General features: G+C 34.7%; 2 protein-coding genes and 1 long non-coding RNA gene across 3 annotated transcripts; 2 read left to right on the top strand and 1 right to left on the bottom strand.

The window, feature by feature from the left end:
* The first annotated feature begins 2,842 nt into the window (after positions 1-2,842).
* LOC124363742 lies at positions 2,843-75,377 on the top strand. The gene is made up of 5 exons (XM_046819004.1): positions 2,843-2,878; positions 4,390-4,539; positions 22,471-22,770; positions 57,658-57,843; positions 74,517-75,377. The coding sequence occupies exons 1-5, from the start codon at positions 2,843-2,845 to the stop codon at positions 74,829-74,831; spliced, it is 987 nt and encodes a 328-aa protein (XP_046674960.1). The 3' UTR covers positions 74,832-75,377.
* Positions 32,777-38,935, top strand: LOC124363202. The gene is made up of 2 exons (XR_006922528.1): positions 32,777-32,956; positions 37,899-38,935. It is a non-coding gene; the product is annotated as an uncharacterized LOC124363202 (long non-coding RNA).
* A 196-nt stretch (positions 75,378-75,573) lies between the features above and the next one.
* LOC124363201 (arylsulfatase B-like) lies at positions 75,574-100,080 on the bottom strand. The gene is made up of 8 exons (XM_046818362.1): positions 99,896-100,080; positions 97,638-97,797; positions 87,746-87,972; positions 84,053-84,314; positions 82,589-82,767; positions 80,874-81,009; positions 78,600-78,785; positions 75,574-76,434 (listed from the first exon to the last, which is right to left on the bottom strand). Exons 2-8 carry the CDS (start codon positions 97,663-97,665, stop codon positions 76,019-76,021), a joined length of 1,434 nt encoding a protein of 477 aa, XP_046674318.1. The 5' UTR covers positions 97,666-97,797; positions 99,896-100,080; the 3' UTR covers positions 75,574-76,018.
* Between the last annotated feature and the right edge of the window lie 44,099 nt (positions 100,081-144,179).

A 144,179-nucleotide genomic window follows, 5' to 3' on the forward strand; every position in this document is an offset into this window, starting at 1 on the left:
TTGTCATAGTAAACATTTAGTACAAATTAATCTTTAAATCTATCAATGCATCTTCTAGTTCAGATAATTTTAAGATGTAACATTTCTACGTGTGTAACTTTGTTCAGATTTCTTGGAATGGTTCTATTGTGACAATTCGAACTGAAACCCACACCTCTAAGTGATTGCTCATGATTTTTTTTAAGTTACCAGTGATAACCGTATGTTCACACCAGCAACTTCTTTTGCTAAGGTTATTTCTGTACATTGTAAATAAGATTTTGTAAGTCTAAACTCACCAGATCGTCCGCTACGATGACGACAATGTTGGGCCGGAAGGAAGCACTGTAGGCTAGCACTATACAGTCCACGAGGACCTGGACACACAGCAATCCGCGCATCGACATTGCACTGACACCGACTACCTTTTACCGACAATTTGACGACTGGACGTGATGACGGACGCGCGGCTACTACCCGCTAACTCGCCTGCCGCCGCTTTTCACCCGGGGAGCTGCGGGTAACCTTGGTCGCTCTGGTCGGATTTTACTGCGTGAACTCTACACCTGACTGTCTAGGGCGTTTTCCACGGCTGGGTGCACACCTCTCAAAATTACCTGGGAGCCGCTCTTCGTTGTTGTGGAATTTATGAGCCGACTACGAGACTCCCAAGCTTTGCACGCAATTTACTAATAACAAAAAACAAAAACAGAAAAACCAAAAATAAAACCATAAACAGAAAACAAAAAAGCAAAAAAACAAAAGAAAAAACAGAAACACAAAAAACCAAAAACAGAAAACAAAAACAAACAAAAACAAAGACAAAAACGAAAACAAAAAAAACAGTTTACATTCTTGTAGAAAGTCCTGCTTATAAAAGCCTTTTCTTACAAAATACTTTCTTAAAAGTCTTTTATAAGTGTAAGCACCTGTGTCATTTTTTATGTTTGGTGGCAGCTTGTAATGTATTGCAGCACATATGTACTGTGGCCCTTTTTTGAAAAAATGCAGTCGAATGTTCATGTACTGTCAGCCGCTGCGCGCCCCTCGTTGAGTACGAGTGGCAAGTCGCGCTGGCAGTAAACAGAGTGGGATTATTTCTGACAAACATGCAGCACTCATACCCCACCAGACCAGCAAAAGTCATTATGTTTAATTCTATAAACACCAACTGCCAAGATTCCCTTCTGGTCATTTTTAACATCACTCTTACACACACTTCTTGAATTTTAAAAACTCTTAGAAAAATTCTTGTTACTTTATATACCCCAAAAGATAACTCTATACCTTAAAATTAGTATACCTTACCACAAAGGAAAAGAATACAAACGAGAAGGACTCGGATGCTGCATACCTGAGCAAGGCGGCGGAGAGCATAGCGACTTTTGCAGATGACATCTACATGAGATTCCCAGCTGAGATGGGCATCCAAATGCAGCCCAAGAAATTTAGTGGCAGAACATTTTGCAATGAGTTGTTGTTGTAGGTGAGTACTCAAACTCAAAAGTGCATCTGAATTCACTAGAGTACCTGGTCACATAAAACAAGACTAACATGAACATACAATGTAGCACATACCTAGTACACTGCAGAAGAAATGTTATCAAAAATTTGCACAGTGGTGCAGATTTGTGTAATGTGTAAATACACATTTTTAAGGTTTATTTTTAATTTAAAACGCTTTATCCTCCTTTCTAGAGACTTCCAAAATGCTGTCCATTGAAATGGTATGCAGAATGCTGACATGCTGGATGATTTCACAAAGCTCTTTTTTAACTCAAGTACTCAAGTGATAGGCTCTTATACCGGAAGAAGGTCTCTGAGCGGCCAGTATGCTACACGATCTGGACGTCAAGCAGCTTCTACACTGCACTGGAAAGTGTTTGTGAGTTCACAGAATTGTTCACAATAAGTTTACTCGCATGCTGAGGTTGCCGATGTCTTTATCTACAGAGCTCGTTAACAACACACAGTACTCCATAGGTCAATATTTATGGTAGCCTGGTCTTTGTTGGATAATTCTGACATATCCATTCTCCTGTTCCTTTACATCCAGAAAGTATGTAACTTTTTGTCCTTTTTTTACGTAAACTTTTTCTGATAACGTAAGAATATACTTTGAATAGGGTATATTAAACAACAAAAAGTACATTAAAACCCCCAAAGATAATCTCTTTAAATGCCTTAAGTATGTTTCAAGTACCCGGAGCCTGAGTATAGGTCGGGCCTTGTTATTTAATTATATTGTTCAGCTCAGTCCGCATATGTTTTGGTTTCAAACATTTTTATTATGTTCATTGGTTTGTCTAAGTTCATATTTGTTGGTTTTGAGATTCAATGATCACGTTTTAGTAATGCTATACGTATATATTTTTTTCGTCGTACTACGAGTGAGTCTGGGACAGCTAATCGTCGTTAATGTCAGTTTGCTTTGTAGTGTTTCACGTTGTGTGTTGTTGTGAGTCCTAGTAATGTCTTACTACGTTTTCTACAAATCTTCCCGACAAATACTGAAGCCAAGGTTATTATAATATATTCTAAATGTGAATTTAACAGTTTGTAAATAATTAGCACTTCAATTTCATACTGAATGAAGTAAAGGCAAATGCAAACAATGTGAGGTTATCTGTTTGTCTTGTTTTGTGTTTACATTTGCTTTGTTCTTTCTTCTTCTCGATTTTCCGTTGAACTTCTTTTATAATATTTACTTATTATTTTTAGAGATCAAATTTAATAATATGGGTGATGAAATAAAAAATTATGAAATTCGCGATCTTTTGTTTGAGACTCCGTTTCGGAAACTGACATGGCTTTGATACACACCTGGGACTAAATATTTATTTTATGAACGATCTAAATGAAAATGTGCGAGATCCTGTATTTGATTCGGAGTCTGATGGTGAGTTGGATGATGTTGGAAACGATCGTGACGATTTATAAGATCCTTCAAATATTGAATCTGGAGAAGAAGACAATCCTGTTATTGACATAGGCCCTCACCGGTAGGCCTCACTCAGATGGCTTTATTAGGCCAAATCCTAAACGAAGGAGATCAGAGAAACCTATAGATAATGAGTCAGGTTGATCAGAACCAGATAATCAACCTCCATATCCTCTTTTTGATGAAATTAGTGGCAGAAAAGCTAATATTAGTGAATCTTCAACTCCAATCGAAGTTTTTTCCTTTATTCTTTATTGAATCTATCATAAAAACCTTCAAAAGTGAAACAAGAATGCCAAGTCAGTACTGACAAATAAGAAATCTGACAAACTAAGGAGATCTGACAAACTAAGGAGATCTGACAACTAAGGAGATCTGACAAACTAAGGACATCTGACAAACTAAGAAAAAATAGTATTAGGGGACACTGGAAAACGGTCAAACTTCACGAAATATATTTGTTTTTCTCGATAAAAAAATCTCAGATTAGCAGAATATTGGTCAATCGATAAATTCATTGGAAGTTCTTATGCACCTTCAGTAATGGCTCGTGAACGCTTTTTGGCAATCTTAGCTAATTTCCATATTAGCGATACCAGCATCGCTGTACCTTACAAGCAACCTCGCCACGACCCTCTTCATAAGTTGAGACCTTATGTTTAGTGCATAGGAGGTTCTGCTTAGTGCATCAACCACCTGCTTAGTGCATACGATCCTCATGAAAATCTCACTGTGGGGGAAGGAACATGTGGTTTTCGAGGAAGAGTGCGCTTCAGAGTACACAACAAGAACAAACCACAACAAATATGGGATCAAATTATACACACAAAAGGTTCTCACTGTGTTTATGGGCCGGTTTTACAGCTCTCCTGCCGTATTTGAGTTTTTATGGGCCAATAACACTAAGGCTGTAGGAACATGCGTGCGGAACAGGAAATAACTGCCACAAACCGTTGTTACCACGAAACTGAAGACAAATGAAACAGCTTTTATGAGAAGAGATCATCTGTTGTGCCTAAAATGGTAGGTACAAAAGATATGTGTTGGCTCTTTCTTCAGTGCATACAATAACTTATTCTGATGTTGTAGTCCGCTCGAAGGTAAGCTTGATTACTAAGTCAAAACCTGATGTTATAATTCATTATGACAAAAATAAAACTTGTGTAGGTTGGTTAGATCAAGTTATTGCCTATTACCCGTTCAAAAGGAAGCAAATGAAGTGGTGGAAAAAATTATTCTTCCACCTGTTCATGGCAGCAATTGCCAATTCTTTTGTGCTTTACCCTGAAACGAGGGCCACCAACATCTGAGGAAGAAATGCCACCTTTATAGTTTTATCAAAGCTGTTGGTAAAATCTCTGGGTGAAAAAGGAAGATGCCTGCTGGAGCTAGAGATGGCGCTTCTTCAAGTTTGCTTTCTAATCGACTAACAGGTAAGCCTAATCATTTTTGTATGTATGACTTTACAGCTAGACACTTTCCCGGACAAGATACCACCAGAGCAAAGAGACCAGCCTACACGATTACGCAAAGTATGCTCGGAAGAAAGGCCAAGCAAGAAACTGGCAAATCTGAAGGAAGGAAACACCCTGGTGGTGCCCAGTCTGTACAGTTCCACTGTTTGTATGTACCAGTTTGCTTTTAAAATTACCGCACTAAGGACAACTACTTGAACTAAAAAGCTACGTAGCAAAAAACGTGTTTATGTATTCTTTACATAACATTTAAGTTTTATGTAATCATTTGATGAAAATAGAATTATATTTCTATACATTAAAAAACATGTAACTCTACCTTTAAAATGATATATAGTATGAGTTCATGGACATACTTGCTGTAATAACAATGATTTGTTTTAAAGCATAAAAACCCCTAGGGAGCCACGTTTTGAAACATGTATTAAGGGCCCAGGGGACAAAGTGTTAAATATATTTTCCCCCATGATCCTGGATAAATTTTGACATTTGCTGTCATCGAGCAATTAAATAAAACAAAAAACAAACAATTTTTAAATATAAACATGATGACTTGGTCCTTTTGTTGACATAAAGAAGCAAGATCATTCGATCATCGGCCAGTGATGGGTGTTGGACGACGTCAACTGGAAAAAGGCTTATTCCTTGGAATGTACCTTAATCGAAGGCTTGACATAAGATCCTCTCTTCTCAGAGGGAACTTCACAAATTTAGTTTTTTGCACAAACTTGTGAACTTTTCCCATGGATGTGTTGAAAACTGTTACTTTTGTCTGATAAATAACATTTGTCTGACGGCTTAGGATTGTCTGGTAACCTTTTCTAAATACAAACTCGAAAAAGTTTTGGAAGCACAAAGAAGGCTGTCAGAATCTTTCAATACTGAAAACCAAAAAGTCTACAAATGCTCCTTCTTCCAGGAGCATGGATGTTGACTTCATACTGTATGTACCCCACTAGTAAGTGCCGAGTCATATTCGAGTTTACAAGGACCAAAATTTTTCAACAGTACAAGAACAGTACAACACATACAGTAAAGCTTAGCGTTTGTACGTTTCACTCCAGTTTTGCACCAATAAAAAAATAGGTTAGCTAAAGTACTAAGCATCAAGTTGGTCCTACACAATCTGGTGTTGGGAGTGTACATAGGAATATGGGGAATGTATGTATACGCCTACTCGTGCTGGAAGTGGAACGCGTTTAACAATGATGCAAGGGTAATCTTAATTACTGAAGCAGGTAAATCCTCAAGCCGAATCACTAATATGACCGTGTGGTTCTTATTCGGGGATGTGCACAGTGCCATTGGTTAGAATTAAGGGCATGGAAATCTAAGTTGTCTTTGAATATTCCACCGATTGATTTTAATCAAGTAAAATATAAGTATTAACTTGAAAAGTTAAAATGAAAAGTATGTGCTTATCGAATACACAAACTCCTCACTTACATTGTGTTTTTCTCCTCGTGCAAATGTTTCAATGACTAATTTTCTAGCTTGGATTAGGAATGGAAAATTTATATAATAAATTCCAGATCACTTTTTCTTTTTTAAGTTAACGTGTTGTGGATTTTGTTGTTGAGTAATTGTTGTTAAGTTTGTACTTTTTGTTGCTATTGTCTATATATTTATTTATTTATTATAAGCTTCACATAGGTTTATAATTTTTCAGCATAGCTAAAGATAAACATTTGGAATTGTCAAGGTTAAAAATAAACTAAACTAATAAACTAACCTAAACTAATCAAGAAACAGTTACATATATGCAAAGCTTAGTAAACTTGGTCAAATAAAGTAGTGCACTTTTAATTCATATAAGAATTAACTGAATAGTATGCCCGGTTAATGAGGTAGCATTTTAGGGAACTTTTAAATGCATTTATGGAATTCTCCTTCTTTAGATTTGGAGGTAATTTATTATATAGCCTAAAGTCTATATATAATATGTCTATGTAGTTCTTATACACTAATTAGAATCCAGTTCTTATAGTATATCTAGTTCTTATATAGTAATTATTAGTAATAAATACCTGAATTTGATAATTATACATGTGTTTGCTAAACATTGAGTTTTCACCATACTAATTTATATTGTTATAGTTGCATCTGTATTTAAATCACATATTGTTAGTTGCTGTTGACCATATATTTTTTCATTGTGCAAAATGGTGTCTACAATAGAAAATATAGATAAATAAATAAATTTGTAAAAAATATATTAAGATTATTAAATACCATTATGCTTATAAGGAAATGTCATAAATCCTGCACTGTTAAAAAAACAGAAATATGAGTAATATAATAGGTAACGAATGGTGTGTGATATGCAATTTGCAGTCTATTTAATTTTGGTTTAAAATCCAGTTTGAATAAAAAGATAATGTCTAAGAGTTTAGCTTAGAGAAAAGCTAACAAATGAGAAAATATTTTCACCATGTGAGGTTCCCCAGGGATCTATTATTGGACCAGTTTTTTAATGGATGGGGCTATATGCACCTCTATAGTGCTATTTCATGGTAACCGCAGGTGACCATGAAATGGTAAATAATTGAATATTATATTTTTAAAATTCATACTACAATCCTCATCCATCTCGGTTAATATATTACAAAATTACTTTACCTGCCTATACTGTATATTAATTTTTATTAAAGGCTTAAGCTTTCAAAATACCTTCAAAACTTAATTACAAAATAATCCATTTGATTTCCACGATGGGAAGGGTTTATTTAATATGAATGTTGAATGTATACGTACAGAATGCAGTGCCTGGAATCTGATGCTGTTACATTCTTGACTCCTGTAATTTGGAGCCAAATTCGTCTGCAGAGATCTAAAAATAGTCGACGACAAAGAAGCCAAGAAAGCGAAGATGGGATTCTTGCACAATTGTTATAAAATACATTTGAAATCTCAACAACGCCGTGTTGTTATTTTAAGCTATTGTCTTTTATGTATCGAAGATTTCATTGGTGCAAAATTAATTCGTTCATTATTTTGTTAAAGACAATAATTTATCTACAAGAGAGAATCACACGAAATGTATAACATTTACTATCGCAGATATTACGATCAATTAGTGAATAAACACCCCTAAAAGGTTACAAGTAACCGGAGATTTCCTTTACTAAAGACATTCATAAAATCGTTTCTTTGTCTGTTTATCTGTTTGTTTACCTGACCATTGCGATAGGCCATGATGGAATGGTTACGACGACTTGAAACTTTATAGATAGCAGTGGTATTCGTTGTAGCATAATGCTCTTCGTCTTCTAAGGAGGAACTGTGTTCAATAAAACCAAAATTAAAGGTCACATTTTAACCTTTTTACATTAACCTAATGGGTAACCATGATTGTAACGAAAATCGTAGAATAAACATACAGTATTTGTAAACAAACTGAGTAGCCTCATTTGAGATATTATCGTTGATATAAAATACTTTTGTTGGATTGTGTGTTAAGACTGTCGTTACTTTTTGCCGGATCTTCCGATACACCGTTGTTTTTGTGTGTTGTACAGATGGTGATACTATACTAGAGAAAGTGGAATGGACAGATGGTAGGTCTCGACTAGGTATTATATCCCTTATCCGTTATTTTATTTATTATGTGTTTATTGATTTAGGAATAAATTTATTATATAAAATAAAGATATACCCATTTTAATTTCACATTTTTATACCTTTATTTTTTTAATATTATCACTTATTTGTTTGTTATTACTTAATTACTGTTTTATTTACTAATCAATATATTTATTATTGTTATTTAATAAAACTCCATTCTTTTCCGAGGCTGTTTCTTAATTCTTGACAAGTAAGTTTTAATCTCCACTACCGTGGCTTGAGCTAGGACCTGACGTAGCTTCGCCAGAGCCCCCGTTAGCCGTCTCTTTCAGCCGTTGCCCGATCCCTCACTGACGAGGACGAGGGGGTTTGGAACTTTGAGGGACTTAGCCTAGAATAGCACTGGAGAAGGAGGAAAAGAGGAATGAAGAACCCAAGAGGAAAGAACCGAGAGGAAGATGGGCAGGACCAAGTGTGGAAAGACATAGAGAGGAAGGGGAACTAACAGAAAGTGCAGGGGGGTAGGAGGAAGAGGGAGACCTGGGAATGACAGACAAAAGTGGAGGAGGCTGTTCTGTTGTACGGACGACCCGTGATAACGGAAACGCGTCAGATTGATGGATGATGATTAATAAACTCATTCTATACGTTTATGCCTTTTTTGCAAAGATTTATTTATTGTACTGTTGATTTCACTCTGTTTTACTATTTCTAATTTAACGACAAAAATAATTATGTTTGATATTAATAGATCTTTTATTTTTACTATTGTTTGTACATTGGGGTTATAAACTGTTGAAAGTGGAAAGTGAAATTTTCTATTCTTAATTTTAAATCAAGTGCGTTGAATCAGACTTTTTTCAATGCATGTATTGCATTATAACCGACTTCATTAATATATTACTATTTAACTATCCAAAATCGTAATTTACCAATAATCAGCATAATCGTATGTGTCACAGGTACCTCGTTTTATACATTATAGTGAAACATATAAGAATAAGTGGATATAACAAAATATCTATGTACTGGGAGGGGTTGTCATAGCCAACTAACTAGCTAATGGTTGCCTACCATGTAAAATGTCCATTTTTTTTTTTTTTTTTTTTTTTTTTTTTTTTTTTTAGGGCAATAAATAGCCCAATCCCTTTATCGGCTCACCCTAATTCCCGGTTTTTATTTCCTGACACAGGAAATGGGCCCATTTCCAAATTAGCATGCGTACTCGTCAAACCTTTTCGTTTGTAGCCCTTGAAGTGATAATATAATAGGTAATAGTTACGAACGTGGAACCATAGTGTACTGGTCACGAGGCCCTGGTCGGATACTTCGAGACTATTTTGTCCACCTGTCCAGTGATTTTCCGAGGAAAAAAAGGTACAAACAAACTGATAAGCATGTCGATAACAGATAATCTAGTCTCAATCTAATTCACGGAGAAGAGTTACGTTATCAAATGGCAGCCTATAACCTTTAAAAATATTTTGTAAGAAAATACATTTTATTATTATAAACCTGGAGATAATAAACGTTGGCATAAAACGTTTATAGGCCTACAATAAAAACAATAAAAAATATAACCTACACTGAAAAGAAATTCACCCCCCCCCCCCCCCACCCCCCCCCCCCCCCACCCCCCCCCCCCCCCACCCCCCCCCCCCCCCACCCCCCCCCCCCCCCACCCCCCCCCCCCCCCACCACAGTTATGGTTCAAGGTGTTTCTGCAAGGAACTGAAGACTTTTTGGCGTAACAAATTTAATTCCAAAAATGTGGATGATGTGTAAAAATCTTTTCCAAACAGCTGAATTTGAATCAAGCTGTCACTAGACAGGATTTGACAATCTTGCGCATGACTTCTAACAATGAGCTAAAAAACATCCCAACGTCTTAGACCGCTGAGCCGTCGGGCCATGTTCATTAATTGATCAATTAATGAATAGTCCAAGAAAGCGATATTGATGATTGTACGTTGGGAAGAGTTCCTCGCACAGATGAATACGGTCGCATGCGCGTGGGCTGCAGACTAAAGAAAGAAAGGCTGTCCCCTGTAGGTGGCACGTTCTCCAGGCTGCCGAGGATGATTAGTATTCAGAAAGGAAGTGAAAGCCATCTCTGGCTAGAAGTGGCGTAGCGGAAGGGGGGGGTCCTGGGGGTCCGGGACCCCCCCCGAAATTTTAAGACATATTAAAAAAAATAAAGAATGGAGCAGGAGACAAAAGGACAGTTATCATTAACTCTTGTCTACAAACATTAAAATTGATTGATTTCACTGATTGAAGTGACACGTTGTTAAAAATATAATTGTTCCTTTTCGTTTAAATCATTAAAGTATCATCAAACGATACTTTTGGGACTCGGTCTTTCGGATAGTGTAGTGTAATCACGGTATTTTCTATAGGGCGCGGTCACGTGAACGTCGCAAACGTAACCTTGAAACCGCTAATTTAACACCGGGCGGACAGTTTAAATTAGCGACCCACTTCGTTCAAAAATTCGTCGTGCTGGGGACGTAAAAGTGACTACATAGAATTAAGTTTCAAGACGTTGATATTTAGGTGTCATTAAAACTGGTAAACGTGTTATAAATTATCGAAATAAAAAATCACTATTCTGTCGGGAAAAATACACTTGAAAAAACTCTACTGATTAAGAACTTCAACCTACTTTGGACTTCAATGATTGAAGCAGTAAACGTGGGGTTTTCGATTGAGTTAGGCGACGAATTTTTGTTATCATTAAAAACTGTTTTACACCATACCTATATAATTATCGAGAAAAAAAAATCACTTCCGGTCGGTAAATTCCGAAGAAAAGCTCTCTAACAGATTCAAGTTTTGCCGATTTTGGGATTTCATTGGTTGGGAGTGGTTGAGGTTAAAGTGGTTACTTAGGGTATTATGTTAGGACGGTGATTTTAGGTATGAAATTCCAACGCCGACTAATACATATATAATTTATCGAGAAAAAAAAAACAATTTATTAGATTACATTTTTAAATTAGCGGTACATTTCTTCCTATGGAGTTCCCACCAGGGATCTATACTTGGACCAGTACTTTGTTCCTTGTGTTACATCAGCAGGCGGAATACTCATCGCTTTCTGAGAGGGAAAAATGGTCCAGTATGTTGACGATTACAACGCTCTGCATTTAAAGCTCACAACCAAAAACATGCAATTTAGGAAATCATTTCCTTTCTTAGGAAAACTTCGAATTTTTCCATAGTATATCAATTTTTTTCTATATAATTAAATCTGAAGTATTACCACCAACAACTCCAAATCACTAAATTTCTCTGTTTGCGGCCCAAAGAGAGCGTGATTGAGGATCCGCGCTTGACTGTGATGGCGGACGATGTTCCTCATAGAGGAACACTTGATTTCCACCAAGTTCCTCGGGAAATGTACCTTAATTCGGAAGGTCTGACATTGGTAGATACAATCACATTGAAAAGGAAATATTTTTTTTTTTTTTTTTACAGAGGGCCAGGTTTCATAGGCATGGTAGTTGGCCTCTCAGCACATCCGGCTTATTGTGCACACAACTCTCCCAGGTTTTCTTTAAGCTGTTATTCAAATCCCGAGGCCTCTTACAAAAAACCATGAGATCTTCTGAAACCTCAATGCTTTCCTGTTCCAACCCCTCTTCCCGGTATGCATTAAGATACACCCTAGGGATCTTTGGAGCGGTTTCGCTCCATGTAATGCCGGACATTCAAATATGAACGTGCTTGGCTGTTTTCGTCAAGCCTCGCCACATTTTCCTGCTACAGCTGCTTTCCCTGAAATCTGGAATTACCATATTCTGTTCAAGGTGACTTTCGGGAATATCCAATGACCTGTTAATAAAAACCAGTCACCTTTCTGATCTCCGTTCTACATCATTCTTATAGGGCATCTGCTGCAATTGTTACCTCTGATAGGGTCCCATTGGCAGCATCCGCTTCTTTGCCTGTAACATTCCCCTCAGGTGTTCTCTCTCAATGTTGTAGGTGTTTGTTAGCCATCACACTTGGTTAACTGATTCTTACGTTGCCTAAGTTATATGAGGACCCCACAACTCGTTGGTTCAGGGACCGGTAAGAAGGCGAGTTGGCTCCCCAAATCGTTAGCGCAACCGTCTGCCCCCTTTCATTTCCTGTGATTCCCTCTATGTCCAGGCCACCCAAGTTAGAATAACTTTATTGGTTTTCGCCAGCAATTTCAAGACCTTATGGCATTCCCAGACTGCCTTCGAATTACAGTCATGGTTGGCCAAGGCCTGCAGAGCAGCCCTGCTGTCCGAGTTAATGTAGATGTTTTTGCCTTTGTAGCCCCTTTCCACATTAACTCTTGCACATTCTGCAAGGGCTATAACTTCAGCCTGAAAGACAGTTGCCAGTTTACCTAGGCTAAAGCTTAAGTTAACCCTCGGTCTGGCTTCCCACCCCTGCCCAGTACCCTTCAGAGTCTTTGACCCGTCCGTTGTACCAGGTTAGAGCCTTCTTCATGTAGTCAGGCTCACCTTTTGACCATTCCTTCCTCTCAACAATGTTGACTTGAAATGGTTTTGAAAGTACCTGCTCAACGGTTTCTTTCAGGCATTTATGCTCTACGGAACTTTTCAAAATTTTGCTCCCGGGATGTACTAAAAATGGCCTACTTCGGCCCTGTACACCCCCATCTAATGTACGAGTTGAGGCTATGGGGCAGCTGTTCTAAATACAAATTTGAGGAGTATTTAGAAGTCAAAAGAAAGCTGTCCGCATTATTTCAAAATTGAAATCCCGAAATTCATGCAGAGATGCCTTTAGGGAGCTTGGATTGCTAACTTTGCCCTGTCTCTACATCCTCCGATGTCGCCCTGTTCTGCCGATTTAAGTGCGAGTTCGTCCGGGGCAGGGACGTATAGCAATACGGGACAAGAGGCAGGGACAACCTTCGGTTACATCCGCACAGAACAGCCGCATTTAAACGTTTGCCATCCGAGGTTGGTGTTAAGCTGATCAACAAGCTCCCTGATGAAATCAAAATTTTGAATGAACCAACAAAATTTAAAAGCTCGATTAAGACACTTTTTGGTGTCGAGGGTGGTTTTTCAGTGGAAGATTTTAAGATGAGCCGCTGGGATGAAATTTAAAGTAAGTTCGATCATCCTCTATTTCTGATGGTAAAATTTAGAAGATTTTCAAACGTATGGCTGTAAGTATGTATCAGTCTTAGGAATGAGTGTGGACCTGTGTATGAACGGGTATGAATGGGGGCAATTTAAAATAGATATACATATTACTAAATAATTTAATTTGACGATTGTATGCAATTTTTATTATTGTTGAGACAATAAAAAGTATTATTATTACCTCCGGTCGGAATATACCGAGGAAAAGCTCTACTGATTCAGATTTTGATGATTTTGGGTTTCACTGGTTGAGTCGTTGAGATAAAAGTGGGTACTTAGAATTATGTTAGAACATTGATTTTTAGGTATCAATTGAACGCCGACTAATAGCTATATAATTATCAAATAAAAATTGAAAAAATCGCTTTCTGTCAGATAATACACCGGAAAAACTCTACTGATAAGAAGTTGCGACTACTTTGGATTTCACTGACTGAGGTATTATTTCATTTTCCGATCGGAAGTGATTATTTTTGTTTTTTTTTTTTCTCGATAATTATATATTTATTAGTCGGCGTTGAATTAATCTCTAAATTCAATGTCCTAACATAATTATAAGTACTACTTTTACCTCAACCACTCAACCAGTGAAATCCAAAATCGTCAAAACGAATCAGTAGAGAGCTTTTCTTTGGTATTTACCGACCAGAAGTGATTTTTTTTCGATAATTATATAGGTAGTCGAGTACAGTTTAATGATAACAAAAAATCGTCGTCCTAACTCAATAAAAGAATACCACGTTTACCTCAACAACCGAAGTCCGAAGTAGTTGAAGTTCTTCAGGTGTATTTTATTTTCCGACCGAAAGTGATTTTTCCGATAATTATATACTCGTCTACAGTGTAATGATACAAAAAATCGTCATTATAACTCATTCATAAATACCCCAATCAGTGAAATCCAAAGTGGCCGAACTTCTAATCAGTAGAGTTTTTCCGGTGCATTTTCCGACCGTTAGTTTGATCTGTACCCGAGCAACGCTCGAAAATCGCCCCTTCTTTTCTAAAGGGTTTTCGGCCGTCACCAGTGGCCCAATGTCCCCGAAGGAGTATTTCATTTTCTCCACAGAATATAGTTGAGTCAATTATACGCTTGAGTGAAGCTCTGTTTTGATCTTTTTATTTCTTATCCAGTGAATCCAACATCACTTTGGTGCCTTCTACATGGCCAGAATCGAACTTCGTAAAGTTTCTTCTGTAGCTATACAAGAAAATTCGTGGTAAGTTACTAGAGTTGCTGTGAGAGTTTAATTTGCCTATTACTTCTTTCCACTTTCTATAAGGCGTAGTTACTAAAGCTCCATATTTTTGGTATATTTACCTTTTACCAGTGAATTCATAGGCAAATAACACACAAAACGTCCCCCGGATCCCCCGGTTTCGGACCCCCCCCCCCGAACGAAATTTCTGGCTACGCTACTGATCTCTGGGTAACTAGCCGCCTCAACCGTTCACCCGTATCCACTGCCCATTCTTGTACATTGTGTCGAAGTCTCTGGACCGCGCTCGTTACATCAGCCTCGTTAGCAGCGTCGTGTTCACTGCCGGATTAGCGAGGGTCTACCCCAAACACTGGTTGGGTCTAATTGGGGAGAGCCAGAAATTCTGAAACGAAACCACAACGGTCTTATTAGTTCTGCCAAAATTATTTCGTCTTGGATGGTTACGAAAATATCCACGAGGTATTGTCTAACACCAAAAGCCAACACGGCAATCCCACAGTAAGATTCGAATCGATTTACTTATAAAATTATCCACAATCACTAATTCTTTATTAAACATCCATCATGGTCAAATTCTTTTGGTTGGGTTTTCCAATGGTCAAAATAACCTATATTGCATGTACTTACCAATTACATATGCAATAAACAGAATTGACGAGACTAAATTTTATCTTATTTTATACCGTGCACAATACACGAGGAAATTCTTAAATATGCCTATCGAGGCCTTTGACACAAAGGGAACCCACCAACTCTAACAATCATCCCCTAGTCAAGACTAGTCCTATCAATATATCCTAGCACCCCAATATCTTGACATTTGCGGTTAGTGATGTGCTGTTCCTGGACATCCATACGGTGCCCAGATTTAAGTGACACATTGGTTATTGCTGTGTCCAGTATTGGTTCAAGTGGAAGGTACAATCCAGTCAGAAGTGAACCCTCCTGGGTATACAAATAAACTTACTTTTAATTTATCTAAAATTACTAATTCTTTTTAATATCAATCTGGTAAAACCCACTTTGTAGGATGTTGCAGTACTTAAAAATAGCTTACATTGCTTGTAATTACGAATTGCGTGCAAGGTTGACAAAATTAAGATGCGTCTCATATTAAAACGTGCACAATTCACGAAGATTCTCTGTAAGGATAACCCTTAAATATTCCTAACGGAGGAGATCCAATTATAAATAATTCTGAGTAAAGTTTCGAAATCTAACCTCTTTAACACCAAATGCTTTCATGGAATCTAATTTTAGTTTAGGTAGATCACATAAATACTGCCTATTACATTTATCTAATAAAAGGTAGCAACAGTCTTTAACGCCAAGGGGGCCCATCCACTCTATCCTCCACAGTGGAGGAGGATAAACCCTTCCAATAACATTAGTTGTAAGTGATGTGCCACTCCTGGACATCCATAGTTTTGTTTTGATTCCAGTCCCACTGTGGCACAAACACAGTGGTTAGAAGCGTGGCCCAGTGCTAATGACTTGGATCAAAACAATGTGGGCAAAATATTGTGGTAGAAATATAGACTAAAAACGTGACACAAACAAGAAATTAAGCAAAGACGCAATCCGACGTGGCAAGATGGTTGCGGCACGAAGATGGGACACGATTGATCGTGCTAGCAAAGAACTAAAAGGTGCTCGCACTGGGATTTAATTAATAGTTAGTATTCTTAACGGATTAAATCCATCATTTATCCTCCACAAAAGATTTAACTATTTAAAAAATACGTTGGGTTTACGTTTCGTAAAATATAACGTTCCATAACTTTGGAAATTTAAGTGATACTTGACGCGAGGAACTTAAAACGCTTTTGACACATTAAGTGAATAAGAGTGTCACATCTAGTATTGCATTAAGGAGATGCAATCGGTTTTTCTCCAGGAATAGTTTTTTTTATTATTATTAATTTAAAACAAATTACTGGTCACGGCTCTTTTCTAAGCCATCTTATCTAAAGACAGGGAAAAGAAACAAGTTTTTGACGAGGAGTTGTTGTAGGCATTAGAAGCAGAATTCAGAGGCATCTACTCCCTAGTACACATTTTTTAATACAAAAAAATGAACCGTTTTACAGAGTTATATAAAATAAACTACACGTTTTTTTTTATTTATAAATATGTAATTTCCTTAGAAACATTTTTAATAACGTATGCTATTTTCTTCGTAAGTTATATTTCATTAAAATGTGTCATTTCCTTAACTTATAAATCGATAAAAAAAACATTTAAATACCTCATATACGTAGTGTAAAATTCACATCTTAACTTCAGACGTTCTTTTTAAGGCTTGTTTGCAAGGATTGCCTATATTTCCTACTTCGTCTATAACTTCTTATGGATGGATGAAAAATATATTTTCCCTTTTTGGGAAATCGTCTTAAAGGGCTATGACTTCAAAATGTTTAAATACTATATAAATAAAAAGCAGATCCTACTACCTTAAATCGGAAGTAGACTTCAATTGAGCTCATCGGGAAAAAATAATCTATTCCCATTCCCGAAGGTCTTCACACTATGGAAATTTGTGTCGTTCAGCATAGAAGTTTTACTTGGCCGTAGATTTACTATAAAATTAATTTACAATACTAAGAATCGAATTAGATAAACCTGGTAAACCCCGTAGCGGGTACGGCGGTTATCGCAAGATACCAAATTTAGCAATGTCAAGCGTGGCTGCTGCTTGGATGGGTGACCGCTGAGCAATCCTGTCCTTGCAAGCAGCCCGCCTGCCCGGCCATTGGTGTTGGTTCGAAAATCACCTTTAAGCAGTTGGTCCCCAGGTTAAGTGTTAAAGTGGGCTTCTTAGCCCTAACTTCACGTTGTAAAATATGACATTACTTACTTTATTTTAGATGGCATTCATTCTTTGAACCTTTTACTAATTATGTTGGCTATTTCTTACTTTCATTCCAGAGTTGCAAAGGATCAAAGTACAGAGCAATACTTTTATACTCTAATTTGTTTATGATTCTTAATTTATTTTTCCCTCAAATCGTGCACTCATTAAAATAGATCAGCCGCAGTTGTTACAAACTAATCGGAGATAATGTCTGGAAGTGAAAGTTCTATGATAACGTTATACCTGTAATTTCCAGCGTCTTCGCTATTTCCAGCCGTAACAGATTGGATTGTGATGTCTCAACCATCAGACAGAAGATTTACAAGCGGTCTGAATGAGGCTAAGTTAATTCGGTGTTTGTAGGACAAGTTCATTTACAAGGATTCCAAATCGAGACACGTGGACAATTTTAAATACACCCGACTGTACTATTTACAATTCCCGCATAGCCACGCATTCTTACAGTATATTGCAACTAAAACGATAGCACAGGCCAACGAAAAATTTTTTTGTGAAAACTTTTTTTTACTTTAATAGCTGATTTTTATAGATTTTTATGTGCTGAATCCAAATCTGGCCTTAGTTTTTTTGTATCACCCATAGTTTTTCTGCAATTTGGGTTTTTATGTAGTATTACATTTTTATGTAGTTTTCTTATGTAGTATAATACGGTATATGGTGAAATTAATGAAACACTATGTTACATCATAATTATGAATATATTAATACAATAGGTTACTTGAAAGAGTTATACATGTGGTATAATACAGGTTCCATTAGTCATCTGGGATTGGTTTGTATTTTCTTTCCCTCTTTTCTTTGAAACTTCTTGTGTAGCTTTTTTCTACGATGAGTCGCCTGCTGAACTTCTCTGTGAAGTGACCAAACAGTAGTCCCCCATCATGTTAGTGTTCCAGCGGCCCTGATAGCGTTTTTTCCATCAGTTTAATGTCCTGGTGAAAACGCTCTCCTTGCTCCTCACTTACATCGCCCAAGTTTTCCGGGAAGTAATCAAGATGACTGTTCAGGAAGTGAACTTTCAGGCTCATCAAACATCCTAACTTTTTAAAGTTCTTTAACATGTTAGCAACAATAGCAAACATATTCTGGATCTTTTTTATTCCCCAAGAACTTGGTAATCACTTGCTTGAATGACACCCATGCTTCTTTCTCATTTGAGGTCATTGTCGATTCAAAGTTAAGGTCTAACATCATTTTTCTAATGTCTGGTCCGACAAAGACGCCTTCTTTCAGTTTAGCTTCTGAAAGGTGTGGAAAACTTTAGGCCAGAGATACATAAAAACATGGCCCATCTTTAGGCAAAGCCTTGACAAACTGTTTCATGAGGCCTAACTTTATGTGAAGAGGTGGTAGGAGCACTTTTTTTGGATCTACGAGGTTTTTTGCGAAGAATGTTCTTTTCACCTGGTTTTAAAGATTCCCTAGCAGGCCAGTTCTTTTTGCACCAATGTTGATCTCTAGCCCTACTGTCCCATTCACACAAGAAACATGGGACAAAACTTGGTTTAAAACCACCTTGTTGACCAAGTAGCATACATGTTACTTTTAAATCACCACATATCATCCAACCATGATCACAATAGCCTATTTTATTCAGCACTATTTCTAGGTTTTTCATAGCTTTATTTCATGTGTACAGAATGACCAACAGGTATAGATGCGTACTGGTTTCCATTGTGTAATAAAACAGCCTTTAAACTTCTTTTGGATGAGTCAATGAACAGCCTCCAGTCTTCCTTTTTGTACTCAACACCAAATTCATTCATCAGACCTGGAATGTCTGTACAGTACACCAAATCACCATCTTGTTCAAAAAACTTTGAAAATTGTTGCTCTCTCTTTTCTATACACATAAATGCTGGTTCCAGCTCCCAACAAGTTCTTCTCTTTGGTCTAGAGCCAAGCAATTCAGCTTTTTTTCTTTAGTTAAGCCTAGATCCCTAACCAAGTCATTAAGTTCAATCTGAGTAAACAATTTAGGCTCTACATTTTCTGTAATGCATCGAAATTCTTCATCATCTTGTTCATCTAAACTCAGATTCTACATCATAAGATGGTTCAGTTTGAATGGAATCCAAATCATTCTGGAGGTTCAGGGACCGGCAAATCTTGACCGTGTTTCACTGGTCGGATGGCAGACATAAGGTTAGGGTAGCTTATTACCTTCTTATTTTTTGTGTTGTGACCAGTTACATCAACACTGCAAAAGTAACAATCATCAGAATGATTTCTTGGCTCTCTCCATATCATAGGAACAGCAATTTTGAAGGATTTTTTCTCCTTTTTTGACCATTTTCTTAGATCTTCAACACATACATAACATACCTTATGCGGCGCCCAATATTTATCCTGATCTCCAAGTAAAGTTCCAAAGTATGATCGATAAAACCTTTTTCACAAAGTCCGTAATGTTTCTTTGGTGTTTTTTTTAATCACAAACTCACCACAAATATAACAAAATACTGTCAACAGAGTGTTTACAACCGCGGTTAGACATTGTGTTGAGCACGTGTACAAAAACCGTGTGAAAGTGAGGTTAGATTGACAGTAAACAAACATCAGCTGTTAACGTTCAAATGGAATCTACCTTTTTTGATCTTTTAGTGTGTTTTCAGCAGTGCTACCAACACAATTTAAGTCCATTACCTCTACTTTTTTGATTATATTTAAACTCTGTAGAAATCGCTTAGTTAAAAAAATGTTACTTCAAAATGTGAAGAAATTGTGGGTGATACAGCTTTTTTAAGCATCATATTTGGATTCAGCGACCTACAAAACATTAGAATAAGGTATTTTTAGTAAAAAAAATTTTTCATCGTTGGCCTATGTAGTAAATGGACTGAGCATGACTGAGTTCCGGCGAGAAAGTAGTATCAGGAATCACTTCCCCTCTCTACAAGAGATGAAAGCTCTGCCTCAGGAACTCTCAACTGCCTCTCCAGACAGTTATGTAAACTGAGAGGCATGAGTCATCAGTCATGCATTACCACGAAGTGTGATCATCAAGGAGCATTTTTATAATAGAAGATCAACAGCCTACACTCAATATCTGTCACATGATTATCAATATATTTCAAAGTATTTGGATGTAAGGTTTAACATCCGTATTAAATTACGTGTCCGCAAAGTCTATCTTCCTCCACTTTTACCTTTTCAACTAATGACAATTATTTTCGATTGTCTTTTTAGGGACTGCTTTATAATAATCTCATGTAAGCTTGTTATATATAATGTAAAATCATCTCACTTATTTTTTTTAGAAAGAAAGAAAGACGCCATCTAATCGTTCTTCGTAGGTTCAGGTAATAATTATAAAGTAATGACTTGCAATTATATATCTCCAAAATAAAGGAAAACCCCAAATTAATGTAAAGGTCTTGGTAACTCAGTGAAGACTAGGTTTTTAGTCCAATTCTTGATACTAAAACTGACAGCCAACACATCATCTAACAAATTAAAACAAATTAAGAAACCGTAATTTTGATTTAAACTTCACACTATCCGACGGATATGATTTGAATCACGCTGAGAAATTTCTTTTGGTAAATTTACCTGTTTGTACGGCGAAAAGAACTTATTTTGAAAAATAATTGACTGATTAATACTAAAATTAGAATAATAAATGTCTTGTGTAATTTTGGTCATATCAAGTAGTAAACTACGTAAATACATAAATGTGATTAGTAATATTATTCCTCAAAAGGTATTGAATGCAATAGATTCAATTCACAAAACAAATCTTACTTAATTTACACAAAAACTGTGTTTTCCTTCATATTCATTTTTTATCAAATATTTTCGAAATTTGTATTAATTTACCGAAATAAAAAGTGGAATTCACAATTTTATTGATTTCAATAGCAAAAGGTGAATATCGTATTTACTTTAACAAAAATGAACTTTTACAATATGAGCTTGTTAACGTTATTATTACTAATCGTAGTTTTCACATTATAAGTAGTAAAATTGCCCTTGTACCCATCTTAGCAAACAATCTCCATATAGCCTATATTTACACAATTTTAACTATTGTTATATACGATGGTGTACAGTAATTGAGAACTAATAAGATATATAACGGAGAAACCTTCATCTTATACAGCTCACATAAACTCGCTTTAACTTGAGTAGAATATACGTCTTTGCCACACATTATCTGCCAGCCCTTTACCATTATTTACTCGGATACTCTGGTTTCAATCCCGGGAAATCTCAAGCACATATCCGCCAACATCAGCAGACACGACATCCCAGCAGCAACACGGTCAAGCTCAGCATTTACAACATCATCAGCAATCAGTTGCGATGCTGCACAGGAAACGCTAGAAAAGATACTCCGTTGTTTTGTGTCCATGACCTGTTGAATACTGTCTCTGTGAACAAATATTGTGGTAATCCGGTGTTGTTGTCGATGTTGCAACATCTCCATCCTACGTATACACCTGAAGTGACTATGGCATTTCAGTAGTCTTTGGAGTTTTGTCTATATTTGTACATATTTTACCAAATTAGGATTCTCCTCTTGGTTCATATTAAAGTGAATTCTAAGATTTTGCGCCCAAGACTCTTATTTACATTCCGGTTACAAAAGATAGATTTAAAATTGAAATAGAAATGCTATTATCATAATAGCAACAATAGTAACAGTGATCTTAAACGTGGCCCTTCAACAATTATATTGACAGACACTAGTACACTTATATCTCGAATAAAGAACCGGATTTAGAAAAACGACCTTGCTTACCCCATAAGATCAATTTTAAACTTCAAACGCCTTTGCGTTTTTATTTTTAGTCACTATAACTGTGGGAGAAGTCTCATTTTGATCTGATTAACAGTCGCCGCATTCAAACTCTTTTTAGTTTTCCTTAACAAAATTTACACTTTGTTAATATTTTAGTGACAAATTACAAATATTTCCAAAATTTTCAGGAAGGCCATTGAAAAAATTGAAAAATACTATTAAGTTAAATTTACATTTAAAATATTGTTTTGAATTTTCCTCTTGAACTATGATTTGGCAGAGTAGGACTAACCAATCAGAATAGACTATTCAAGACCGTTTGTATACTTTAAGCTGACCTTGAGTTTGACCTCAAGATTGTTGATTGACACTAATTTCGTCAAGAACTGAAGTAATGTGTCAGTAATGGAATTTCCAAATATGATACTGTAATCACTTGAATATCCGTAGAATGTGACTGAAGATTCACCTGTATCCGATATCATGTACTGATTATTTGTATTTTGTTTCCAGGAGTCGCTGAGTGAGGACGCGTTCGGGCCGACCCTGGAGAAGCGAGGAGGGCGGGAGAAACGCCTGCTGAAGACGCTGGGTATAGGCGCGTTGGGGGTGAAGGCGGCTAAGGCCGTGGGGACGAAGGTGGTGGCCGCGGGGGCTAAGGCAGTGGGGGCTAAGGTGCTCAAGACCGGGGCGGCCGTTAAGGCAGCGACCCTCGGAGCCGTTGGGCTCAAGGCTAAAGCCATCGGTGCTAAAGCCGTCACCGCCGTCGTTGCTCTCGGCATCAAGGCGCTGATCTTCAAGCTGCTCTTTGGGGTGAGTGAAGAACATAGTAATTTAGTGGATAGAATTAAAGAATAATGCTTCGATATCGTCAGGACTTTTCAAACAACATCGTGGATTTTCGAAAATTTAAAAGACTATAACTCTATTTGCTGTGAGAGGCTTGGTTCTGCACCAGAGGCATTACAATGAATACCTAACATCTATAAGAAAATTGCCTAAACCTATTAGCAAATTTTTAATGACCTCCCTGGATATTGAACCATGACCTCTTGGTTAGAGAGCCGCAGGCTTAACCCTACGTTGCGGTGAAGCTCCAAGAGTTCTTAACAAATTACAGATCGTTTCTTTTATATAAATAAAGATTCACACAAAAACTCTCATGACTCCACTAAGAACTGACTTCTGAAGTGGCTGCTGCTTGGATAGATGACCGCTGAGCGATCCTGTCCTTGCAAGCAGCCCGCAGGCCCGGCCGTTGGTGGTGGTTCGGATGTCACCTTTAAGCAGTTGGTTTCTAGGTTAAGTGTTAGAGAGGACTTCTTAGCCCTAACTTCAACTGGTTAAATAAGACATTACTTTACTTTATTTTTAAATGTACAGGACCTGTTCAATATTTCATTACTATAGAATATGAAGCTGCCAGAACCCACAGGATCCTATAAGCTGGAAGCTATCAGGATATTCCATTGGCTGAATGCTAAGGAAACGTAAAACCACTTGACGCTATTCATCTTGTTTGAAATTCTAACATTCACACACATGTTACCTTTAACGTGTTAACTGATAAAGAATGGATGCCTAGATCTGGAACATTACGTGTTATATGGTTCATATAGCACAATGTCAGGAAAAAACATTAATGAGACGTAAATGACTGACATAATTGTAGTTCACCCGATGGAAGAAGAGGAAGGATTGCACCCTTCACGGCTATGAGTGGTCATCACCTTTATCTTACATCCTGCCTTGGAGAATCCTAATAGCAATTTCGCTAAACAACCATGATTTAAGGTCCAAAACTCCAAAAAACTAGACGCTTTGATACGACCAGACAGGTGCCAAATCGTCGTCTACGATTGATTCTGTTGACGATTTCAACATTTATTTTTGTGGAAAAGCCAACTTTAATGACTAGTAATCTCAGCATTTGCCCAACTACACAGCATCCAGAACCACCTAATAAAAAGCACCACAGCGTTGACTAACGCACACAACTTTTATATTTAAAAAACATTAGTGGGTTTACTGCATCCTTTCTTCAGAATTGTTGATCTTTTGTCAAAATCCAGCCAAGTACAAAACTGCAGAACAGTGTCTCATACAGCATTGTGATTGTTGACAACACCCGTAGGTGCGAAGCATCATGTGAGTAAGATGGTCTTTTAAGAAGTTCCAACACGTGAGCAACCAATACATATACAAATGTGACCTTCATTTGTGTATTATTGTTGGGATACGTTTTGTTGAAAAATAAACAGATGGACATCACTTCAACTTGGAATTCTAAGAGAAGGAAAGTCCACAAGTACTATTGGTATCCAGGCATTGGCACATTGAAATCTCCAACATTTAATTGTCCTACACCAAACAGTTTGCTTCTTAACTCGATCAGAACAGATTATAAAAGATTCTCGATTTAGAAACCATCAAGCTATGGTGAATAGGTAGCATAAGCTAAATAAACGATATTTTTTACTTTTTTTAATACTAGAATTCATTATCTGGAAAACAGTTAAAGAAAATATAGTATAATCCTGTACTCTCCAGGGAGAAAATGCATTAGACCTACATAAATAATTTAGCAAATTAAATAATAGTAATAATAAAATCCAAGACGTCTTACATACAGTACTTTTACGTCCAATTATTACAACAATACAATACAATAAAATATTACACACAATTTGAAACTACCAAATTATTATTATGTATAAATTTGTACGATTTAAGTTATAAAGTGCATCGGGATTTGAGAAAGACGAAATCAACTTTTTTTTTTTTTTTTTTTTTTTTTTTTTTTTTTTTTTTTTTCATAATTCCATATATTTCATAACATATCATTTTTTCACAGTACCTACGTTATGAAAGTTGGCTGGTAGAAATATTGTATTTTTATTTATAAAAAATGCTCCAAAATGACCTAAATTTCCTTCTCTACATGCCTATAATTCCTCATAAAGTGAATGAAAGTGTTGGTTCTAAAATAAAAACCAAACAAACAACGATGCACATGTAACACGCGTTCCAATATATTGTAAATTATTGTAATAGTAAATTACTAAAGGATATAACCATGTACATGTTAGTTACAATGTATCTTTTAACGTCCCTTGTGTAAAATACAAGTAGCATAAACAATACTTTTATGTTAGAAGATAGTCGAATTCCTGATTGTTTTGAAAGTAAGTATTAAATTATTTAATTTCATTGTTAATTGCACTTTAATTGTATATGATGCCTTCCTGATCTTATGTCTTGAACGATACCGACAACAGTGTTCCAGCAATTCACCCTTCTGTACAGTGGTGGCGGGCAGAATTCCCATGAGCTAGTTCTGTTTCAGAAAATCAATCAGCTGATTACCCACAAAGAAAGACTGCTTCATCAGCTGGACGAGTACAACAGGGTGCAGAACGAGAAGTTTTCTAAACAGCTGTTCGGTGTGCCCCCCTGCAACCACCAGACCCCGGGCCCGGCCCCTTCTTACCCCACAGTGGGCCCAGCCCCTGCTCCCGCAGCCAACCCTGACACTGTATACACTCTGCCTAACTTCGAGTCAGGAGGAGAGGCTACTTTCTCGCCTGATCCTATTCCTCAGGTACGTTACCAATGCTGCAATATTTTAATTTATTTTGTTCTTTAATTTACCACCGAAAGAACACCATCGGCCTAAGTGCAACGTAGAGTTAAAACGCGTAGAAGATGACAGAGCAAAAATTGGATTTTATTATCTTTGAAAATTATCTAAGTTTTATTATAATAAGAGACATATCAATGCAAGCCTGGGTTGTGGCGCGATGTTTTCATCTGTAACGGAAGAATGACTACTGATTGGATAATCGATTGAATTCAACAATCGAGTGATTTTTACTGCTAATCTTTACTTTTCATCTATCTTAATGAAGCCTTTAATATCACGAGCTTAAATAAAAATTAACTCGTTTTAACTCTATAACAAAGAACGTGAACAAACAAAAGAATAAAAGCATTCAGGTCAATCGAATGTTGAAAAGAAAAATCGATGTGAACAACCGGAACGAAGCGAGACGTCGCGCCGAGTCGCGTCATCTCAAACTGAGAATCAGCTGATATGGCAATGTGACAACGCTGCTCCGCTTGGCGAGGGAGAAGTGGGGTGGTAACTTTCCATACGGCCAAGGTTGCATTATATTTTGTCTCATACTATAATAATGAGTAATTAAGTAAATAGTGATTTACTATCTTTTCATCAAAATTATTTGAAAGGCCAATCACTTCTGGTATTCAACTTATTTGTCTCGAAGTTAACCTAATCTCTTAATCTCTTACGATTCAATAATATGTTTACATAAATTTCACATCCTTAAGATATCGGTTAGCTTATGATTTACTTCTATTTCATATAATATTACTAATTTGTATCTTATTTTACAATGGTATCTTAAATTGTTTAAAAGAAGAAATTTTGAAATAAACTCTCAAATTGATTAGTTATTTTTAGGTTAATTGGTTCAACAATAACAGATGTTTGCTTTATTGAGATATTCGTGTACTTGAATTGACAAATTGTTTGATTGATAGATTTTTATTATTCGTTTTTTTTTTCATGATTGTAAACCACACGAAAATAGTCCGACAGCATTTTTGCAGTGTTGCCACTCCGTTGTGACATGAACAGTCTCACACTGACTGCTTTATTTATATGAGTACGTTGTCTGCAAAACGTATGAAAAATAAAATATTATTTTATTTTGTTTACAGTACCAGAATATAATGTTTGTTTACTAAATAGATTTTGAGACGGATTAGTAATTTTCCATACATGTGAAACTGGCAACAGTATTTGGTGCGGGATGTAGAGGGGAGATTATGCCAGCTGTTGTAGAGAATCTGTGAATTGGCCTTGAAATTACAGCTAGTAATACTTTTATAAATTTCTATTGATTGTTTGCAAACTCGAATACAGTAGTGGATAACGAATTGATTCCCTTAAATTATCTAAGACACATTTTTAAAATTTTGGTCCAATTGTAAATTTCTTTCATTTTTATTTTTTGTACTAACTAGGCAATTGATTATATAATTTATTTTAACTCATAAAGGACGTGTCATTTGAATTCCTTTGCCTTTCATAGGAGGATCTATCCTAGCTTTCTAACGGGTAGTTCACATTCCATCTTAAATTCTCTACATTATTTTCTCAAATTTAGTAGATTTATTTATACCACCTCTAAATGAATCACTTGCAATCCATTATGACCAGTGGTGGATTAACAAATTGGCACAAGAGACCGCTAATGGGGGGGGGGGGTTTGCATTGCTATTTATCATAAGAATGAAATCATAATTTTCACACCGTTATGTTATTCTAGAAATATTGTATTACGTTTCAAAGTTCTTCAAATACAATAACATCATACGAATTACGATTTTTTTTATTTTTGTGGTTGAATTTTTTACAAAATTCGCAGAAAAGTTTGTAGGGGGTCACAAAATTTCGTGCCCATGGGCCCAAGGAACTGTAATCCACCACTGACCATGTTACACTTCATATAGTGCGTAATACATCGCTGAACTAACAAATCGACTTCTCTGTTCCAGGATCAAGGCTACGTGTACAGACGGCGACGGTAGTCATCGACTTCTCTCGTCTTCTCTCTCTCTACTTTTCTCTCTTCTGTATATAGTTACTATTAATTTAGCTTAGGCCTAAGTCAGTCACCGCTATTCCCAAACATGTCTTTAATGTTATGTCGTGTCATGTCTTCATTTGTACATTTTTTTGTAAATTATGAATAAAAATCAAAATCACTTGCCATTACAATATGTGTCAATTTATAAACCTAACCCCATAAGTTGTAACAAAGAGTCCGCAAGAGCTTCAATGGAGTGAGAAACGTGTATTTGTCGCCCAAGTGTTCCCTTTTAATTTGTGTTGTAATATTTGTACACAATAAAAAAGATGTTTGTGTGATTTTTTTAATGTACATATTAGTTTGTGTGTAATAATATCGTGGTTTTGGATGAAACTGTCACATCCAATTGTGTTTATGTATTCCAATTATTTCCTTGAATTGTATTTGTATATATTGTCAGGTTTTTTACATGAAAAAGGCGAGAATAGAGAATTATAAGAATATAAGAAAGGGTGCATAGGTGTGACATTGATACCTGTCCAATTGGTTATGATATAAGTAACAGAATCAAATAATATTAATAATAATAGAAGGAGTATGATTACCCACTAGTCGTATTGTATTGTGTTCTGCGTCACTTGGAAATAATTTAATATATTGATGATAAAGATAATCTGAGTACTGGCTGTTGATTAACCATGAATTTCACTAAACACCTAGACAATTTCATTGTACTCATCTATTCGGAATAATAATGTTAACTCCTCTTAATTTACTTTACTGATCAAATCAACCTTATTGTCAACGAACAAATCCATGAGTCATTGTGTAAATTGTTTTATTTTCTGCTCGTTCTTCTTCGAGATACTTTCTGACAGTAAAAGAACTTCACCCATAGCTAATTTTTTAAGTTGAAATGGAAGCACAACTAGTTGAAGAAAAGAACATTCTAAAAAATTATGGTTGCCTGTAAAGTCGGTTTTACGGGCGAAGATTTTACGTGACAACGTCTTTTTCTCGGTAGAATATTTATTGATATGAATATTATTAAATTGCACAATATGAACAAGGAATTGAATGAAAATAAGAATTGCACAAATTTTTAACTATAGAAATATATTTTGTTTACTAAAACATTGTACATAATTTGAAATTAATTAAAATTTGTTATTGTAAATGGTAAAGTTGAATAAAACATTTACTAAAATTGGAATTTGAAATTCTTGCTAAACACAGTTAAATTCTAACTCCGCGCGTGGTGATTGGTCGGTTTAGTACGTTTGTTTGGTCGCACTGTTATGACAGGTTAGAGGTTATAATTTGTTATTTTAAATGTTTGACTAGCAATACGCGCTGTTTCTTCTCAATCGACTGAATTACGATTGATTGCAGAGTGATTTAAACTAATAATTTACTTAACACTATCAACATTTGTCAATAGTATGACATAACCTATAAACTCAGTTTCTCAACTTTTGTGTCAATCTAACAATTAATCAATCAATCATAGTTTACGATAATGAAATATCAGTGTACAATTATTTACCTTTATTGTTGTAGTTGTTGTAAATGACGAATCTAAGCACTCCACATTTTCACGAATAAACATAGTTATCTGCTTTATCCCGTGCGGCGACCCACAGTTATCTGCTTTATCCCGTGCGGATGTCGTAACGTTACACTTTTTCATGATGACTCCGAGCCAGCAACCTAATTTAAGACGTTGACATTCTAAAAACCTTTAGCCTGAGACAATAATGATAAACTGTCAAGGGCAGTAAGGTACACAAACCAAATTATAAATCAACCTATTAAAATTGATATTCACACAATATAAACCATTTTTTTATTTCACGACAAAAAAACAGGTTGTATACTAAGTACTATCTAAAGATATACTGCACCCCCCCCCCTTATGAGCTCCTTAAGGACCTCTATAAAACGTTCTTCCAGCATAGTACTCCTTTACCTAACATTGAAACGCACTGAAGTATTAATCTCTTTATTGTGCTTTTGAAATATGTTAAAAATTTAGGATCATAATTAAAAATCAAATTTTTGTATGGCGAGAGTCTAAATATTTGGGATAAAATATATGTTTTGTTTTGTATGGATCAAAGTCACTGATAACAACTAATAAACTAAGTTAATTTCGTAGTAACATTCTTAGCCTCACGTGAGTTTTCATAGTAAGGGTATTTACACCTACTGTAGAGTAAACATTGGCGCCTGATGCTGAAAATTTAAATTCTAAATAGTTAATGTTTATTAGTAATTTATAAAAATATTTGAATTTTTAGTTTTAAAGTGTCTTTAAAACGGTTAATAATTCCTAGTATGTAGAAATGGTGCAAAAAAAATAAAATTAGGAGAAAATCTAAAGATTTGGGTGTGCTTCCTTATATGTTACCATAGCAAGTGGAATAAAATAAAATCATCAGACCCATAGTACACTTCTTTGTGGCAGAAAATCGTCGATAGATTGAACCAGGTAATAATTTTTACGGCTGGAATTGACTGTATTACCATTGTAGGCTCTTTATATATATACAAGGTGTTTGAAAAGTCTGGGTACGGCTTAATATTTTACAAACCATAGCAGATAACATCTATAAACTTTGCACAGTGTCATATGACTATGTAAACTATTTTTCCTTGCTATTACCATGACATGCCAATCATGGGGGGACGGCCCACAGAGGAAAACATGGAAATCTTAAACTAAAGCATGGGTCGAGTGATACCTCACTTGAAAGAGCTCACTTAGTGGAGTTCAATGCCGCAAACCGCATTTTAAAAGGTTTATCCAATCAGAAATGGCGGGTTGTTTTAGTACACATTGTGAAGTACATTATGCGCTGTCATTACTTTACTTCTTACTAAGTTTTTAAGACCCTAATAAATAAAATATATCAATGGCAGATCTCGTCAATTACTTTTAAAATTTTATTTTTTTGAGCACTTTCAAAATCGTCTGCCGCAATGAAATCTACGCGATAATGGTCTGCCATTGTCATTTTCCGATAATAATAATAATATATTTTCAAATTACAAAACGGCAGACGTCATCAAATACTTATGAAATTGGCCAAAAATTGATACCTACCTTACCTGAGCGCCCGCCAAGTCGGCCACCTGGAGCTTAGTGACTCCCCATCTCATGTACAGTGGGTATAGGGGCCTCACTGTACAAAAACCCAGGTCTCATCAAATACATACAGGTAGCCGACCACTACCTCTTAGACTATTAAAAACATATGATCTGAGGAGCTTTTCGAATCTCTTTTGGAGATCAAGATAGATAGTATGAATCTGATCACGTTGCCCGACTACAGGACCAGCTCAGCTGAAAACGACATCTGGTTTAGCCATAATGGTATGGAGAGACAATATGGCAAACGATCTTACAAGGAAAACACCACGTAACCGTTGGAAAAAACGTAGAGTTAGTTTTACGTTTGTATTACGTTAGTACACTTTGGTACTAAAATAGATAAGCATATAACTGCTCGCGTACGTCTGTAGACTTCTCTGACATTTCTTAAGACCTACATTTGTGATCATGATAGGACACTCCTCAAAACTAGCACACTAATGGATGACCAGGATTATAAATCTTCTGGAATTCACCCTTAGCTGCAGATACGTATAAATAATTGGTTTTATTTTTAATTGGTGCTGTAACTATACAGGTAGTCTAGTTACAGCACCGTATCATACTCCGAATGCTTTACAATACCACTTAATAAATCTCCTCAGTGGCATTGGGCTTAATTACAGTCATGAATATAACCTTTTCTCTTTTCTTACTAACATTGAGTTCTACTCACTATCACCATGCAAGCTCTTCGCCTCTTCAGTTACTATTCAAGCTGATCTTTTACGAGGAGGGTCCGACTGCCCTTTCTAATTACAGAGGGTAATTAAGAAGGTTTGCAAACTAATTCCTGGTTCAAAAGTTTAACCAGTGAATCTATAACCATTTGGAGTTCAGTTGGACTAGCAACACTGCCAATAACATTACGTTTGCTTTCTTGAAATTTTACTATTTAGGCTTTGACTGAACTTCAGGACTTTAATAACGAGAAAAACAGTTTTAAGACTATTACAGACTGCTATAGCTCATTAACCAAGGCTTCTGTCCAGATTTTTATGTAAATCATGCTGCAACTGTTCTCATTTTTTTTTAATTCATATCAAAGAAATCAAGAATCTTAAAATATTCTTTAACTGCCAATTGCTTAAATAACCGAAAATCTGCAATATTCTCATCTGTGAAATTATTTTAGCAGTAGCTTTAGAACCTACAAACACAAAACAAGGGTTTTCAGCCAGATTATAAATTTATTTCATACTAAATGCTGAAGCTTAAAGTTCGTTTTTCTAAAGAAAATCCCTGAGAAAGCCGGGTCCCAGCGACCTCTATCACATTCCAAACATCTCATTTCTAACGTCCACTATATAAACATTTACACCTATATTACCTTAAAAATAACTTTTTACTGTCTTAGTAGTATTCATCCATGTAATCGAGTAAAAGAAAAAATATTGTGTGTGTTTTGTGAATTGTGATATCTACGAATATGAAGGAATCGCGGTTTTATGTTTAAACTTTAAGCTATCTCAACTTTAACACATCATTATACAAAATATAAAGACGGTTAAAGAATTGTCTTACACAAGATCTTTTGGGTGCATCGTGTAGAACGACGTACTAAAATAAATATTTATAAGTTAATAATTCAATATGTAATTAATTTTGTGTAAATTTTTACGAATTCGGCAATCAGCTATTTCATTAAAGTTTTTCGTCTATAAATAGATAAATACATTCAATTATCCTGTTACGGGAATACAAGTGTACTCCCAGTTACAAAAGTCTTAAGTAAGTTTTGAAATATGATTAGAGTATTGATGGTTAACGGCAAGAGAACTGCGCACTTTATGTTATATCAAATAACTCTCCATTGCACAATAGCTTGTATATGTAATATATACTCATTTTACGGGATTATTATTCGTCATAAAAAGTGGAATTAATGAAATCAATAACGTAAAATATAAAATCAAAATAAAATTCCTTTTGATATGCAAAAATATAATTCAACATAATTTACTATATACAAAATGAAAAAGTAAACAAGACGATTAAGGTGGTCGTGGACTTGTTTGTTTACTTCCGTTGAAACGCGTAACGCTAACGCAGTTGAAATTACAGTCGTCTATCTATGAAATAAAGGCAAGATAAAACATTTGTATAAAATATTTAATTTAAATAAACTTTCAATTACATTACAACACTACAAGTACGAATTTGTTGTGTTAGCACTATTTATTTGTTTTTAAACAACTACTTCTAGTCTGTCATCTTCATTTGTTTGGTAAAACATTCAATGTTTATATTTAGAAATAAGCCTACTGTTATCTAGAAAGTACGAATAATTTACTAGGTCAAAAGATAAAAAAGTAACTGATGATTGGTATGTATGGTTTGTATTTTTTTAAATCACTGTATTAGCTAAGTTAGTAACACTGATTTTGTTATCGACATTTTAAAGTATAACACAAACTCACATGATCCCATGACATGGAAGGAATCAAGACAAATTACCAACATGTTATTGTATAGATCACATGAGAGTATATATTAAAACACTGAAGAGTGATAGTTTATTGCAACAAACCTACATTCCATAGCTTAAATTTTTAGTTTATTTATAGACATCAGGGTTTAGGCTATCACAGTCAGGTTTGGCCTGACATCTGTGGCAACCACATAAAAACTGGAAAATGTGTCAAATCAGCTATTGATGGTGAAAGGACATTATTTATATATTAGATTTAAGTTACCTAATGAATTAACTAATCCGGTATTTTCAAACTTTACATATAACTAACCGTAAGACTCTCCTGCCGTAGTCAGGGGTAAACCCTTTCAATTCTATCTAATGTATTTTCATATGCCAATCAGTACCTGCTTAAAACCGACTCAGAATTTTTGATTGTTTATACTATTTTTAAATTATATCTATTTCTATCAAAGGTTTTCCCATTTTACAATAAATTAATACAGCAGTAAAAAGGCTCCAGTATAATAAGTGGCCACCATGACAGTCAAATTAACTATCAATTAGAAATATCTAAACTGTCAAATAATAAAAACATTTTATCTATAGCTATAGATAATCAATAATCATTGCAAGAAATGTCAAAACAAACATGACATTTTAACAAACATGCTTAAGAAGACTTATTTTTATTTAAATACATTAACAATATATTCTATTTCAGTTGGAACCAAACCAACTATGACTTTTTAATAAACTATTTTAGTTTTGCCATCTCAGTACGTGCAGAAATAGCAGAATGCAAATTGGCTATAGTTTTTTAGAAAGGTGTGTTTTCTGTGGTTATAAAAATATAAGTATTTAAGTATTATTATTTTCTATAATCCAACATTAATGTTCCAAATTAATTTAAAGAAAATCATGCATATGTTATTTGGGAAATAGCCGCATGTACAATGGCGATGTACATCTGTTATTTGTGACGGACACATTTATCCTTCAAAGTAGTAAAAAGTAACTAAATGTTACACTGTTTTGTAATTGTTACATTCTATAAATATACATAACCTAGATACTTTTTATTCATCTTTAAATTATTACAAGATGTAAAAACAGCTGAACTATACTGTAATTTGAAATACCTACAACGTAGGTATTTCTCTCTCTCTCTCTCTCGTAATTTGGTTTGATATTTTAGTTTCATTAGTTTTAGATAATCACGAGTATAGATGATTCGATTGTCGTGGTGGCCGCTTATTATACTGCAACCCCCAAAAATGTGTATAATTCAGTTCAAGATGGCATGCAATATGTTAAGTATATAATTATATTGCAATATAAGTCATATATGCAATATTAAATATATTGAAAGGTAAAGTGTTATTCTATAATAGGTTCATTATGGAGTCCACCGTGTAGAGGACATAGTTTGTTTTAATATATCTCAACTAGGCCTATTCTTAAATGTACAGACATATTGCAATGACATTTTGTTTGCTAATGTATAGTAGATTTCTTATAAACAGTTTATACATTTTTTATAAAAATATATGTTTGAACATTTTTTTACCTGGGTGTAAAATTTCCATGCAGAATTATTCTGAAAGAATATAAAATCTCCACTATATTCCTACTTATTAGGCTAAATAAATAAAATAGTAATAAGAAATTTTAAAAGATATTGGTAGCTTAATTTGTAAATAGTTTAGAATTATAATAGTTTGTCTTTACTGATAGTGGGATTTTGTGAAGAATACTTAATATAAAAGCTCAAATTTTTAGCAAAGACATGGAAGAATGCCTGTGATTTTAAGAGTTAGTAATACTTGTGTTTGTGTTTTAAAAGCATTGTTTGAATGAGCCTACATTAACTCAACACAGTCACACTTCTTGCATGTACTTACCTTAAAATGTGTCATATATCAGTGGTACAATAAATGGTAACATAATTTAAGAGTTTGATTCTGAATTTCCTGTAGTAAATTTATAGTATTGTGTGTTATGAACGTGGGGTAGGCTTAATTAATAGAATTTTGCATTATTAAACTTTAGAATTGTAAAGTTACGTCAACTCTGCCCTCAGTGGTCCTTTAAGGGTTGTTCTCTAGGTCACTGCAATGTCTGAGTCAGCATGGTAGTTTCACTACCAAAAATATCCTTTCGCTCAAGGTTGCAATGCTAACCATTTCAGTTTCTTTCCTGCATATTCCCTGCAACCATGTAAAATAGCCTAATAAAAAATTTTTGAAATCAGCTGTGCTAAACATCTGACCTTAAGAAAAAAAGCAAATTTCTAAATTTGTTCGACTGACACAAAAACTGTGATTGCTACTAATGCTACCCATCCAAAGGCAAAAGGCTCTGATTAATAAATAACATGTTGTGTACTATCTAATTGTATTGGCCAGGTATGAGAAGGCTTATAAAATGTAAGGTGGTTATATTGGGATCTCTGAGAATTAAATGTCAATATTTTCTAAATACAAAACCTTTGACTTTATTTTTTTAAGAAAACAAAAAAGATATTGAAATGGTTCAAAACATCTGGTTTAGTAGAGGCTCCTCAGTTGTGCAAGTGGTGTGTGGAGATGAGTATTGTCATGTTGCAAGACGATTGGCACTAGGCTTCCTCTCACACAACGGACTCGAAGAAAATCAATCACAAAAACTCGGTGAAAATTGTAAAATACAGTCAAGAGTTGTTTGTCGCTGCATGTTCTATAAACAATATGGCTTTTCCATTCTCAAAACAACAAACTTTGCTGTACTTAGATTTTTTAGTGAACTTTAAAAACATAATCACCGTAAACAACTTTTAAACGGCATTTTGTTCAACTCGAGTTGACATAGGACCAGAGCACTTTTTCATCCTAGCAATTCTTGTCATACACTAGATGAATGCAATTATCTAAAAAATAGAATTGGTTATTGAGGATGAACGTTACTTCCACATTCCACTTTGCTTGCTTCTAAAGTATATTTTGTCCACTACCTGCAATCAATTCAGCCTGCACTCGTGTAAACCTCCTTCCGCAGGATAGCAACGTCTGTTCTGGTACCTACTCAGAATCAAGTGCCAGTTTACTAGTAGTTTTTTTATACACACAAGTTGTGTGTATAAAGACACAACACATATTGTCCTCATATTTAAAGTCGCTTCAGCAAGAGAGCAACATCACCCTGGAACACGAAGTGTGAAAGCTATGCCTTTAAAAATAGTTTTTACTGATAAAGATAAAACTGTTTGGCTAATCATCTGTAAGCCAGGATGGATTATTTTATGTAACTCACTTTAATTCTCTGTGCCACAAACAAATTTTATTTTTCCAGTTGATTCAATGGTGTAGGGTGGCATTTGCTTTGGTTTGTTTAGTTTTTTAAGAAGTTAAACTACTGCCTTTTTCCGCCCTCATGGATTACAGGATTTAATAGTGTTATAAAACAAGAATTGAGCTAACAATGTAAGAGAAGTGTTTATGGAAAAAGGAAAAATAAAGAAAACAGCTGATGATTACACGCTCTGTTGAGAGCAGAGAGCAACATATTAGCTTTCTTGGACTGCCTCTACATGTTTAATCTACTTTTTAGTTCTTTGTGCATTGTTTGTTATTGATGCTGGATGAGTTGAAAGGTTAGTAGGATTTCGGACATTTGGCATTGTTATATGTTACAAAAAACTATAACACATAACATATAACGATGGTAAATGACCGAAATCCTACTACTCTTTAGTTATATTCTCAATCGATTTGAAAAATGATTTTGTTAACTATTGTTATTTTTGTTTTACGGGCATTCCCCAGAAGGTTTTTCACACAATAATTCTTACGTCTGCATTTTGATAATATTAAAATTGCAGTTATTAATTAACATTATTAATTAGCTGTTTTCTTTATTTTTCCTTACCTAATGTTTTTTTAACAATGTAGAGTACAGGATGACTTCGTAAAGTAAAATATTCATCAGTTTGTTTTTAAGAGTTTTATAAGTGTTTGATATTAACAGTTACGATGGTAAATTCGTGCTAATATATGGTACATCACTTTGGAAATTAAAGGCATCTGTCTCTCTCCTATAGCTTCTCCCCACATATTTATAATAAGCAAGACCCAACAATAAATTGATCTCTTTTGCTAGTATAGCTGATAAGTTGCTGTTTTTATGGGTACAAAATACTTACAATTATTTTGCTTATGTCTGACAATGCATTTATGTTCTATCCCTTTGAGCACCATCTTATTATTTATTATTACCTTAATTTCCCATGGAAAACAATAATGTAATAATTTAAAGATGTTTCGTGAATATTTATTAAAATAATATTTCTTTTCTAACATGTAATTGAAATAAGCCCTAAATTTGTATTGTTACTCAAATTAATATTTTTAATTGATAAATTATACATCCAAGGGGACAGAGAAGCCCTTTAATGTTTATTAGGCATTATTCAATAAAATTATTAAATATGAAGAAAGGAAAGTTTTAATATTTCTAATTTGCTCTTACTTGTATTAATAGCTATATAGATATGAATTTAAAATGTTCCTATGGTAAAATTATGTTCCTAATGTTACAATAAACTCAAATTTCAAAATTCAAATCATAAAAAGTTTTATTTTTCGCACATTTAAACAAACTTCTGGATAAAGCGTAACATGAAACAGATTGTGCTCGGACTAAACATTTCTCTTCCAGTTACTATAAGCTACGGAGGGGGAGGTAATAATGGTTTAATTACTTTCTTTGGTGTTTTCAGTATTTCTGTATACTATTGGGAAGAATGTCAGATATCTCGTCATCTGAAGATTTTTACAAGATATTGAATAAGAAACTGGATGATAATCTGTTGAAACTCAACGAGATGCAAGACAATATCCTAAAAATGAGATCCCAGTACGCTATGATTCAGTTGGAATTGAACAACTTGTACAGTCCCAAGTATTTGCAATTGTTGCAGCAGATGCCAGAAATGGAGGAGGGAGTTGACCTTTACAAGCAATACATTGAGATGATTCAAGGATTGAACATAACTGATGTGCAGTCTGTTAATCCGGAACAGATGTCAGTACAGAAAAACAGAACTCTGAATAGCTTGTGATATTAATAGCACTGATCTGTGTTTTCAAGTTTAAGTAGTTTTTGTTTTATTATTCAAAATAACTTATGTGCAATCTGTAACCCCGAACAGATGTCTGTACAGAAACAGAGAACTCTGAATATCTTGTAACATTAATAGCACTGATCTGGGTTTTCAAGTTTAAGTCATTGTTGTTTTATTATTGAACATAACTGATGTGCAGTCTGATAATTCGGAAGAGATGTCAGTACAGAAACACATAACTCTGAATAGTTTTTAACATTAATGGCACTGATCTGCGTTTTCAAGTTTAAGTAATTTTTGTTTTATTATTGAAAATAACTTAGTTGCAGTTTGTTAATCCGGAACAAATGTCTGTACAGAAACAGAAATCAGAACAGCTTGTGATATTAGTGGCACTGATCTGCGTTTTCAAGTTAAAGTTATTTTTGTTTTATTATTGAAAATAACTGAGTTGTAGTTTGTTAATCCGGAACAGATGTCTGTACAGAAACAGAAATCAGAACAGCTTGTGATATTAGTGGCCCTGATCTGTGTTTTCAAGTTTAATTGTTGTTTTAGTTTAAGTCAAGTTATGTAATTAGTGTGTTAAAAGTTACCTTAATGTAAATCAAAATATGTTTTTGTTACCTTCTAATATTGTCTATATATAGTTTTTCAATGTGAAAACAATAAAGAGTTAATTCACAACATGATAATGGTTTTTATGTGTTGGTTTAGGATATGTTCAAGGTAACTTTAAATCGATAATATTCTTTGTAAAGTTTCCAAAGTTGTTTACTTAATTTATTTATTATCATAACCAATGTAAAAGTGCTTTATTTCCATGATATGTGGTAACGATACACACAATGAAAATAAATTTATAATACCAACGCTTCTGGGCAAAAATGAAAAGAAAATATTCAACACTTACTTTACTAATCTTGCATTGCTTATTGAATCTGCACTTGTCTGGAGACAAAGTGATTTGGAAAGGAACTTTTTTTATCCATACTACGGTATTTATATATTATAATTATTTATTTTTAAATTGGTTAATAAGTTGGATACCACCCGAAATACAAGAGGGGACACATTTGAATAAAGATAACCCATTTGGAAATTCCTAACATTACGAGGTCTTAATACAGCAAGGTTGGTTTTCTCATTTCTTACAAGGGCAGTGAAAATTTAACTGTCCTATAATTCACAAACATGAGCAAAGATCGTAAGTCATTACAGTAAACCAGTACTTATGTTCAGATTTTGTATCCAGGGGCTCGTCAAGGTGGGGGGGGACTATTGTTAGGGATTTTCCAACATAAAAATCTAATCTCAATTTTTGTTCATAACTGTTTTTACTGAAATATACCGATCCGAATTAAGTAAATTTCTAGAAGCGAAAAGTTAAATTTCTCCAATTAATTTGTTTAATGGCATTTATAGTTTTCCATGACGCAAAATTATTTGCTAAATAAATGCTCATTATATAAAAAACAGGTTGAAAGCAGTGTTTACACCTGTTTCAGTTAGAGTTGTTCCAGTTCAATTTTTCAATCCTTGTGTAAATTACACAGAGGTATAGTGGCACTACATTAATACCGAAAAGGTTGAGTTTGTGTTGGTTGGTTTTAATTTGTTTTTTATTTGTTGACTTTTTAGGTTCTTTTATAAAGCATTACATATTGTAATTCAAGTTAAAGTGTTTATATATTGACTATTGATCAACGTTACTGGGTAACAGTGAGAAAAGACTTTCAGAATGTTTTATTATTGCCTGTTTTGTTGATAAATGCCAATGCACAACAACTATCAATTTGGTATTTAAATTTAATTATTGATATTAAGGAATAATATGGTTACAGATATTTTCCCATTTTTAATTGTTACAATAAAAGAAACATGATGTTTTCAAGGGGGAGGGGGTGAAGAATGCAAAAAGTAAACCGTTTAACACATCAAAGTGGAGAACAAAAATTATTTATGTTAAAAAGCAAACAAAAAAAAAAAAAAAAAAAAAAAAAAAAAAAAAAAAAAAAAACAAACTTGCATTTTTGTTTATGTTATTGTGTGATATTATTACGCTACGTTATATAACCCAACAGCACATTTGAAGAGGCACAAATGTTCAATCACAACACAATAGAGTATAGTCATAGTCATAGATCTTTATTCAAAGCTGTAATATTATAAATACAGTCAGAATAGTGTCACAAATACAGATAGACTAATATCATCACAGATACAGGTTAACCTATCTAAAATCTTATGTTAACTTAACATAAATATTGTTAATTTAAACAACTAAAATTAACTCAATTTTTATTTTTGTTTAATGGCCCAAACCCTCAAAAAAATCTTCGAAAGAATAAAATGATTGTGATATGAGATCATTTTTTAATTTATTTCTAAACGCATTGATTCCTTCAATTTTTTTTATGTCAATAGGAATGTATTCAATAAATCGTCGTGTACCGGCGTATTCAGTTTTCTTTTTAAACAGCTCTAATTTATGATTTTCAAAAATTATACCACTCTTAGTATTATACCTATGAGTGGTATAGTTTATTTGAGTGGTAATGATTATTTTTAAATTTTGTGTAAGTTATTGTATCGTATATGTATTGACTGTAAACAGTTAAAATTCTTAATTGTGCAAATAAATGTTTAACGGTTGCTTGCCATGGTAAATTTAGAATTAACCGTATTTATCTTTTTTGTAGTATAAGAATTTTTTTCAAGGTTTTTATTTGAAGCGTATAAGGTCCTCCTATCATATAAAATACGATACACACACACACTATGCATTTACAGAATCTTATATATATAAAAATCTTGAGTCACGATGTATGTTGCCAATAAACTCCAAAACGACTGAACCAATTTCAATCAAATTTCACATGTATCCGTAATTTAGTCTAACTTAGAAGATAGGATAGTTATTATCTGAATTATTCGCTTATGTCGTGAATATAAACGAATAAAATGAAGAAAAGTTTTCAAAGCGCCTGCACATTATAACCTGCAATTACGAGATAGATACGTATATTAAACAGTGAAACACTATTTGAAGGCGCTAAGTTATGATGTATAATTGTCTAAACTAAATTTTTGGTTGAACTTAAAGGTTGAGTGGTAGACCACTTTGTAATAAAATACATTATGCATGTACAATACATTTTTGACATATTTTCTTGATCGTGACATCAAGGTAAAATCTACATCGGGGTTGGAAATATAATTTACTTCAACCAGAAATGCTCATACGCGGGCAAAACTTACGAAAAGCGTGCGAAGCCGCGGGAAACAGCTAGTTATATTCTAAATTTAGAAACTGAATTAAATTTAAGAATTTTCATGGTTTAAAAAGTTTATAACCAAATGCTTTATTTAAGTTCCATAAACCATTAACGCATTGGTGTGGCGTTTTAAGTTATGCACATCTCTTGATATGCATAACTATTGATCTGTCAACTTCAAAAAGATTATTTTTAACTGATTAAAGTAACATCTATTGCATCCAGCAATTATTTTGGACAAAAGTAGTAATTAGTTAGGTAGGTAAAATGTTTCATCATATACAAAATTTCTGTAAAACAATGTTTATAAAATGAAAGACAGAAATAATTATGGGTATTTTAAGGAATCACAAAACATTTAAAAGAACTCTGATGGTTTACTTTTGTTTAAAATAGAATAATTGAATATTGTACAATCAATTCTGGTAGCATTTCTTAAGGAAATAAAAAAGTACTACACATATTATTATTTTGCATGAAATGTCTAGGTATTCACTTATATATTAAAAACATTTCTTAATCAAAAAATCATTCATTCATCATTCATTCATTTCTTATAAATCATTAAAAAATTAAAGATTTGTTTGGTTTTTCAACACCATTAGTGTGTGTGCGTTTTTTATTTTTGAAAACTTGTGGTAATACAACAAAATGCTGTCAAACAATTAAAATCTAGAAGTTCTAATTCTACTTTTCATTACAAATACTAATCCTGTAAAATGATTATTTTTACATATATACAGCAGGTTATTATGCAACGAAAAGTTATTTTATATAAAATAAAAGGTGTACAGTCCTCTTGCCTTTAACATCACAACTTCCTCTTATCATATTCCACAACTTACTTAAAACCTTTGTAGCTCGGAGTACGCTTATCTTCCCGTAACAGGGCAATTGGATACATTTATCGACAAAAAAATTCTAATTCTAGCAGTACAATACTTAATATTGTAGTGCTGTAACACCCTATATAGTTAAATTCGTATAAAATTATAAAGTTAAACCCCAAAACGTTGTTAATATTATTTAAAATTGGTTCGTTCATGTGATAAAAGAAATAGGACAAATGTATTTTCCCAAGAGAACTAAATCGTTAAAAGTTTCCTGAAGGAAGCGGGAACGAGATAAAACTAAAAGTAGAACGATGACCTCTGTCATGAGTGGACCAATCATAGCCATCCAACACTGTAACATACCATTTATGGTAACAAAAGAACTTGCTTGATAGCTTTAACCCAATAGCAACTAAGTTGAACAACCAGGGTGGGGACCCCTGTATTATACCCTAAGTCTTCAGTCTGTGGATCATTCTGTTCCCGAGACTTGATGGGAACACACCAAGTAAGTGGGCCCCTCCCGCTATTAGTCTAAGAACCGTTGCGATTTTGCCTAAATTTCCAAATTCTCGATGAATTAAATACTTTTCTAAAGTATATCGACATTAAGTCTTCCAATGCTTCAGGTTTTCTTTGACTTTTGAGTATTCATGATTTTGTACCTAGCAAATAGTCTAAAATAATCATATAAATATAGTGTTCTGTATTGCTTGATGCTAATTTAAAGGAAATTGTTTTAGTAAAGCGATTGTTTTGAGTCATCTGAATAAAGTCATATGCTCCTGACTTGACTATTCTAATTATTTTGCCCCAAACCCACATCGTGTGCTGTTGTGGCACGACAATATAATGTATTTTTTATCATAAACTTTTCTATTACAATTATTAGGTTATTAATTTTAAATATAACTGTGTATTTTACTTTTATTAAAGATAATTTATGACTAATAAGTGACAAAAGTTCCTCACTCTTTCTCTTTCCATTAAATTTTTAAAATATGTATAATTGACAGACAATGAAACAAAATAGTCATGCATAGTCATTGGCAAATCCGAAGACAAAGTGAAGAGTAATGTTTTTTATTTTATCAATCAGTTCAGGAGGCTTATTTCAATATGTATAAACTCATCAACTAGTGTGTAGCTATGACCTTGAATGATACAGGTAAAAAAACATCGCCAAGCTCTGCCATGTACATTACGATACAGGAGTGGTGAGCTGTAGGGTGGAGCAGTGTTTCAATAAATAAGTCAGGTGTTAATTTATAAATATATGGCAGAATGTTAAACTTAGTCTTTTAAGGAGTATTCACCTATGAAGTATATAGAATGTACTAAAAATAATGGTATAAATGCATCACTATTTTCTCTGTATACTTCAAACAACCCCAGCTGAGATCTACTGAAGTGATAAGGTGACAGCATCAGTTGGAACTTATGCACACACAGTATTCTAGACGCAGGCGGAGGAGGCTTCTGCTGAGAAATGAACAAGAACATACTAGCTTCTGTTAACTGCCAAGAAAGAGCAAATGAGTAGAAATCCGCACGATCTCTAGCTCCAGTGTGTTTCCATATATACCACAAGATAAAAATACAAGGTCCATACTTAAATAAAATGACAACCAAGACAAAATACTTTTGATAATGTCTATTTTTCATTCCCCTATGTAACATCTCTTGTTAATAGCATATTAGTTTTGTGAAATTTGTTCTATATTTACATTTAAATTAAGTACATTTTAAAAATACACAAGCTTTAATATTTGTGGAAATTTACTTTTGATGTGTTCAGTACTGGTATTCTATTATTTCATCCTTCTTCATCATCATCAATAAAAAGTACTAATACAGTAGCTATATGATATTTTAATAGATCAAATTAGGGTTTAAACAACTAGTTGCATAAAGTGAGTTTAAAACCAAGGGAGTGCTTTCTTTCCAAAATGATAGAATTTATGCTCGTTAGAATTATTAATGTAGAATGAATTGAAGCGGTGAGATTAAAAAGGAACACATTCCAGTTTTTTGACAAATTGAGTTGAAATAGCCATTTTGTTTTTCAGACCTAAATGCTTCTAATGAGATAAATAAAGAAAACATTCCTTTATATTTAGTAGCCATGGCAACCCATTTGATTCTAGACTGAGATTAAGAAAGAAAACATTCCAGGAATGTTTTCCTTTTTAACCTCAGTGAGGAGTAGTTCGTTGTTTGGCCAGTAGAGTGCATTGTGTGTAATATTGGTTTATTATTGCTAATACACTAACCTGGGTAATTCTAAGCAATATATGGGTCAACCTCGATTTTTCTCATATTACAATATAATGTTCCAATAGTCAATTAGAAAAGGAAATGACTAGAATTTCTTGCCGGAAAGCAGTTATAGGGAGCAGGCAACTCATATTACATTATAATGTTCCAATAGTCAATTAGAAAAGGAAATGACTAGAATTTCTTGCTGGAAAGCAGTTATAGGGAGCAGGCAACCGCGAGAATTACCTATTAGTGATCAGGGGCACTGACGTGATCTGGGCTTCAAATTTGGAACTACTCGAGTTAATTTTTTTTCTAAAAGAGCAAGCAGCGCGAAGCGCTGCGCAGCGGGCAAGCATCGTGCGTGATCTTCGTCTATACTGAATTGATTCAGGCCAAAGGAATGACACAGATTACTTTACCAGATTTTTACGGAGATTTTGTATTGGGCGGATTATATTGGTTTACTTTGCTTTCCAGCATGTAATTATGTGTTTAAAATTGTTTTACATACATTACCTACATTATATTGTAATATGTAATAACAATTTATCAAAAATTTTTAATAAAAAAAAGGATCACGCACGATGCCTGCCCGCTGCGCAGCGCTTCGCGCTGCTTGCTCTTTTAGAAAAAAATTAACTCGAGTAGTTCCAAATTTGAAGCCCAGATCACGTCAGTGCCCCTGATCACTAATAGGTAACTCTAAGCAATATATGACCGTCTGGCAGTTGCCTGCTCCCTATAACTGCTTTCCGGCAAGAAATTCTAGTCATTTCCTTCTCTAATTGACTATTGGAACAATATATTGTAATATGAGAAAAATTGAGGTTGACCCATATATTACTTAGAATTACCCTAACCTGTAAGTAGTTAAAGTTGTAAGGTTATGAGAGTATTTAACACTATTTATTTTCAGTAATTGTGCTATTACCCCTGTAAGTTAAGTGAGTTCTAATCATTTTGATGATCAAAAACTATGTCTGAAGCATCAGAAAATGAAGAAAGCCCTGCTAAGAAAAGGAGAGGCGTAGGAAATACTGTAAGTAAAATGAAAGTTGCTAGGCTGAAAGGAGAAGAGTTTGTAACAACTTCTGGAGTATTAGTTGAACAAAAGACTACAGGTCCTGAATGTGACTGTAGGAACAAATGTACCTCTAATTTTACTGAAGAACAAAAACTTAAAATAGTTAGTACGGTTTACAGTGGTAGGCCTAAGAATGAACGGGACACTTATTTGATAGGTTTGATTGACCGCTGTGATGTTCAAAGGCACAGATCTATTAGTCCACATTCAAAACAGCTTTCCTCATCTTTTAAATATAACACCGTAGTTGATGGTAAAAAGTTTGAAGTGTGCCGTAAGGCTTACTTAAGCTTACATGCAGTAGCTAGCAAGGTTGTTTTTCGTTTGACATCTATTTTAACCAAAGGAGAGCAGCCTATGGATATGAGAGGTAGACATGGTAATCATTCAAAAATTCCAAATGAAGTTTTAATTAAGTTGAATGAGCATATCGAATCATATCCAAAAAAAACCTCTCATTACTCATCCATCGAAGTAACTTACTTAGAGGCTGGCCTTACATGCAAAATTATGCATGATATGTTCATTGAAAAACATCCTGATCTTAGCAAAACAATTAAATATGAATACTTCCTTAATTACTACAAAGAAAAATATGGATACCGATTCGGTAGGCCACAAGTTGATGTGTGCGAAAATCTTAATACTAAAATTAAATCTACAAATCTGACTGATAGTGCAAAGAAAACATCTGCAGTGGAGTTAATGATCCATAAAAGGAGAGCATGTAAATTTTACAAAAAGATTGAAGAGATCACTGAAATTTGCAAAAATAGGGATGATGTTCATGCAGTGTGTTTTGATTTTATGCAAAACCTCCCTTTACCTTGCATGCCTGTGCAGGAGATGTTTTATCTCCGAAAATTATGGCATTATGTGTTTTGTGTCCACAGCTTAAGTGATGACAAGGCTACAATGTATACATACCATGAAGGAGTTGCAAAAAAAGGTGCTAACGATGTGTGTTCCTTATTGAATGACTACATCAAAAACAGTGTTAATGAACAAGTAAAAACTCTTTATGTTTTTAGTGATGCATGCCCAGGGCAAAATCGTAACCAAACAATGGTTAGGTATTTTTTATCATTAACTCTTATGAAGCGGTTTCATGAAATTCAAGTTTTTTTCCCAACTAGAGGGCACAGTTTTTTACCTTGTGACCGGGATTTTGGGGTCATCAAGAGGGTAATTCGTCGCCATGACAGAGTTTATTCCCCTGAGCAATACAACAAAATGATACAAAGTGCAAAAAAACTGGAGCCTAAGTTCATAGTAAAAAGTGTTAAAAATCATGACATACTTGATTTTAACCAGTGGTGGCCTGAATATTTCAAAAAAACCTGTCAAAGTGTAAGAACTAAGGAACCTTTCAAAGTCAGTACATACAGCCATCTTACTTTTTCTGCAGCAAAAAGGGGATACGTGACTGCACGTCGATTCATTGATGGATTGAACAGTGATAGTATTTTCAAACTTTACAAAGGTGGTGAAGTTATCCTTCCAAGTGAAAGAGCCTATAATGGAAAAGTTCCAATTAAGGTAGCTAAACTTAATGATGTATCTAAAATAATACATTATGTGCCAGATCAATATAGACTTTTTTATGAGAACATATTGGAGTGGCCTTCAACTACTGATAACCAAGAAGACGGTGATGACTAAAAATACCTACTGAAAATCCAAGCTAAAAGCAACATTTTACATTGTAACTCCTTTGTTTCTAAGTAATTATTGCAATTTTATATTTTGAGACAATTAAAACTATTTGATTTGATAAAAGCTGAGGGTTTTAAAAGTTTTTCCACCTTCTTCCTGTGTTGAGATAAAAAAGGAAAATATTCCATCAGTTTTATTTGTCTCTCAGGATAAAACTATTGGTTATATTAAAAAAGTATTTACACAAAAATATTACCTTAAATGTAATAAACAAATTTGTAATTGTTCATTTTACTCTTAATGCTAAGCTAAGGTTGTTATGGAGTTTTTATTGTTTCCTGTAAAATTAGGGTTACTGGAATGTTTTCCTTTTTAATCTCACCGCTTCAATTATAATACGATTTCTAGAAAGTGATTTTCTAAAAATTTTCTATGGATGGATCCCCATCGCCATAGTTAAATGGGGGGATACTCCTTAATCTCAAAGCTCCTTGGAATAATTTTCAATTAATTTTTTAGTAAACGATTATTATTATTTAAATAACTTTGTATTACTGACATGTACCGCTTAAAGATAGTTCTCAACAGAAAAATGAGTCAAGAATTTTATAAGAAACAAAATGGGATTATCGAAGATCCATAACACTCAAATACCCAAAAACATAATTAAACAAGTGCATAACGCGCTATCCAATGACCGTGCATAGTACTACCATTGACAGCTAGCACGGCACTAGTGAATTATATTGACTGATACTAATTATTAACCTCAATGAGCTCTCTTAAGTCTGCACTGTCTTTGTTCATGTACCTCACCTACAGTCATGCTGAAAAACCCATCACAAATGGTACTTAACCATGTCCATATTCAAACTGACGTGTTATTCATTCCGATGTCTGCTTATCAAGAGTGAAGCACACCCAAAAGAGTAAGAAAGATGACTGAGAATGGATAAATCTCTAATTTCTCTTCTTCGCTTACAGTACAAGGTGACCAATAAGAACATTTTCTATTTGGTATTTTGCCATAATGATTCAAGATCCTCTAACTGTACACCCAAGAAGTAAGTGTCGGTGAATTGTAAGTCTCAACCTCATTTGACAGAATAAATTTTGGCGTTATTAATTGGATTTGGCTAAAAGTTCATAATTTATTAAATTTTTGTTGGCAAAATAACTTTTTTCAATCAGCTAAATCATTCAAAAACAAGAGTCCCAATTCAGAAAACTAAAAAAAATGTATTATATGCATAACTAGTTTCTGCATCTAATAGAAATTAGATTAACTGAGCAGCTACTTCATTATAGTATCAAAAACAATTAGGAAACCAGCTATTCTGTTTGAATTAGCAGATCGGATGCCAAAAGCTTTATTTGTTTATACTCATATATGAATTACATTAATTTTTACTATCTCGAAATGAATCCGTAACTACCAAAGGCCTGTTGCACTATCAAAATTATATAGGTAATTGTAGCATTTGCAAAATTTTCTTTTAATTTAATAAATAGTTAGGGGAGAAAACACAAAATATATTTTAGAATATAAATAAATTATTAATGCATCTAGGTGAATTAAAAATTTAATTTTTCAAGAAAGAATCCGTGAAAGTAGGTAATTGTACAGGTAGACAGCTGATGTTCTAGAGTACTTACTAGAAAGTGACTACAATAGGGTAGAACAGTTGACAATTAATTTCTTGAGCCACTTGATTAGATTGTCTAAAACTAATCAGGGGTGATGAGGTAATGTAGGCTTGGGGAGGGGCGATATATAAGGCTTTTTTGGGATACCCCAATATGACTCCAAATTCCAGAAGTCAAATGTGTGATAGCATCAGATTCTATAGGCTGAGCATATAATAATATACATATTATAAAAGGAAGGTGAACTGCAGCTAAACTCAACATTCACAAGTACCTTCTCTTTTAAAAAACTAAAAAATACAAAATTGTTTCTTATTAGATAAAAATGACCAACAATTTTTTTTAATCATAAATTTATAACACTGTCACTTATAACAAATGTCTGTGTATTTGTTTGTATAGTCTATACTCGTATATACAAATATATCTATTTGCAATTATTTTAGACCATAAGGAAACAACTATATCATTTGACACAATTATTTTAAAAAAATGAAAATATATTCTTTTAAATTTAATGTGAAAACAAAATTTTTTAACATTTCTGAATTAATTTGGTCATTCTTTACTTTAAGTAGTGAGTGACATTGATATAGTCCGATGTTGATTCAAGATGTCATGAATGAGATATTTTGTTTGTTTTTGTGTGTGTTTTGTGAAGTCCATTCGTTAAGTTATTGAGCAAATATTCAGTTCATCTCTCTTCCACTTAGTGCAACGTCTGAAATCTGACTTAACTCCTGGAAATGAACCTGAAGTGAACATTTACGCTAAATCAACCCTTCCCACCATAACTAGCTGTACGTAGTTATTAAGTAAATAATAGATTTTTATTAATTTTCTGAATCTGGATTTTTGCTTTTGAATGATTTAGCTTATTGAAAAAGTTATTTTGCCCACAACAATTTAATATATTATGAACTTTAAGCAAGATTTAATCAATATCACCAAAAATCATTCTGTTTGTATTTTACTGACATCACTTCACATTTATCTTTTTTACAGTTTTTAATGCTATTACAACTAAGAAACAGCTTCATAACATTTCATTGTATTGTTTTAAAGGCCTTTGCACCGCAAGGCTTCTACTGCAGTTAACATGTTAAGTAGTTGTAAAAAGAGGTTCTTATTTATTTGTGCAGACAGGTTAATATGGCATATTTTAAAATTTCTTCAATGCTTTTGAACACAAAGAGCATAAAGAAAAACGAGATTAAAATTATTATCAATGCCTTTGGTGTGGCTTGTTACAGGTCTGACTTAACACAGCAGGGGTAATGGGGGGCATCTCTTTTTGATACTATTTTAGGTTTAGTCAATTATTTAAAGGAGAGACTGATTCGCTTTTAAATCTTATTCTACCCATCCTCATGGGCCACTGGACTTGTGAGGGTCTTTTCAAACAGAATAAGAGTTGGATCAAGGTCAATGGTAATGATTAAAAGTGCTATAGTCACAATCTGGATCTAGACTGGATTTGAACCTGTGCTATTTGTAACTCAGAACCAAAGTTCAACATCTTAGATTACACTGTAATAGAGTTTCCTTAAAATGAAAACTTCAAAGGACTCTCCTTAGAAACATATGTACATGCCATTTCAAAACTTGTGACTGTGTGTGTTTTATGTAAGTAGTTAAAACATTGTACTGAAAATAAAATATTAATCAAACTGATAAAATACATATACATAGCGATGTTCTGTATACAATTTACTTATCTTTCAATAGCTTCGATACACCTTTTGTAAGGCATGACTAGTTTTACTTGCATTTACTAGTTACATAGCATGGGAAATAGCCTCGTGATAGAAAATGTTACGTACTACAACATCTTTTTATTACGGCTCTAACGACCTTTCACTTGACTACAGTTCATAGCAGTTGCTCCGGCTGATCCTACCTTTACATCATCATCAGAACCTGTTCCGATGACCTACATTTATCTACTCTGCTCAGCTGTCTAGTGGTAAGACTGGACAGTTTATTGTCAACGTACGCTTTAATTGCAATCGTGTCTTTACATTATGAATTTTCATTAAGTATATTATACTTTGGTATAAATATTTTATTCTGTTGATTTTACAGCATTATTATTCTTTCATTTACCCTTTAATGCTACTAAAAGGGTAGTTATGCTACATTAGAAAAGACGGACATTAGTACTAGTCAACGTATTAGTTGATGTGTAATATTTTCTTTTTATACTTAAAAATTGTACAAAAAAGTCTCATTTACTCAAAGATCTTTTACTTTTGTGCTAACAAACAATTATATAATGTAAAATAATGTGTACCTTACAGGTTTATGCTAAATAATCCGAAATAAATTAATTTAAGAAATAATTTTAAATTTTTTACTCAATATGTATTGGACCCATCATATCCAACAGACCATGATTTCGTATTCAATCGGGTTAACTTTTTATTATTTAAAAGTTTTTAACACAGGCCAGTAGAGTACTTTTTTGAAAACTGGAAATATAGAAATATATATTATTGTTTTCATGAGGATTTGTAGGGATTTGGTATTACGTGGGTGTCTATAATACGTCCTTCAGAAGAGTACCTGGATGTAGGGATTTAAGCTACTTTACATGGGTATCTGTAATATATCCCTGACAAAAATAGCTGGAGATATGGATTTTTGGAATTGAAGCTAGTATTACATGGATGTTGGTAATACGTCCTTCACAAAAGTGGCTGGAAATAAGGATTTGTGGAATTGAAGCTAGTATTACATGGATGTTGGTAATACGTTCTTCACAAAAGTGGCTGGTAATAAGGATATGTAGAGATTTAAGCTTGTATTACGTGGGTGTATGTAATACGTCCTTTACAAAAGTGGTTGGAGATACGTATATGAAATATTTACAGAACATATGTGAGGTAAATTAAAAAAAAGTATCTAGATTGGCGTTACTAAAAAAGAGGGTTTAACTTATGGTTTTGAGAGTTTTAATTCTTCAGAGTAGTTCTCACCTGTCGCTACACACTTAGCCCAGCACTGTTTCCATTGCTCAAAACATGTGTTGAAATCGCTTTTTGGTAGCTCGAATACATATCACACTTGTGTTTGTGAGGAAAAACCAAAATAAACTGCTGAAAACTCAAAATTCAACTTCGATATGAACTTAGAAACCATCAAGAAACAGGCTCAAAAAATACCTTCAGGATTGTTCTATAACAAAAACTAGTGTGAAGATCACAGAGGAAGTATAACATAGATTAATGATGCAAAGTTATGCCGGCCAATAGCAGGAAATTGCTCTTCACGTGTTGGCGATGCTCGATTCATTCTAATGCCACACACCACCTGCAATCATCCAGAATTCCTATCATCACTGTTTCAGAATTTTTTTTAAATCTTATTAAGCGTCAGCTATGCCGGCTTCGAAGTGCACTAGTTTTTATTTTTAAAAAGTACCAAGTACATGATTAGATCTCCCCAGGATTTGAACCTATGATCTCTCGGTTAGAGAGCCGAGACTATAACCATTTGTCTACAGAGGAGGACATTTTTCAGAATTTATTACAAATATTTTGAGATAATTTATTGATCAAAATCATGTTAATGGGAACAAACACTTTATAAATCAAGATATAAAAGTCAATATTTCTCTTGTTCATTAAAAGGAAAATTCACCATTGTGCATAAGCTGTGAACAGGAATGTACATACTTAAATTTAAAGTCAGACAATATCTACCAAAACCATGTTATTCATACATCAACAAAATATCATGGATGACCAATTGTTTACATCTCAGGTGAATGCATGAAAAAAGGTTTTGCCAATGTAAGTTATGTTATGGTTCATTAATAAAACTTTCAATTATCAAAGATCCATTTATTTCAATTCCTTCTGATTTCTTCTATCTAAATTCATGTAACCTAGTCAAAAAATGTGGTCACAAAAATATTTGTATAACGTTTGTAAGGTTTCATGTCATAGTGGTATGTATTGTTTTAGCTCACTACCTAAATGTTTATTTTTGTTAACTCATGTCTTTATACAAAAATAATTTATACATTGTACAAAGAAAGTAAGCATTTCAGTACTGTTATGTGAATAAGCAGAAGCGTGAGCATGAAGTGGCAGTTCAGCTGCCTTCTCAGGACATTACATATCTTTCGCACAAACACCAAATGGCTTAAATGCCTAAATAGTTTTATTTGGGAGAATAAAAATAATAAAATTATGCTTTGTCATGAACATTTTCATTAGCAAGAGATGAAGTCATGGATATGTCACAAGCGTATTTCTGTTCTTAAAGAGCCATTACATCATATGGTTATCTTTTTTAGATAATTTCAAATAAAGACCTGGAAAACAATTGTGATTTTTAATTACAGCAGTAACACCAATTCGTATTTGATGTGATGATATGAAATAGTCTAAATTTCTAGCTAATCTATATAGGCATGATAGAAAAATGTGAAATAACAAATTTAGTTTACATTTTCATATAAAACTTTACCGTGGTCCAAACTGTTTTGACCAAACAATAGAAGATTTCTTCGCTATGTGAAAAATCATGAAACTAGAAATAGTTTTTAACATATAATAATAATTCACTAAGGTATTCAAAGAAGTGTGTGCTTTGTTAACTCTCTGAATTCATTCTTATAAACAGTGGTAAATTCCAATTTTTGTATTTCAGTGAAGGATATTTAGTATAGTGTATTTGTACTGTAAACAAAGTACTCCCAGCGTGTTCTTTACGTTTTCTACATCAACCCAGGATGGTGAGTCTGGCTTCACTTTCTATACGCAAGTGTTAACTCCATAATGGTTTTTGACGTATTATACCTTCATAGCGATTGTGTGGAAGTATGCTTCTGACGTAATATTACATATTGTTTATTGCTCCTGTTTTATTCTGTTGCCTGCCTTAATACTGCATAAGAAAAATTTCTATGACAACTATGCGCTGCACATGTAGTTCTGGCATTTTCTACTAGATGTCAGCACGTTCTTGGTCCTGTAATGAGTGTTTGCACCTTGGTGGGTTCACTGGTCACATAATGCAGAAAACTATCACTTGTTGATGTTGCATCTCAACTGCCCTGGAGTATTTAATTATTTATTTCTAATATTGATTGTACTATAGAAATATACAACACACAAAGAGACGAATGGCTTCGTTTTTTCGTTTTCATGATAATGGCACACACACACACCGACAGTGAAAATGACTTGATGGACAATATGTAAAATATAACAAAAAAATTTAGATATTAAAATTTATTTTTTATGTATAAAAGTCTAAACTCTATAAATCTTTCTCTGAAAAAATATCAGCAAACATAATTTTAGGTACAAAAAAAAACTATTCCACCTAGTCCACTTCCACTACTAACATGAATAGTAACGTGCAGTTGGTAAATAAAATTAATTTAATATTTACTTGTTTAAAACAATAGCAGTTCACCTTTCTCTTAGTGCTGCACCTGGAATCTGATGCTGTCACAGAAATCATGTTCATCTTGAAAATATTCAAAATAAGTGTGTGACGAAGAAATGGTTTTACATCGTTCATAAGTGAAATATCCACCTATATTATAAGCTATAATGCTTGTATCATAAGTATATATATAAGGGGGAGGGGGTGTGGCTCAAGCTCCCTGAAATTTTGAAATGTACACATTAAAATTGCACTCAGTAGTTTTTTAAGCTAGATAAATTTATGAGGTCTTAAAACTCAACAATTCCCGGGAGAAGAATCCTGAGCCCCTATTGGAGGGTATTTGATACCTCCTAAACCACTTAGTGTGTCAGCCCCCCTCCAAAGTAATTTTCTATATACACCACTGGCTTTTATCTATGTTTGACATTCTGCCATGGAATTCAAGTGAATTACAACTTCCTGCAGTGTTTTACCACTGAATACTGAAGGCTAATGGAACCATTTTATTTCAGCTTGTCAGTATAATATTATTCGCAGAGCAGGTGTATTTTCTATTGTACCATGAGGCAAGTAAGAAAATTTTAATGTCAAAGCCAGTACCCTGATACTTAAAAACTTCCTTGGTGAAGCCACTATAATATATCACATTAAGACTAGCTAGATATGATTGCTGGCAAAGCCTGTATTCTGATAGATCATTGGCGTATAATAGGGGGTTCAGGGGCTCTAGCCCCTCCCCTCCTGAAATTTTGAAAGACAAATATTAAAATTGCAACCTGTTTATTTTCAGTTAAAAAACATTTATGAGGTCTTAAATCTCAAAAATTTTCCGGGAGAAGATTCCCAAGCCCCTATTGTTAGAGGATATTTTATACCTCCTAAACCACTCAGTGTTTCAGCCCCCCAAATAATCTTCAATATACACCACTGAGATAGATATATATACTGTACCTGACAAAGCTAGTGGGTACTGACTAGAAGTGGCAATATTGGGTTACTAACTGAAGTATTGGGTACCATTCTAAGGTCTTGTGTAGCACATTTACTGAGGAAGCCAGTTTAGTCTAAAGCTTAATACAATAATGGTGGGGAAATGTTACTGGTGAAACTAACGTAATTCCAGGGATGGCTAAACAGAATTTGTAGAAAAATTTAAGTATGCCTAATAATACTTTAGGATGGTAAGAATGTGAAAAAGAGGAGTTCTCAAGAAAGCAGATATAGTTGAATTTGCAGTAGTTGGCCAAACACTTTCAAGAAATATTTTTTTGCATTGCTGACAGAGTGAAGAAAGTGTGTGATATCAATTTTTCAGTAAACAAATAATATTTAGATTTTGCATTTAAAAGAAAACAGTTTACTTTTATTTTTAATATGAAAGTGCATACAAAATGTATACTACAATCTTTTTGAAATCTCACTGATATAGTGGCTGAAAACGTTATATGAATATGTTAATAACGTAATTGAGGCATGTGCACAAGGAATGTAGTTGTGCGCACGATCGATGCAGGCCAAAGTTGTACAGTCATGCGTAAAAAACGTTTGTCTGTGTACAATCACCAGCAAGTGTGGTGGCAGTGCAAAGTCGATGTTTGCAGAAACGCATGCAGTTCTTCCCCACCCCACACTTCAACACCACCCCCACTGGCCAAGGTCACGTGCACAGCTACTCACCCCCTGGTTCTGTATTTGTTTTTATTCAGAACTATTTATAATTTAATTATAAGCACTGCAGTTAGTGTTTACAAGGCCATATTATACTCCCTGATAACGTAAGGCTCCCTGACTGTAATATTTAAAATAAATAAAACTATATTATATTTCTACTTCCATTAAATCTCTAATATTTACTCTAATTATTACTGACCAATAGTAAAAATATTACAATTCGATATTTGATTAGTGGGTACGAAAAATGTTAATACTTTCTCAAACATATTAACAATAGGACTGAACAACTGAACAAAAAGTCATGAAACTTTGCTTATAAATCTATTTAACCTCATATCTACTGAGAATAAACCAAATAAGTAACGGTATATTTCTTAGATTTTTTGGCTTCAGTTCACTGTTTATAAAGTTCACATACAAACTAATGAACTGTAAAAGTATGTAAACTGTTAAATCTGATATGGTATTCTGTAAGATTTCATGTTATCTCTTATGTGATCTATAAAAGGCTGTAACTCTAACAAAGAGGTTCGGATTCTATTTCCGAGGTCAAAAGGCACATGGGTTTGGATCGTTTCCCCTCAAAAATGTTCACTTTAATCAATTAAAATGCCACTGGTTTCAAAGTGTGGATAAATGTAAATCAACTCTGTGTTTAATTATAAGCCAACACTATTTAGTTTTCCTCCAGACACTGGTTTAATATAAGGAACAATTCAACATTTCAGTATCCCCACCATAATCTCTCCTTATTTTAAAAAGGTCCATTATATGAGCCATTAAAAACTGTTAACATAACTCCTCCGCGTGTTGCTTATCTTGATCAAAAACAAAATGTTAAAGGGTGTAAAGGATAAGTTGGTGGAAGAAGCCTTTTTACTCCTTGGATGAATATCTGCTTGATACCTGGAACTGATAAGTTGCAACCTCCTGTTTTTAGTATTTTGATTTTTCTTTTTTTATTTATTTTGATTGTATTATATTTTGGGAGTGCAAATTAAAAATACTAAATATGTTTTAGTTTGTTGGATTAGTTTATATTTTATGTTTCTGGGGATGCACCTGTACCATGTACCCGTTTAATACTTCATGTCCTAATAAATAATTACTAATGACCATCTTTTAAACATGAACTTTTAAGAATTTGTCAGGATGAACTCCTAGGACTTCCACACTACACTCCTGTAAGGTCCTCCTTCCAAGTCCTGTAAAATAAATTCATAAGCAATTCAATTGCAGAGTTTTATTTAAATCAGTCCTCATCAAAACAAAATAATTAATTTGGATCACTTAAACACATTATTTTATTGACTAATTTTACCAATGATAGAATTGAATATATAATGCATACTTGAAGAAGTGTTAGAAGGAACTAGTAAATGTCAACATAAAATCAACTTAAGTATTTTATTGTTTTAACTTATACATTATGTATATGTATAGTAATTTTGCAAAATTTTATAACAATATAACTTTTAACTATAGTAATATTCATTGTTTATAGGAATGAAGAAGTGTTTTAGCATTAAAATAAGATTATGAAACAAACTCAAAGTTGATATTGTCTGTTTCAGCTGACCAAGTCATCCCTGCAGCCAAGAAAACAGCCTGTTGCTACTTCTACGACAGCTCCAGGAGAAGAGGGTGAGATCCCCGAGTTTGACCCAAACAAAATAAGTCTCCAGGTTCCTGATGAGGTGTTTGCTCCGGCGTTTAACTCTGTCAACAGCATCTCCACCATCATAGGCAATCTCATTCAGGTAATCTGTTAGTATTTTGTGTAAAAATATAGATTTTAATCTTTAATCTTTGACGAGGTGCATGAAAACATGAGTTTTTATGCAGCCTATTTCAACTTGGCATCAAATAGTATGATGATGGGGTATCATACCCCAAAACCCCGGTAATCTAGAACTATATGAAAAGAATTGTGATAGACAAACAGGTATTGTAACCTTATTTATTAATTTAAACACTTCCGAGAAAACAATATGTAAGTCAAAAAATATTTGAACTCTTTCTAAAATTGAATGTTTTATCAGATTTGTTGAGGAAAATTTTAAATTAATTACAGATAAAAACAAACCTTATCGTTCGCAATCCTTTTAAAAATCTATGCAAATTATGTAATATTCGAAATTAAATTATACCATTACATTTAATGGTAGTGTAAAATTATATAATTAAAAATAATTGTCTTGAGTTTTCAGTTATAAAACACATGGAAAAATCGTAAATAGATTAAGTTCAGCTCTTGATTATAATAATAATACATTCTTTATTGCCTTCATAACATTATTGTTGTTATTAATTACATAGATCTATATATTTGCTGGTAGGCTGGATTGAGTAGGTAGAATCTGAGTTGTTTGTTTTAGTTTTAGTTTAGTGTTTTAGTTTAGAATATTTTAGTAACTTGACGAAGTCTATTGCACTATTGAATGTGTTTAAATACCAATAAAGATCTTGAATCTTGAACATTATTGTTGGTACCAATGTTACAAACACTTGGAATTTTGGATTTTTAATAATAGATAATAATATAGTATTACAATGTAAAAGTAACAAAATAAAGTTTAGTTTCTTGTATCAATATGGCCTGCAAAAGATATTAACTGTGAATAAATGTATTGCTTAAATATAAAAATGTATGAATTAATTAAAATCCAATATTAAATTGAAGTTTAATTAGAATTTTTTAAATAGTCTACAAATTATGAAACCTTCTGAAAATTTATCATCCTTACAGGATGAGTGTGAACAGCCAGTGTACATTTTTTACACGGTCCACATACTTGCCACCAGGGTTGCAATCATCACTTCCCCCATCTACCCCTCCCTCCCATATCCCCTTATCAACTCGCAAAATTCATAAACTTCTCAGAGTGCCTCCCATATGTTCGAGGTTTCTCTGGCTTAGTCAGAACTGCTCAGCTCTTTCCATCTGTTCTTTTGTTCCAAGCCTCTGAAACCACAACCTGAGTGGCAATTCATACTCTGCAACTGTAAATTGTTTCATAATCAAAGGTTCAACCTTGTGAACACCAACCAGTCTTTGGATAAAATCAATTTCTTGGATAGAAATTTTGAAAGAACTTCCAACGTCTTTTCATATTTATTAATATGTTTGTAGATGTAAATTATTCGGAAATACTGTAAATTTGAATTCATTAATTATGAGATCAGAATTGTTTCACTTAAGCTACTTCAATTCATTTTTCATTGCGTTGTTTTTAATTTTTAGTCACAACCTTTAAAAATCTTTCCTGACAACAAGAAAAATAGAATTCTTTCCATACCATATTCTGAACAATTTTTAATACTACATGGAACATGGAAATTATATATTTTTTAATAGAACATTATTAAAAAGAAGATTTTTAATGTGATTCTACTTTAGAACATTCTTTACATATAAGAAACATGTCATGTTTTTATATAAGAATGTCCTTAACAACTCTTATGCAAAATCAATATATATATATATGAATCTAATGTAAAAGAACAAATGTGACCAATGTTCCTCTTCAGTGCTTGCAAAGAACAGACAGAAAAAGCCAGCTAAGATGATGTATGGTATCATAGGACAGATCATAGTACTAATGCATAGTACAAACTACTTCAAACCATCTTACAGAAGAAATTCATAAAGGAAAAGTTACAGAAAAGGATATTTAAAACTGATTGGTTTAAAATGGCTACAATACAACTTGGCAAAAGGTTCCTTCCATTTTGTTTATAACGTTCTTTTGTTATTGGACTACTTAAACCTGTACTTAACCATCAGAGTAGTTGCCCAAGATGAAAAGCTGGTCTTATGAACACGGGCTTAGATTGAATGCAGAGAAATGTTTTGCATTTTTGCTCACTATCTGTTATAGAGGAAATGAAGGCAGTCGGTCTCTGTGTTACTTTGAGTGAAAACTGTTTGGGGGATAGGAAATTCGTAAAAAGTCTTAAGAGTCACAAAGTCAAAATCTTTTATTGTCATCCGACGATATACATAGCATTGACAAAAGTCAAATAAATATTATTTATCTATTAAAATAGTTGACGTAGTGATTGGATCCTAAAAAGCACCTCCTAACAGTATAAACCAATTAACTGTCAGGTATAATATTTGAGTATCACTATTTTACATATTGGACAGTTCGGCATAATACTCTCAGACGCTGTAATATTCCAAATGGACTAAAAAATGCTCTAAGCCTCCTCCAAAACAAAATCATATCCGAATCCAACCCAAGTTGTGGAGGATCCCCAGGAGGGTTCACTTCTAGTTGGTTTATACCTTCCAGTTGAACCCATAGTGGGTACAGCCAAAAACAATGAGTTACTTAGATCTGAGCACATGATGTTACTGATGTACAAGAGCGGCACATCACTAACCATAAATGTCGAGATTTTAGAGATCAAGGGTAATTCGATAGGTCTAGTCTACTTCGATAGGTGATGACTGTTGGGAGTTGGTGGGGTTTGTTCCCTAAGAGTCAAGGGTTCTTGCCAGCCTAGACATAAGGATGTGCCACCTCTTGCCGGCTTTGACTGGAGAGGCTGGTTCAGAGCTGGCCTCTCCTTCTTCCGAGTGGACACGACTTGAGATTAGTGCCCTAAACTTTTCCTCATGAATCTCAACAGGAGGCGGCCCCTACTCCCAACCTTACCCATCCAAAATATCCTGTCACAGCGAAAAGGTCCTTATAGGACTATGTGCAATTTTCTAAGCTTCTTGTCCTAAGATAACAAAAAAAGTTGTGGAGGAAGAGCACTAAACAATTTAATTGCAGAGTAATATCTATGTTTAAAAAAAAATTAGTTTTGTGCTTTGGTTTAACTAAAGAGTTGGAGTTTCAAAATTTGTATCTGTTAGTATCGGTAGGTTGAAATATGTTCTTATATTTCATGTCAAGAGTTAGGGTGTTAAGAATGTAAATACCAAAAAATGTAAAAACACTAAATATGTGACATTAAAGATTGAGCAATAAATCCACCCTGGAATGGAATACCAGTGAGGGATCGCTTTATGCTCAATCCAGAGTCATTTATATATGAGATATTGGAAACTTGTGAACCCTCTTACCTGAAATATAAGCTGCCAACATGAGCAGCAACAAAGAGAACAGCATACCTGACAAGACATGTTGAAGACTCTTGGAGCGATTGGAAAAATGTTTTAAATAATAGTAAATGTTATTACAACACGTTTGCAATTGTAATATATTTTTTGGATGAGGCCTTTCGAAACCAAAGGTTTCATCGTCAGGGGACTCCACAAATAAAGTTTTTATTGACATGAGTCAATTTGTAAAATAGTTATGTAAACAGAAATCCGCTCACAAATAAACACCTTTTTTATTTATGTTCTTCAATTTAGTTTTTGGCGTAAAGTGAGTAAAATATTCAAGAGCCCGTGACATAAACAGATATGATGTATTGTATGGTGCTTTGATAATTATGTTACTAGTTTTTAACAGTTTTTGCAACATTATATAGCTATGAGAGCTAAGATAGGATGATAATTTAGAAGGCTCAACTGTAAATGACTAATAGTTCAGTAAGTAATTATCATCATTGATGATAGGCAAAGTAGTAAAGCAATCTTTGAGAATAGCTACAATAACATTTAGAAAAAATTTAAGATCTTTTAGACCCTATGTGGGCTTGCTGTTCAGAAGCAATTCTTTTTATCAAATAAATCTGAACAATCCAGTGAGGAATATACAGAATCTAGTTCAATTGAACAGTTGTATCAAAATAAAAATATACTAAAACCATTTAAATTTGAAGGGGTTCCAAGAAATTCAACAAGATGTTGAATTTTTAATAATGCCTATTAATCAACTTTATAAGAAAAAAAAGTACCAAAGTACCTTTTTAGAAATCTTCATTATTACCTCTTCATTTAAGTAGGTGCCTCTTTCAATTAAAAAAAATTATATCTCTAATGTATTGGAATGTATTATATTATTAATATCTCCGGAAGGGATGTCACTGACCTAGTTGTTCTGTGATGACTCATTTTAATGTTTTATTTTTAGTTGTGTTTTAGTTACTCATTTTTTATTGTTTAGTTTGAACTCAGATAAGTGAGAAAAAGTCTTGGATAAGTATTAAGTTCATAATTAGTTTTAAAATTTCAATTATCTGTAGTGAACTATTCGTAATAAAATACATATAAACAGTTTACTTACATTAGCAGACTGAAAAATCACATGTTTTCTTGTACAATGAAAAAACTGGATAATTCTTGAAAAATCACATATTTAAAGACAATTAAAAGAAACTATATACATTTTTATCACTAACTGAGGAGTTAACAAGCAACCAAAGTGAAATGGTTGCATTTTCTTAATTTAATTTCTAGTTTATTCAAGACAGAAGATATATCTTGACTACTGGGGTTATTTCCTGTTGGAAACTGTCTCCCCCACTACAGCCCACCAGTCCATGCTACAGGTGGCTGTTATCTGCCACTGCCACTGCCAGCTGTCAATCATTGATATCTCTGAGTCACAATACACTGCTTGCTATACAGTATTGTTGTGACAGCTGAGCAACATTATTGGACATTAATTAATTATACATAGATGGAGTCTATTTAAAAATGAAAACAGTATCAATATTATGAAAGAAACACTACAGTAAGATGAAGGAGGGAATTACTAAAAATAATAGTCCTACCGTACAAACTAGATCTAAGTTAAAAATGAATAAAAAACTGTCTCCTATGGTAAAATTACTTAATGACTCTCACAATGAAAGTAATAATAAAACTAGTCAAGACTAAATCTGAAATGATCAATATGTTGGAAGAAAAAAAATAAACTGCTTGAAAATGAATTAAACAATTTAAAAAAGTAATCTACTTTCAAAGGAAAATGAAAACTTGAATTTAAAGAGCATGGTTTTAATACAAAAGAGTCTGAATTTGCCCGGATGAAACAATTTTTTCTCTGATCTGCTAGACACGAGTGGCTGGATCACTGATGATCCAATCCAAATGTATCTTGATATTTTAAATACTACAGTAATTAGCTCAGACACCAAAATGTATATATTAAATCCGTCTGTCTGTCAGGCAGTAAAATTATTGAATGACTTTGCTGCTGTACTGGACCCTCTACGCATTTCTGAAAAAGAAATTATTCTAATGCCTATTAATAACTCCAGTGGTGACATAGCCTGACAGTGGAACCACTGGAATTTACTGGTATTTAATAAATCCCAGTCTCTGTTCTACCAGTATGATTCATTGCATAACTCAAACTGTGTCCCAACTCAAACTGTGGCAAATAAACTCAGTGAATATTTAGGCCTCAAGTCACATCCTAACATTATAGATATTACAAGGGACAAACCCAGAGAAATGGGAATGACTGTGGAATACATGTTTTATTAGCGGTGGAAAAAGTATTATAAAAAATCCTACAGATATTTTTTGTTACAAAGATGTTGCCAGAATTTAGCCAGTTAAAACTGTGCAGAGAAAAAAAGGGCTAAATTAGCATTTGTTTTGCAAAATAGGGCAAATATCCCTCTACATTTGATTAAATCACTAATGTTTGTGGCTCCCAAAACAAATAATGCAACTGAGAAAATTTTAAATACACACCAGGACAGTTCCTGATTGGAATGTAGCAGTGTTCCTCGTGATCTTTGCAGTGTTGAAGTAAGTGATGGTTTAAATGTTGTTGAGAACAGTAACATGAACAATGGTGAGAAGCCATTGACAGCACCCACAGGACATTATAAGCCAGAATCTGAAGGGTCAAGCTGCTTTAAGTCCATACATGTACCAAAGATTGCGATATTTGGGGACAGCCATGCCAAACAATGTGTTTCTACCATCCAAAGTATTTTTACTAAAAAAGAGGCAAATGTAACAGGCAATGTGTACCCAGGAGCTCCAATGTCATACATTTGCGACAACATTGAGGAGGCCGTTTGTAACTACACTAAAAACGATGCAGTTGTCTTAATAGGGGGAACAAACAGCTTACATTATGAAAGGGAATGTGGCAATATTCCAATCCCTAATACAAGACTTAATATTGAAACTGCAACATACAAATATAATTTTGACGTCAATTCCTTACAGATATGATCAACCAGAATGGAACAAAACTATATTAATAATATAAATAAAACAAATCTATGATATAGTGCTGGAAAATAGGGATGTGTCTTTTATTCCAATCAACAACCTTTTAACACGCTCCAATTTTACACACCATGGCCTACACATGAACAAAATTGGTAAAGACATTTTGTGTACTGCTGTTGCATTACATGTCACCTTCAAAGTCAACATGGAGTCTACAATTCGCAGTGCCCACGAATTTACACTGTGAAAATCAACCTGGATGCAGTGCAACTATGAATGGCGAATGTGTAGAAACTTTGCTTTCAAACACAACAGCATTCTATGGATGGGCCACCCCTCAACTGGAGGAGCAAGCAAGAGGACCACTATCATATACTGTACCCTCATCCACTCCAGGCCAAGAAAAAAACCAAGAATTTGTGGATTCCAGTCCGACGACTTAAATAATAGACTGACTTGTAGAACCAAGTGTAATTTCACTAGTAGTAGTAATTTTTGCAAAATAGATTAATCTGTCTAACTCTGTTTAATACAAGTAAGATAACTAATGAATCTCATCAATCTAGATTAGGGAATAATATAAAGTACCAACAGCCGACAACATTTGACATACCAGTCTCAACCAACTTAAAGGTATTGACATTGAATATCAGATCACTTAGGAACAAAATTGGTCATTTGGAAACAATCTTGAAGCACCATGCCACTAATATTTTATGTTTGAATGAACACTGGCTTGAGAAGGAAGAAATTTCATTGTATGTGCCTGTTAGTTTCATTCTAGCATCCTCTTATTGTCGCAAACCTCCTCACATTCACGGAGGCTCGTCAATTTTATTAAAGGAATCTTTGAAAAATATATGAAGTAATTGATGTATCTGAATACTGTCTTGATTTTGTGTGTGAACCCTCTGTAATTAGGCTGATAGAATATAATTTTATTATTGTATGTATGTATAGAACTCCCAATTCTGATTTTTATGCTTTTGTAAAATAATTTAGAAAACCTATTAGTATATTTAATGACCAAGCCCCACAAGTTTTTTGCCCTGGCTGGTGACTTAAATGTTAATATCTTAGAACAGAATACGCCACATGTGCAGTACTTCTTAAACGTTCTTAGATCAGTTAAATTTATACAACACGAATAGCTTGCCAACAAGAAACACATCCTGTTTGGATAATCTGTATACTAATATCAACAAGGAATTGTATAGTTGCTCCTTGCTTAAACAGGACATAATCTCTGACCATGCAGGTGTTTTTTGTTAGTTTTTCTCTTTCAATCACTTCAAAGGAGAAGGGTGAGAACAAACCATATAAAAAACGTCTCATTTCACAAGATAGATTTGTATGACTTAGGAGAGTGCTTAAAAGGTGTTGATTGGTCAGGTTTAAGTAATTTTCGATGATGTAAATGGTGTTTTTTCTATGTTTGTAGATATGTTGGTAAACTCATTTTAATTATTATTGTCCATTGATTAGTGTCAAATTAAGTTGTAAACCAGGTGATCACTTAACAAGAAGTCAGTTTACTCCCAAACTCCGGTTGATGTGCACTTTCTTGCTCGCCTTATATGATAAGTGGAAATTAAGTTCAGACCAAACTTGACAAGAATAAATACATGCAGTTTAAAAAATTGTACTACAAAGCTATCAGTGAAGCTAAAATAAGTCTCAATGATAAATTGATTCAAAATGCAAAAAATAAATGTAGAAAGGCTTGGGGAAATTGTTAAAAAAGAATCAGGGCATATTGAACACACAATAAAAAATTCTCTCTCCTGCAGATGTATTGAACAATTACTTTACAAATACACAAATTAACACAGTAAAACTACATGTCAAATAATGTTAATTGGGCGGATCTGTTGAGGAATTTTTCCCCCCCCCCCTGAAATATGTAAAAATGACTTCAGGTGGAAATCAATTAACAAAAAAACTGTTAAAGATGTAGTTAACAAGATGAGCAACTCTCGAAGTGAGGATGTATTTGGTTTATCCAATTATGTAATCAAAGGTATAATAGATGTAATATTAGTTCCACTTACTTATCTTGTAAACCGCATGTTTTCTTGAAGGTAGTTTTCCTCAGTGTTTAAAATTTGCCAAGGTGACACACCTATTTTTAAGAAAGGTGACAGAAATAACCCTGAGAACTATCGTCCAATTGCAATTGTCCCCATAATTAAGTAAAGTAATTGAATCCTGCATTTTGAAGCAACTGTATGATTATTTTGTATCTAACAATTTGCTATATCCCCTTCAGTTTGGTTTTAGACCTCATCACTCCACTAATATGGCCGTTGAGTCTGCTATTGACATTATTCTCAAGGGCTTTGAAAAAAAAAAACTTGTTACTGGCTGTAGTTTAATTGATTTGAGCAAGCATTTGATTTAGTGTCACATTCAGTGTTGTGTAAAAAGTTAGAATTTTACGGTATTAGGAATAAAGAATTGCAACTACTTGAAAGTTACCTTAGCTATAGAAAACAATTTGTATGTGTAAATAATTGTTCTTCTGATGTGTTAAATGTAAGTACAGGGGTACCTCAAGGCTCAGTCCTTGGACCCTTTTTATTCTTAGTGTTTACAAATGATTTTAGTTATAATGTACCTTCAACATCAGTGCTATACGCTGATGACACAACATTGATATGCTCTGATGTTAGTGTTTCACAAGTTAATTCTCAACTCACCAAACTCATTTGAACTAGCGAAAATGTGGTATTCTGCCAATAATCTGGTTATAAACGATAGTAAGACTGAGAGTATACTTTTTTCATTGAAAAAAATTATTTAGACACAATTAATGACAACTTTTTTAAAATCGGTTTAAACTACTTGGTATTTCCCTAGACAGTACACTCTGCTGGGATGAACATGTCGATGGCCTTTGTAAGAAATTGTCAAGAGTGTTATTCTTACTAAGGAAACTAAAGTATTGTGTGAGCCCGGATGTTTTATTGATGGCCTATTTTGGTCTCTTTCACAGCCATTTAAGTTACGGTGTACGCCTCTGGGGTAATTCTAGTGCTGCAAAAAAATCCTTTTACATGGCAAAAGAAGGCAGTAAGGGTATTGGCTGGGTTATTCTAATCGAGAATCCTGCAGAGCAAGTTTTTGTAAATATAAAATCATGACACTTACCAACTTGTATATTTTATAGCAATTTAATATTTGTTAAAGTAAATATAAATAATTTTAATACTCACAGTTTAGTGCATAATTATCAAACAAGAAACAAACAAGACCTGGTTGCACCAAATATTAGATTAAGTAAAACAATGAAAAGTTACCAATACCAACAGTTGAGATTCTTTAATAAGTTACCTGTTTTCAATTAGATTGTTGCCAAATAATGAGTTTTACAAAGTTGTATCTAAGTGGCTTAAGTGTAATGTGTTTTATAAAATTGAAGAGTATATGTCTTGTGAAAATTTTATATCTTAGTTAACCTTTTTTTAAATTGTTAACATTGTTCTAAGTACATAATATAGGTTTAGGAAATCTAGACTTACTCTGACGAAGCCTATTGTAATTTGTAAAAATTATTTAATGGCTAATAAAGATCTTGATTCTTGATTCTTAATTATATCTTCAGATTGGAAAGGAGTATGATTAGTTTTATGTAACGATTGGCCTGAACTGGCTGCTAATAGTACATTGATGGACAGGATAGACTTATTCAAATAACATTAAGAAATACACCTACTTCACCTATTTTCGAAAACTTCTTATCGTTTTCATGGTTGTTTTGTAGAACAAACTGTCATAGAATACAGAAGATTTTACTTTACAGAAGACATCACTGAGAATCCTTCGGTTATTTGAATTGGGTACCGTGAAGTGATGGCTGTTCCAAGGAGGTTAGGAGTTGGCACATTCAAGAGAGCAAAGCGTAATGTCGATTCATTCAGTTTAGTCTATTGTGGAGTAAATGAAGGTGAAGCGCGCGTTTGCAGTTGAAGTGTACTTTTCAAATGGGTGCTCAATCATCCGTAGCGAATTCCATGGCAGGTTTAATATCACAGCCTGTGGTCGTGGTTCTGGCCAACATAGGTAAACAATTTCAGGGAAACTAGTGATGTGAAGAAAATATAATTGGTTCATGGAATTTTAAAGAAAACAAATTGGTGATTTCTGTAAATTCTGACCATTACATCCGTATGATTCAAGATTTTTTCTTGTCAACAATCAATGAGATAGATATGGTTAATGTGTGGTCCCAGTAAGACGGTACAACAGCAAGAGTAACAATGGCACTTTTGCGACAGTTCCAAGTCCACCTTATTTCCGTAAGGATTGATTTGCATTGGCCAGTACGGTTGTCTGATTTAGCCCCTTACGATTAGTTTTTATGTGCTGTCTCAAATGACTGGTTTATAATGATCATCCCTGGACCCTGGCTCTTCTGAAGAACAACACTCATCAAACTATCCAGAACATACTGCTTGATATGCTTTTAAGATGTGAATAAAACTTCAGTCTAATTATCGCAGTGTATTACCCAACTGCCTGGTGTCATATTTAATACTAAGTAAAAATAACATTTATTATGTTGTACTTTATGATATAAAAAGAATTAAATATACATATCTATTACTTCCTTTTCAATTTAATTTCTGAATAAGCAAGTTAAATAAGCCCCACCCTATATATCTCATTATAATAATATTGTATATACAAGGTGTTAATTAAGTCCCAGTACGCCTGGATATATTCCAAACGGATTGAGACATCAATGTATAACCTTTACCATACTTATTATGTTACATTTTTGGAATTTTTTTAGGGTAAAAAAAATCACCCCCTTTTCAAAGAGGGGTAGAAGGGAGTAACTTAACATTTTCAAATAGGAACCCATATCTTGTGACATGTCATATTTTAATGTCTATTTTACACCCTACATATTATTATAATGTGCACTGGCCTAGCAAGTGATAGATCTGGTGCAACAAGCACTTTTTATTACTCAATATTGGTTGAAATTTTATATATAGATACAATATCATTTGAGGACCCTAGAAGTAAAGGGGTATAAGTGACATTTTTTTAATATTAAGATAACTGCATCACTGAACTGGAAATAAATTATTCTATTTGGTAGTAAAGAGATCTAAGTGATGAGTCCAACAAGTGCTGCTATCTAGCAGCAAAGCACTTAACCTCCAAGCCAACTATCAGTAGGGCTTGGAAGAGAAGAGGTACAAGTGCACTTGTACCCCTGTTCCACTGTGTCAGACTGTCAGTTGAGTTTGTTTTCATTGTAAATGGGTAATGGTATTGCTGCTCTAAAACAATATTATGATTTTATTTTCTTTTTAAAGTAATACTTTAAAATATACGTAAGGCAAAAGCCGTAAGAACAGCAAAAGAAGAGTGTCGTAAGCTAAAGGATGATAGCAGAGTTGCGATAATCTTTGACTTGCAAAAGACTATGCCAACTCCTAATGTATCGACTTCTAAAGCATATTATCTTAGGCAACTATGGACTTTTAACTTAGGTGTTCATAACCTACAGACTGGAACAACCCATTTCTTTATGTGGCACGAAGGTCAGGCGTCACGTGGATGTCAGGAAATATCATCTTGTCTCCTAAAATACCTGTGTGATGCCTTCCGCCATCTGTGAAACACATAACTGCATTTAGTGACAACTGTGGGGGCCAAAATAAGAGTCATCTGACAGTAAAATTTTGGCTCCACATTGTCAGAAACACTAATATTGAAACTGTAGATCATAGATTTTTTGTAAGAGGCCATTCTTATAACGAGTGTGACTAAGCCTTTGGTTTAATAGAGTTGAAAAAGAAAAAAAACCCAAAAGGACCTGTATGTGCCTCAACATTGGATGGAGCTAGTTACTTCTACAAGTAGAAAGTTCTTTACAGTACAGATGGAAAATGACGACTTTTTAGACTTTCACACACTTGCGCGATTGTTCAAGAAAAGCGTAAATGGAATACAGAGTATGCAGTGGTGGTTACATTTCCAACAGGACAAGCCTTTCACCCTGTTTTACAAGAAGACAGCTGCAAGTGGCTTGGAAGAGTTTAATGAGCTATCTATGAAGTCCACTCGAGCTGGCAAAATCCCTGCCATCCTGCCAGATCTGTTGCCAGTACCGATTGAAAAAAGGCCTCGTATTAAGCAAGCTAAATATTCAAATCTACAGCAGTTGGTGAACTATGTACCTCCAATTTACCATGGGTTTTTCATAACTCTCCGACATGATGGTCAACATGATGAAGAACGAGCAAACATAGAAGAGGCTGAACAAGGAGAAGGCCAAACTGAACAGGAAGAAGACCAAATTGAAGATCACAATTATGACACTGATGATGAATCATAGATTAATGACGTTAATTATGTATTAGTTTTATTGTAAATAATAAATTTTTACTCAAACTTTATAATCTCTTCACGTTTTTGGCCTTTCTCTTAGAAGTTAAAGGGTACAAGTGCTGCTTAGCAATATAAAAATAGCTTCAAAATGAGTAACATTAATAAAATCATGAGTTTCTTTTACTAATAATATTAGTAATGACTACAGTTACTAAACTGGAGAAGAAAAAACTATCATTTAAACATCGTGGCAATTACAGTGAGGGCTCAACTTTAAACAGCGTTTACTCAAATTTAACTTTTTGTCACTTATACCCCTTTACTTCTAGGGTCCTCATTTATACAGGATTTCTGAAAAATAATGCTGGTATTTTGAACAGCCTTTACTTAAAAACTATTTAAGATAACTAAACGATTTAAGTGTCAAATTGAAGTTGAAATAACTAAGTTTTGATTGTGTAGCATGGGATGAAATGATGACCTTGGTATGCGCCAGATGATAAAGCAATATGCTGGTTTAACCAATTTTGTGACACAGGAAGAGTGTTGAAAGGACATTCAAATGGTAGTTTTATAGGCATGAAGTCTCAGTGTTTTATGACTAACTAATAATTCTTTGATACTATTCAAATCCCACTCATATTCTTTCAATTAACTGATTTTGTTTAGAAATTTAGGATTTTGAAAACAAATGTCAGTTTTATAAATTTATGAATGGTTATTCTAACAAAACATTTGTCAAAGTCATCTATTTCTATTGTTTCATTTAATTTCTTTTGACTTTTTAGGGGTAGTGAATGAACTCTCTCCTTTCAACAGAAGTATGCAATATTTTGCTCTCACTGTGAATTTCCTTAATCATAGTCTCGAAATCACACACAGCAGCAGTTCTTTCTGAAGACTTTTTACAGGGATTCGCTGATCAACTAATTTTACTTCCTTAGACACAAACTCACTTATGCTCCATATAATGTCTCGAGCTCGATTTCTAGCAGTTTTTCCTCAACTATATTGGAAACATCAGGCCATTATACTACGTGAGAAAATAAAATCCTCAAAAGTTTAAAAATTTTTTTTTCTAAACCAATAAAAATATTGAAACAACTGAGAAGCATTTGGACGAGTATTCAACATATCTTTAAAATAGGACATATCTTGTAGCTTCACAATTAAATATAATAGCTTAAAATAGTTTGAGCTTTAATATCATATCTTTAAAATAGGACATTTCCCGTAACTCCACAATTAAATATAATAGCTTAAAATAGTTTGAGCTTTAATATCATATCTTTAAAATAGGACATTTCCCGTAACTCCACAATTAAATATAATAGCTTAAAATAGTTTGAGCTTTAATATCATATCTTTAAAATAGGACATTTCCCGTAACTCCACAATTAAATATAAGGGCGTAAAATTATTTGAGTTTTAATGTCATGTCTGTAAAATAGGATATTTCCCGTAACTCCACAATTAAATATAAGGGCGTAAAATTATTTGAGTTTTAATGTCATGTCTGTAAAATAGGATATTTCCCATAACTCCACAATTAAATATAAGGGCGTAAAATTATTTGAGTTTTAATGTCATGTCTGTAAAATAGGATATTTCCCGTAACTCCACAATTAAATATAAGGGTGTAAAATTATTTGAGTTTTAATGTCATGTCTGTAAAATAGGATATTTCCCGTAACTCCACAATTAAATATAAGGGCGTAAAATTATTTGAGTTTTAATGTCATGTCTGTAAAATAGGATATTTCCCATAACTCCACAATTAAATATAAGGGCGTAAAATTATTTGAGTTTTAATGTCATGTCTGTAAAATAGGATATTTCCCGTAACTCCACAATTAAATATAAGGGCGTAAAATTATTTGAGTTTTAATGTCATGTCTGTAAAATAGGATATTTCCCATAACTCCACAATTAAATATAAGGTTGTAAAACCGTTTAAGGTTTTATGTCATATCTTTGAAACAGGCTCCTAACTATTTCTGTATAAAAATTATCATAAAAAAATAATTTATATATCATGATTAGTATGTACAATAAGAATGTTCATGTGATACTGTGATAATATTTACTCATAAAATAACTTTGAAATATTTTTTAAATAATGCAAATGTGCACGATTTGGTTTACTTCCCTTATTATGGTAATTTACGAGACTTTTTCCATTGTTTTGTTACTTGAACTTCTGGCTGTTTTTACACAATTCTCTCAGCATTCTATTGAAATCTATGTTGGTTAAATATAGCAGTGGAAATCTTATTGGAATACAAGTTATAGTTCTGTTCCATATTAGTTAACCCTTTGAAGAGTAAATGTTTTAGCACGAAAGTAGTAGCAACGTAATGGTGCATCATATATGCATGTCCTAAAATTTATACATATTGAACTAGAACAAGATTTTTATTGAGAATAGGCATTGCTTGGGAAGAGGGCATATTTATAAAATGCTAAGTGTAAACAGCTGATTCTGTTACAGGATGTTACAGCTGTTGTCCACTACTTGCACTTGGTGGTTTGCACAGTAACAAGCTCAACCCTTACTTGTGGCTGGCAAACATAAAACATATGCTTGTGTAGTGGTAAACATCCGTAACAGTATTGGTGGGATACTCTTGGTGCTAAAATATTTGTACTTATGATAATACAAGGAACCAAATAGTATAAAACGCTATTTCATTCTCATGATAATCATTTTAATTATAATGCATTGTATAATCAATTAATAGATTTTTTAACGTAATAAAACTGATATAAGTCAAAAGTTGATTAATAAGATTTTACTCCTGAGTGTAATTTTATACGTATTGAGCTTACTTCTGAGATTAGTGCCACTGGTGACTTCCCCATATGTAATTTATTCTCATACTGTGTGTATATATTTATTGTTGTTTAATAACAGTAAAGGAGAACCTAGGTGTGTATCAACTAAGACAGGATGTGCATAGATATTCAATTAGGTGTAAGGATATGATAAACATTTTAAATGTGAGGCTGGAAAAACTAAACATAGTCATCTACATATGGAAATAAAAGTATTTAATAAATTGCCCAAAAAGGCATGGTTAGTTATTTTGATTAGATTCAAAAATGTTTATAGTACTTGGTTTAAGGAAAAATCTTTATTCTATTGATCAATATCTGATGTGATATAAGTCATATGAAATTTTAAGTATGTTGCATCTTTTAATTACTGGTGATTTTGTTTTTGTATTAATATTTTAACATTAATTTAAGCCAGCTAATTTATTTTATATTTAGTCTTACTGATATCTGTTACAAGACTTTTAAGTTTATTGTTGGTTGTATGTACATACTCGTATAATTTGATTTTTGTTACACACTGTTTAGTTCTTATTTTTTATAAATAATATGATTACTATACTAAATGATTCTTAACCTCTTAAGTTAACAGTGTAATTTCATATAATAATATTACAAAATGTTACATGACAGAATCCCTCTACTGAGGAATGCCAATTCAATTGGTGATTTATTACTTTATTTTTATTAGGTATAGGTATATTCTGTGACGATATCAATTGCATTTAAATTGTGTCTAGAGACTAATAAAGAATCTTGAATGGAATTCATGATACAACATATGATATAGTTACAACATATAACGTTGGTTATTTGCCATCATTATAATGTTATAAAATGTATAACACTACGTTTCGAGGATTTAAATGGGTTCAATTTCTCCTCTCTGGACTTCAAGCTGTTTTCGGGTATGATAATTTTTCATTGTTTAATAGCAGTTCATGGTAGAACATTGTAGGTCTTAAGTACCTTGTTATGCATACATTTTCTTACACCTGACGAAAAGGGTAGATTTCAATCCTCAAAATGCAGAGTTATACATTTTCTGACATAGAACGATGACAAATGTCTGAAATCTTATTATCCTTTCAAACCTTCCATCATCAATAACAAACTTTAAACACATGATATATCTTCTTGTTATAGAACACTGCTGAAAGAGTAGCCAGACTCGTGGAAAGACTAAAGCCTCTGTTCCGTTCCTCGTTGGGGTTCCGGTCACGGAAGAGGCAGACAGAGCAGGCGGAAGACAGTCCGCTAGACGAAGACAAAGACAATGAGACCACATTCTTCACAGATGAGACGCAGGAGATCCAAGAGACAGCTGGTAGTGAAAGTGAGGTCCAAACTTTCGAGACAGCTGATATTGAAAGTGAGGTCCAAACTTCCGAGACAGCTGATGAGCCTAAACTCCGCAGCCCTATCAGATCCAGCTACGCTGCGCTCGTAAACAACAGCTAGCCCCGCCCTTGCTCTCCGGGGACACTAATGTTACCAAATAGTTCTAACTCATGGCAGTGTTTCATTGAGGGTTGATGTATCGCATTTATATCATCTCATTATTGACATATGTATAATATCATTTTCTCATTCATACCAATCACAACTTCATCTTAACCTAGTGAAGACGGTGCCAAAGTGTTTTATTACCACAAAACTTTCAAAATTATTACAATTTTTGAAGCATTTCTCTCCAGAAACGTAACAATAAATTGCATAAAATAGTTTTACCAAATTTAAATGTAATTTCACAGCAAGATCGCCATAAATACGCTAAAATACGGGAAGGTGTCCGTGCCATTTCCTAAGAAACTGTGATAATCAAATTGCAGCAGTATCAAAGCTCATGTTGTTCCTGAACAGTTGTTCGTAACGCTACAGTAATTTCATTATAGAAAGCTACAGTACTGTAACAGGTATATGATGTGTTATTGTAACAAATAATAGTTTTAATAATAATAGCTATACAATCTTTAATTTTAAATAAATAATGTCAGTAAACATTAATTGTGTTTTTCTATTATTCCTTGAGCAACTGATGATTAAAAGCAATTTGTTTATGATTCTTTTGGGTTAGTTAGATTAATTATAAAGAAACTATTTATTATAATCTTGCATTTTTTTCAATTTTTTAAAATATACGAGTATATCTGTTTGAAGGTTTCTGGTTGTGTACGCATTGTAGTCAATGATGTAATTAATATGAAATTTGTTCAAGAATTTGTATTTTCTCATTATTTATATAGAATTTTGATTTATCTCTACATACTTTAACAAGAACAATCACATTTTGTATTTTGTCATCACATTATTATTATTTCTAAATACCATATAAAAGGATTTGATTTCACATTCCAATCAAAAACTTTAAAAATTTAATCTAACAGAAGTAATACTTTTATAAAGCTAAATAATTATCTTTTAAAATAAATAAATTAAAATATTTAATAATAATGAGACTAAAGACGTAATCTGATCTATTTCAGAGATTCTGATCTACGCACAGTCACATGTAAAAATTCAATATTGAATAAAAAAGTTTTTATTATACACTAGGAACCGACATTACAAACTCAGAACGCTTTGGTATAAAAAGATGAACACGCTTATGGTAACTGAAATAAATAAGAGTTTGGCAGAGACGAGAGCTATAACGCCCAGATGGACCAGGTGTGGTTGTGCCGCCGAGGGTCGGCCAGAACGGGCTCAGGGGGTTTGTTGGACTGCGGCACGAGGGTCGCTCGGAACGCCACCAGCCTGTTGTAGAGAGCCTCGGCTACGAAGGTGTTCTGTTGAGCGACATCGGTGGTCTCGCAGGGATCTCGCTCCAGGTCGAAGAGGCAAGGCCGCTTGTAGCATTGTAGCGTCTGGTTGGACACCGGGGGACAGTTTACCGTCGCCGCACTCCGCAGGTTGAGGATGGTGAAGGAGCTGGCCGTGGGGTAAATGGTGCGCAGTGCGCGGTGTGAGAGGCTCAGCAGCACACCGGAGATGTTGTACGCAGGGTTGCTCGGTGACCTTGTGTCTCTGTAGTAGCCGTCAAACTCCGTATTTCTAACACTTCCTGTACACAACAATAAAAAACCAAATGAATAAATGTTTTTAGATATTTAAAATTAGTTAATCGTCAGATAGATCGATGTAATCTGAATCTGAATAAATTTAGGTTCTATGGCTGAGAATTTGTAAATTTTCAAATGACTAGAATGAAAGACTCTATTACATTTTACCATTATTGTTATATTTGAAGTCGCAATTTCTGTAAACATTAAATATTAAAAAAATAATATAATATAATAAAAGAAAACAAATATATGTTTCATAGAGTAATTTTAAATTGTTGCAATTTTGAATTACAGTAGAATTCCTCTAGTATTGTCACCTCGGCCAGACGAACCGGATGTATGCTGTTAATGAAAAATACTGCTTTATAATTACATAATATAGATAAACTATTAAGATGGTTTATACTTTTCACAAATACTTAAGGCATATACAGGGTGGAAATTAAGTAATAATTCAGCTGGATATAATCTAAACAGATTGAGATGTTGTAAAATCTTCACAGTACCTATTAAAAACTTTGTATAGATTTTTGTTAGTTTCTAAATTTGTCAAATAACAAAAGTTATGGACAAATAATTCTTTATAATTATTGCAAAATAACGTTTTATACCTCTTTAACATTTTTCAGAGTAAGTAGTAAGGCCATCTTCGAGCTAATAACTTTTACACGGAAAGCCGTAGAGATGTTTGATAAGTGACATTGTTACTACTGTGTAGATCTGTCAACAATATTTCACAACATAGGGATTGCAATTTTTAAATTTAAAGTTACCCCCAAAACCCTTGAACGACACAAAGTATTTTAATACGTATAATGAAGATTTTTCATCAACATCTCGATCAGTTTAGATAAGATCTGGCTGTATCAGGATTTAATTTCCTCCCTGTATTATATAATATTTTAAAATCAAAATTACTGTCTTACAAAACAAAATTAAGAATATATAAGACTGTTATAAGACCAGTTCTTCTTTATGGAGCAGAGACATGGATTATAGATAAACAGGCAGAAAAGAAATTGGTTACATTCGAGAATAAAATTTTGAGGACAATTTTCAGACCTATTAGAGATGGAGATGGATGGAGAATCAGGCACAACCAAGAAATCAGAGAGATGTTTCAATCTCCAGACGTTGTAGGAGAAGCAAAGAGCAGGAGACTTCGGTGGGCAGGCCATGTGATGAGGAGGGAGGATGATAAATTGATTAAAGAGGTTTGGAAACACAATCCAGTTGGAAGAAGACCTCGAGGTAGACCCAAAAATCGCTGGAAGGACCAGGTGGAGAAGGACTTGCGGAAATTGAGAGCGGGTCAGGGGGATTGTGAAGACAGGGAGAGATGGAGGCAGCTGGTTGGCGAGGCCAAATACCACCTAGGGTATCCATGGCCATGGGAGTAAGTAAGAGTAAGTATATATATCATACATTGTAATTTCCTCTCGTGAGATTCATGAGAGCAGTAACGGACTATTGGGAAGTAAATAGGTGCTGAATTCTTACACGTAAAATAGATCTACACATTGCTGCTAGATACTTCACCATACGGAACTAGGATTTGTGTAGCAACACTATTTGAATATCATAAAGATTGTTTTAAACTCTGCTACATGTTATATTAAGTTCATAAAAACATTAATTCATGGTAATAGCCTACAACAATTGCCATGATCTCTCGTACGGAACCAAACGACAAATATCGTGTTAACTTGTTTCGCTCTCTCAGTGCACTTGTTGAAGGGTTAAACAATTTAATAACCAGTTTTTACTTGAAAAGTGCTGTTTTTGCTGAATTTTCATGCACTCCAGTCATAGATACTGTATTAAAATGTGGTGTATAGACAATGCGTTATAACATTAAAACCAAACAGACACATTGACTCCTGTTCATTTTTTCATGAATCGTTCTGCAGATGATTAATCACTACCGTGGTCACACCTGATGGACAGATGTAGTCTAATGTATAGCTATATCAGAATGGCTGATCCTAATAAATACTGATTGGATCAAATTTATATAGTCATTTTTATAGCACAGCAGATATATTAACAGATGTAATACAACAAAAAATTAAGGCTTACCTACCGGATTTATCTCAGCACAAAATATTTGTTACTATTTACAAACCTACAACCAAGCCAGAAATTGAAATAACATTATACTTACCATATACTATTTTCCACGTTTGTTTATAGAAGCTTCCTGGATTGTAAACAGCTATCAGCGCTGCATTCTTGTCGTTCTCATTGATATTTACAAGTGTTTCATTTCTCGCCGAGGGCAGGCCTAGTGAGATGCTATTCCACTGATCTCTCCCATCCAAGTAGGCTGGCAACCGAGTCACAAAACCACCTACAACAAAAAATGTTGAAAGTTTTCAATATGTTTATAGGTATTTGATAAATAGTATTTAGTGAGTTACGTTTTGTTACGACCAATCGTAATTGACTGGCAACGTCCTGTCAGTGTGAACGTTGCAGGTTACAGATTACGTACTCTCCCCAAATAATTTTAAAGATTAACCCCTGAGTCAGATTAGTCATTCTTTACTCTAGTTCCAACTTTTATGGAGGAATTATTAAATACCTAACACGAACTTCGATACAATGCTTGAAATAGTTACTAGACTAACTAACCGACCACGACTAGCCCCAACATGTCAACTTGTACAATTCATCAGGAAATAATTAATCAATAATCCCATTCTTCTTGTAATTTTAAGTCCAATTGTCACCTTGCCCTCTCCCAAGAATGTATTTCCTCCAAAACAACAAAACCTATATTTAATTCGAAAGATATCATCAAAAGGATGAAAAGATCCTGGACTCCGTCTTCAGCTGAGATCGACAACACAATTCATCCCCTCAGTACGCTTTCCTACTCAACTTCCCATTCCTGCTACTTAGCGAAATGTTTAATATAATAGCTGAATCAGTATTGTGAGCTTCACAGTTTGGTAGCAAAAACTGGAATCAAATTGTTCAGAACAGTACAAACCTACTTTATTATTTATTTTTCAATAACATGAAACACCCAAACTGTGGTAAGCAAAGAGTTAGATGAAATGGAGATAAAATAGAATAATTCTTAATTAAGTGATATGATTTTAATCAATTTAAAAGTTCTCAAGTGTTTTAATTATTACCCTTATGAGAATGAATGTACTTAAAAATAGACATTCATATTAGTATTTTTTCAGTGTACTATAAAAATAAGAAACTCTAACCAGAAAACTCCTTTCTTAAATAACTCACTTGAGTTCACAATATTCAAAGTATTGGCATATTTTTCACATTACGTCCCAATTTATCTTAGTATACATTTTTAAATATTAAAAATTTAGGTGTATAAACCCAAGCAAAATCTGATTAAATCTTGGATTTAGGGAATCTTTGAAGAATAATTTTTTACCACAACAAACACCAGTACCCATGATACAACTCCCACCATAACTCTGATATTGGTGAGCAAGCTTAAGAGTATTCAAGGTTATAAAAGCTTATGCCTTCCACGCCAATCCCAAGCTTTCTGCAATCTGCAAATCCATGTTGTATGATAAATCACTGCAATCTGTTGATCCACATGAGGAGATCCAGTCAGATTGTAACACGGAGTACTAGTGAAAGAGCAATCTGTCTCTTTTCATTCAAGAATCAAGAATTTTTTTAAAAAGGACAAGTTGCATTACAACGTCAACAATCCGTAAAATTAGAAAATAAGCTAAGTTAAAATCAACAAGACAATAATAAAATAACAGTTAACTAAAAACAACACTAAAAATATATACATAGAATTTTGATATATCTGCATAACTACATCTCCAGAATTTTGTAGTGTTTTTTTTAGTTAATTGTAATTTTATTACTGTCTTGTAGATTTTAACTTATCTTATTATCTAATTTTATGGATTGTTGATGTTGTAATGCAACTTGTCCTTTTTCAAAACAACTCTTCATTTTTGAATGATAAACTATGAAAAGAAACAGATTGCTCTTTCACTAGTATTCCATTTTAATCTCTTACTGGATCTCTTCAGAAAAAAAAATTGTCATACTTCATGTGTGAACCATAATCGTCATATACATAATCTAAGGAATATGTTCATGGGTTGTTCTTCTTCTGAATTCATTTGTTCAAGACAATTCAATGCTAGTTGTCCTCATCGACGTGGCTGCTACCGAAGCAGAGCCTTCAGTGAGTGGAATTGAATTTGATACAGGTTCAAGAGCAAATTGTTTGAACCAACGTGTTGCATCAATACAAAGACAGCTCACAATTATAAAGCTCTTCTGGTAAGCGCGTTTAGATTGCAGAAAGCTTTGAGATGGAAGCTTGGGATGGAAGAACCTGTAACCTTGAATACTTATTCGCCATAGATACAACACCGCACTTCAAGCTAGGGTAGACAGATAACGATACACAGAAAAGTAGACACAGTACCCGCAGCTCTGTACAGTGTGGGCAGCCAGTCCGTGATGTGTATCATCCCGTTGTAGACTCGAGGGTTGCTTTGGAACTGCTTCGACCAAATAAAAGTTGGGCTTCTAACACCGCCTTCCCACAACGTCTCTTTTGCCTGTAAGTAAAGTGAAACATTTTAACAAAAGGGTCTCATAAACTAAGTATATTATGGTTGGATCATCTATAAAATTATTCACTAAATCATAAACTAGCTCCATTGAAACAATTTTTGTAAAACGCTTTACAATCTTATTCTTTATGAAGATTAGATCAATAATTAAAGTGATTTTATTTTATTAGCCATATCATATTTTGGTGTCACTATTTGAAGAAGTCAAATACATAGAGTGTTAATATTCTATCTTATTAGCTCTAGGTTAGCTACGCCATCGAAAAAAAAAATTTGTTTGAAGCATTGTTGATGAAACAATAGTAAAACTGCTAACTGTTGGTGAACACCTTAAATCCCTTCTTGATGGCCGCACAAGGAAATTATAATCAAGGGCAGATCCAGTACTGGTTTGCAGGAGGAGTCACCTCAGTTTAAATTTACCATTATCATTACTGTACCAGGAAATTTTGCATTTCGATACAACAAAAAATAAAATGTTCGGAAGAAAATTTACTCACTCGTACTCAAAGTTAGATTTATCAATTTAAGTTGATTTCATTTATTTTTTTTACAAAAGATTTCTTTTTGTAAAAGCGTTGTTTTTAAAAATCTTAGAGGGGGCGATGGCTTCTCTCCTAGATCCACCACTGATTATAATAAACTTTCAGATTACCACTGAATGTTGAAGGAAAGACACTGTGATATCAATCTGTTCTGACATAAAATTCAGGTCTACAAAATTGTACGTATATACAAGATTTTCCTTACATATTTAGACCTTCTTATTAACGATCTCGTCGTTACAGCGGTTTTAAACAATCAGTATGAGTCAAATCGATTCATTTTAATTCAAAATTACTAATTTGTTGCAACATGGTCAAAATTTATTTCAATAATTCAACCTTAAACTGTCATAATTTCAATTCAATATTTTGTTTCAGTTTCTTTATAGATTTCTTATAGTCATATATATCATGATAGTTATATGTATGTAATTCAGTGATACATCATATCAAGATAAAATGAATAGTAATAGCAATAACGTTGAAATAATATTCACTAAAATTAAGATAACAAGCACTAATACAATAAGTAATGGTCAATACATGGAATACATGAATTTTTTTAAGTTAATAATAACACAGCAATATTAAAAAATATACTTAATAAAACACTATCTTCCATATTATTATAGCCCTGAACTGCAAATAGACAATTAACATTAACACATATCTTCGTCAAACAGTATTCATAACACTACTATAGTTTCAACTTCTAGAAGTCACCTTTTGGTGTCAATAAGTATTAAAAGCAAGGATTATATATCTGGAGTCATCTAAGTTTAACATTTACAAACACAGCACAAAACACAACGAATAAATAACAAAATACACAACATTTGATAGGCATAGCACTCACAAATATTTAGCAGAAGGCAGGAGTGACGACAATGTTTGTGCTAATATTAATTACTGAAATACATTTTAATTATACTTTTATGAACCAAATACAAATGAAGAATACATTTTTTAGCCCCATTTTAGTTATGATAGTACCCATAAATTAAATTAATCATACCTACCCCTCTTAACGGGAAATTTGATCCCCAATTCGGATAGAAGTTAAACGTGGAGGACGTTGTGTCTTTTGAAGGAGCTCCATTGTCGGACATGAAGACTATGATCGTGTTGTCTAGCATGTATCGGGTCTGCAGGGCTGCCACAACACGGCCCACAGACTCGTCCAGCTTCGACACCATGGCTACAACCATACACACTCTGTTAACTCTACACTACAAACATATTAGTCAAGACTTATAGAAATATGAATAGCCTGTTCTTAAGTTTTTGACCTGAATTAATCCCTTCGCGGTTTTTGTATACTTTCATAGCAATTGCACAAAAGTGTGCTACTCTTTATATTGTTCCTGCTTAATTCTGTTGCCTGCCGTAATATTGCTCAAAAAGCAGTTCTGTGAACAACTAATTGTGTGAAAAATTAATAACACTCTAAAAACAACTTTTTTGCATAACAAAGTGTATATATAAATTATACAAACCTGTCTTTGTAAAAAGACAGCAAAACAATCAGAAATATAACATAGTTTAGGTACAAAAAGAAAATCACTAAGGGGTTAAAAGATATACTGATTTATAATACTAGTTGAAATTACATGGAATAACACAGTTTTGTAATTTTAGATTGTTCTCCACTAAATAAAAGTGAGATTTTAAGAGCACATCAACCAATTAAAGAAGCTTGACGAAGAGCTTTATACCTGTGAAAACTTATAAACCCTTATCAGCCTTCGCTCTGCCACTCTTAATTGAGCCTCGTAAAATTTCCCTGCCATTCAACACATGTAACACAATAGAATATTGGACATTGAAGCGTTTATTCTTTCTTACAAATGGAGAGAGTACTCTCAAATTCAGGCGTTTTTTTATATTTTTTATTATAAGTCTTTGCAAATTTAAAAGGTACTTTTCATTCAAATAGAACATTTTTACCCACACAGAATTTATTTTTACATACACAACAAATAAAATAGTGGTAGCTTTTTTTGTTTTCCACCAACTAGCACAAGTAAGATATAGGTGTATTTGTCATTAACTTTTCAACGCAACACCATTCTTGCAAGTTGTCATAAGAGTAACAGCTTTTAAAACATTTAATTTTTACTTTTAACTTTAAATTGGAACATTATAAAATGAAAAGACGTTATTTGTTTAATTTTTATAATTTCCCTTTAATTTGCTTGACATAAATGCAAATTTCAAGTTATTTTTATACAACATGCATTTACAAATAAAACATATCATACGATATACATTTTCGATGTGATTTTTGCTTAAACAAATGGAATTTAACAATAAAAATTTGTTTTCATATAAAATCATAAGTTTTAATCATACAGTTTCTAGCTGATTTCCTTGCTGGTCACCAACAGTCAGTATAAGCTGCAGTTCATCATAAAAAAGTGATGAATGTCCAAAAGTAGGCAGATATGCTAAACCTAAACCTGTCCTAATATACTGATTAGTACCTGCATAGGTCCTCCTGTTGGGGTCCTTGATGTGTTGGAACTTGTCAATCTCGGACTGCGGGGCCTCGAGGTACTTGCCTCGATTGCCAGAATGTACAGCAAGATGCGCGAGATAGAGGAACAACGGACTCTCCTTGTTGTGGCGCTGTATGATATCGACAGCCTCGTCTGTAAAAAGATCTGTAGCATAGCGACCAGTGTACTCCCACGCAGGGCTCAGGTCTCGGTGCAAGTCAAAGCCATTGTACTCTACACCTCCATACTGAAAACATTAAAAAATCAAATGGTAAAATTATGCAATCTTACAAGGCCTATATTAACAACTTAATCCTTCTTATAATCCATTTGTATGTCCATCTGTGTGATACAATTAAGTTGTAAAAGTGAATTATATTTATTTTTGTGTAATATATAGATTGTGAGCACATAAAACAATTTTTTGTGGAAATGAAGGTAGGTAGATACTAATATAGAAAATTCTTATAAGTGATTTCACTTCCTAATCCTTCTTGCAAATGTGGTTAACATAACAAACTGAACCATTGCCAGTCCATAGCCAGAAACATTTTTGGTGGGGGAAGTGTTTGTTTGCTGTGAAACCCCAACTTAGCATCAATATTGTTATAGTATTAACAATGTTGATGCTTACTTAGTACATTCAGGTGGGGGGAGAGGGGCTTGAAACTCCTAATCATTCCTTTGGGTACAAACGGGGCTTGGCAACTTTCTTGGCATTTAGAGCATACAAATTATAGCAAAACATACAAGTTCTCAAACAAGAAGTCTTGTATATACTTTTTGCATGCACGATAACGTCACTAGCTGACCAACTCATAATAAATACACGACTTTTTCCATTTCCAGGTAAAAAAAATTAGTGTCATTCGAACAAACTCAGATATTTAACCAAAGCTTCCAAAGAAACACAGATGGATAATATTTTGTCCAACAGTCTTTTCGACAAAATGTGATTAATATAACTAGTACTTTGGTACTGGAGGCCACTATTTTGTTAACAGCCTTTCTTAATGGGGGCCTAAAAAAATTCATTATTACAAAGAACAGACTTAATTTGACTTACTGCAAAAATTACATGTCATTATGATGATCGGTTCTTGTTTTCGGCCTCCTGAAAGGAAGCTATCTGACCTCAAGATAATACCAAAGTACCATATATTTTTCATGTGGTTCTTTTTTCCACATGTTAACACAGATTATATTATCGTCCATTACTCCTCAGAGGGTTAACCAATGGTTATAATTTAATATACTACTAGAAACATAACACACCTAGCTGTAGGGTATACACTAAGTAGTCTGCAGCATAATAAGTGGTCAACACCACAATACAGACATTTTGATACACCCTAATGACTTTAATTTATGTCCTTTATCATATTAAATTTTACATTGTACCAATTACATAATACAAAAATGTTGGTTAATATTTTTATGCTTAGGCCTATAATGACGAAATGTTAATTTAAAGTGACTATGAGAATAAAACAAGACAAAGACTCTAAAGTATGTTAGAAGAGACATAGTATACTGAACAGTATCAAGAGATGATTAATTAATTAATTAAAATAATTGTAGAAGGAGAATGTTATTGGATATGTCAAAACATGTTTTAGATTCAAATTGAGGTTATGTTGTTGTTTGTTCATTGTTAACAGTTGTTTCTCATTCACTGGGCAGGCTACAGGCACATCGTAATAAGATACATACAACCTCATTATGCACTGAATTGTGGTAGATACAGATTGTTGGAAACGTGTTTACTCCAGAAGAGGAGAGCCAATTTGCAATGTTTAAGCACTCAACTTAGTTTTAATTTAAATTGATAGAGAAATATTTCATAAGAAACAAATAGATCGTCTACCGCAGATATTTGGTGGATGTTGACGAGGAAACCTTATTGTCTCATATATTATTTAACCATTTCGATACCCTTCCATGTCTTTCTCCACCAACATTTGATCAATTCCACTAAAGGCTTATGATCAATTCCTTTCTTAAGAAATATTTATCTATCAAGTTTTTTGAAAAACTAGGTTTTTCCCTCTACGATACAAATGTGTACTCACCTCCTAGTCTAGTTCTTGTTTGAAACATTATATAGAAGTGAGAAACATATAATGTGTTTACTGTATAGTAATAATATTTATGTTAGTGAGTAAAAATATAATATATTTTTAATATATTTATTTCTTTATTAACATTTACTTCTGATTTAGATTATTATTAGATGGGAATAATAAATTATAGGATATAATAGTAGGTATTTTTGAAAGTCAAAACAAAGATCTTGTCAGGCAACAAAGGGCATTAGGAGTCCAACCCTCATAGCTAACCATTATCCCCCCAAAAAATTCTTTTTTTTCAGGGAACCATCAGACAAGCCTATGTGTAAAATGAAGGGGAGTCAGGGGGGGGGAGATTGAAGAAACCAACCAAAGTTGGGATGATAATTTTTGCTATAATAAAATCGGTGTTTAGTTTTCAGTTTAATTGAAATACTTTCCAAACATATCTGGCGGAGGAGCAGTGGTTTTGAATTAGAAATAAAGACCATGGTAAAATACAACAGTTTGAATATCGAAGGATTGTTAACTGGCTTGGAGAATCGTATCAAAAGACTGAGTGCTCGATTAGTTTGGAGGCACTCCATAGGTATATGAGCGTTAGCGTACAAGGATGGTGTCTAGCCAAGGATAGTTGGACTGTACGTGTGATTTGATTCCTGTGTACGGAAAATGGGCAGTAATCATCTCTCAAATATGTAAATACAATCCAACAAATGATTAATACAATAAGTTTACCTGGTGTTAACCTGTCCATTATGCTCCACTTTGAAAAATACTCGCTTTACATAAGTCTAGTGGGGGAGATGGTCCAGTAGCATTTCGACAAGGGAAAACAGTTTTATTAAACTTTGTAGAATTAATCTCTCTCTGAATAGTTATGAGACCAAATTGTATGTTTTATTAGGATAACCGTACATAGATTTACACCCTAGTTGTAAATATTTTACGGCGAGACACGCTCAGTGAAAACATTCGAGTTCCTCCTAATATAGCAATTCCTGTTACATCGATGGCGCCACCACCTGTTTTTGATACTGTTTCAAAACGAATGGATAACTTTCGTGAGTCTCTTCTAAAACCGTTTTATCTATTCACGTTCAAAGAGATTATATCTAAGTAATCAAACAATCATCCTCGCATTATGATAAAAGTTGACAATAAATAAAACAAATTTCTGATTTATCATATTCACACCGCATGAAAGCATTCTTAAAATAAAAATCGCGAAATATTTTGATGTCACTCTGGAGAGAATTCTGTCAATGTATGTTTTGTAACTACTATCACGTTACAGAGTAATGTCTCGTGGTTATGTTGACTATAGCAGACACCTTGAAACACATTGAGAGTCACCGTGTCACTCAGTATACACAAAGGTGTTACTACATGTATTGCAGGTAGACAGTATTGTACAGTAGTTTAAGTAAGTCACTCCTTCGATCTCTGTTGCAAATATATTAGCATTTATATTCCGTAATTATATAATGGTACATTACCAAAAATATCAAGATTAAGAATTATACGCTCATTGCATATGTATATGAAAGTTATACCAACTCAGGAGCGCAAACAGTTAAGCTTAAGAAATCATGAAAACACTTCTTACACTGTCCTGGAGTATGTAGTCGTAATAGCTGGTGAAGCCAGCCCAGATGCCGAGATGGGACTCGAAGCCACGGAATTGTGGGAGGTAATCCCTTTTGTAGTGACCCAGATGCCACTTTCCCACAGCTCTAGTGACGTAGCCCAGCTCTCGCAAGTACTGGGGTAGCAGTCGGTACGTCAGCGGCAGACCATTCGGCTCAGCAGCAAGAGTTGGCAGCCCCTGCATTCCTGCACACAAGTAAAACTGTAAACTGCGATGGTAATTCTTTTTGTGATAACCAGATTCCCACTGCTCTTGCGTTATAATCTTTCAAGAACTGAGGCACAAAAGGTGATATCATCTACAGACCATTCGGCTCAGCAGCAAGAGTTGGCAGCCCCTGCATTCCTGCACACAAGTAAAAACTGTAAACTGCGATGGTAATTCTTTTTTGTGATAACCAGATTCCCACTACTCTTGCGTTATAATCTTTCAAGAACTGAGGCACAAAAGGTGATATCATCTACAGACCATTCGGCTCAGCAGCAAGAGTTGGCAGCCCCTGCATTCCTGCACACAAGTAAAACTGTAAACTGCGATGGTAATTCTTTTTTGTGATAACCAGATTCCCACTGCTCTTGCGTTATAATCTCTCAAGAACTGGGGCACAACAGCTGATGTCATCTACAGACCATTCGGCTCAGCAGCGAGAGTTGGCAACCCCTGCATTCCTGCACACAAGTAAAACTGTAAACTGCGATGATAATTCTTTTTGTGATAACCAGATTCCCACTACTCTTGCGTTATACTCTTTCAAGAACTGGGGCACAACAGCTGATGTCATCTACAGACCATTCGGCTCAGCAGCAAGAGTTGGCAACCCCTGCATTCCTGCACACAAGTAAAACTGTAAACTGCGATGATAATTCTTTTTGTGATAACCAGATTCCCACTGCTCTTGCGTTATAATCTTTCAAGAACTGAGGCACAAAAGGTGATATCATCTACAGACCATTCGGCTCAGCAGCAAGAGTTGGCAGCCCCTGCATTCCTGCACACAAGTAAAACTGTAAACTGCGATGGTAATTATTTTTGTGATAACCAGATTCCCACTGCTCTTGCGTTATAATCTCTCAAGAACTGAGGCACAACACTGATGTCATCTACAGACCATTCGGCTCAGCAGCGAGAGTTGGCAACCCCTGCATTCCTGCACACAAGTAAAAACTGTAAACTGCGATGATAATTCTTTTTGTGATAACCAGATTCCCACTGCTCTTGCGTTATAATCTTTCAAGAACTGAGGCACAAAAGGTGATATCATCTACAGACCATTCGGCTCAGCAGCAAGAGTTGGCAGCCCCTGCATTCCTGCACACAAGTAAAACTGTAAACTGCGATGATAATTATTTTTGTGATAACCAGATTCCCACTGCTCTTACGTTATAATCTTTCAAGAACCGAGGCACAAAAGGTGATATCATCTACAGACCATTCGGCTCAGCAGCAAGAGTTGGCAGCCCCTGCATTCCTGCACACAAGTAAAACTGTAAACTGCGATGATAATTCTTTTTGTGATAACCAGATTCCCACTGCTCTTGCGTTATAATCTTTCAAGAACTGAGGCACAAAAGGTGATATCATCTACAGACCATTCGGCTCAGCAGCAAGAGTTGGCAGCCCCTGCATTCCTGCACACAAGTAAAACTGTAAACTGCGATGGTAATTCTTTTTGTGATAACCAGATTCCCACTACTCTTGCGTTATAATCTTTCAAGAACTGAGGCACAAAAGGTGATATCATCTACAGACCATTCGGCTCAGCAGCAAGAGTTGGCAGCCCCTGCATTCCTGCACACAAGTAAAACTGTAAACTGCGATGGTAATTCTTTTTGTGATAACCAGATTCCCACTACTCTTGCGTTATAATCTTTCAAGAACTGAGGCACAAAAGGTGATATCATCTACAGACCATTCGGCTCAGCAGCAAGAGTTGGCAGCCCCTGCATTCCCTGCACACAAGTAAAACTGTAAACTGCGATGGTAATTCTTTTTGTGATAACCAGATTCCCACTGCTCTTGCGTTATAATCTTTCAAGAACTGAGGCACAAAAGGTGATATCATCTACAGACCATTCGGCTCAGCAGCAAGAGTTGGCAACCCCTGCATTCCTGCAGACAAGTAAAACTGTAAACTGCGATGATAATTCTTTTTGTGATAACCAGATTCCCCACTGCTCTTGCGTTATGATCTTTCAAGAACTGAGGCACAAAAGGTGATATCATCTACAGATTATTCGGCTCAGCAGCAAGAGTTGGCAGCCCCTGCATTCCTGCACACAAGTAAAACTGTTAAACTGCGATGGTAATTATTTTTGTGATAACCAGATTCCCACTGCTCTTTGCGTTATAATCTCTCAAGAACTGAGGCACAACAGCTGATGTCATCTACAGACCATTCGGCTCAGCAGCGAGAGTTGGCAACCCCTGCATTCCTGCACACAAGTAAAACTGTAAACTGCGATGATAATTCTTTTTGTGATAACCAGATTCCCACTACTCTTGCGTTATACTCTTTCAAGAACTGGGGCACAACAGCTGATGTCATCTACAGACCATTCGGCTCCTCAGCAAGCCAAGATTTGGCAAACCCCTGCATTCCTGCACACAAGTAAAAACTGTAAACTGCGATGATAATTATTTTTGTGATAACCAGATTCCCACTGCTCTTGCGTTTATAATCTTTCAAGAACTGAGGCACAAAAGGTGATATCATCTACAGACCATTCGGCTCAGCAGCAAGAGTTGGCAGCCCCTGCATTCCTTGCACACAAGTAAAACTGTAAACTGCGATGATAATTCTTTTTGTGACCATTATTTCTTATTCTTATTATTCTTATTCTAGAACTGAGGCACAAAAGGTGATATCATCTACAGACCATTCGGCTCAGCAGCAAGAGTTGGCAGCCCCTGCATTCCTGCACACAAGTAAAACTGTAAACTGCGATGATAATTATTTTTTGTGATAACCAGATTCCCACTGCTCTTGCGTTATAATCTTTTTCAAGAACTGAGGCACAAAAGGTGATATCATCTACAGACCATTCGGCTCAGCAGCAAGAGTTGGCAGCCCCTGCATTCCTGCACACAAGTAAAACTGTAAACTGCGATGATAATTCTTTTTGTGATAACCAGATTCCCACTGCTCTTGCGTTATAATCTTTCAAGAACTGAGGCACAAAAGGTGATATCATCTACAGACCATTCGGCTCAGCAGCAAGAGTTGGCAGCCCCTGCATTCCTGCACACAAGTAAAACTGTAAACTGCGATGGTAATTCTTTTTGTGATAACCAGATTCCCACTACTCTTGCGTTATAATCTTTCAAGAACTGAGGCACAAAAGGTGATATCATCTACAGACCATTCGCTCAGCAGCAAGAGTTGGCAGCCCCTGCATTCCTGCACACAAGTAAAACTGTAAACTGCGATGGTAATTCTTTTTGTGATAACCAGATTCCCACTACTCTTTGCGTTATAATCTTTCAAGAACTGAGGCACAAAAGGTGATATCATCTACAGACCATTCGGCTCAGTCAGCAAGAGTTGGCAGCCCCTGCATTCCTGCACACAAGTAAAACTGTAAACTGCGATGGTAATTCTTTTTTGTGATAACCAGATTCCCACTACTCTTGCGTTATACTCTTTCAAGAACTGGGGCACAACAGCTGATGTCATCTACAGACCATTCGGCTCAGCAGCAAGAGTTGGCAACCCCTGCATTCCTGCAGACAAGTAAAACTGTAAACTGCGATGATAATTCTTTTTGTGATAACCAGATTCCCACTGCTCTTGCGTTATAATCTTTCAAGAACTGAGGCACAAAAGGTGATATCATCTACAGATTATTCGGCTCAGCAGCAAGAGTTGGCAGCCCCTGCATTCCTGCACACAAGTAAAACTGTAAACTGCGATGGTAATTATTTTTGTGATAACCAGATTCCCACTGCTCTTGCGTTTATAATCTCTCAAGAACTGAGGCACAACAGCTGATGTCATCTACAGACCATTCGGCTCAGCAGCAAGAGTTTGGCAACCCCTGCATTCCTGCACACAAGTAAAACTGTAAACTGCGATGGTAATTATTTTTGTGATAACCAGATTCCCACTGCTCTTGCGTTATAATCTTTCAAGAACTGAGGCACAAAAGGTGATATCATCTACAGACCATTCGGCTCAGCAGCAAGAGTTGGCAGCCCCTGCATTCCTGCACACAAGTAAAACTGTAAACTGCGATGATAATTATTTTTTGTGATAACCAGATTCCCACTGCTCTTGCGTTATAATCTTTCAAGAACTGAGGCACAAAAGGTGATATCATCTACAGACCATTCGGCTCAGCAGCAAGAGTTGGCAGCCCCTGCATTCCTGCACACAAGTAAAACTGTAAACTGCGATGATAATTCTTTTTGTGATAACCAGATTCCCACTGCTCTTGCGTTATAATCTTTCAAGAACTGAGGCACAAAAGGTGATATCATCTACAGACCATTCGGCTCAGCAGCAAGAGTTGGCAGCCCCTGCATTCCTGCACACAAGTAAAACTGTAAACTGCGATGGGTAATTCTTTTTGTGATAACCAGATTCCCCACTACTCTTGCGTTATAAATCTTTCAAGAACTGAGCACAAAAGGTGATATCATCTACAGACCATTCGGCTCAGCAGCAAGAGTTGGCAGCCCCTGCATTCCTGCACACAAGTAAAACTGTAAACTGCGATGGTAATTCTTTTTGTGATAACCAGATTCCCACTACTCTTGCGTTATAATCTTTCAAGAACTGAGGCACAAAAGGTGATATCATCTACAGACCATTCGGCTCAGCAGCAAGAGTTGGCAGCCCCTGCATTCCTGCACACAAGTAAAACTGTAAACTGCGATGGTAATTCTTTTTGTGATAACCAGATTCCCACTACTCTTGCGTTATAATCTTTCAAGAACTGAGGCACAAAAGGTGATATCATCTACAGACCATTCGGGCTCAGCAGCAAGAGTTGGCAGCCCCCTGCATTCCTGCACACAAGTAAAAACTGTAAACTGCGATGGTAATTCTTTTTGTGATAACCAGATTTTCCACTGCTCTTGCGTTATAATCTCTCAAGAACTGGGGCACAACAGCTGATGTCATCTACAGACCTTTCGGCTCAGCAGCGAGAAGTTGGCAACCCCTGCATTCTCCTGCACACAAGTAAAACTGTAAACTGCGATGATAATTCTTTTTGTGATAACCAGATTCCCACTACTCTTGCGTTATACTCTTTCAAGAACTGGGGCACAACAGCTGATGTCATCTACAGACCATTCGGCTCAGCAGCAAGATGGCAACCCCTGCATTCCTGCACACAAGTAAAACTGTAAACTGCGATGATAATTCTTTTTGTGATAACCAATTCCCACTGCTCTTGCGTTTATAATCTTTCAAGAACTGAGGCACAAAAGGTGATATCATCTACAGACCATTCGGCTCAGCAGCAAGAGTTGGCAGCCCCTGCATTCCTGCACACAAGTAAAACTGTAAACTGCGATGGTAATTATTTTTGTGATAACCAGATTCCCACTGCTCTTGCGTTATAATCTTTCAAGAACTGAGGCACAAAAGGTGATATCATCTACAGACCATTCGGCTCAGCAGCAAGAGTTGGCAGCCCTGCATTCCTGCACACAAGTAAAAACTGTAAACTGCGATGATAATTCTTTTTGTGATAACCAGATTCCCACTGCTCTTGCGTTATAATCTTTCAAGAACTGAGGCACAAAAGGTGATATCATCTACAGACCATTCGGCTCAGCAGCAAGAGTTGGCAGCCCCTGCATTTCCTGCACACAAGTAAAACTGTAAAACTGCGATGGTAATTCTTTTTGTGATAACCAGATTCCCACTACTCTTGCGTTAATAATCTTTCAAGAACTGAGGCACAAAAGGTGATAATCATCTACAGACCATTCGGCTCAGCAGCAAGAGTTGGCAGCCCCTGCATTCCTGCACACAAGTAAAACTGTAAACTGCGATGGTAATTCTTTTTGTGATAACCAGATTCCCACTACTCTTGCGTTAATAATCTTTCAAGAACTGAGGCACAAAAGGTGATATCATCTACAGACCATTCGGCTCAGCAGCAAGAGTTGGCAGCCCCTGCATTCCTGCACACAAGTAAAACTGTAAACTGCGATGTGTAATTCTTTTTGTGATAACCAGATTCCCACTACTCTTGCGTTATAATCTTTCAAGAACTGAGGCACAAAAGGTGATATCATCTACAGACCATTCGGCTCAGCAGCAAGAGTTGGCAGCCCCTGCATTCCTGCACACAAGTAAAACTGTAAACTGCGATGAGTAATTCTTTTTGTGGTAACCAGATTCCCCACTACTCTTGCGTTGTAATCTTTTAAGAACTGAGGCACAAAAGGTGATATCATCTACAGACCATTCGGCTCAGCAGCAAGAGTTTGGCAGCCCCTGCATTCCTGCACACAAGTAAAAACTGTAAACTGCGATGGTAATTCTTTTTGTGATAACCAGATTCCCACTACTCTTGCGTTATAATCTTTCAAGAACTGAGGCAAAAAAGGTGATATCATCTACAGACCATTCGGCTCAGCAGCAAGAGTTGGCAGCCCCTGCATTCCTGCACACAAGTAAAACTGTAAACTGCGATGGTAATTCTTTTTGTGATAACCAGATTCCCACTACTCTTGCGTTATAATCTTTCAAGAACTGAGGCACAAAAGGTGATATCATCTACAGACCATTCGGCTCAGCAGCAAGAGTTGGCAGCCCCCTGCATTCCTGCACACAAGTAAAACTGTAAACTGCGATAATTCTTTTTGTAATAACCAGACTTCCACTGATGTTGTGCTCTACTATCTCAAGTACTGGAACACAACAGCTGATGTCATCTACAGACCATTCGATCAGCTGCAAGAGCGCCATGCCTGCACATACTCTCGGATTACAAAATTTAGTCTTAATCGTATCACAAATTTCCGAGTCATGAAAGTCCAAAGTTGCAGTTTGGTTGAAAAGTGTTACAAAAACCAGTACCATTTTCTTTGTCATCGACATATAGACTGGAAATAATGATTTGTAAATATATTCTTTGTATGTCTAAACGCATAAGTAAACATGTAAACTCTTAAAATAACTCCCATTATTATAGTCCTGCTGGTTAGTTTGTGGGATCTTTCAAACTCGGGTACCTAAAATTTTTGATTCAAGAGTAGGCGTGCCAGACATACTGAACTATTTTCGTTGTTCCTTTGTCCACAATATCATGTATATTGAAGATGTGACAACCATTCTATCATGTTTTAGATGACGTATAACATAACACATAATTAAATAAATGTCTCACGTTGACTTTTTTGGCAATTTAGAAATATACATCATACGTATCATTAGTGATAATGACTTTCTGACTAATCGTCATGGATAAATATCATGTTATGTCGAATCTATGACTATCAAATAGGTTAGTTACACAATTAGAGGTACTTTCAATAGGTACAATAGAACTGGACAGTTTAACAATATTATCAGCTTGTGGATCATCAAATGTGTATTTAAATTTAATCTATTACGTTGGGAATATATCTTGAGATTAAATTAAATTAATGGGATCTTTTCGAATTCTCCTCATGTTCAAAATGTTTCTTTTTCGAAAATGGATTTCTGTAGTTATTCCTTATTCGAACTTTTTACTGTGGGTTGACTTCCATCTATATTTCTTATAGCATCGTTACATCCGAAGATCTCAACTCCCGTACACTAGATGCTTTCAGCCTGTGAGAGAGTATAATTATGGATTTTGGAAAAAAAGCTGTCGGCCTCTGATAGCTTAGACTAACACATTAATGTGCGCAAAGGCCCTTTTAGGACTAAGTGCGATTTCTAAGCTCCTTTTTCTAAGAGAAAAAAATTAATATTATGTACATTAGCTACTCGGGTATTGCTAGATGATATTCCTACAAAGAATGTTAAGGCAGCTATGAAAATGGCGAATTGTACGGAATGCTGGCTCTTTTATTTCCAATTATGTATTTTCAATAATTTACTCAATACAAATAGCTTTTTCAACTGGGTTGATTAAGCGTTATCTAATATCAACTTATATAAACCGCTACGTTGTATTGTATTGCGTTTCACTACATCTATTCCATTTTATTCAATGTCAATGTAACATTTAACTGAATAGGAATAGTAGTGTATTCACTTCCAGCCGATAAACGATTTTTTCGATGAATTAATTTACATACAAATTTTCAAATGTATGTAATATCGTATATGATATCATAATGTGTTTTTTAATATCACTTGAACGGCGGCAGGAACAATACACTGTTACACAACATACAATGGCACAATCTCACGCAGCATTAGAAAAACCTTTAGTAGCTTTGATTAAAAAGAAGATTAGACCCCGTATCCATATGAAGACTGTGAGACAGACGTATTGTGAGGTAAGCAATTCTGTGAGACGGTTTGTAGATATCGCAACTGTCCCATGTTAAGTTTTTGCTCATAGTTGTAATTCGTTTCCATCTTCTAATAATGATCTTAATGTGATGGATTATATTTAAAAATTGGGTATTTTTGTTATTGTTAGAGTATAATCAGTGCAATATGTTTGATATTTTTATATATCAAATTCCCGTTGCCACTATCATTTCTTTTGTTTGCTGCTAGATGTCGCGCGACCTGAACGCTGTAGGTGGCAACAGTTTTAACCTTTGGTGACATATCTGTAGTGGACATTATCAATGGTAGTTGGCTGAGTGGGAGCTATACAGCGTTTATAAATTTTATAAACTCAGCGTTGGCTGAGTTATAGATTAAGGGAGGGGATGGCGACATCGTGATGGCACATGTGCGACAGATTTTAAAATCCGCTTGTCCGTTGTGGTTTCCAATTTGTCCTTTGAAATACTTTTTATCCTTAAAAATTACTAACTCTTATAATAAACTATAATAACTAACTCTATTAATAAACAAACCTGTTTATGCCCATTAAAGACCATAACTTTCTACACATAACGTTGCTATGGTAGGAAGCGTTGATTCAATGTGATTGCTGAGTTTAGCTCTAGTTCACCTTCCTCTTAGTGCAGGGTCTGGAATCTGAAGCTGTCACAGATTTGACTCCTGGAACCAGGAGGCATTTTCGTCTGAAAATATTTTTTTTAAGTCGGCGACGAAGAAGCTCAAAATGAACTCTTTACATCGTTTCGACATAAGAGACACTAAGAGAAAGATGAACTGGAGCTAAACTTAACATTCAAATCACTTTATGTCAGTAGAGTTCAGAAATTTATTTACACATTGCAGTAACACACTTCATTATAAAATATGCTAGAAAGTTTCTCATCACGGTCACCAGTAGCGCATCTAATCTTTAATGAAAATTGAATTTTCAGAGGTGCATCTGACTACATTAAATCCTAAAACATAACAATTAAAATAAACTAAAATAGTTAAAATAAAATTAAAATGCCAAAATTAGCGCTCATTTAATGAAACATTCTTATTTTGTGGTCGAGTTCCTGGATGTTTCTCAATTGTACGTATGAGTTCCTGTATCGTGAAATGGGTGACCCAACACGTTGTTTCATTCACGGTCCGCATTTTGTTCATTTTCAAAATTCCAAGAAAACCATATTATTTGATTAACTGTACAATTCTTGACGCATGCCACTCACACAATTGTATTCTTGTAAATGGCAAAAAAGATTATTTTTGTTCGTTTTGTTTCAGACCGCATCATGCACTAATGGCCTCTTGAAAAAGCTTTTACACTCTTAATCCTCTCTAAAATCAATCAGACTTATTTTGAAAACAAAGTTTAGTTATCTAACACGGTACCTGAGTGGATGGGGTATATCCCTGTCATGAGTGCAGCTCTAGATGGTGTACACACAGGTTGTACGTAGTGGTTGTTTAGTATAACCCCGTTGTATGCCAGGGCGTCGATGTTAGGTGTGAACACTTGGTCTGATCCATGAAAACCCACGTCATTCCAACCCTGAAACAAAAATAACTCTAATATGGTTTCGTATCTTATTATTACTCCAACTGTCAGTTTCCAAGGTACGGTTGACGATGGCTAGTTGTTATTGTACAGGGTGTAGCAAACTCTGGACCCATTTCTTGTAAAATGGTGCAAAGAATAATAACGGCGTCTGGTATGGCGTTTCTGTATGTGGGTGTGCAACCCTTGTAATCTATGGGTGATGGCGATATCGACAGTTATCTAGAAATCCACGACACTGGATTTTGTACAGATTTGCAAATAGCAAAGTGGTCCTTTGCTCTTTATTTTGAACAGTATTATCCTTAGGACAACATCTGTTTTAAAATATCTTTATTTTTTCAGTAACTGGCCTTGTTATTATAAACATTTGAGCCAAATTTGGTAAAGTTTAATTTATTAGTTTTTAGGATTAATGTTTTTATAAACAACACATACAGACAGATGCGAAACTAAGCATCAGAGACCCATGTTCATATTGTGAAATATGTTTGTCTTGACCTGAGCAATAACGTGGTATACCTTTGTCCAGAGAGCAATTTTGACGATTTTAACCCTAGAAATTGAATTACGCCGATTAATTTGATATACGGCTTGTTCAACGATGACGACATTGTTGACAGTAATTTCTACAATCCTGTCGTTATCTTTGTTTATATTCGCTTCACTTATTCCAGCGATAAAAGATTGCATTTAATTGGATATTTCAACTATCAAACTGTGATGATTTCGTACACATTTCATATCACTGCCTCAACCTTGTTATCAGACACTTATAATAAATAATATTGCGTAATAATACAAATATCAACATAAGTAGCCACTGACTTGGTTATTATTTATTATTTTAAACAATATAATTAAAACAGATTTTTTAATTTAAAATTGAATTTAATGTTTGTTATGGGGGAAATTGTATTGGCCCAAAACCATTTTTTTGTGAAACAGTCTTATGAAACAATTTAAATACTTTGCTAAGGGTGAATTTTGAAAATAGTTGAGTGTGTACGGAAACTGGAGAATTAGTGAAGAGGGGTGAGTTTTATAACGTTACCTCCATCAGGTCTATCTTCAAAACCTCAGTCAGTTAAATATTTAAGTTTACGTGTACTCGAAATGTTCCTAACATTTTAACTACCATTTTTGTAAGAAAATAATAGTAGCCTAGTTTTAAATGCCAAATTTTAAATTGTTAAAAAAATCACAACATATTTGACAGGGTAGTAGGATTTCGAACATTTGTCATCGTTATGGTTACAAAAGGTATAACAGAACGTTCCAAGGACTGGAATATATCCTCTTCGTCAGATGGGGGTGGTATTATTACATAAAAAATAGAGAATAGAAATAAGAAAAGAAGGGAAAGAAAAGGGTTCAAAACACACCCAAAAGCTGCTTGGAGTCTAGTCCAGGCGTTGTCACTGCACATAATGCAAGTCACGAGTACGAGAAACACAATCACACGTCACACCAGCACGGATAAAAGTGAGATACTAACATTAAAATCTAAGTTGGCTCTTTCTCCCCCACCTGACAAAGAGGATAGATTCCAATCCTCGAAACGTTGTGTTATACCTTTTGTAACCATAACGATGGCAAATGTCCAAAATCCTGTTATCCTTTCAAACCTTCCATCGTCAATAACAAACAAAGAGCAACATGTTTTATTTAATTTCCACGCAGATTTTGCGACAGTTAGCAAAAACTGATTTATACTTAATTCTGATTTTCACTAAAACAATCCCCCATAACATAGATTTTAGAAAATCTAAACAACAATTTATGCAATTCACTGGATTCTTTCAGCTTTTCAGCACTTTTTAAATGCTCTGGTTCTAGTATTTAGATAAAAAAATTAATTGTGATTCTTACAAACTTTAGGAATTTATTATTAGTTTTTCATTTTTAACTCAAATATAGATGTGAAATTTTAACGTATTAAACCCTACGGGAGTGTATAATTAGTCAATGAGTGATTTGACTCAATGGCCTAAAAATGCCGAAGTATTGCAGTGACGTTTTAAAACAGTTATCTTCCATGAATATAAAAGGTGTTCAGTAATAAATATGATTTTTCACAGATGATACCTACCTTTACTTACATCCATATGGAGATTGTCGGCGATCTTTTTCGGTGAAGCTAGTTCTGTTCGTTAATGCGTAGATAGCGCTAATGTACTAAGTCTTTTGTAATTAACTGTAATCCATTATGTAACAGAAATTACCTAATTATTATGAGCTAAACTTAAAATTATGGAAAGTCTTTAATGGTTCCGGAGTTTACTCAATATAACATGTTTAATACTTTTCTGTAATGTATTTAAAACAGCTGTTCGTTCTTTTGCCTCTGATAGAGCCCAACCACAACATTTCAAGGGGCAACAGATTTTGACATTGGATGCAATATATTCTCAAAGACCGATAAATAATCAAAGTGGAAGATAACGGCTCATTGTACATAGCTATTACAACAGTTGCATTTCAATTTGTAGGAGGGATTATGCAACAGTATTGACAACAGATTGTTACATAATTAAGGGTAACAACAATACCTTCCTCAGTCTATTGAATACCCAACCTTCGAATAATTCCTCTCTAAGAGGTTGCAACTTTTTATAATGAATCCATCTCCTTTTTATTGTACAAGTAACATTGTGCAGATTAGGATTCTCACCCCAGGGTGTAATTCCGGGAGGAAACCCAATACGGGTTATTGTCCAAGGATATGTAAAACACTCCAGGAAACGGAAATTTTTCATAACGACTCCTGAACTTGGAGTTCACTAGGGTATACACATCCTACTCTTTCCTTTCGAGGAAATGAAATGAAAAATGTCTTTATTAGAGGCGAAGTTAGGACTATAAAGTCCTCTCTACCACTTAACCTCGAAAAAAACCCTCGAAATAGTAGGATGTGATGAACTTGCCTTCTCTCCCTCCCAAAATAAAATCCTGATACACCACCGGACACAATCATAATAAAACATGCAATAAAGTGAGCCGACTGCGAGGCAGAAGTCGTATTTTTCCAACTCTGAAAACCCGCAGAATCACTTAATTAAAACAGAATGTTATCTACAATCTGAGGTACACACACAATTACCCGCAGTGGCTCCTGGCCTAGTCCCGGGCTTTGTTTTCCAGACAAAGACCGCCGAATCGTATTGATCAGATTAGTAGGAGGAGCAGCTTGTCAGTCATACCATTGTCTTTGTTGGACAAAAACATTTCCCTCCGTCCCTTGAATTCCCACAAACAATATGATGATTGTTACTCTACTTACATGTATAAAATCAGGCATTTATGCTTGAATTTTCTGTGATCCCCATCGATTATAGTGGGAAAACCTCTTCACCACTTTCAGTAGGCGTTATGGAATACCTTTTTAAATTTTTGTTGAAAATATTTTATACCGCCCTTTAAGATACCATCTGTGAAGACAGGGAAAATAGATAAAACATTTTTCTAATTTCACGAGAAGCTGGCTGGAATTTGAAACACTATATTTTGAAACATTTTACAATCAGGCTCAAAGACACAAAGTTCAAGATACGATTAAGGACTGTTTACAGCATGTACATGAAAAACTTACTGAAGGGCGCGTGACATGTTTTTTTTTTTTTTATTTATACAACAATGGAATTTCCTTAAGAAAAAATCTTTAACGTATTTTTTAAATTATATTTAATTAATAACTAACATTTACTTGTCCTAAACATGTCCACTGCCATAAAGCTGTAACTCATGTACTGACGATTTAAAAATTTATCTTCGACCTGTTTTTATTCGGGCTTTATTATAAAATTACCTAATTTGTACTTTACATCCTGCAATTCTTCATGGAACGATAAAAAATCTACATTTTCTCTCATTATGGTAGTTATAATATAAAATCCATTGAATTTAAAATAAAAATGTTTTTTCAACATAAAACCTGATTGTACCATCTTAAAAGAGGACGAAGGAAGCAGGTTTTTCCGACATTTGTCATCGTTAAGTGATACAAAAAAAATCAGTACGAAACACTACGAATTGCTATTTGTAATCTGATCCTTTCCTCAGGTGGATAACTAACCTAACATGTAACTACGATCTAGGTTAATTAAAACAAACAAATCATACTATAGCGTTGAATCACACATCATGATGTGTGTCACGTGTAGTATATAACTGCGCGCTATCTCTACAACAACGAAAGCACTTAATATAAACAAAAAATACTAATAATAATTACTGAATTACAGGTATAACAAGTTAGGTCTGCTCTAAACGACCGACCAACCACAGGAGAACTGACAGAGGCCCATAATACATGACGATCGTTTCGGCATTAAACAAGATGGTAACAAAAGAATGGAGTGGGTTTTTTATTGTTGGTTCATTTTACCCGAATTTCTCAAAAACATACTCCACAATCTGTTTGATCCTTTAGGTTTCTTTTTTTAGTTCATTTTTTGCCATTTAACTATGATTACGTTTATTAATTTCTAATTCTGTTCAAGCCTTAGCCTAACACGATATTTTTGCACCACGCCTTCATGGTCTTCTTTCCTTCCCTTGCTCCAATGCCTCATCGCTCTTTATCTCCTGACCTCACTTACAGTACGCGAAGAGACTTATTATTAATAGGAGACTGAAAATATGCATTGGGAAAGCTTGGAGGTTATTTTATATGCAAATGACTTTTTTAAGTTCGAACGTCATCATCGGGGTTTAAGAGCATTTCTGTCAGAAATTAAATATGATAATTATCAGTAAGTACATTGATTAATTTTAATGAACCTACCGACCATAGCCTAAATGTAAACGTGTTTCAGCTTTAGGATTCCATTTTTTTGTCTATTTCAATGTTTTATAAACGAGATTATTTATAACATGTTTCCCTACATCAATTAATATATAGATACAGCAGATTATTTAAACTATGCTAATGGTGAAAAACTCAAACAACCTTAATTCTCTTGTTTGCCATCAACAAATCTTCATGCGTTACCGATCTAGTTTAGTCAGAAAACTTCGGTCATCGAGGCCCCCCTAACAGTGCTTATAGATGGCAGCGAGCTATCATTTTTTAAATTAATGCGAAAGTGTTTTTGCTAGTTCTGGGTTAAGACTGACTAGATGATGTTAGTACACACTCGTACATCAAATACAGCTTCTGAAAGTCTCGTCCCCTCAGGCTCTAAAACCTTTAGAGTCGTGAGTCCTGAGTTCAAACTTAAATGTTGGATAGACGTGCAGAGATGACTTAGGACTTTTGAGATCACTGACTACCTTTATTTCTTAGAGTTGGTTGTTATCAAGGTTGAAAAAGTGTTTTGTTGCCTTGGAACAGTAATGTTCATGGATACAACAAGTTAGGTGCAATTTCCTTTCTTAGAGCATAGTTTCTATCAAAAAATTAATCTGAAAATGTATAAATCGAATGGGACCATTTGATAATGCCCTCTGGAACTGAATTGCAAGTAGTGATTCTTGATGAGGACGTGGCCTCTTGGAAAAGCCATCAATCCACCAAGTTCCTTTGAACATATATACTTGATTAAGACGTGAACCTCTTAGAGAGGGCCAGAATCCACCAAGTTCCTTTGAAAATATATACTTGATTAAGACGTGACCTCTTAGAGAGGGCATAATCCACCAAGTTTCCTTTGAAAATATATACTTGATTAAGACGTGACCTCTTAGAGAGGGCAGAATCCACCAAGTTCCTTTGAAAATATATACTTGATTAAGGACGTGGACCTCTTAGAGAGGGGCAGAAATCCACCAAGTTCCTTAGAATATACATACTTGATTAAGGACGTGACCTCTTTAGAGAGGGCAGAATCCACCAAGTTCCTTAGAATATACATACTTTGATTAAGGATGTGACCTCTTAGAGAAGGCAGAATCCACCAAGTTCCTTAGAATATAGATACTTGATTGAGGTTCTGGCCTGTGACAGTCACATCTAAAGTGTGCCGCAATCTTTATGTGCTGCACTTTTGTAAAATTGCCATCTGCTGTTGTACTAAAACCGGCATCACTCAGTACAGCCACATTTTGATGTACGGTTTAAAGTGGGCCGTTTTCCTAGTATTCAAGTTTGAAGTAGTATTCATCCAACACTAGCAGAACAAAAATAAACAGTTATAATCCACTTCATATTTTAATCCTGGATAGAAGTCGAGTATCCAGGGAGTTTGGGCGACGGCCGTTCACCCCGTCTCTACATCCTGGAGGTCATACTCTACTGCCGATTTACAAATTTAAATTGATCCAGGGCCGGGATATCCATTATTACGGTTTTCCAGACACAGAAAACGGTTTCGTACAGGACAATTCAGAACTACCACGGGATCACGCACTTACATGAATTGCATCAAGCTGAAAAATGGGCTCATCTCTGAAGAAATTAATTATTCCAAAGAAATTCTTTCTGAAACTCAAGTGACATTTTAAATATGAATTGTTTTATTATTGCTTTTACAAAATTTTGAAACGGTTCCTTTTCACAAAAACAAGGAAAAGTCACATGTGTCCATTTCATTTAATATAATTCATTTCGAGTAATTAATAAATGTTTACGTATAAATTATTGGCGTTTCAGCACCACATAAATTCATGATATATTGAAGAAGAACGGTTGCAATCAGGGTTGTCTGCTACAAGCACAGTTGTGGGGTAGCTCTTTTAAGATACAAAATCCAAAGAACGTGAACCTAGTCATCTTCTATATATCCATCTGTTATGATTAATCTAACAAGTGCAAAAATTAGATTGAGATTGGAACCCTCCTTGCATATTACTATACATTGTTACTTATTCTTCAAAAAAGATGATCCCTTTACAAACCAACAACTACCGTCCAATTTCTATTCTGCCGGTGCTGAGCAAAATTTTTTGAGAAACTTTTTTCCTGGAACAGCTTAGCAGTTTTCCTCGAAAGTTTTGATATTCTCAGCCCGACCCAATTCGGATTCAGAGAAAAAAGGAGTACAGTAGCGACGCTGTAACTAACCTCATAGAACATGTTGTCGATGGACTGGAGAGGCGTGAACACGTGCTCAGCGTGTTTCTCGACCTCTCCAAAAGCATTTGACTGTGTGCATCATTTGAAATACTTTTGCACAAGTTGGAAAGGAGTGGTATACGAGGTCTGCCTCTAAAATGGCTTGGATCATATCTTAGTGACCGAGAGCAGTGTGTGCAGATCTCGGGTGCCTTATCCTCAAAAGCAAAGATCACCCATGGAGTCCCGCAGGGATCTATCCTTGGGCCAGTTCTTTTTTCTGCTTTTACGTAAACGATCTGAACCCATCGATCCAGAATGGAAAGGTGGTTCAGTATGCTGACGACACGACTCTCTGTGTTAAAGCCAAAACACTTCAAAACTTGGAAATAATTACTTTTTCTGAGTTGAATTCCTGTATTCAATTTTTTCTGAAATAAACCTGAAAAACAAATGAATCAAAATCTAAATTTCACATGACATTTTCGCTAAGCGAAACGAGAATCTGAAACAAGACCTTACAGTATTTGTGGATGATCTCCCGCTCGATGAAACGGAATCCACACAAAATTTCCTAGGAATGTTCCTAGATCGAGGACTAACCTGGGACGTTTTCACGTGGATCATGTCTGTGCCAAGGTTGCATCGGGCATCTTTGCCCTTCGCAATTTGGCAAAGCACTGCCCCTATTACGGTATTAAAAAACGGCCTATTATGGTTTAATTTATCCCCACTTGGGATATGGAATCTGACTTTGGGGCAGTTGTGCACAGCACAAGCTGGAGCGAGTCTTCAGGCTCAAAAAAAAAGCCGTAAGAGTAATTTTGAATTTAAACAATAGAGAGTCGTGTAGAAGCGCGTTATAGGGAGCTGGGATTTTCTGACTTTGCCCTGTCTCTACATTCTCGAGGTGATCCTCTACTCCGTGTCAAGGTGTGCTTTGGTTAGGGGACGGGATGTTCACCAACACGGGACGAGAGGCTAGGGACCCCCCCAACTTGCGCGTCCAACAGCACAGGACAAATGCGTTCAGAAATTTACCATCCCAGGTTGGTGTCAGATTGATCAATAGTCCTCCCTGAACACATCATAAACAACAAAATGGGGAAAACATTTCAAAAAACTCAGTTGAAAAACTCTTTTAATTTCGAGGGCATATTTTACTCAGTTGGTGTGTTTATGATGGGTCGCTGGGATGATTAAAAACCTAAAATTCTCAAAGACCATAAAAACAAATAAATTTTGCCGGGCCTGTAAATCGTGTGAAAGAGGCGTGAGTGACACAATGTATGTCTGAATGGTGTATTGTCAGTGTGAATGATTAGGTTTAGGTAGGACGATTGTGATACAATGTGTGCATTGTCTGTTCACAATAAAGTTTATTATTATTCTTATATATTATTATTATCTTATACTGACCACTCGAAATGGAAGGGATTTTAGAATCTGTTTACGTGTACAATTTTCTAGTTTTGCTGTAAGGAATCTGTTTCAAAAAAATACTAAAAATATTCTGTTATACTACGTGATAAAAAACTAATTTGGACGCAGAATCCAATGATACATAATTAAAATCGGACAATGAATCCCACTGCTATGTTTGAACAGTATTGATATATTTATTACCGATAGACATCGATTAATAACCGATGAGACATCAATATTGTAGACCTGATGAGATAAGTGACGAACACCCCTTTGTCTAAATTACACTGGATGACTGCTAGGTAAAACATATATATAGCTCTATTGCAGTCTAGGTGTCTCTGGTGTCGAAACAATGGAAAAAGGTCAACGTCTTTGTCATCGACTGTTTTTATCTTTTAATACAGATGTGGGCTCCCCAAATTCCAGGATTCTAGTCTGTAACAGTGTCAGATTTTGGAAGCTGCACTGAGCGGAAGGTGAAATAGAGCTAAACCCAAAAATTTCATTGCACCTTTTCATACCATAGCTACGTCATGTGTAGAACATTCCTTAATGATGCTGATAGAAGGCTGAAGAAAACTGAACTTAAGCGTTTTCTACCTAAGTAAAGTTCTAAGTCGTCAGCAAACATTAGAGCGAACACTTAGATCAATATTGTTTGTGCCTCTACGAGCAGCATAGAAACTTATTAAAGCGTACTTAAACTTTGAGCAAAATCAACATTTCAACTGGATTGGCGTCAGTGAAGGGGTTGAGAAATTTTCATTTATGTCAGTTACCACGATATCACAAGAACAATTGGACCTATAAACTTTAAATTTTGCATACTTCAACATCGAGTTTGATCATTTACTGTGCATAAATAATAAATAAATAATAAATAAATAAAAAATGCCTTTATTTTGAAGCGTTTCTCAGGTACACTGATTTACAGAACAACTCAAGTCAATACTGTACATAGTTCCATTAAGATATAAATAAATTACAAGTGACATACTTACTTACTAATGAGCATTTTTCTTAATCTACGTTTGAAAGTGTCTACAGATATGTTTTCTTTAAGGCTATGCGGGAGGTCATTATAAAATTTTGGGCCAAAAAATGAAAAACTTTTCCTCCCACACTCTTTTGATATTTTTGGAAAGTGCAGCGCTCCACCATGGCGACTCTCCCTCTGAGACACCTCCGCCCGAAATGAGAGCCTCTCACCTAGGTATCGCGGTTCATTGAGGGAAAGAATTTTGTGGACCATACAGCCGCTGAACATCCTGCACATTTCCTCCATCGGCAACATCTTGATTTCTTCTCTGAAAGAGGATACGTGATCAAAGAGTCTAAGGTTGAAAATGAACCTCACGGCAGAGTTCTGAAGTCTCTGGATTCGATCCCGATCCTCCCTCAATAAACTGTTGCCGTAGGCAGGATAGCAATAGTAAAATACTGATAGGATCAGTGAATTAACTAGATGTATCTTAGCAGATTCTGGAAAAAAATGCTTATAAATCTGTACAGACCCTTTAATCTACGCAGTGCTCGCTGAATAGTGTAAGTGACATGGTCTGAAAACGAAAGTTTACTGTCTAACACAAGCCCCAAAGTTTTTACTTTTTCGCAAACCCTAAGGCTCGTATCGAACAGAACAACCGCCTTCCCATTCACATTCAAGGTCTGTACTAGTTCTGCTGGTGCGGTGTGGAGAACTGTGCACTTACTCACATTCAATTCCAGACCATTGGCAAAGGACCATCTGATAACTCCCTCAAGATCAGAATTTATCCTATCAATGGCGGATTCCATGAGTCTTGGGTTATATGAAATATGCATATCACTCTATGGGATTTTTCTGAACGTCCATGAATAACCACAATAGCACTATCAATATCGTAGAATAAAGAAATGTGTAAACAAACTGAATATAATCATCGAACGTCTTGTAATGAGTTCAATTTTTTGGATTGGTCAGTAAGACTTTCAATACGTTCTGTCTGGTCCTTCGATATTCCGTTGAATCGATTTATTTGTAAATAGACAATATATAGAGTCGATGATTGTGCATGCCTCTGTGTGTGATTTGGCAGAGCTTTAGAGAACTCTACGAAGCGTGGCTATTTGAATACGAGACCATCGTCAGCTCGCCAACCGGCGGCGAGCAGATAAGCGGGTAAACAGGATACTGATTATCTCCTCAGGTACTGATAAGTCTGTGGATATCGAAATAGCATTACCAAGTCCAGTAGTATGGTCACAACTGTCGTTTAAAGTGCATCGAGTGAAAATCGTGTACGAGGAAAATGGTTAGTGCAAAGATTGAGCAGCGTTTTGTGACGAAGTTTCTGGTTAAACTTTAAAACTAGCTACCGAGTTTTTGAATGTGTTGAATGAAGTGTTCGGTGACTCCACTATGTTGCGGGCGTGTGTTTTTGAATGGTACAAACGGTTTCGTGGAGAAGAGATGGAATATGACGGGCATCTCGGTCACGCTTGCTCTTCTACTACTGTACGGACTAAAACTTCCAACGAACTAACCAAATCCTGAGAAAAGGTAATCTTTTAATTATCCGAGCTATTGTTGATAAAGCCAACATCGATAAGGTAACTCTGAGATGGATATTTCATTAAAAAAAACACACGTCAAAAGTTTGTTCAAAAATGGTGCCACAAATCTCTTGCAAGGTCAGAAGGAACTTTGTGCGGGCGTTTTGGAGCGCCTTAAAAGTAATTAATTTTTTTAGGATAGTGTCATTAAATGTGATGAAACTTGAATTTTTTAGTACGACACGAAAAATACAGTCTATGCACTAGAGAACACCATCATCCCCAAAACTGAAGAAAGCACAACGACGCAATCCAAAATGTAAAGCCATGTTAATCGTTGTCTTCTTTAAATGGCATCGTGATGACTGAATGGGTTCCTGCGAGTCAGACAGTGGATCAAGTGAACTACCTAGAGGTTTTTTGCAAAGCTCATTGAGTGAGTTAGAAAATAAATGTTCGGAACTAACTGTGGGAAAACAACTCGTGGATTCTGCACCAAGACAATGTACCAGCCCATAGAGCTTTATCCGTTCAGCAGTTTTTAGCTGATAAAGAAGACCCCAGTGTTGCAACATCCAGCCTATTCTTCTGACTTTGCACCAAATGACTTTTGTATATTCCTCAAGATCAAAAGTCGACTGAAGAGAATTCACTTTAAAACCGTTGAGGAAGTGAACCAGAATGTGACACAAGTTTTGAAGGCGATCTGAGAAGATGACTTCCAGCACTGCTACAACCAGTGGAAGATACGAATGCAGCTGTGTATTGAAAGGGGAGGAGAGTAAGTTGTAGGGGATAAAAAGGGAGGTCACGTAAAATTTAATTTCACCTTTCAAAAAAAGTTTCGATGTCAAATAGCCACGGAATTACAACGCAGGGTGATATCTCAAGGATGTGTTGAGCTATAAATTTGCACTTTTGGATATTTTTCTCGCTATCAGTCCAATCCAAGTAAGGTTGATTTTTTTTTTGTTTCACTGAACGATGGCAAATGTCCGGACAAAATCCTGTTCCCTTCACAATCCTTCCATCTTCAAAAATAAACTTCAAACAAGGAATCCAAGTAAGTTTGGTTATTCTTGTGCTTTGCAAACTTTTCCTCTGTCGGCATTTTTGTCAATCTGACTGTGCGTCTGTTTCCCGCTGGGTATCTCAATGAGGAATTGTGCTATGGACTTGGTAGTTTTGCATGTAACTGAATTTCTGCATAGACAACGTCGTGTTTGAAGATGGGTATGTCCTATACTATGTGATTTGTCTGAGCGTTTGCGTAGCCTCACTATACGCAAGATATCAAAGGGAGACGTCATCTGCAAATTTTAAATAAGGATGATTCATGTCTTTCCATTGGATTTGGTCGAGCATCATTGAAGTCTACCACTCATTGGGCTGGCAATATTTCTCTTCCATCTGCATGGAGGCTGTAAAGGTGTCTACCTGACTATTCGCAGTGCACTCAAGAATGAAAAAAGCGATATCCTACCTACCTCACTATAAATCAAATTTGGTTTAATCGAAAAATTAGATTTTAGTTAAGTATCACTGTTTTTTTTATGTAAAAACTCGTGGCAGTATCGAACTTTCAGAGCTGTGGGTGGAGAAGAATCTCGTAAAAAGGCCTTGGCATGGCATTGTACCTGCACTACAGGCCGCCACGCTACACAACCACTGCTACTGTTTCAAGGCCACAGAATAGAACTGCACGCGGGTCGTTTCCTGCAGATTTTATTGCGATTATTGGGAATTAGCTGGTTCGATACGGCAGTTAATTATTTTGCTAACCCGTTACCTTTTTAATGACTACTCGTTGTGTGCTTAACGAAGCGTAATATTATGTTAGCGCTGATTATATTCAGAAGGCTGTGACTATTCGTTGGTTCTGACGCGTACGCTCAGATATTCACATCCTGGTTTTGTCAGCCCATTGAATTTCCCCAAGTTGCTGAGTCAGTAATGTAATTACCGAACAAGGCGACGCGTAACGTATTCTACTTTACATAACGCAGATAAGAGTTCATTTAGATGTCAAGCATTGAAATTAATTTATTTGTAGTGTAATATCATTGTACGTTCGTGATGTCTAATGGATATGAGTTACAAAGAAGCAATTTACTCATAATTGCGCTATTTACAGCATATTTTACAGTACAATGTGTCACAATCTTTATAAGTCTGTGTACTAACATGAGTAAGTATTCGAACGATACCCGAACAACTAATGAGGTTCCTGATAGAAATTTGTTGAATAGGAATTTTTAAATAACATACACTAGATGTGATCGATTTATATCTTGTACTGCGTGACATTTGTTCACAAAAACCTCCACCTTTTCAAATCTCACAATCCCCAACATCGTCACAATCTACGTCACTCCAATATAATTATACGGAGCTCCTGGTTAAGTGGTAAATGAATTGGGTGGAACCCTAGAATTGTATTGCTTGACTGCGTTTAATTTTGATTAAATAATTAAAAATCAAATATTTAAAATTTTACAAGTGTTATAGTTTTAACAATTTGTTATTTCTTCTTGAATGCCTTCTTCTACATGGATTGCGAGAATTTCCAAGTGAACCATATGGTCACGTTCAGTTTTCCTAAATCAATTCGATACCAATGGGTGTGATTTAGAAAAAAAACTGTGAAATCGATGATATGGTTGATCAGAGCTATAAACACATCACTGAATATGCTTTGCGCATCTCTGACGCCACTTCTACGATGGATGTTGATGGAATAAGGACTTTTTATTCCATTAAGTATTCTTACAAATACACTGTGTTTTTACCCTAAATAATCAACATACTAGAATCCTCATGTTACTGATTGCGATACAAAAACACAAAACAAGACATTGCTGTGTAATATTTAAATGCGTATTCATAATCAGGTTAACATTATCAAAATGGCAACATTTCTAGCTACAAAACAGCTGGTAAGTTATTATTTCAAGGAAATTGCTCCGTAATGAATCACATATTGATATTGATCACATATTGGTCATTTTTGAAGAAATAACACTTGAAGAAAGAAGACAAACAAAGATGCTAACATTTTCACCTCCATAGAAGGCTCAACAAGGTAGAGGTATGCCAGACTTGAGGGTTGCATGGGTAGAAAGAGTTGCCTCCCTTAGAGCAAACTGCTTGGTTTCGTAGCCTATCTGGGGTTTTCAAGCCATTTGGGCAAGAACGTAGCCATGAAAAATTGTTGTAGGGGTCCAGACAATTGATATTTTCCCGTAGTGGACAGAGAGTAAGGTCTCATTTTGTTCCTTAAAAAGTTCTTGACTCGTTTCTTTGTTGAGAACGATCTTTTTCAGCAGTACATGTCAGTAATACTGAATTATTTAAATGATAATAATCGTTTACTAAAGAAGTAATTGAAAAATATTGAGAATTTGGGGGTCCAGACCCCCTCGCTGGCTAATTCCTCATGTATTTGGGGTGAGAGGTCGTTTACATTTATATGACGTTACACTAAATAGGCCACCTTTTACTGCACTCCCACCCCTTGTACTGGGGGGGGGGGGTTACGTTGGGCATGGAAAGCGTAAAGTCTAGAGATAATATGTCAGTTTGCTTTGTACCTCGAGGCTATGGGCATTTTCACGACGGCATCCTAATGGCATACGGTTTCTCTTATTATCCGTAAAGCTGCCTTTCCTAACTTCCCCTAAAAAGTACTAAAAGTTTCCATACAGACAAAGAGAGAGAGGAAAGAAGTACGTCAGTAATAGGTCTCACCGATGTTTAGCCAAAACTTTCCTTATTTTAAGTCACAATTGAATTATTTTGTTTGGAGTTGATAATTAGTTAAGCTAAGAATTCGAGCTAAATTGTTATCATTAATATTTATAAAGTGGATGTTGGTGGACATGATTAGATCATAATTATTTCATGACTAGGTCAGCTTCCTGTTTCGCACTCTAGCCTCCCTCTTAATTGATGATTTTCATTTCCCAATGTTAATTTCTTCTGATGAAGCCTTTAACCAGCCAGATTATCCTCGGCCTCGGTTCTTATCCTCCCATTGTTGGCCTGCAACGCCTCGGTTGCCTGACCTTGAACCTAATGACCAAATAATCACTCTTCTCGCGACTCTCACCATTAAGAGGAATCCTACTGAATTTGACATGAGGCCCTAATAGTGAATTACACCTTCCGAAGTTTGTCCATACCTTTCCATAATCCATTATACAAACTGTTTTAATAACGAGTAGTTTGGTAGTTTAGGGTAATTCCTTCGAAAACTCCAAAAGAATATTCATGTTACGGAAGAATGCAGTTAGGTCTCTAGCTGACCTAGAACCTCTTCAAAGATGTCTGCAAGCATTTTAATCACTTGACACAATGTAACAGCCCTCTACATTAATGGAAACATCTTAAACGTTGACAGGCTGACTACAAACAAATGAAGATCCACAATTACCACGCCTCCAGATACATATTGCCTCAACATCGGTTAGGGAAAGCCCTTCTTAAATTTGCCGAAAACTCAAAAAATGCACTAGACAACCTCAGGAGGTGATCATGAAATACACTCAAGAGGAAACTTCGAGATTATCTGAAGACCACTCTGGAAGAGTTCCTGACAACTCCAAGTATTAGATAGTAAACGGAAATGTTGTTTGTTCATGACACTATTGCTGTACTTGATTTGCGTATAATAAAAATGTTGATTGATTGAGTTGTTAATACGTACAATGAACTGTAATCTTCTACTTTGATAATGAGTTAGAATCTCTTGTAATTTTAAACGTTGTGGTAGTGCGTTATCTTGCGGCAAACGAAGGAACTATAAATATGTTACTGAAAACTATTAAACACATTGAATAAACTCTAACCATAAAAACAAACTCAATATTTTAAGTTTAGTTCTTAAACATTAGGCAATTACTATAAGATTGTAATAGATTAAATCTCTGAATAACAGTTTTAGTATATTAGCGCTATCTATGCTTTAAGGAACAGAATTAGCTTTACCGAAAAAAGTTTTGTGCCACACAGTCCCCTCATGGATGGAAGGTCTATTCTCTGGAAAATCAAAGTCTACTCTAATTCAAATACTTTGTTTGAAGTTTGTTTTTGACGATAGAAGGATTGCGAAGGAAAACAGGAGGATTTTCAGGACATTTGCCATAGTTCAGTGAAACAATACAATGATGCAGTGATACGATGGCAAGTGTCCGGAAAAATTCTGTTTCCTTCATAATTCAAATACTTTATACTTTATTCAAAGACGAATCTAAGCCTTACAGTTGTTGCTCCTTGGCAAAGGGGCTGGCCGATAACGATAAAGCATTTTCCAGAATCCAATCTATCTTGTATTTCTTCCCGTAAAATAAAACGGAGAATGTTAGGGGGAAATAAAAAAATAAAAGTGTTTTAAAGTTACATTTTTTAATGATCAAGAAAATATTGTCCCCTATATAATATAGGGGACAATATTTAATAATTGTTGCTATTTTGAAAATTCGTAAATAAATATTGTTATTACTAAAAAAACAACAAAGTGTAGTCTTCGATTTGTTAGCTGTATATTTGCAGGTTTAAAATATTCCAATGGCTGCACACTTAAAACATTGCCCTCCATAAATAGGTTATGTTGATTCCTAATAAACTGGAATGCTATGTAAACATCACTCGCTGTCTGCACTATTCAATAGCTACAGTTGGCAGCAATGATCACTAATGTGCCTCAATCAGGTGACACTGAGCCAGAATCAGCTGTTGTACAAAGCGGGACATCAGTCAGCTGATGAAGACTGTTATGTAGCGGTGGGTTTGCCGCCTGTTTATTCAGGGCCCAGGTACCACAATATCCGGTTGGTTACATCTCCACTGAAGCCTCAAGGTCAGGTCGATCAGTTCCGACCTCTGCTCTAATTGTGCGCCGATGTCTCCTGCAGACTACATAATTAACGCAACAGGTAGTTGGCTCGTTATATCATTGTCATGGAAGAGTAGATCAGAACAATTCTTCGAAAAAAAAGTAAATCGCAAAACAGTGTTTATAAACACCTTCAGACTCGTTTGGTTTACTCTTATGTTTGTTGCCGACGTGAAACTGGCCATAGATTCCACTCATAAAAAGATGGCTATCCATAGATTTCGTTTTTCAGTGTTTGAAATGAAAATCGATAAATCTCCGGAAATAGGCGAGGCCTAAGAGTGAAGGTAGTAATATAATACAGTAGACCATGTATTCAATGTGCATAGGCAGTTTTATCGAAATCTTGACCTATGTTTTTGAGGTACGGATAGATATAGTTTCTTTCTGCATTTAGCCTGTGAAATTAAGTACACTTTATTCATGAAAATCTGTATTTTTGGTTTTAGAATGCCTGTTAAATATATTCTATACATTTTATACGTTTTGATTTCAAATAATAAAATTAATTTAGTTTTATTAATTGAACTGGTTCAGGTACTAAGTTAGGTAGTTCAGGAACTAGGTCAGGAATAGTTCATGAACCAGGTTAGGATTTATGTGAGAGGATTAGTTCTTTTTATGGATGAGATCTATGGGCAGTTTCACACTGCTTGTTTGTTTGCTATCTGAAGTTTTAACAAAACGTTGGTGGATTTTGAAAACTTATTAAGGAACATCCGAGATTATGGTTGAATCAAAATTTATCAACAAGAAACGTTTGTTATGAAGAACTAAATATCCTCAAAATGAAATAATATTAGAATCTTTTATAATCTCAACCGTTGTAAGTTACGCAATGGTTAAGGAATTTGCCTTTGATATTATGAAACGTTAAGTTGTATAGGTTGCACCTAACAAAGAATGTATGTGAACGAAACATATTACCAAATGGTTTGCAGTCATCAACTCATTTTCAGGGAACATAGTTTACACTTTCTTTGCTCTAATTTTATGATGCAGCATGTGGTTTTCAGTATTTATGCGGAGAATTTGCTTACGACTATTTCGTAGTATTCGATCCTAATCAATCTTCAATTCTAAAACTAAGCCTTTTATCCGTAATTTCTTAGAACTACAAGTTATCGTGTTTCTAATCTTACAAAAGGATTATCTTGTATCACCTTTAAATATATCTTATTTAATCACAAGTTCTAATTCTTTTATCTACTTAACATGCACAGGTTTTGTTTTGATTCGAGTTCCTATAGTATAATTAATACATTGGGAAATTTTGTATTATTAGTTGTGTAACCAATTTAATAATCCACATTCAATATTAACTGAACCTGTAGACGAAGAAATCCGTGTTTTGAGTTCTTGTAGCCTTGTTTACCATAATTTTATTTGGTAAAGAATGCATTTGATCTTATATTATTTCTTGCTTATCTAAGCTTTTAAATAATACCAATTATTGTAGATATCATATCTTACACTCCTTCTAACAGTTTCTTGGTCTTTATTTTTAATTATTTACTGTTTGATGCAAGGAAACTATTTTTGCGTGTTTTAACATGTCTACTTTCTTTATGTCAAAGAGTTTAACCAGAATTACGACAGTTCGTTTCACTTTGAATCCTGGTTTTCTTTCACAATGAATGCACAATATTTTATGACTTGTGATCTCACGATTGCACCTTAGAGCACAATGTATGAATAGTATTAATAAGTCAGTTTGAATAGTTGTGAACATAAACCCCATTCCAACTATTAATGTATACAATATGTGTTTCCTTGTCCATTACTCAGATTTATAACACGATTAACATTTTATGAACCTATAGTTGCAGCGCCAAGTTATAGTTAATGATTTACACGATTTGCATATAACATAATTAATTAACGGTCGTAATTAACATTGTTACATGCAACAACACAGAAGCTGCTGAGGACTTCCCAGGCGTATACAAATTATCAAGCATCGTTTGTAGTACTTAAATGTTAGTTGGCACATTCGGTTCTTCTGTCTAATTTATGGTCTCTAAACACGAAGATCAAGGGTTTTAAGGAGTACAAGTGTATAACAACTATAATTAATTATTAGTATGGATAGTTTACTGACACTAATTGTTTATATCACAAGACAAAACTACTTCAACAATGTTAGTTCAGCAGAAGACATAATTTTAACATTTTTAAGTATGGGACTATGGTATTTAGAGGCTTGTAAGTAAAGTCAAGCTAATCCAAGTTTCGCCTGCTGACTCTGGTAGCCTAGTGGTTAGCGTTTCGGCATATAACCCCGGGTGGCCAGGGTTCGAATCCCGTTTTAGGCTTAGAAATTTTTGCGAGTTATCAAAGAACAATCTGAGCCTTGCATGAATGAAAAAATGCTAAACACGATTCCTCGCTGGAGTTTCAGGTCATCCGTGCAAACCAATCTTAGACTTCTAACAAACAATTTCTAGGACCAATACAAAAAAATGTGCTTGACTCATCAATATTTATTTTGTATTAGTTTAATGTCTGTATAGTGATGAAAATACTTATTAATTTATATTGATTAGGCTAATAACAGAGATTATTACTTAAAATTAAAAATGTTCATTGTTAACTACGTATTTCTATGGATACTAGGAATTTCTTTATAAGAGATCTTGAGCTAGACAGACGTGCTTTAAAATCATTCTACAATCTAAGTTCTAGCTTAAGATAATTCAAAAGCAAGGGTCGCATAGCAGTTCAGAAGGTAAATCGCAAGAGATCTTCGTCTTCTATTAGTTTCACCGCTGGAAAAAGAAGTTAAAGTCTTCGGCCCAGGAAGTTCCTTTGGTGCTGCAAGATGAGGTCGCTAACTCAAGGCACTTTACTAGTAGAAGGTCTTCAGTGGTAGACGCGAAAAGAGGACTTTTAAGAGTCACTCACCAAGTGTCAATGCCTCTCGTATTAAAATGTTAGAGTACAAGAAAAGTGCTTAGAAAAGGATTCAAAAAGGGTTATCACAAACTCAGTCCAGCAGAGTAGTCTTTGTGAATTCAACTACATCAGAGCAGGCATGTAGACCTTAAAATATATTCACACTTTTTTCAGTTTTGGAGTTAACGCCTCGGGAAAAAGTCTCCTCTAGGTCCATCAGATTCTCCATCCTCTTTACCTCGAGTCTTCGACTCCAACAAGAAAAGAGCCCTTAGAGTCTCCAAGATCCTCACAACTTCTGGAATCCTGACTGTCTTGTTGGAAACAGTCTATCAATCGGTCATCGAGTATACTTCTGAAATGTAGGGCTATGTCACCTAACAACACTGGTAGTGGTGTTCAATGTACAAGACAGACAGGATGACTGGATTGAAGTGTGCGACCTTCTGTGGAATTTGGCTGAGCGTTAATGGTGCCTAACTTTCCGCACAATACTTCGAAGATGAAATGTGCTGCAGACCATAACTTTTGGACGAGAATTAATTTCGACATAGAGATGGTTATGGATATTTCAAAATTTAATTGAACTATAGATTTTTAAATGTCCTTAAAAAGGCTGAAAAGTTTTGTCTGCCTGTATTATCTGTTTTTGACGTCTCGAGAACAAATAATTGATCTATGAACTTGAAATTTGGTATATAGTGTAATTTCTACATGGGCAAAATTGTGTTTGGTGATGATGTATGTCACTGTACAGGATTTGGATGAGCGTTTCCGACGCTTAAACCATTAACGATTTTTAGTTCCTAAAGCTGTGTAGTTTTGTTATTTGTATACAAAAAAGTTATTTTTAATGCCTCTTTTAAATTCTCGACTGAAAATCAGTCAACGAATTTGACGCGTGTTTGTCATTTAAATGCTTCTTGCGCAATATTACGACAGACAACAAAATAAAACAGGAACAATGTAATGGTGCGTAATATTACGTCAGTGACACACTTTTACGTAATCGCTATGAACGTAATATTACGTCAAAGACTATAAAGGGGTTAAATATCCGCAAGATATTTCATCTGTAGACTTTAATTCTCAATGGGAACGTGGCTGAACAATTTTTTAATTTCTCACTCAGAAGACTTAAATTATTTTCTTTTCGATTGTCTGTCTGTCCGCAGGATATCTCTAGAATGAAATTATCTACATACTTGAAATGTTGCATGGAACTTCAGAGAAACCTATTATGTGTCACGTGGTCTGGGATACTCCAGTTTCTTTTTTTAGTTAGGACAATCGAACTCTACTTTGCCAATGGCAATAGAAAAGAAAACTACCAACACCCTGACTGAACAACGCAACGTATAATCAGTGTAAACGAACATAAGAGAGCATTTGAAACTATTAAGAATATTTACAAGGTGGACGTACATATAGGTATAATGCACATATAAATTTGACATTCTGGTAGTTCAAGTGACTGATCGGTTATTTAAAAGGCCTAAGCGTAATAAATTATTATGTTCACGATGTCAGTCTGGCGGCGAGGGCGAGCGTGACCTGTCATTCGTTACTGGACCTTAAATCGATACAAGTATATCGATTGTGTCAGCCACGTGATTCGTTGAGGGAGCGGCGGAGAATTCTAGGAAACAAGTTTAACAGTTTTCAAATTTTAAATAAAAAATTTGTATAGATAAAATCGAAGCAACTATATAAAAAAACAATGGAAAAAAAAGTTTAAAATACAGATTATATGTACAGATGGAGTTATTTTACCAATACACAAGAATACGATTTAATGTCCCTCTTTAAAGTAATGGTACAATTGCACCGTCTGCTATGGTACTATCGATATGATATCCATTCGATACAAACAAACGAACTATAGAAACGATAACTGGTGAACGAATTAATAAGACCGAGTATTGGAAGAGACAGACAAATTATTGAAATGAATCTTGTTTACTTAAATTTCGATTCAATACTGATTCAGCAGCACATTTGACTACATTTTATCATTAGGGATGCAAATAAAGTTGCTCATAAAAATATGGATATAATGTATTTTGTAGTGGAACAAGAACATTAGAAATCTGTACAAAACTGTAGGGAATAGTTTACTTAGAAATCTGTCTACTTCTTGCAATAGACTTGTTTAAACCCTACATTTAATAATTGGCTGAACGTTAGCGAAGCCTATCACTCGAGGGGCTTGAGACAATTTAATATAATAGTCTGCCTGTCCCCACGATATTAAATATCGTGAAATTTTCAAGAACGAACTTGCCTACAGACTTGAAATTTTGCATTAAGTTTCATTTTTACATAAGCAACATGACTTTGATGATGGTGCATGTCACTCCATGGAATATTGCTGAACGTTAGAGAACATTTTTACATCGGCCTTATAGGTAATCATGATGGCAAGAATAATATCGCAGAATAAATAATTAATTTCCAAACAAACTAAGTACAGTCATCACATTTTAACACGTGGTATCGTAACACAACCTATAGCTTCATGATATGACGTTTTGCGTGACGTAATGTATTGTGCTTTTACTTTGTACTAAAGGAGGAATATAAAATATTGTGAATTACGCTACCATACTTCAATAGGAGACGCTTTTAGATAATTAATTCAACATAGTAACCTTTTCCGTAGATTTTTTGTATGTAATGTATAATTGAAGATTGAATAAAAACTTAAGAACGTACATCACAACTTGCAAATTTGAAGTGTATCACCTCCCGTAACTGAAGCTAATCTACTTAACAACTCCATGTTGACATAAATAGAAATATAAATGAAAACTTGGAGACTTGAAGAAAAATGAAGACTTAATGTATCAAACTCCATGTTGTCATAAATAGAATTTAAATGTGAACTTGGAGATGAAGAAAAAATGTAGACTTAACGTATCTGAATGTGGTAATGATATAATGTGTTTTGCAGTGGAACAAGAACATTATAAATCTGTACAAGATTTTCGGGAATATTTCTGGATGGATGGGAATGATTGATGCAATGTGGATATTGAGTTTAGCTCCAGTTTATTTTCCTCTTTATGCACCTGGCGCTGTTACAGACTTGAATCTGGAGATCCTGGGAGTCATGTTTTGAGCTTCTTCTTTTGCATCTCTTCAGACAAATATGGCTCCAGATTCCAGGAGTCAAGTCTGTGACAGCGTCAGATTTCAGACGCTGCACCGAAAGGAAGGTGAACTGGAACTAAACTCAACGTTCATGAAAGACTTGCCTGATACGATTAGGACCATTTTACAACTTAGTTGAAATTATTGACACTCTTCTTGATACTTAAATTCACGATCAGTACGGTGACTCCTAATTGGTCACTAAAGCCGCGTTTACACTGGAAACAAAACATGTTTATAAACATTGTTTCTGGTACTTTTGTTTCAGAAACAATGTTCCTAGAACTTTGTTTATATTTTGCTACTATCATGAAATATTTTGCACACAATGTTCCTAAACATTTTAGGACAGCCACTCTTGATGTCGTCTGACGAGGAGGATGTTCTTCTTCTAGCTGCCGCTACCTGTGTTTTGTTGTGTGACAGAGAAACCCAGGAGGTTCTGGGTAAGGCCAATCACTTGCGTCACGAAGTGTTTATAGTGGAAGTGACCTATTCAAAGACCTTAACCCTAGAGAGCTAACGTGTTCAAAAAAGTTACGTTAAAGCTAACATATCGTAAAAATTACGATAGGATTAAAAAAATGTACAAATACATTTTATTTTACAAAAAATGTCATTTAATTGCGTATTAACACTTATAATACAGCTTAGTAAACCTTTTTTAAAACTAAGTCTATGGTTAAATCTCATCTATACAATGGACACAGCATCTACCCCGATGCTCGGCACAGATTGGCTTGGCACATCGGCAGCAAAAGATTGACGTCATCCTCCGTTTTGCTGATGGACATATTCCACAAATTGTTCGACGGTGGTGTTGAGGGACATTAACTTTGTTTGTTTGAAGAGGTGCCTTAATTATTTCAGCAATTGATTAGCGGAGTTTTCTTGGTAAGTTTGGGTAGTTTCATACGGTGCTGAAGCCATGGTGTGATGAGGTCATATTGGATTTGCATTGCAAAGTTTCTCCTTGAAAGCGGTTTCGGGCCCATTTTCACCATGTTACTAGTGTACATAACATATGAATTTACTAGCATGATATTGATCATGCCAAAAAATACACATGATGGCCACCGCCTCGTCTTTCGGCTTCACGTCATCTGATGGCACATTTGATCCAAAGTATCAACTGCACCTTTGGTTGCGTTGTATGTCTCAATGATTAGAGGTTTTATTGAGTCCTTATCAATTGATGGCTTTTCATGACAAGTCGATAGAAGCAACACATTTTGGGAATTCTTCACTTTGTATGACACCATTGTTTTCATTCCATCGAAACAAAACATACTGACAACTTATTGGTAGACCTGATGATTTATGTTTATCAACAATGTTCCTATATCTAAAACGTCTTGTGTTTTCGAAACATTCCACAATGTTTATAAACACCCTTTGATCTTACCGCTTTCTACGAGAAACAAGAAACATGTGGAGAAAAACACCGAATTTCTGTTCCGAAACATTGTTTATAAACATTGTTCCAAGTAGTTATTCTTCGATTTTGAGGAACATTGTTCCGAAACACTGTTTATAAACATGTTTTGTTTTCCAGTGTAAACGCGGCTTTAGAGTAATACATTATGTTTTATAGTAAAAATGTAGGGTTAAACACACAACAGAATTTTGGACCAGAGTGCGAGGCCATCCCGGTCGCTCTACAGCGTATACCACCTTGTCCCAAAAAGTCTGGATATAAAGACAGTAGAATTGCAGTTCCAAACTAAACTTCAACCCTCTAAATGAACTTGTTAAAGTTATCTTGAACGACAGGGGGCTGTCAAAATTTAACTTCCGTTTGTCTATTCGTCTGGCCGCACATCTAGAGAAAGAATCTACCTACAGACGAAATTGTCTATGAAGCTTCATTTCTACATAAGCAACATCGATTTCAACGGTGGAGTATGTCCTTCCATGGAATTTGGCTGAGTAGTAGTAAAGTCTAACTTCACAGGATACCTCGAGAGTGAATTATGTAATAGGCAATTGGAAAATATGATAGATTATATGTACCCGAAAATCCTTTATCCTTTCAAATTAACTTCCGTCAATAATATACATTAAGCAAAGGCTTGACCCCTGAAACCCAACCGCCGCCAGAGTGCATGCCCCTAACAAAGAAGTCTTGATAGAAAATCAAACAGTGTCGTAGTTCTAGTAACGGTACAACCCGACTGTTAGCTGTCCTTGTATTTAGTTTATTGGCAGAACCTTTGTCTATAAACGATCAATAACAGAGTCAAGCTATGTCGAGCGTGGCTGCTGCTTGGATGGGTGACCGCTGAGGCAAACTGACCTTGGAAGAACTCCGCCTGCCCGGCCTTTGATGGTGGTTCGGAAGTTAACCCGTAGATTCCTATATTACGTTCATAACAGAAACAGCTTCTTAGACCCAACTTCATCTTATCTAGTGAAATAAGACAGTGAGCTTGACATTATCATAATAGTACAGCTCAACCAATATTTTATACACATGACCTTTATTGTATATACAATCGTTATTGACTATAAGTATACTACTGTGTAACAGTATTTTGTTTGTTTTTATTGTAGTTTCATTTTTCTGTTTACTGTCTAACTATTTCTGAATTTATGTTCTAGTTTGTATCTATATTTTAACAATATCACTAATTTCTTAAATTTGAAAGTACGTTTGTGTTACTGTTATTAATTTTCTTTAATTGTTTTATAAATGTAAATTATAACGTTTACCAAATTCATATGTAGGTTAAAATATAAAACAAATCCTGGGTAAAATTGTTAAAATACTCCCCACATCTTTTTCCAAAATCAAAGAATATTGTCGAATAAAAATACTATGGACTATGAATTTGAAATGCCAAAATATCTAAAGTTAGCTTCACCCAATCTCGTTGAAATAGACATTAGAATGTCGTTACTTATTTCCTTGATATTGTATTATTTACGATCTATCCAGATGAAAGCATCATGACCAAACGTATTTATTCCATAATTTTTTTTTTTACGTGATTCTAAACTTTCTTTGGTTTTAATGTGAACATTTTGGGTGAAATAAGAGTAAACCATAAAATGTTGTAGAACAGTTTAGTTCAGTTTGTGAATAATAATAATTAATCCCAAATCCACTTTCTAATCCCAACATTAAATAATTGTTGTAGAAATATGACTAAAAAGGTTTCAGTTCTCGGTGGAGTGCGAGCGTGTAGTGTCGCCATATATACACAGGCCGCGGGGACTGCAGGCGGGGAGGACCGATGCTACTAGGTGTCGAAAGGGATTCACATCTCCACCTAGAGATTGAGTCCCTACCTTAGTTAAGTCGTGTCTACACCCATACAGGACCTCATTAATGATGTATGGCAACCTGTATGGGACACTTACACCTCAGTAGCGGTATTTGTTCTCCTTTTTATTTTAGAAGAAATTTACTACAAAAGTTTTAGTCTATTTATGTATCTTAATTTTCAATGTACACTGGGAAGTTTATTTTTATAAAAAGCAATTTCCAATTCTCACCACATTTCTGTTCTACTATAAATCTGAACGTTATTAATTCGTTTTACTGAAGTACTATTTCATTACATATAATTATTTCATTTTATAATGTCTAGTGATTTACAATTAGAATAGTATTGTAAACGTAATAATCTTTGTTAAAGTTAGTTTTTGACACTAAAACAATTGCTGGATTTGTAAATGTCTGAAAGCTTAATTGGCGAACAAAATTTATTTCATCTAAAGAACTATTCCAAAATATATTTGAGAAATTCCATAAAACATAACGGAAAACCTACAATTGTACCCAAGAATAGCTGGCACCATTGGGTGTCTATGTATGGTCATATAAAGCCTATTTGCTGCATAAGGTATTTAATCTATAGTATTTAAACTTTCTCACTGTTTTGAGGATAAGAGGGACTAAACAAGATCAAAGTAAGAGTACCTAATTTTCAGAAACTACTTAACGGATTCTAGCAATAAACATGGCAACAAGTTTTTAAAACTCGAACAGGTTTTGACTGATATAATTAAAACACAAAACATTGACGAAAAACAAAATAACTGAGAACATGCATCAAAGAAACTTTGTTGTTTGACTATTGTTAATTAATATTTTTTTAAAAAAAAAGCTCAAAACTCCAGCATATAGCTTTGCTATCAAGCCTCTTCTTTCAAATATAGAAAACCTAGAAAATTTAATATCTTTAAACTGTTTTATAAACAATAGTGTGTTGTATAATATAGAAGTTAAAGTGATTCCATCAAGCCCAAGATCTCTGTCAGTGTGGGTGGGCCATCCCTTTGTCCAGTGAATGTGGTCTGTCTTTGGGTCAAAAAGGAATTTGAATAAACCCCATTTTCCCTCTAAAATAAAAATATAAAATCTTGAGATGTATGTATATTATTATGATTGTGATACAGACAAGCGTTATTCTTTTATTCCGTGAATAGTGTCAATGTATTCACTGGAAGATCTTCGTAGAGCGTGAAAAACCCTTTTTAAATGTGCTCTTGAAAGCAATAATGCTGAGTTCACTCTTAATATTTTCCATGGATGTTTGTTAATATTCTTATAATGGCATACGTAATATACATTTTTGTATTTCTTATTGCAAAAATTACGAGTATCAATAATGGTAGATAATTTCCCCAACAAAATAGTAGCCTGCAAAAGGACTTTAAAAAGATGTCGTTACACTCAATTTTTATTTAAGCCCTCGTCCATCCAAATAAACATTCACGATACAACATTACAAACATGAGAAGGATTTTACATTTTTACCGTTTAGTAAGAATAGTTATTATTCCAAATAACTTTCGAGATTATGACTGATATTTAAATTTGCTATTCTAATGTCATTAATGAGAACATACAATTTTTAATACAAAATAATAAAAGAAATTAGGGAAGAATGAGAAGATAATTTTTTTCCGTTGAAATAGACATTAGAATGTCAAAAATATCAAATCTATATATAGCTCATTTCATTCTCAAAAATGTCTTGCAGACAGATAGACATGGAATCGTACAGAAAATACATTTTTACCTCCCCCCCCTCCGGCTGACAAAAAATAAATTGTGTCAGACTACTGAGTAACATGCCTCAATAACACTCAAAAATTTCATGGTTGGACTTTATAGAACTCATTGTTGTATATGTGGAATAAAGTGTCATGTCAAACTTATGAAATCTTTCTCGAGATATTTTTCACTTGATACATTCACATTCTTGTTCATTATTATAGGTTTCACAGCAGATTAATTAAAATTCCGTACAAACACATGAGTTTGCTGAACTCGAATTTTGTCGCCAAATTTTACCATTACCTATCAATATTTTAATTTTAATCAATATATAAAAATGAATGTTTGTGTGTTTGTCCTTTATAGACTCAGAAACTATTTGACCGATCATTATGAAAATTTGTATGTATATGTATTTTTCCACGTAGAAGGTTTATATGCTATGCCTATTGATGTAACTCACCACCAGGAGGCGCTGCAAAATATATAAGTTATCAAAGCGCCTGCACATTGTAAACTACAATTACGAGATAGTTGTGTATAATAACCACACACTATGTTAAGGCGCTAAGTTTTTATGGATATTTGTCTTTCAAATGAATTTCTGTTTGGCCTTATAGCTTGAATGTTAGACCACTTTATTATTAAGTACATGTACGTGTACCATTAAACACGCCACCATCGTGTACCATTATTAAAGTGTGCGCTATAAACATACACTTTTGGCAGATTTTTCTTGATAGTGTCAATAAGGTAAACTCTTCATCGGCGTTGACAATATAATTCACTTGAACCAGAAGTGCTCATACACGAGCAAAGCTTACAAAAAGCGTGAGAAGCCGCGGGGAACAGCTAGTGCTCTATAGATAAAAATGTTACAAGTTATAATCTCATATAATTCTACTCAGTTTGTTTACAAATTTATCTATTCTGCTATTGTTTCGTTGCCATCACGGTTACCTATAAGAACAAAGTAAAAATATTCGCTAACGCTCAGGGAAATCGCATATAGTTTCATGCGCCATCATCGAACGATCTCAGTGTTGCCAACATAAAAATAGACTTTCAAGCCAAATTGCTCAACCAATAATTTGGATTTTTGTAATACCATGATGTTTAAACTGCGGTCTGCTACGAAAATCTGTAAGGTTGTAAGAATACTGCTCAAACACCCTTGCTAATCCTAAATACATGTCTAATAAATTATTTATTAAGGATACATTACATATAAAGCTAAGTAAAGTATGTCTGAAGGACGTTTATTTCCATAACTGGTCGACCATTGTCCGAACCATAATGATTTGCGGGTCACCGAGTCCACGGCCTCGAATATACAACCATTTACCTTGTCCTCGAAATTATATTATTTCCAAATAAATTACAATTATATTATTTCCAAATAAATTACAATTATGTATTTCCAAATAAATTATAATTATATTACAAATAAAGTTACAATTATAGATTTCCAAATAAATTACAATTATATTATTTCCAATTAGATTAACAATTATATTAATTCCAAATAAATAAATTACCTTGTCTAAATAAATTATCTGGATTTCCTTTGATGATTCCAAATTGGTACAGCACGGTCCACAAAATCGCTTACTTATCTACATACGTATACATTGACCCAAGAACGTAACCGGAAAAAAATTGGGGGAGGGGGTGCAGACAACTAATATTTATAAATGAGAGTAAGGCCTCATTTTGTTCCTTAAAAAGTTTTTGACCCGTTTCTTTACTGACAACGATCTTTCAGCAGTGCATGTCCGTAATACTGAATTATTTAAATAATCATAATCGTTTATTAAAACAGTAATAGAAAAATTGAAAATTTAGGGGATCCAGACCCCCCGGGCCCCTCGCTGGCTACGTCCTTGCACTAACCACACGCTCAATCACCGCTACATTTACACTTTTGCATGTTCATTAGCTAAACAATAGGGAAGCCTAACATTTGAGGGGCTGGGAAAATGTTATTTCTGACTGTCTGCATGATATGTAAAAAACGAACTGCCATACAGACTTAATGAAGCTTCATTTCAATACAAGCAACACTGGGGCGTGTCTAACCATGGAACTTGGATGAGTGTCATTGAAGCGTATTACTCAGTAGGTGTGACTCGATTTCTCTATTGTTTGTTGAAGGGATGTAAACATTTCTTTTTTGTATGATTTTCTATATGTAGAAAGGTAATCTAGAGAATAAACCCCCCCCCCCCCACCCCCCCCCCCCCCCACCCCCCCCCCCCCCCACCCCCCCCCCCCCCCACCCCCCCCCCCCCCCACCCCCCCCCCCCCCCACCCCCCACTGACCTCTAACATGGAAGTCGCTTCACCATTGAACACGATGCATTTGTGTGAAAGTGTAATCATTGTCAATAGCATCAAGAATAATTGTTACAAAATGCCACACATTTGCGTTTGTAATTAGGACACAGAGCTTTTAATAGCTATAACTTATACGGCTTCATAACCAACTGACGTTTCAAAACACGCCAAATTGTCGTTGGCAGTTGTAACTTCTGACTGGTACGAGTTGATTTTGAAGGACTATGTTGGAAAGCAGTTTGATTTTGTAAAACATTCTCTTTAGCAATACGTGGGCTGCCTGGATTCTTTCCTTTACATACACATCCTGTATCTACAAACTGTTGATACCATCTGTGAATGTTTCCATTCATTCAGAGGATTAACATGGATCCTAAACCTGAATCTTCTGTGCACTGTAATCATGGAATGCACCTTGCAAACACAAAATGATTTCTACTATGGAATTTCCATTTTAAACATATGACGGTTTACCAAGCAAAACAGAAGACAACTGACATCTATTGGCTATTACTATAAACAAGACTCTGTTTATTCATTTCTCCAATAGGCCAAGCCGAGATGCAGCGATCGATAGTTTGGAGAAAATAATACTTAGTAATATTTTATATTATTTTTGAAAACACCCTGTATTTTTTAAAAAAGGTATTTGTGCTATTTTTGTGAACAATTTAAAAAAAAACCTCTTTCTTTGTATTATCCTCGTTCTTGTCATGTCTTCTAATAGGATGATATGTACATTAAGCTAACATATGAACAAAGTCGACAATTAATGTTGTGCACATTATGTGTGGAGGTGTGCATTCACATTTATTCATTCAGTACTTTATTCACTTACAGTTGAGCCTCCTAAGATATCCTCTTTTAGCCCGCCTAGCTAACTAATGTTGCATAAACTGTTAAAAAACTTTTAACATAATTATCAAAGCAACCATACATGATACATGATATCTATTTATGTCAAGGGCTCTTGAATATTTTACACAATTTTTGGCTAAAACTAAATCCTAATTATTTTTGGAACAGAAATAAAAAATAAGGTGTTTATTATTGAGAGGGTCAGTTAACATAACTATTTTTACAAATCGACTCATGTCAAAAAAATTTTATGTGTGTTAGTCGCCTGGCGATGAAACCTTTGGTTAAAAAAGGCCTCGTCCAAAAAATAAAATTACATTCGAAGAGTGTTGTTTTAATAACATTTAATATCATTAAACATTTTTTCAATTGCTCCAAGAGCCTAAAACACGTTGTCCTTCGGGTATACCCGTTCTCTTTGTTGCTGCTCATGTTGACAGCTTATATTTCAGGCAAGAGGGTTCACAAGTTTTCCAATATCTTATGTATAAATGACACTGGATAGGAGCATATTGTGATCCCTGAGCCACTCTGACTCATTCTATTCCAGGGTGGATTTATTGCTCAATTTTTAATGTTACATATTTAATCTTTTGACATTTTTTGGTATTTACATTCTTAACACCCTTAACTCTTTACATGAAACATAAGAACAACCTACCGATACTAACAGATACAAATCCTCCAGCTCCAGCTCTTTAGTTATACCAAAGCACAAAACTAATTGTTTTTTTTAAAAACGTACATACTACTCTGCAATTAAATTGTTGAATGCTCTTCCTCCACAATAGTTTCTCCTCGTTTTATGATACTCTTGATAGACACTTACTTTGCAATTGAACTGCTTTTATTTTGTCCAATGTAACAAATCAAATGAATAATCCACAACATTTACAATTCTAGGAAAGACGAAAGTTTTCATAGAATTAGCATTCCTTTTGTAAATTTTACGGAGAATTTTGTAATTATTAAGGACTCAAAAGGTCCTTATTAGTATGTGTCTTTATCTGTGCGTCTGCCCATCTGTTTATCTTCCTTGATAGAAAGGTCCTGGAGACTTGGACCTTCATAGGTAGGTCCTCTTGATTTTGGGGTCAAAAGGTCAAAGAGAGTTTATAGTCGGTTTGTTTAGTAGTCAGGTTCTTTTTTGGACAAGAAGCTTAGAAAATTGTACTTAGTCCTATAAGGACCTTTGCGCTGCTTCCGGAGTGACAGGATATTTCTGGATGGGTAAGGTTGGGGGTAGGAGCCGCCTCATGTTGAGATTCATGAGGAAAGGTTTAGGGCACTAATCTCAAGTCATGTTCCCTATGAAGAAGGAGAAGCCAGCTCTGAACCAGCCTCTCCAGTCAAAGCAAGCAGGGGGTGGCACACCCTTATGTCTAGGCTTGGTAAGAATCTTTGACTTTTAGGGAACAAAACCCCACCAACTCCCAACAGTCATCACCCGAAGTAGACTAGACCTATCGAATTATCCTTGCACTCCAAAATCTCGACATTTGTGGTTAGTGAGGTGCCGCTCTTGAAACATCAGTAAGTAACATCATGTGCTCAGATTTAAGTAACTCATTGTTTTTTTGGCTGTACCCACTATGGGTTCAACTGGAAGGTATAAACCAACTAGAAGTGAACCCTCCTGGGGATCCTCCACAACTTAGGTTGGATCCGGATATGATTTTGTTTTGGAGGAGGCTTAGAAGCATTTTTAGTCCATTTGGAATATTACAGCATCTGAGAGTATTATGCCGAACTGTCCAATATGTAAAATAGTGATACTCAAATATTATATCTGATAGTTAATTGGTTTATACTGTTAGGAGGTGCTTTTTAGGATCCAATCCCTACGTCAACTATTTTAATAGATAAATAATATTTATTTGACTTTTGTCAATGCTATGTGTGACAGGTCAAATTACGACATTTGAATATTCGCTGAGAATTGGCAGACTGTGACGTCAGTGAATCACATGTTGTCGGAATTGAGATTTATTTAATTAATAACGGAGAAATATATTAAACTTTATACGGGAACAAATTTAATTAATTAAAATGAGTTATACATAATCGAAATTCGTGTTTTACAAAAGTACTAAATAAAATTGTGGGATAAAATGACTTGCGTATTGATGACGTCAGAAAGCACATGTTGCTAAAAATTTAAATAAAAAAGCTTTAGAAAAATAATAAAAGAAAATAGAAAGACTTAAATTGATCAATTATAGTGAACGTGATAAATTTCGACAATTATAAAGAAAAGAATCAAATTATATTCAATCGTGAAGACGCTGATTTGAACGGGAGAGGGGATGAACATTGTGTGAACCGGTATGCATAGTTTTATACGGAGAATCCTTCTTCTCTGTCTGGACTTGAAGCAGTAAGGACGTCTACTTGTATAGATGAAATTTGAAAACTGTACAATAGTGCATTGAAGTTGTAATTAGGGATGGGATGTTGTGTTAGTGAACAAAAATCAAAGCAAAGTGAGTAGAATTAGACAGTATAATATAAAATAAATTGACGTCAAAGTCATTTGCTTTGTCTTTCTTTGAGTATCCCATCTACAAAGAAATGTGGTAAGTAAGATAATAAGCTTTAAATTAAAGAATATTACTTTCAAAACTTATTTGATTCAAAGTTATTGATAAGAACAGTGAATATTTTGTGAACTTTATTATGATATAAACAATCATATTGATCAGAACTTTCAATAGAGTAATATTAAGTTTGAACCATTATTCAACCTACTTAAAAAACCTGAGATAATATAGACCCAGTGCTAGTGATATATATAACGTGTAGCCTACTTTCATTAATACAAACTACACGTTCAACAACACCACAGACATTGAAGTTTGATCGTTATTTAAATATCAACTTGGAATAATATGAGTTAGCCAACACGAAGCAAGTCGCATAACCAATGAGGGGCAGCACACTTTGAATACCGATTGTGAGAAAATTGGGACAACAAACGGGGGCCTGGAACGTAAGTAAAATCGCACAGTCAAACTTGGGACCTGGAACGTAGCAGAATGGCACAAAAACGTGGGGTCCGTAGCATATGTATATCGTCGGATGACAATAAAAGATTTTGACTTTGTGACTTTTAAGACTTTTTACGAATTTCCTATCCCCCAAACAGTTTTTCACTCAAAGTAACACAGAGACCGACTGCCTTCATTTCCTCTATAACAGATAGTGAGTAAAAATGCAAAACATTTCTCTGCATTCAATCTAAGCCCGTGTTCATAAGACCAGCTTTTTATTTTGGGCAACTACTCTGATGGTTAAGTACAGTTTTAAGTAGTCCAATAACAAAAGAACGTTATAAACAAAATGGAAGGAACCTTTTGCCAAGTTTTATTGTAGCCATTTTAAACCAATCAGTTTTAAATATCCTTTTCTGTAACTTTTCCTTTATGAATTTCTTCTGTAAGATGGTTTGAAGTAGTTTGTACTATGCATTAGTATGATCCATGATGTCCTATGATACCATACATCATCTTAGCTGGCTTTTTCTGTCTGTTCTTTGCAAGTACTGAAGAGGAACATTGGTCACATTTGTTCTTTTACATTAGATTCATATATACAGGGTGTCAATTAAGTCTGGAACCTCTTTTTTAATTTTTAAACCACAATATAAAAAAATACCAAAGTTCACACATGCTTACTGGTGATAGTAACGCATACATCTGCCCAATTACCGACTGGATAATCCATTTGGGGGACGGTCCACAAGGAGTCAGACAAAATTCTTAAATAGCAGCAATAGGTCAAGTTTGGTATCAAATTAAAGGACTTACTTAGCAGAGTACAATGCCGCAAACCGAACTTCAAAAGGTGGATTCATTCAGTAGTTATAGCTATTTGAATTTTAAAACAATTGAACAATGTAAATTATTAAGTATTACAAGTAAACACCAATTTTTAAGTACCTGTGATCAAAGTAAGTGTTCAAAATGTTCCCCTCCCATCGTCTGGCAATGTCCTAGGCGGTTGTAAAAGCCATCCACTGCCTTTTGAAGGTAGTCATGAGGAATATTTTGTGCTTCTTGGACTATGAGATTTCTTAGGTGCGCCAAATCTCGAGGCTTAGTACGATAAACTTTATCTTTGAGGTATCCCTAAAGAAAAAAATCCAGCGGAGATAAATCAGGGGAACGAGCAGGCCACTCTACTGCACCATGTCTTCCAATCCATCTGTGAAGGAATATTGTATCCAAGTATTCTCTAACAAGGAGAGCAAAGTGTGGTGGCGCGCCATCTTGTTGGAAATAAGATCTTTGAAATTGTCGACCAAGAGCAGCTTGTAGTGCAGGAATTATCTCATTTTGGAGCATTGCTAGATACGAGTCACCATTTAAATTACCATTGATAAATAATGGGCCCATAATTTGATTTCCTGTAATACCTTCCCAAACGTTAAGTTTCTGTGGATGCTGTGTATGACTCTATCTGCCACTTTCACATTCTAACAGTAGTTGTGTTATTGGTAATAATTATTGATTCCTGGCTTCGATTACTACATTGTCAGATGATGGGAGGGGAACATTTTGAACACTTACTTTGATCACAGGTACTTAAAAATTGGTGTTTACTTGTAATACTTAATAATTTACATTGTTCAATTGTTTTAAAATTCAAATAGCTATAACTACTGAATGAATCCACCTTTTGAAGTCCAGTTTGCGGCATTGTACTCTGCTAAGTAAGACCTTTAATTTGATACCAAACTTGACCTATGCTGCTATTTAAGAATTTTGTCTGACTCCTTGTGGACCGTCCCCCAAAGGGATTTATCCGGTCGGTAATTGGGCAGATGTGTGCGTTACTATCACCAGTAAGCACGTTGTGAACTTTGGTATTTCTTTCTATTGTGGTTCAAAAATTAAAAAAGAGGTTCCAGACTTAATTGACACCCTGTATATTGGTTTTGCATAAGAGTTGTTAAGGACATTCTTATATAAAAACATGACATGTTTCTGATATGTAAAGAATGTTCTAAAGTAGAATTACATTAAAAATCTTCTTTTTAATAATGCTCTATACAAAAATATATAATTTCCATGTTCCATGTAGCATTAAAATTGTTCAAAATATGGTATGAAAAGAATTCTATTTTTCTTGTTGTCAGGAAAGATTTTTAAAGGTTGTGACTAAAAATTAAAAACAACTCAATGAAAAATGAATTGAAGTAGCTTAAGTGAAACAATTCTGATCTCATAATTAATGAATTCAAATTTACAGTATTTCCGAATAATTTACATCTACAAACATAATAATAAATATGAAAAGACGTTGGAAGTTCTTTCAAAATTTCTATCCAAGAAATTGATTTTATCCAAAGACTGGTGTTCACAATGTTGAACCTTTGATTATGAAACAATTTACAGTTGCAGAGTATGAATTGCCACTCAGGTTGTGGTTTCAGAGGCTTGGAACAAAAGAACAGATGGAAAGAGCTGAGCAGTTCTGACTAAGCCAGAGAAACCTCGAACATATGGGAGGCACTCTGAGAAGTTTATGAATTTTGCGAGTTGACAAGGGGATATGGGAGGGAGGGGTAGATGGGGGAAGTGATGATTGCAACCCTGGTGGCAAGTATGTGGACCGCGTAAAAAATGTACACTGGCTGTTCACACTCGTCCTGTAAGGATGATAAATCTGCAGAAGGTTTCATAATTTGTAGACTATTTTCAAAATTCTAATTATACTTCAATTTAATATTGGATTTTAATTAATTCGTACATTTTTATATTTAAGCAATAAATTTATTCACAGTTAACATCTTTTGCAGGCCATATTGATACAAAAAACTAAACTTTATTTTGTTACTTTTACATTGTAATACTATATTATTATCTGTTATTAAAAATCCAAAATTTCAAGTGTTTGTAACATTGCTACCAACAATAATGTTCAAGATTCAAGATCTTTATTGGTCTTTAAACACATTCAATAGTGCAATAGACTTTGTCATGTTACTAAAAATATTCTAAATTAAAACACCAAACTAAAACTAAAACAAACAACTCAGATTCTACCTACTCAATCCAGCCTACCAGCAAATATATAGATCTATATAATTAATAACAACAATAATGTTATGAAGGCAATAAAGAATGTATTATTATTATTATAATCAAGAGCTGAACTTAATCTATTTACGATTTTTTCAAGAGTTTTATAACTGAAAACTCAAGACAATTATTTTTAATTATATAATTTTATACTACCATTAAAAGTAATGATATAATTTAATTTAGAATATTACATCATTTGCACAGATTTTTAAAAGGATTGCGAACAATAAGGTTTGTTTTTTATCTGTAATTAATTGAAAATTTTCCTGAACAAATCTGATAAAACATTCAATTTTAGAAAGAGTTAAAACATTTTTTGACTTCTATTGTTTTCTCGGAAGTGTTTAGAATGAATAAATAAGGTTACAATACCTGTTTGTCCATCACACTTCTTTTCGTATAATTCTAGATTTCCTGCGTTTTGGGGTTGGTGCCCCCATCATCAAACCATTTGATGCCAAGTTGAAATAGGCTACATAAAAACTCATGTTTTCATGCACCTCATCAAAGATTAAAGATTAAAATCTATATTTTTACACAAAAGACTAACAGATTACCTGAATGAGATTGCCTATGATGGTGGAGATGCTGTTGACGGAGTTAAACGCCGGAGCAAACACCTCATCAGGAACCTGGAGACTTATTTTGTTTGGGTCAAACTCTGGGATCTCACCCTCTTCTCCTGGAGCTGTCGTGGAAGTAGCAACAGGCTGCTTTCTTGGCTGCAGGGATGACTTGGTTAGCTGAAACAGACAATATAAACTTTGAGTTTGTTTCATAATATTATTTTAATGCTAAAACATGACTTCATTCCTACAAACAATTAAAATTACTGGAGAAATATTGTTATAAAATGTTACAAAGTTGCTATAAATATACATATTGTAAACAGTTAAACAATAAAATACTTGTTGATTTTACTTTTACATTGTTAGTTCCTCCAAACACTTCTTCAAGCATGTGTTATATATTTAATTCTATTGTTAGTAAAATTAGTTAATAAAATAATGTGTATATTTGATCTGAATTAATTATTTTGTGTTGATAAGGACCGATTTAAATAAAACTATGTAATGGAATTGGTTAATAATTTATTTTACAGGACTCTCCCACCATAGTGTGGAAATCTAAGGACTCCATCCTGAAAAATTCTCAAAGGTCATGTTTTAAAAATGGTCATTAGTCATTCTTTATCTCCAAATAACATACTATATGACACAATAGTACATGACACAATACACGGGCATTGTCAAAGACATAAAAATATAAACTAATCTAACAAACTAAAAACACATTTAGTATTTATAATTTGCACTCATAACAAATAACAATACAATCCGAATAAATAAAAAAAAAAATCAAAATATTAAAAACATCAGGTTGCAACTTCTTAGTTCCAGCTATCAAGCAGGTATTTATCCAAGTAGTAATATGTTTCCTTCACCAACTTATCCTTTACAGCCTTTAACATTTGTTTTTGATCAAGATAAGCAACACGGGGAGAGGTTATGTTAACAGTTTTTAATGACTCTTATAATGGACCCTTTTCAAATAAGGAAAGATTATGGTGGGGATACTGAAATTTTAATTGTTACTTATATTAAAAAAAACAGCTAATACTGGGAGGCCAAAGATAACATACTGGAAGGCTTCCCGGACTAGAAGAAATCACAAACACTAAATATCTGGGTGTCACAATGGACGATAGACTCTCATGGACAGCACATATAGACTCCCTCTGCAGTAAATTGAGTACAGGACTTTTTGTCTTAAGGCGAATTAAGAACACATGTGACTTGGCGACAGCAAAAGTAGCCTACCATGCCCTCTTTGAGTCACATCTTAGATACGGAATTGCTGTATGGGGTGGTACTACCGCAGGAAACCTACAACGTGTCCTTGTACTCCAAAAGCGAGCTATTAGAATCCTAAAAGACTTACGATCGAGAGACACTTGCAGGGAAGCCTTTCAGGAACTCAAAGTCCTCACAGTTATTGGCTTGTACATCTTAGAAGCAATAACTCATGTTTACATCAAGATGCCAGATCTGGCAACCAAGGGAACACAACAACATCAATATAACACCAGGCACGCCTCCAACTACTGTCTAGCAATACACAGGCTCAGCTCAACTGAGAAGAAGACCAGCTACATCGGGGCCAAGATGTGGAATGCTCTGCCTGAAAAACCTGAAGAAATCAAATAAGCAGCTGTTTTGGCCAATATCTCAAGACGTGGCTGCAAGAACGCCCATTTTACTCTTTAAATGAATTTTTTAATCATTAACCCGTATTGTAGTGTATTGTATTGACCTGGTTGGACCTGTATTGTTCTTGTGTATTGTAAATTCTCTGTAACACCATTCTCATCTTGACGATGATGTAATAAAGATATTTTGACTTTGACTTTATTTAAACCGGTGTGTGGAGGTAAACTAAGTAGTGTTTAGATATAATTAAAAACAGAGTGGACTTATCCACACTTTGGGCACCACTGGCATTTTTAATTTATTAAGGTAAACATTTTTGATGTCCAAATAACAATATATCCAAGTAAACAATCCAAATCCATGAGCTTTTTGATCTCGGGAATAGAATCCGAACCTCTTTGTTAAGAGTCACAGCCTTTTATAGATCACATAAGAGATAACGAGAAATATTCCAGAATACCATGACATTTGGTAGTTCCTATACTTTTACAGTTCATTAGTTTGTATTTGAACTTTATAAATTGTGAGTTGAAGCCAAAATATCAAAGAAATATGGCTTTTTTTGTTCTCTTAGGACAAGAAGCTTATAAATTGCACTTAGTCCTGTAAGAACCTTTGCGCTGCTTCCGGAGTGATAGGATATTCAGGATGGGTAAGGTTATGGAGTAGGGGCCGCCTCCTATTGAGATCCATGAGGAAGAATTAGGGCACTACATCTCAAAGTCATCCTGGAAGAAGGGGAAGCCAGCTCTGAACGAGCCTCTACAGTCAAAGTAGGCAAGGAGGGGCACACCCTTGTTGAGGTTAACAAGAACCTCTGAGGTAAGGAAACAAACCCCAACAACTCCAACAGTCATCTCCCACAGTAGACTAGACCTATCGAATTGCCCATGAGCCCCAGAATCTCAGCATTTGCGGTTAGTGATGTGCCGTTACTGGACATCCATAAGGTGGCCCAGATTGAAGTGGCACATCGGTTTTTGCTATGCCCAGTGGTGGGTTCAACTGGTAGGTATAAACCAGCCAGAAGTGATCCCTACTGGGTAGAAATATGGCTTATTCGGTTCGTTACTTATTAGGTTTATTCTCAATAGATTAAGTTAAATAGATTTATAAACAAAGTTTCATGACTTTTTGTTCAGTAGGTATTGTTAATTTGTTTGAGAAAATATTAACATTTTTCTGCTTACATTCGGTGGAATATCCACTAATCAAATATTGAATTCTAATATTTTTGCTACTGTTCAGTAAATAAGTATTAGAACTTTAATATAATAAAATAACGAAGAAAGATATAATAGTTTTAAATATTAGAGTAAGGAGCCTTACATTATTTATGGAGTAAAATATGACCTTGTAAACACATTATAACTGCAGTGCTCATAATGAACTCCTAAATAGTTCTAAACGAAAACAAAAATACAGAAAGTGGCATATAGCTGTGCATGTGACCTTGGCCAGCGAGGGTGGTGGTTAAGAATGCCGTTGGGGAGAACTGCATGTGTTTCTGCAAACATCAACTAGGCACTGCCAAAGCTTACCTTCCCTGCTCGCTGATGATAATACATAGACTGACATTTTTATGAACGACTGTACAACTCTGGCCTGCGTCATGCGCACAACTAAATTCCTCGTGCACATGCCTCAATTACGTTATTAACATATTGGTTAACATTAACCTCTCTCTCATTCTCTGTCTCTCGCACTCTTAACATCCTAAAAGTATTATTAGGCATACATCAATGTTTCTAAAAATTCTGTTGAGCCATCCTCAAACAAGCCCTGGAATTACATTTCACCAGTAACCCTTTCCCACCATAGTTGTACTGAGATTTAAAATAAACTGGCTTTCTCAGATACTTGCTATACAAGACCTTAGGATGGTATTGGAAATACACCAGTAAATTCCTTCCTATTCTGCCAGACTAAAGATGATACCCAGTAAACAGTTCAGTTAGTAACCCAATATCGCCACTTCTAGTCAGTACCTACTAGCTTTGTTAGGTACAGTACCTATATACATCTATCACAGTGGTATATATAGAAGATTATTTGGAGGGAGGGGGGCTGAAACATTGGGTGGTTTAGGAGGTATAAAATACCCTCTAACGATATGGGCTCGGGAATCTTCTCCTGGGAAATTGTTATGATGTAAGACCTCATAAATGTATTCTAGCTTAACATAAGAAGGTTGCAATTTTAATATTTGTTTTTCAACATTTCAGGGGGGGAGGGGCTAGAGCCCCCTGACCCCCCCTTTACGATTTATCTGCCTATGATCGATCAGAACACTGGCTTTGCCAGCAATCATATCTAGCTAGTCTTAATGTGGTATATTATAGTGGCTTCACCAAGGAAGTTTTAAGTACCAGGGTACTGGCTTTGACATTAAAATTTTCTTACTTGCCTCATGGTACAATAGAAAATACACCTGGTCTGCCAATAATATTATTCTGACAAGCTGAAATAAAATGGTTCCATTAGCCTTCAGTATACAGTGATAGGGTAAACTCTGCAGGAAGTTGTAATTCACTTGAATTCCATGGCAGAATGTCAAACATAGATAAAAGCCAGTGGCAAATATAGAACATTATTTTGTAGGGGGCAGGGTTGGCACATTAGGTGGTTTAGGAAATAAAAAAAATATCCTCCAAAAGATAGAGGCTCTGGAATCTTTCAGCAGGAAATTGTTGAGCGACCTCATAAATTTATTCTAGCTAAAACAAAATACTGGGTGAAAATTTAATGTGTATATTTCAAAACTTCTGGGGGCTTGAGCCCCCCTTATATACATCTATGATACAAGCATTATAGCTTATGGTATAATTGGATATTTCACTTATAAATAACGTAAAACCATTTCTTAGTCTTCTGAATATTTCTAGATGAATGTGAATTCTGTATAGCATCAGATTCCAGGTGCTGCACTAAGAGGAAGGTGAACCACTGTGGTTGTAAACAAGCTAATATTAAATGAATTAATCCACCCACTGTACGCTACTATTCATGTTAGTAATGGAAGTGGACTAGGTGGAATAGTTTAATTTTTGTACCTAAAACTATGTCTGCTGATATTTTTCAGAGAAAGATTTGTAGAATTTAGACTTTTATATACAAAAAATCAATTTTAATGTCTAAAATTTTTGTTGTTATATTTTACATATTATCCATCAAGTCATTTTCACTATCGGTGTGTGTGCCATTATCACGAAAACGAAGCCAATCGTCTATTTGTGTGTTGTATATTTCAACGATAAACACTAGAAATAAATAATAAAATACTAAAGGACAAGTGACATACAAGAACAACACGCAGTAGCTTTCTGAATTGTGCGAATACAGTGAACCCACCAAGGTACAAATATTCATGACAGAGGACCAAGGAAGTGCTGACATCTAGTAGAAAATGTCAGAAATACTTGTGCAATGCGTGGTTGTCATAGAAATGCTTCTCGTGTGATATTATGGCAGACAACAGAGTAAAATGATACATAATATTGCGTCAGTAGCATACTTCCACGCATTCGCTATGAACGTAATATTATGCCAAAAACTGTGATGGAGTTAACACTTGTGTATAGGAAGTGAAGCCAAACTCACCATCCTGGGTTGATGTAAAAAGTGTAAAGAGCACACTGGGATTACTTTGATTACAGTAAGAATACACTGTACTAAACATTTTTTAGTGAAATACAAATATTGAAATTTACCACTGTTAATAAGAATGAGTTTAGGTATTGTTTGTTCAAAATGTTTGGGTCATTGCACTATTTTATATGAAAATGTAAACTAAATGTTTTATTTAACTATTTTCTATCACGATTATATAGATTAGCTAGAATTTTAGACTATTTCATACCATCACATCAAATACGAATAATTAATGTTACTACTGTGATTAAAAATCAAAACTTTTTCCAGATCTTGATTTGAAATTATCTTAAAAAGTTAACCATATGATTTAATGGCTCTTTATGAACAGAAATACGCTTGTGAACATGTCTATGACTCATCGGTTGTTAATGAAAATATTCATGACGAGGCATAATGAATATTTCTCTCGAATAAAACAATTTAGGCATTTAAGCCACTTGATGTTTGTGGGGAAGATATGTGATTGCTTTGTTTGTACAATGTATACATTATTTCTGTATAGGGACATAAGTTAACAAAAATAAACTTTTAGGTAGTGAGGTAAAAACAATAAGTACCACTGTGGAATGTTATTAAAACATAAAATGAAACCTTACAAACACTAGGCAGATATTTTTGTCACCACATTTTTCGATTAAGTTACATGAATTTAGATTAGAAGAAATCAGAAGGAATTTAAATACATGAATCTTTGATGATCGGAAGTATTATTACCGAACAATAACATAAGATGTAAACAATTCGTCTTCCATGAATTTCTGTTGATTTATGAATAGCATGATTTGGTTAGATATTGTCCTACTTTAGATTTACTTGTATGTACATTCCTGCTCATGGCTTATGCACAATGGTGGATTCTTATCTTAGTATGGTTCAGTGATTGTTTTAATGAACAAGAGAAATATTGGCATTTATATCTTGATTTATAAAGTATTGATTGTTCTCATTAAGATGATATTGACCAACACATTGTCTCAAAACATTTGTAATCAATTCTGAAGCAGTGATGATAGGAATTCTGGATGATTGCAGGTGGTGTGTGGCATTACAATGAATAACACATCGCCAACACGTGTAAGGGCAGTTTCCTGCTATTGGCTGGCATAACTATGCATCACCAATCTACGTTACAATTCCTTTATGATATCTACACACTAGTTTTTTATAGAGCAATCCTGAAGTTCTTTTATGACCCTGTTTCTTGATGTTTTATAAGTTTATATTGAAGTTGAATTTTGAGTTTCCAGCAGATTAATATGGGTTTTCTCATAAACAGCAGTGCGATATTTATTCAAGCTTTCAAAACGGGATTTCAACACCTGTTTTGAGCAATGAACAGCACTGTATAGCATTAGGAGGGAACTACTCTGAAGGATTAAAAGTCTCAAAACCGTAAATCAAACCCACTTTTTTATCAACGCCAACCAGGGTACTTTTTTTGAATATACCTTGCATATATTCTGTAAATATTTCATATCCGTACCTCCAGACATTTTTGTGAAGGACTATTATAAACACCCACTTAATACTAGCTTAAATCCCTACAAATCCTTATCTCCAGCCACATTTGTCAAGGATGTATTACAGACCCCACATAATACTAGCTGAAATCCCTACAAATCCTTATCTCCAGCTACTTTTGTGAAGGAAGATTACAGACACCCATGTAATACTAGATTAAATCCCTACAAATCCTTATCTCCAGCCACATTTGTCAAGGAAGTATTACAGACCCCACATAATACTAGCTTAAATCCCTACAAATCCTTATCTCCAGCTACTTTTGTGAAGGAAGATTACAGACACCCATGTAATACTAAATTAAATCCCTACAAATCCTTATCTCCAGCCACTTTTGTGAAGGATGTATTACAGACACCCACATAATACTAGCCGAAATACCTACAAATCCTTATCTCCAGCCACTTTTGTGAAGGAAGTATTACAGACACCCATGTAATACTAGATTAAATCCCTACAAATCCTTATCTCCAGCTACTTTTGTGAAGGGACAAGTATTACAGACACCCATGTAATACTAGATTAAATCCCTACAAATCCTTATCTCCAGCCACTTTTGTGAATGATGTATTACAGACACCCACATAATACTAGCCGAAATACCTACAAATCCTTATCTCCAGCCACTTTTGTGAAGGAAGTATTACAGACACACCCATGTAATACTAGATTAAATCCCTACAAATCCTTATCTCCAGCTACTTTTGTGAAGGAAGTATTACAGACACCCATGTAATACTAGATTAAATCCCTACAAATCCTTATCTCCAGCTACTTTTGTGAAGGAAGTATTACAGACACCCATGTAATACTAGATTAAATCCCTACAAATCCTTATCTCCAGCCACTTTTGTGAAGGAAGTATTACAGACACCCATGTAATACTAGATTAAATCCCTACAAATCCTTATCTCCAGCCACTTTTGTGAATGATGTATTACAGACCCCACATAATACTAGCCGAAATACCTACAAATCCTTATCTCCAGCCACTTTTGTGAATGGTGTATTACAGACCCCACATAATACTAGCTAAAATCCCTACAAATCCTTATCTCCAGCCACTTTTGTGAATGGTGTATTACAGACCCCACATAATACTAGCTAAAATCCCTACAAATCCTTATCTCCAGCCACTTTTGTGAAGGAAGTATTGCAGACACTCATGTAATACTAGATTAAATCCCTACAAATCCTTATCTCCAGCCACTTTTGTGAAGGATGTATTACAGACACCCACATAATACTAGCCGAAATACCTACAAATCCTTATCTCCAGCCACTTTTGTGAATGGTGTATTACAGACCCCACATAATACTAGCTAAAATCCCTACAAATCCTTATCTCCAGCCACTTTTGTGAAGGATGTATTACAGACACCCACATAATACTAGCCGAAATACCTACAAATCCTTATCTCCAGCCACTTTTGTGAATGGTGTATTACAGACACCCACATAATACTAGCTAAAATCCCTACAAATCCTTATCTCCAGCCACTTTTGTCAAAGATGTATTACAGACAACACAAAATAATAACTGAAATCCCTACAAATCCTTATCTCCAGCCACTTTCGTGAAGGAAGTATTACAGACACCCATGTAACACTAGATTAAATCCCTACAAATCCTTATCTCCAGCTACTTTTGTGAAGGAAGTATTACAGACACCCATGTAATACTAGATTAATTCCCTACAAATCCTTATCTCCAGCCACTTTTGTCAAGGATGTATTACAGACACCCACATAATACTAGCTGAAATCCCTACAAATCCTTATCTCCAGCCACTTTTGTCAAGGA

Source organism: Homalodisca vitripennis, chromosome 5 (genome assembly GCF_021130785.1).
Source record: "Homalodisca vitripennis isolate AUS2020 chromosome 5, UT_GWSS_2.1, whole genome shotgun sequence".
NCBI lineage: Eukaryota > Metazoa > Arthropoda > Insecta > Hemiptera > Cicadellidae > Homalodisca > Homalodisca vitripennis.

Excerpts from the sequence above, each read along its gene's own strand:
- LOC124363742 (XM_046819004.1), top strand. The coding sequence starts at position 2,843 with ATGTGCGAGATCCTGTATTTGATTCGGAGTCTGATG. Across the intron at positions 22,771-57,657 it reads TCTTCAAGCTGCTCTTTGGG|CTGACCAAGTCATCCCTGCA; the intron begins GTGAGTGAAGAA and ends TGTCTGTTTCAG. Across the intron at positions 57,844-74,516 it reads TCATAGGCAATCTCATTCAG|AACACTGCTGAAAGAGTAGC; the intron begins GTAATCTGTTAG and ends TTCTTGTTATAG.
- LOC124363201 (XM_046818362.1), bottom strand. The coding sequence starts at position 97,665 with ATGACAGGGATATACCCCATCCACTCAG. Across the intron at positions 84,315-87,745 it reads ACTACATACTCCAGGACAGT|TATGGAGGTGTAGAGTACAA; the intron begins GTAAGAAGTGTT and ends TAATGTTTTCAG. Across the intron at positions 82,768-84,052 it reads CAACAGGAGGACCTATGCAG|CCATGGTGTCGAAGCTGGAC; the intron begins GTACTAATCAGT and ends GTATGGTTGTAG.